Raw genomic sequence first — 125730 nt, forward strand, 5'->3', positions numbered from 1 at the left:
AACTATTTCGTACGCACAAAACGGGCCCTGGAAGAGGAGTACGACACTTCCCATGCAAATGTGATATATAAAATCAAACTCGATGGGCGACTCTGCACACCTTTACCGAAACTCTGACCGATGCCTACTAACATTTTGGAGACATGGGGAAATCGGCGACGCAGATGGTGTGTTGGTGAAATGAAGCCAGACTGTAGAAATTAATGTGAGAGGCATCAAGTACAACATGTATAGTGGTGTCTCTCATACATTTAATTTCACATCATATAACATGTTACTTTGCACTTACATATTCTCATTATCATAAACAGTCAAACCAGCAGTAATATTTGTGCTTGTACTAGTGAGCCATAACTATGAGCACATTTCAATTGTAAAATATATAAAACAACTCAAACTCAATGTTTTATCAGCACTGTGCTCTCCTCAGAGCAGAGAAGAGGGCCGTACTACCTACCGACCCTCGTGGTCAGCTGCATAACAGTGTAACAGCATAAGTGTCAGTAGTTTTCAATAATATTCTAATACTGTACGTATATAACCAAGTACGATTTTAGTTTTCATAAAGTGTTTACAAGTAAAATCGCTGTTGAGACAAAGCGGTGGAACTCCCCAATTTTGCCATTTTTCCCTACAAAGCTTTATAGTGTTATTTTTACTGTTATTAGTTGCCATTTTTAACAAAGCAGGTCGTCCTGTGTCATATGACAATATATGCATAGATTAGATAGATACTGTATGGATGTTGGCATTCATCTGCATGTGTTATTTCTGCTATTTTGCATATTTAGGAGTAGAATTGCAGAAAAATACCAGAAGGCAATTAATGTGTATATGCATTGACTTCCTCAAGAATGTGTTTAATGTTATAATTTCTCATACACTTTTTACTTTAACCACCAGGTGTCCCTGTTGTTCCTCTTGTATATTGTTTTTCATGGTTTTGTTCAAATGTGTTGTTGTGATTTAGGTTAGATGTTTTACTTGGTTATTTCTGTAGCCCTTAACTAGTAATGTGCATCCTGAACCAAGTACATACTGTGATGTGAAATTATTGTATCTTTGTGTATTTGAAGAAAAGGAATGAAATCACACAGTTCAGTTTTACATTGCTGAGGGAGCAGAGGTGCAGAAAATGATCAGAAGGAAATAATTGGTGATATTTTGTCTTCTACAGAAACAAATAAATGTTAGAAAACAATCACTTGAGTCGTCTCTTTCCATAACCTACACACAACTGTTACATATGGAAAATATGGAAGGTAACTGAAGATTGGAATAACAATTTACTATTTCTTACTGTAGTATTCTAGTGTTTTTATTTTGAAGGTACCATATCACGCATCAGCGGAACCGGATGTTCCTCCATTAGCAACATGGCGCCTAACGTTATTAGCAACAGCAGCGTCTCTTTGTTGCGTTGATAAAGTATCAGTTATCTCCATCAGTACTGATCCATCAGAGTCTCTGTATGTCTGGATCAACATGTCTGAATGGACTTTTAGCTGTTCACCTTTTTTTCTGGATGTTTTTCCTCTGACTCATCTCCCGGTAGCCTACAAAGCTATTGAAGTTAGCTTAGCATGCTAGCTGGAAACGGACCAGTGTCACATGTGAAAATGTCTAAAGTCCAAATGCTGAGATGTTTAGTCAACCAGCGACTAACTGCGGCTGCTGAAGAGATATTTGGTGTGTTTGAAAGAACGATAGCAGAGTACGAGGAGGAACTTTGTCGTTCAAAAGAGGAGAACGAGCGACAACGGAAACTACTGGACGCTGTTTTCAACCCTCAGCTTCGGTTACACAGAGCAGGTTGGTTCATTAAACGTATTAACTTGTCTCAGAATCGCCAAAATGACCATCAATGCTGTCAACACATCTGGGACCGTAGTTCTGTCCTTCACAATAAGATATCACGCTTCAACAACTCCAAGTTATGCAATAAAAGCTCCTTAATTTCCATTTGAGTGTATACCACCACCTGCTGGATGTTTTGTTAAACTTTTCTCACATCAATCACCAGCTGATGCATGAAATTAACAATTATGTACACATTTATTGTTTATAACAATTACTATCATAACACACAGTGCAGAGTAAGAGTTCTATTACAACTAAAATCATGGTGTTCATGTGTTTCTTTTAATGACAGCAGTCAATATAACAACTAAACAATAATTTGAACTGTATATTGAACTAAACATCAGAACATTTCTTTTTATGACAGTTATTCACAATTTTGTCACTGCAGTGTATCTTTCTGCACTTCTGGAAGAACATTTCCAGAGCCTCTTGATATTTATTTATTTATGCATGTGTGTTATGTATGTATTTACTTACTTATTTACCAAGATCAGTCTTGTCCAGTGTGTGTGTGTGTGTGTGTGTGTGTGTGTGTGTGTGTGTGTGTGTGTGCGTGTGTGTGTGTGTGTGCGTGTGTGTGTGTGTGTGCGTGTGCGTGTGTGTGTGTGTGCGTGTGAGTCTGCGAGTCCGCATCGGGGCAGAACTCCGTTGTTCTGCCCCGATGCGGACTCGCAGACACGCGCGCACACACATACAGAGAACAGAGGAGTCTTGTAAAGTAAAGTAGAGACAGAAATGACATGCCGTCTGTAAATACGATAAGTAACATACGACTATTTAGTTTGTTTGATAAAAGAACAAGGTGTAGACCTGTTCTATAGGAAAGGGAACCTTAAATGACTTCTGTTGTGATCTGGAGCTGCATAGAAAATAAAATGTTAAAAAATTAACTCAACCTTCAAGGGGGGACGGAGGGTGTCGTTGGGGGGTCGGGATGTCCCCATAATATAATTGTGGATGAAACACTGGTCTCTCTCACTCTCAAACACACACACCAACATTATTTGCATCATTTACTAGATCCTTGTATATGAATATACTTTATGTAGCCTGGCTTATAAAAAACACATTTTATTTTCTTATGTCTGCTGTTATGTTTCAGAGCTACAAACAAACAGCTGCCTACCTTTTAACTAGCGCTACGATTATTTGTTCGTTTTTACCGCTGCTTTGAAATGGGTAGGTTGGGCTGGATTCAACTGCCCTGACAGGAGGAGGTGAACCTCACCCATCAGGTGTTCCACCTCTGCCAGCCTAGCAGACCTTACCACGGGAGGCGTGATGCTGCAGTTAGTGCACAGGTTCTCCAAGAGGCCCTCCCTCAGATGCTTGAGGCCAAGACAAGAGGGCCAAAGGTCATAGCCGTCTTCAGGCTGAAGAGGAGTCATACAGGTCTTACAGCCGGGAGAATCAAAACCGTTCAAAATCCGTTCTCATTGGTGTACAAAGGGAATCAACAGTGTCAAACAATGATAAGTGATAATAGCGATATTAGCGGTCAGCGAAAAAGAAGACTCCATCTCTCACCCCCTCTCCTTCCATTTATCAAACTAAACTACAGAACAGCATATATCCCCATTGCTATCCCCAACACCATGTGACTCAATTACCGTAAGTGACACAATAGGGTGTACAAAATGGCACAGGCTATACCTGACTCCTACTCTAATGTTATAGAAACAGGAACAACTCCCCCAAAGAGAAACTTTGTCTCACAGCCAGGTAAAACACATGTCAGCTTTTAGTTTCCTTTAGTTTGAATGAGGTCTGAATATGTACTACAAAATGTGCAACATGTCTCCCCACATTATAGGAAAGTAGTGATATCAGTGGATTAGTTGTTAACATGAAATGACAGTTTTCTAAGGTGCGTATGTATTTAATTATTTTCCAGATGTCCAGCAGCTGTTGGTGGTTAAAGAAGAGCAGCAGGAGTGGAGCTCCAGTCTGGACCAGGAGGACCCAGAGCCCCCACACATTAAAGAGGAACAGGAGGACCCAGAGCCCCCACACATTAAAGAGGAACAGGAGGAACTCTGGACCAGTCAGGAGGGAGAGCAGCTTCAAGGTCTGGAGGAGGCTGATATCAAGTTCTCATTCTCTCCTGTGAAGAGTGAAGATGATGAAGAGGAAGCTCAGTCCTCACAGCTTCATCAAAGACAAACTGAACAGATGGAAACAGAAGCTGATGGGGAGGACTGTGGAGGACCAGAACCAGACAGGAACTACGATCCAGATAGACATCCAGAACTAGATACTGATGAGAAGACTAGAGACTCTTCTGACACTGATGATTGGAAGGAGACCAGAGAACCTCAGTCAGGTTTAAACTCACTGAATAATGATGAAGTTCCTGTCAGTGATTCAAGATGTAGTGCTGGTGAGAAACCATTTAGCTTCTCTGAATGTGAGAAAAGATTTCACCTCGAGGGAAATTTGAAGAGACGCACGAGACTCCACACAGGAGAGAAACCTTTCAGCTGCTCAGTCTGTCATAAATTGTTTTCACGGAGGGGAGATTTACAGAGACACATGAGAATCCACACAGGAGAGAAACCTTTCAGCTGCTCAGTCTGTAAGAAATCTTTTAACCAGTGTTCAAATTTACAGAGACACATGATACTCCACTGTGGAGTATTCAATAGTACCGAGTGAGTCCTATAATACTGAAACAAGAAACATTGAGGAAAGAAATGTGTCCTTAAAGTATTTATTCTCTGCACAGAGAAGACTCAATCATCACACAGAGAGTCTGTGGGATGGAGAGAGTGACCTGTGTGCCTTTTGAGCACATCTTTTAAAAGGTCAGAGCATCAAGAGAGAAGGGGGGATGGTGTGTTTCTCACCAAGACATCCGTTTTGTTTCTATTCTACACATTTTACAATGTTTTTTGCAGTACCTGCAATAAAACATTTATGACAGATCCTAATCTGTACCTCCTGTGGTTTACTACCTCTAAGGCCATGTCCACACTACTCCGTTTCCATTTGAAAACCATCTCCGTCCACACGGATTTCAGCATTGTCACGTGACTCTTCACGTACACTGGGCATGCGCCGATGTTAACAGGAAGTAGATTGGTTGCTTAGTTAAAAATAATATGACAGAGTAATAAAGTAGTCTTTAAGAATGAAAGGTTGTGTTTGATACTTAAGATCTTCTCTAAAATCTTCCTCTATAAACTCAAACAGTTTGTGGAACGTTTTAGAAGTTTAATTTTTCAGACTTAACGTGAGTTACAGCACTGCGGGTCTTGCTCTAACTCTCTCACACATCAAATTTACTTTAAAATCAACACTTGCATATAAAGGTTTACTCGATTGTGGTCCATAAATGTGGTCAATACTCTCTTGTTCACTCGGTGTCGTTGTTGTCTGTTCTCACTCATAGCTCTGCTGGTGGCTGAAGTCTCTGTCCTACTGGACAGCATGCTTTTGTTCCTTTACATTTTATCTGCGGACTTCACAATAGTTGTGCAGAACGTAATAAGCATTAATAAGGACAGGAAAGTCCTCCGTTTTCTGTCCATCACCCTCCTTAAAGCCGCTAACCGTGACTTCAGTGGAACTTTTGGGGCTGGAGGAGGAAGAATGAAGCATACGCTGAGAAGAACACCCTGTCTACAGTGAAGCATGGCGGTGGCTCGGTGATGCTCGGGGGCTGCTTTGCTTCTTCTGGCACTGGAAACCTGCAGCGTTGTGAGGGCAAGATGGATTCAATCAAGTATCAGGAAATCCTAAGAGAAAACTTCATGCCGCCTGTGAGGAAGCTGAAGCTTGGGCGTCATTGGACCTTCCAACAAGAGAATGATCCTAAGCATACCGGTTGCAGCATGCAAACCCAAGAATATTAGAGAGCTGGAGGCCATTGCCCATGAGGAATGGGCTAAGATTCCTCAAGAACGCTGTCAGAACCTGGTGTTTGGCTATGCATCACGTTTGCATCAGGTCGTAACACCAAATGGGTGCTCTACTAAGTACTAAAGATGCTTGCCATGAAGGGGTTGAATAATTTTGAGACTGCACTAGTCATTAAAAGTGGCATTTTGTGTTAAATTAGGAGAAACCACTTGTAGTGTTAGTTGTGTTGAGCTATTTAAATTGTCCTTTTGAGTTGTTCATTGAAAACAGCTGAAAGTTTGTAAATGTTGCCAATAAGCTTATGATGGAGATGAGAGCTTATTTATTGTACCATTATTTTCTTTCTAAATGTGCATATGCAGTTTAGTTGTGCCCATGGTGCTTGGAAGATTTCTTTCTGAATAAAAAGAAAGATCAAATTTTGTTTCAATAATTATTTTTTTTATAGTTCACTGTTGCGTCTTGTGGGTGAACTCATTTAAACTTATGTGAACACAGATACACAATTCAGTGTTAAAAATACACTTCCATGTCTCATAAAACAACACTGTGAGTGTCAGAGAACCCGTGAGGATTATATAGATACTGGTATAGTGTTCATTTAAACACTATCCGAAATGATTTCACACTTCCAATTTTGCTGTTTGGTTATTGGTCCCTGATCCACATGGACTTCCTCAAGAATGTGTTTAATGTTATGATTTCTCACACACTTTTTACTTTAACCACCAGGTGTCCCTGTTGTTCCTCTTGTATATTGTTTTTCATGGTTTTGTTAAAATGTGTTGTTATGATTTAGGTTAGATGTTTTACTTGGGTTTTTTTGTAGCCCTTGACTAGTAATGTACATCTTGAACCAAGTACATACTGTGATGTCAAGTTGTTGTTTCTGTGTATTTCAATAAAAGGAATTAAATCACACAGTTCAGTTTTACATTGCTGAGGAACAGAGGTGCAGAAAATTATCAGAAGGAAATAATTGGTGATATCTGGTATTGTTTTCTAAAGGAGCAAATAATAATGTTAGAAAACAACCCACGTCTGTTACATGTGGAAAAGATGGCAGGTAACTCAACCCTCTATGGCATTCTGTTGCCCTCAGTTAAAACACTTTTTTTTAATAAAAATAATGTATATGAAATCACCAGATATGTCTGTGTCCAATGAAATGAGGTCCTGAGGTGGGCGTGACCTTTTCTCATTGGGTGAAAGTCTTTTCAGGAAGCAAAGCTGCACGGGACAAAATAAGATAAATATCACTTTTTAACCTGTTTAAATTGAAATAACTTTGTAAAAAATAAAGTTTCCATGAGTATGTAAAGAATTATGTTTGATGGTTTAAATACTTACAGTATGTAGTGACCCCGTTGCTTATCAAAAAAGTCACCACGGTTGCTGATTGTTTGTTTTGACGCGTGCCATAAACAACGAAGTCCAGTTTCCAATACAGACATTTTGTTTCTCACTTAAACAGAGACCAACCACTTTCTCTGTCATAATCTATTTCCTCTACATAGCCCAAAGGAATCATAACTTTTACATTGATTAAATGTCATACGGTCTGCTATGCTCCTGCTTACTCAGCAACACCTGTATCAAGTGACCCCCCCTGAATACCTGTGGCCTAACTGACAGCGGCACTACGCCCCCAAGTGGTGGGAGGTTGTACAAAACAATAACAAAATGGCTCTTACAACTTATTTTGTTTTTATTCATACATTCATTTTTGTTCTTTTTTTGTTTGTTGCCTCGGGGCAACATTTTGCCACTTTTGTTCAGGCAATATACTGTAATGTGGAGATGTGCTCGGATGCATCATTTTGACCATAGTCAATGTTTTTGACTTTACTAACTGATATTTACAGGAAAATGGACACAGGAACATTTTATGGGCGAAAGGAAAAGAATCGAGCAGTTAGGGATAGGAAAATGATGATCTTGTCCACAAGATCCAACCACTGGTCACTCATCTAACCTCCAAGCTAACGTCAATCTCAACGGGCGAGAATCTGGCTGTTGATGAGCAGATGGTTCCATTCAAGAGAAGAAATAGACTGAAGCAATACTGCTATCAAAACCAAGGAAAGGACTACCAGGCGTCAGCTTGATGAGCGATGCTGAGCTGAAGAGAGCAGGACGTGGAGTCTTTCAGCAGAAGATGGCTGTGGTTGGAGAAACCACCATGCATGCTGTCAAGTGGTATGATAAGAGTGACTACACTGATAATAATCAATCTAAGAGCCCAATATGATCAGAATCCTAACACATGAATTCACTGTCCAACAATGATGTTAACAGAGAGGAATAGAGCTGAAACAGGTGGTTTAATAACCACAGATAAAGTCCATGCACACAAATGTATCTTATTAGAAGATAAAATATAATATAATCATAGTCATATCATGCTTTCTGCAATGTAATTTAATCTTAAATGCATCCCTTATTTTACTTGAAACGAGGGAAGAACGTTGATTTATTATTAGAGTATGTATTATTTATTATTCATCTAGTTCAATTTGAAAACTGACAATAACTATTGTTGAGATATTATTCAACTTTCCTTATTTGAATTGACAGTCAGTCTTTGACTACATACAGATATTGATACAACTGGTAGACTACTTCAACACATATATATATATATATATATATATATATATATATATATATATATATATATATATATATATATATATATATACATATATATATATATATATATATATATATATATATATATGAGACTAAATCATAGCACAAGTTATACATTACTGTGATGTTCCGGACCTTTGACTGAGGACATTCTCTCTAAATGGTTGAATCTGAATTGAATACCCCAGGCATAGAGGATTAAGATGGAAATAACGACTTCTATACGTTTAAGGGCTTTTATTTTGAAGGTTACCAACTAACCCGGATGTTCTTCTGAAAACAACATGGCGCCGAACGTTGTTAGAAACAGCAGCGTCTCTTTGTTGCGTTGATAAAGTATCAGTTAGCTCCATCAGTACTGATCCATCAGAGTCTCTGTATGTCTGGATCAACATGTCTGAATGGACTTTTAGCTGTTCACCTTTTTTTCTGGATGTTTTTCCTCTGACTCATCTCCCGGTAGCCTACAAAGCTATTGAAGTTAGCTTAGCATGCTAGCTGGAAACGGACCAGTGTCACATGTGAAAATGTCTAAAGTCCAAATGCTGAGATGTTTAGTCAACCAGCGACTAACTGCGGCTGCTGAAGAGATATTTGGTGTGTTTGAAAGAACGATAGCAGAGTACGAGGAGGAACTTTGTCGTTCAAAAGAGGAGAACGAGCGACAACGGAAACTACTGGACGCTGATTTCAACCCTCAGCCTCGGTCACAGAAAGCAGGTTTGTCCTTTAAACACTCAGTGAACCGTTTTCTTCTTCTTGCGTTCTCTCAGTATCTCTGAGACCGGAAGCGTTTCAACGTAAACACGTCTGTTCTCTGGTTTGCGGCTCAGATGTTTGCTGGTTCTTGACCAACACGATGAGAGGCTGTAGCTTGTTGAAGCCTACAATCTGTGTGAATTACATCTGAATGTTGCACAAAATAATTACAGCAGTAGAATACAACTGTAGTCTTTCCTTTAATGAGCAAAATAGATAGAAAATATATTGTCACACGGTATTATTTTATTTTATTGCATGCACAATGTGAATAAACATTTCATAGCATCAGAAAAACGCATCAACGCTGGTGTTAATATTTACATTTCTGAGCTTCACATATTTACGGCTGCTTGCTGTGTGAGATTAGTGTAACGTACAAAAGCACCAAACGAACCCGCTCCAAACCCAAAACTAAAAGTCACATAAGTTTATTCAAAGCTGAGTACCTGATGAGTGGCACTTTGATTTAATGTATATTTTAAAAATAACATGTTCAAAAGTGCATGTTAACACATAATTTGGTGATTTATGGCCAAATTGTATGCTAGGTGATAACCTAATAAATATATATATATATATATATATATATATATATATATATATATATATATATATAAAATCAGCTAAAATAGAACATTTTTAAAGTAGTACAAGAGTAAAAATTAGTGGTGCATCGGATCATAAAACTTGGATCGGATCACGGATCAGAGTCACGGATCGGATCAGCACAAATGAAAAAAGGGAGCAAAGATAACTTTTGATCATTCATTTTTGCCGCAGATACCAATTACTAATCATTGATGATCCATATTCACAGATACAGATCCCTTTGTTGTTTGATTATAGCAGCTGGTCTACAAGAATCCAGACTTTCTTTCTTTTTTTCCACCGAATATTTTTAAATATTACATTTAAAAATGTACAATATACAATAAGATAGAATATTAAATGAACTAACTAAACAATAGTGCAAATATTTACCCAAACCAAACAAACAGTGTAACAGTGTTATAGTCGTGTGATTGACCAGAGGTGATTTATTATACAGTCTTATAGCAGAGGGCAGGAATGTTCTCCTGTACCTGTCCTTATGACAGAGGAGCTGGATCAGTCTGTTGGAGAAAGTGCTCCTCTGTCCCTGCAGTAGGTGGTGGAGAGGGTGGTCCTGGTAATCCAATATTGATAATAGTTTCTTCAGTGTCCTCCTCTCCACCACCTGTTCCAGAGTTTCCATGTCCACGTCCTCTCCCAGAACTCTCAGTGGCTGTGGAGCCGTCGTCTTCCTCCTGAAGTCGACCACCATCTCTCTGGTCTTGGCCACGTTCAGAAGCAGGTAATTTCTACCGGCCCACTCCAAAAAGTCCTCCACTACGCCCCTCCCGTCCGTCCCTTATACACCCGACCACTGCAGAGTCATCAGAGAACTTCTGCAGATGGCATGACCCCGTGTTGTACTGGAAGTCAGTGGTGTACGAGGTGAACAGGAAGGGAGACAGAACAGTTCCCTGTGGGGCTCCAGTATCACTGACCACCGTATCAGACAGCACACGGCCCAGTCGGACAAACTGTGGTCTGCCTGTGAGGTAGTCAGTGATCCAGGAGACGGTGGACTTGTTAACCCCCACCTCCCGCAGCTTCTCACTCAGTAGCAGTGGTTGGATGGTGTTAAATGCACTGGAGAAATCAAAGAAAGTGATTCTCACAGAGCCACCGGTTCCATCCAGGTGTGACTGAGCTCGTTGCAGCAGGTAGATGATGGCGTCGTCCACTCCCACGTGAGGCTGGTATGCAAAATGCAGAGGGTCCAGTGATGACTTCACCTGCGGTCGGAGGTGGGCCAAGACCAGCCTCTCTAGCACCTTCATCACATGAGATGTGGGGGCAACCGGTTGGTAGTTGTTGAGGCCAGATGTTGTCGTCTTCTTTGGTACAGGAACCAGGCACGACGTCTTCCACAGCACCGGGACTTCCTCCTGCTTCAGGCTCAGGTTGTAGAGGTGTTGCAGGTCATCAGACAACTGGATGGTGCAGGTTTTCAGGACCCTGGGGCTGATGCCATCAGTTGTTCTGTTTGGCCTCCAGTTTCCTCCTGTAGGAGTCCTTGCACTCCCTGAGCTTCACCTTAAGGTCGCGCTGAACTCTCCTGATCTCGTCCCTGTTCCCAGACCTGAAGGTTGCTTTCTTCTTATTAAGAATAACTTTCAGATCACTGGTGATGCAATGTACAGTCCATGATGGTATGGTGGTTTGTTCACAGAATTTAATGTAGTCAGTGGTGCAGTCCGTCATGCTGTTGATGTCCTCCCCATTTGGTCCATGCAGCATATCCCAGTCCGTTGACTCAAAGCAGTTCTGCAGGGCGTCATTGGCCTCCTGAGACCACCTCCTCACAGTCCTGGTGGTCACAGGCTGCCTCTGCACCAGAGGAACATACTTTGGTGTTAACGGGACCAAGTTGTGGTCAGACCTACCAAGAGAGGGAAGGGCAGTGGCACTGTATGCATCCTTTGCATTAGAATACAGTAGGTCCAGAGTTCTATTGTTCCGTGTGGGGCAGTCAACATATTGGTGAAAAGTTGGCAGTGCTTTATCCAGTGTGCTGTGGTTAAAGTCTCCAGTAATTGACAAAAATGCACCAGGATGTTGACTCTGCAGTCTAGACACAGTGGAGTGGATGGTGTCCACTGAACAGTCCTGAAGCCGGGTACGGGTTTCTCTGTGGTCCGAGAAATCTGAGTGCACCCATGTCTCCGTGAAACGCATGATGCTACACTCTCGGTACTCCCTCTGATTCTTTACCAGCGTGCCGAGCACGTCCGTTTTATTGGCAAAGGATCTCACGTTCCCCATTAAAATTGCCCGTACCGATGGTTTATATTTCCTCCTCTTTGCCTTCAACTTAGCACCAGCTCTGCAACCCCGCCGTCTTCTCCGCAGTTCCTCTGGGAGTTCAGGCCTTGTGCCGAGCAGCAGCAGCGGTCCACTCCAGCGTTATCAGCTGTTCGCAAGAGTAAACAATGCCTCCAGTCCATTGTGCGTGGCTCTCCGTTACAAGGAGGTAAAAAAGTAAAAGAAAAGCCACTAGAAAGGTTGAAAAAAAAGTTATGGTCCATTGCCTGACTGTCACTTAAACAAAACGTTAAAGAAAAAACAGAGGAAAAAAGACTAAAAATTAAAACACACACAGGGAGCTGCTGCAACAGGCAGCCACTGGCACGACGCCGTCTTGCCTTGAATTGTTCGATCAATAAATATTTCTATTATAAAGAACTTGATCAGGTAACTTGTGTGTTATGAAGTAATTAGTCACTGTACATGTAACTGACTTGGAAAGGGCATTGAAGGAGACGACTCAGAGGGTAGCCTTCCAGCATTTATTTGCCGCTGCACAAGACAACATAACACACAGTTGCTTTCTGGTCTCACACGTTTTCTGTACAGCCGCTCCTAAACATGTAAAACAACAGAATTCACACAAAAGGAACGCCGAAATCTCTGCGTCGCTACGTTATGACAGGGCAGCCTGAGGTAAAAGTAAAAAACAACAAAATAGTGCAGCAACATTGTTCCACACAACTTACCGTCAACAACACAAAACACCGTTGTGAGGGGAAGACGGGACTACGGGAGCTTAGGTGGTACAGAAAAGGTGCGACGCGCTTCCGCAGGAAGCGTTAACAAAATAAAACAACGCTAAATAAAAATTGCTCATTAAGATAAAATTCAACAGAATCGTTAGATGATAAATTAAAATATTACAAATCAAAAATAAGAAATAAAGTACATTTTTAACTGATACATACACATGCCAAGAAGTTTTTCCTAAATTGTGTTTTCTCTTAAATTTGATCTAATATTAATTTATGTTATTTATACTGATTGTGTCTGATAGCTGAAGCTGAGTGCTATCAATGTCATTCACCTTTTCACCAATTCATGGGTTTATGATTCACAATTTTGATTTATTAACCATCATTCCATATTTTGATATTCATTATTAAGTCTTCTACACGCTACAATGCAGAACGACTGCATTGTGATATTGCAGTTACTTACAGCTATTGCACAGAGACCTGATCAGGGATCTTGAGAAGTTCATTAACAGTTTTTGAGCTGTGATGTTAATGAACAACAACAATTCCCTGTAACGTCTGTATGTTTATGTTTTCCTGCAGACGTCCAGCAGCTGTTGGTGGTTAAAGAAGAGCAGCAGGAGTGGAGCTCCAGTCTGGACCAGGAGGACCCAGAGCCTCCACACATTAAAGAGGAACAGGAGGAACTCTGGACCAGTCAGGAGGGAGAGCAGCTTCAAGGTCTGGAGGAGGCTGATATCAAGTTCCCATTCACTTCATTCATTGTGAAGAGTGAAGATGATGACGAAGAGGAAGCTCATTCCTCAAGGTTTTATCAAAGACATATTGAACAGATGGAAACAGAAGCTGATGGAGAGGACTGTGAAGGACCGGATTCAGCCAGGAACTCAGATCCAGATAGACATCAAGGACCAGATACTGTTGACAAGTCTGGAGACTCTTCTGAACCTGAGACTGAACACAGTGGTGATTGGAAGGAGACCAGAGAACCTCAGTCAGGTTTAAACTCTCTGAATAATGATGAAGTCCCTGTCAGTGAATTTACATGTAGTACTGGTGAGAAACTATTTAGATGCTCTGAGTGTGGGAAATTATTTGGCTTCAGGGGAAATCTGAAGATACACATGAGAAGTCATACAGGAGAAAAACCTTTCAGCTGCTCAGTTTGCAAGAAATCTTTTACACATAGTAGAAGTGTACAGAAACACATGAGAATCCACACAGGAGAGAGACCTTTCAGCTGCCCAGTGTGTGAGAAAGGTTTCATTGAAAGTGGAGATCTGAAGAGACACATGAGAATCCACACAGGAGAAAAACCTTTCAGTTGCTCAGTTTGTAAGAAATCTTTTACTCAGAATGGAAGTTTACAGAAACACATGACAACTCACACAGGAGAGAAACCTTTCAGCTGCTTAGTGTGCGGTAAAGATTTCACTGAAAGTGGACATCTGAAAAGACACATGATAACGCATGGAGGAGAAAAACCATACAGCTGCTCCGTCTGTAAGAAATCTTTTACACATAGTAGAAGTGTACAGAAACACATGAGAATCCACACGGGAGAAAAACCTTTCAGCTGCTCGGTGTGTAGCAAAGGTTTCATTGAAAGTGGTGACCTGAAGAGACACATGAGAATCCATACAGGTGAAAAACCTTTCAGTTGCTCAGTCTGTAACAATGCTTTTGCACAGAAAGGGTGTTTACAGGCACACATGAGAATCCACACAGGAGAAAAACCTTTCAAATGCTCGGTTTGTGATAAAAGATTTGTGCGCAAATCAAGTCTGAAGGCACACATGATAACTCACATGGGCGGGAACTCCCTTTAGTTCTGTTTGTTATGAAGGTTCTCTACTAAAGGTCAATCTGACGCATCACATGACAATCCACACGGGAGAAACAATCTAATGTAATAACTAGAAAGTTGCATTGTGCAGATTCTGTGAATAATGATCCGTCACTAATCAATTTTCTTGACGTTCAGATTATTAAAGAACAAGATAAATTGGCAACAGATCTGTGTAAGAAACCAACAGACTGCTCTAAAAAAAAAGTCTTCCATTCAGTCAATTTAATAGAGATTCTAGAATGTCCCATAAGAGAAGGAATTTTTTTTGGGATGAATTCCAAGATATTGTCATACAAAACTGGTGTATTTTGAAAGATGATGCTGATCTTAAATCAGGTTTGAAATATTCTCATTTACAAACCAGCTCCAAACATTTGTGATCTCATAGCCGAGCTTCCATCAGAAGCTTATCGGCCATTCAAGTTGGTAGTTACAAGTGTGCGCCCAATGTAATTCAACTTTAAAATGTCACTTATCCCCTCATCCACATTCTGATAAAAAAAACAAAAACTGCTAGGTTGGTGGATCGAACTTGACCGAGACGCTGAACCCCAGGTTGCTTCCTGGGCGCTTCTCAGTTTCCCACTGCACCTAAAAAAATGCTCAGGATGGGTAAAAAAACACAAGACAAAAATCATGTATATGCTTGTATGTAGAAAATGACCTTTGTAATTGAAAAACATTTCCTGTGTCTCTGTTTAGTCGCCCATCCCCACGCACCTTTTTGTTTTGCCCACCAGGTGTCCCTGTCTCTCCTCCTGTATATTGTTTTTCATGGTTTTGAGATTTGTTATTATGATTTAGGTTAGATGTTTTGCTGTCACTTTTAATAGCTCTTGACTACTAATAGGCATCTCCAGCTGAGTACATACTGTCATGTCAAATTAATGTATCTGTATGTATTTTAAGAGAAATAATTAAAGCACATTGTGTGGTTTTGCATTGTTTAGGGAGCAAAGAAGTGCAGGAAGGGTGCAGGAAAAAAAAATTAAAATATATATATATTTTAATTTTTTTAATATATATATACGTATATGTATATATTTGTATATGTGTATATATATATATATATATGTATATATATATATATACGTATATATATATATATATATATATACGTATATATATATATATATATATGTATGTATGTATGTGTATATATATATATATATATATATATATATATATTGTGTGTGTGTGTGTGTGTGTATAAATAGTCTTCTGCAAGAGCAAATAAAATCTAGAAAACAATCCCTTGAGTCGTCTCTTTCCATGCCCTACCCACATCTGTTACATATGGAAAAGATGGACAGTAAGTTATGATGCGACTGCGTAGGTCTGCCGTGGAGAAACTACCATAAAGGACTACAAAAAGGACAACTAAAACATGACCAAAATAGATACATTCTACTGATGCATGCAGGCTTTATAAAAAGCTCATGTTTGAAACAGTTGTGGTTATATATTATATGTTATATTTACTCATATTTTGTTTTTAGCTGTTTTATAATCTATCTTTCCCTTCTTTCATCACATTTTCTTCCCTCTGCATCAATCTTTCCCTTCGTGGACATTTTGGGATTATTTGTCAATCATTTTCAATTCAATCACTTGTTGGAAACCCGCTTTACAGGCTGTTGCCTCTCCTGTCCACCTGTTGAGATATGTCAGCACACAGACAACATGCTATCTCCTAATTTCGACTTTCTATCTCATAATTTCGACCATGGGGATATTTTTATTTTCAAGTCTAACTTTTAATTTATTTATTTAAAAAAAAAAAAAATCCTGCCGGATCCGGCCTGCGGGCCTTGAGTTTGACATGTCTGCTTTAAATGTTGCCGCTGCAAGGAATTGTGGGGCGGCATTATCTCCTTTCCTTTCGAAAAGGAAGGTCCAGTGTTTCCCATGCTAAAGGAGCTAAGAAAGGAAGCATTGAAGCACCTTTCTTTAGCATTTAGAGAATTCGTACAGCTCTTATTGTGGAGGACACTTAGATACTTCCTGGTCATTTCACTCAGAAACTCATGAGGAAAAAAGACTTTAGACCGCAGCCCAGCGTCTCTTTGTTGCGTTGATAAAGTATCAGTTATCTCCATCAGTACTGATCCATCAGAGTCTCTGTATGTCTGGATCAACATGTCTGAATGGACTTTTAGCTGTTCACCTTTTTTTCTGGATGTTTTTCCTCTGACTCATCTCCCGGTAGCCTACAAAGCTATTGAAGTTAGCTTAGCATGCTAGCTGGAAACGGACCAGTGTCACATGTGAAAATGTCTAAAGTCCAAATGCTGAGATGTTTAGTCAACCAGCGACTAACTGCGGCTGCTGAAGAGATATTTGGTGTGTTTGAAAGAACGATAGCAGAGTACGAGGAGGAACTTTGTCGTTCAAAAGAGGAGAACGAGCGACAACGGAAACTACTGGACGCTGTTTTCAACCCTCAGCTTCGGTTACACAGAGCAGGTTGGTTCTCTTCACTCTTCCATCACTGTTTACTCTGACATCAGTCCAATGTGGGTCAACTTTGAGGACCCCTGTCTCCTCCTGCGGTCAACGCAGCAGACACTTAAACGTTAGTGCACCTACAGTATATACTGAAATTCACAGTAAACTCATTCAAACGGCACAGGTCGGGAGCGAGCGAAGGACTTTGCAAAGTTAGCGGAAATATTAACGTGATACAACATTCGGTTTTCAAAATAAGATGTCAACTAAGCGTATATACATTATGTGTAAATTTGATTAAATTAATAATATTCACATTAAGTATGAAACATGTTACCTGCATCTCGTGAGTTAAAGGGGAAATACAACTAAATTGTGTGTTAAGTGTTTTTATTCTTTGATTTGATGGTTGCTGGAAAGATAATTAAATTAATAATATCTGACTGACTAATGTGTTCAGGACATTTCTGACCACATCCAAACAAAAATCAAACATCTTAACTGTACCAATTAAGATATTTTATGAAGTTAAAAACTGTAAACTGAACTGTACCTTTTTAAATATCCAATTTCTGAAATTTTTAAGGTGCTCTAAAAATAATTTTCTCAATATTTCCATAACAATCACTGATGCATATGTGTTCAGGTCATCTTTGACTCCACCAATACTAAAAAAACTTTTTCACTGTACAAATGAAGATATATTTCTAAGTAAAGCTCATACATTTGTACCAAGAAAATATCTAATAACTGAATATTTGAGGTGCTAGAAACAAGTCTTCTCTCAATAATTCCAGACAATGACTGATGCATATGACTTCAGGACATCTCTGACTCATCCCAGAGAGAAAATCAAACAATTTTACTGTACCAATTGAGAGATTTTTCCAAATTAAAAGTCCCACTTTTGAACGTTCAAAAAGCTAATTTCTGAATATTTTAGCTACTATAATAGGTATTTTCTCAATAATTCCACACAATGACTGATGGATATGTGTTCAAGATAAATCTGACTACAACCCTACAAAACATTCAATTATTAAATGAACAGGACTCCAGTGGAAATTTTAGCTAACCAATGAAGGAAATTTTTGCAGATCAAAATTATTATTTGATAATATTGTAATTTTCGAACCTCCCTTTTCAATGAAAAACAGTACAGCAGTGTAACTTCAGATTTTATTATAATTGTATTTCATATAATGTACAAAATGACGTTGTTTTTGACTTGTTATATAAAATTGGACATTTATTGCCTAAATATAGGTCCATCTCTGGGCTTTTTGGGCTATCTAAGCACCCGTACCGTAGCACCACGAATAGAGGAGCATTACATTTCAAGCGCCGGCTGGCTTGACCGAGGTTCAGAGGATGACGTCTCATTTGACTGCAGTCTACAGTGGCCCAGAACGGACAAACCAAACACTGGCTCTACAGAGAGCCTTTCACAGTTTTACTTTACCTGAAGGCCACCATAGTTCTCCGACATGCCTTGAAAGTTAATCAGTTGGTTGCAATCTTCAACCTCACCACAAAAAGCCAATAAATCCTACCCAGACACGATTAGGGCTGTACAATAATATCAATGTAGCTTACTATTGCAATATTTTTGCAATCAATATTTCTGCAACTACAATCGATTATTTTTTTTAAATCCTGTTTTAAACGGATTTAATCGAATTCCTTATTGTCAAGCAACCTCCTCCTCCGCTCCTGTAACGCTAGATGTCGCTGACTTTTGCCTTCCAAGCTCAGGCCAGTGACCTCCGGGCCTGTCACATGATCCGTCCAAAATCACAACATGGCATCTCACAATCAAGTGGCCATATACTGTAGAGCGGCGCTATGGTATTTGTATTTTCAACAATATTTTTTTTAAATGTAGTCAAATTGGACTACAGTCTGCATTGTTTGGTGAAACCCTGTTGTACAATGACAACAAAAATAACCTTGTAACTTGTAACCTTGTATCACAAAACAACAATAACGATCAGTTTTGTCCGATACGGCTAATCGGCTATCGGTATCCATGACAATAAAACGTGATCGGGGCATCTCTAAAAGTTATATTTGTTGTCCTATTTTTTCTGCTGATCCGATCGCTAAATCAAAATCATGACACAAATGGAACCAAGTCATGTGATCCGTTGCACCCATAGCAACGGGGTACAAGTGTTCAAATATGCTCCAACATCTTTGAGATGTTGCTCGCTATATTAGAAAAATAATCTCTGTAACATTTCAATGTGTATTTTCTGTTTTCCTGCAGACGTCCAGCAGCTGTTGGTGGTTAAAGAAGAGGTTCCCCCTGAGCAACAGGAGTGGAGCTCCAGTCTGGACCAGGAGGACCCAGAGCCCCCACACATTAAAGAGGAACTCTGGACCAGTCAGGAGGGAGAGCAGCTTCAAGGTCTGGAGGAGGCTGATATTAAGTTCTCATTCACTCCTGTGAAGAGTGAAGATGATGAAGAGAAAGTTCAGTCCTCACAGCTTCATCAAAGACAAACTGAACAGATGGAAACAGAAGCTGGTGGAGAGGACTGTGGAGGACCAGAACCAGACAAGAACTATGATCCAGACAGACATCAAGAACCAGATACTGATGAGAAGATTGGAGACTCTTCCGACACTGATGACAGCGGTGATTGGAAGGAGACCAGAGAACCTCAGTCAGGTTTAAACTCTGTGAATAATGATGAAGTTCCTGTCAGTGATTTGACATGTAGTGCTGGTGAGAAACTATTTAGCTGCTCTGAATGTGAAAAAACATTTAGCAAGAGTCGAAATCTGAAGATACACATGATGATTCACACAGGGGAGAAACCTTTCAGCTGCTCAGTTTGTAAGAAATCTTTTAGAAATGGTTCAAAATTACAGGCACACATGAGAATTCACACAGGAGAAAAACCTTACAGCTGCTCAGTTTGTAAGAAATCTTTCAGCCAGCGTTCAAATTTACATAAACACATGAGAATGCACACAGGAGAAAAACCTTTCAGCTGCTCAGTTTGCAAGAAATCTTTTGCAGAGAAACAAACTTTACAGAAACACATGAGAATTCACACAGGAGAAAAACCTTACAGCTGCTCAGTTTGCAAGAAATCTTTTGGACAGAGTTATGCTTTTCAGAAACACATGAAAATCCACACAGGAGAAAAACCTTACAGTTGCTCAGTTTGCAAGAAATCTTTTGCAGAGAAACAAACTTTACAGAAACACATGAGAACCCACACAGGAGAAAAACCTTACAGCTGCTCAGTTTGCAAGAAATCTTTTGGACTTAAACAAACTTTACAGAAACACATGAGTATCCACACAGGAAATTATCCCCTTTAGCTGTTCTGGTTGCAGTAAAGTTTACGTTTGTGATCAAAGGTTTTAGCACACATCACTTCTGAAGTTATCCAAGTTCTTTCAATCTGAGAGCATCGCTTATTGAGTCCTTGTTCAGATTTGGTACTGTCTTTAGTTTCATCCAGTAGACTAATTTAGTTTTTATTTTGTAGTTAGTGTTGGTTTTCTAGAGGGGTCCGGGGAACGCTCACTTGGAAGAAAATGTTGTACATTTTAAAGTTAAATGCATCAGTCTGGTGCGTTTTGAGACCAAAATCAAGAGGCTTTTTCAATGAAGAACTTTGTGCTCTTTTAAACAATTGTGTGATCTTCTTTTAGTGGTGGTGGAATGTAACTAAGTACATTAACTTCAAGTACTTGTACCATACTTGAGTACCTGCAGCATTAACGGGATGAACACATTAATGTGTCAATTATTAGTATCCAATGATACAGGCCTACCATAAATATGTATTTAAAATGGGCCATTCAGTATAATCACTTTTTTGTCATGCCAATACTTTTGTACTTTTACTTATTATGGGTCAGGTGGGTTTGTGCTCTCTCGGGTTTGGAGACCTTGACACCTTTATTTGCTTTCATCTCTGCAATATTTGCGTTTTTCTGTAAATCATTTTCTTATAAATAAATAAATGTCTTTCATTTTTACACTCAAAGTATATTTTGGGTGTTACACTAAAACTGATATTGATTCTTTTAGGTGTCTAAAATACATCCACAGCAGTACATTGCTTTGCTCCCAATTCTGGTACTCCTGTCTGTTTCTTCAAACTCCATCCACTGGAGTAATTCACTGTGGAGACGTACCTCATACAACCACCCTTCTAAACTTCTGAACTGTCCCGTTACATGTTTCTGCTGTTTTTTGGTCCGTTTTAACAAAGGTTGGGTAATATTGTTAAGATACTTTTTGTAATCTCCCGGACGAAGTTGACGTCATTACAGTTTGTGACTAAAGATTTGTCTGGCTTCATCAGGTCAAAAGACATGCATGTGTTGCAAAAGTCATATGAGTGTTTTTGACAACAGCGACAGTAAAACTTCTAGTTGAGAAGAAATATTCAGCGAGGATGAAACTGAGTTAACGGGCTGAATCTGCTCCGGACAGATTTGAAAGTAGGGAATTTCAATGAATGTCGTTCTTTTTCTGAGCAAAAAGTTTAGTTTGCTTTAAATAAATGTATTATTGTTCTTATTGATGTCTCGTAATGATTCTTCTGATTAACATTATTGCCAAGTGTATTACACATACATGGAATTTGGTTTGGTGATTGGTGCCTGACAATAAACAATAGTAAAAGACATTTAAAAATATGAAAATTTACAATAAAATATGATAAACAACGAAACAAATATAGAGTATGTTAAAACAAGTATGTTATTAATGGGCCATGTGTGTATTTAAAGAGTAGAGTTGTACAAGGATGTGTAACAGTAAGTAATTGCCACGAGGATGTAAGTGTCCGAGTCATTGGGGGTCCTGGGTTTTGTTAATGAGCCCATCTGCAGACGGGAAGAAACTGTTTTTGTGGCGTGAGGTTTTGGCCCTGATGGACCGCAGCCTCCTGCCAGAGGGAAGGGACTCAAAAAGTTTGTGTCCAGGGTGAGAGGGGTCAGCTACAACCTTTCTTGCTCGTCTCAGAGACCTGGAGGTAAACAAGTCGTGGTGGAATGGCAGACTGCAGCCAATCACTCTCAGCAGAGCGAATGATACGCTGCAGTCTGAAGTTGTCCTTGGCAGTGGCTGCAGCGTACCAGGCGGTGATGGAGGAGGTGAGGATGGACTCAATGATGGCTGTGTAGAAGTGCACCATCATTGTCCATCAGGAAGTACATCCTCTCCTCAGCCTTCTAGGTGATGGAGCTGATGTTCAGCTCTCACTTGAGGTCCTGGGTTCTGGTGGAGTCCAGGAAGCTGAAGGATTCCACCGTGGTGACCAGGGAGTCACACAGGGTGATAGGCGGTTTTGACTTTTAAACAGCTTGTTGACGTCTCCGGGGGGGATACTTGGATGGGTGGTTGAGAGGCATGGGCCCCTGCTGAGCTGGGGGAGGGGGACCTGGTGGTCTAGAGCTAGTGGATGGGGTCAGGACTGTCCCTTTGTTTTTCAAAGCTCCAGTAAAACTCGTTCAGCTCGTTTGCCAGGTGCAAGCCATTTATGGAGTGGGGCACTTTAGGCTTGTAGTTTATGATCTGTCTGAGACCTCTCCTGACAGAAGTAGAGTAATTTGCTGAGAGCTGGTGTTGCAGTTTCTTAGAGTACTGTTGCTTAGCGTCTCTCACCCCCTTGCTAAACCTGTATTTTGACTCCTTGAACCCCCACTCCTAAATGCTTGTTCCTTTTGCAACCGTAGCTATCTGAGTTAAGCTGTGAACCAGGGTTTATGGTTGTTTTACCTCACCCTGGTGCATGATGGTACACAGCTGTCTTCACAGAGGCTGATGTATTACATTACATTACAGTCATTTAGCAGACGCTTTTATCCAAAGCGACTTACAATTCAATATCTATCTACACACCGTAGACGCAGCTACGGGAGACATTTTGGGGTTAAGTGTCTTGCTCAAGGACACATTGACATGAGACTAGCAGAGCAGGAGCCGGGGATCGAACCGCCAACCCTTTGAAAGGTGGCACTGCTCTCCACTTAGCCACGGTCACCCACTGGAAGTATGACATCACAGCCTCTGTGTACTCATCCAGACTGTTAGTAGCAGTCCTGAAAACATCCCAGTCTGTACAGCCCGAAGATCCTCCATAGCTTCACTGGTCCACTTTGCCATCCTGACAACAGGCTTACAGAGCTTTAATTTCTGCCTGTATGAAGGAATCGGATGGACTAAGATGTGGTCAGGGTGTCCCAGTGCAGCACAAGGGACGGCGTGATAGGCCTCGCTTATTGTGGTGTAACAGTGATCTAAAATGTTCTCCTCTCTGGTTGAGCTTTCAGTAAACTGTCTGTATTTAGGGAGTTCATGGCTGAGGTTACCTTTGTTGAAGTCACCAAGGACAATAACTAAAGGGTCCGGGTTGGTCCGTTCCACACAGTATCTGTATACAGTATCTGTACACACAGTATATGTATGTATTAAACATATGAAAATGTCCTGTGTGATTTTTTAATATCATTAAATTAATATTGCTATCATATATTAATGTAAAAGCAGGATTTTACTGTTGTAGTTTGCTGTGAGAAATAGTGTCACAATTATCCAGAGCCCAAAGTGACACCATCACTATATTCCATTATTACTGATACATTCATGTTATTAAAAACAAAAAGCAGCATCTTCACATTGCTGAAGCTGGAACTATGAAATATTTTTACATATAAAATGACTGACCATCAAAATAGTTTCCAATTAATGTTTTGTCAGTCGGCAAATTGATTAATCATCCAATAGGTCCAGCTGTACTTGTATAAACTGTTGGTGGTTTTAATTTGTAACAAAACATATCTCATAAACTCCTCATATTTGGGACAAGAAGTGAATGTGATAAAGCTACAGTGTTAAATGTTGCTTCAGTGAAGTCTGTATATCAAATCTGTAATGTGAACTCTTTTATTGTAGCTCAGCAGCATGACAGTTGGATATTGGTTAAATGTATTTAGTTTGATGTTATTCATTTTAAAAAGTCATGAATATAGTGTGATCGATATCGAAAGACGTGTCAGTAAAAACCTGGATGTTTTATTTTGACGGGGAAGAGAACCCGGAAGTGTGGCTGACTGATAATAAAATGGCGTCTAGCTCGTGAAGGAGTTGTTGCGTTGATAAAGTATCAGTTAGCTCCATCAGTACTGATCCATCAGAGTCTCTGTATGTCTGGATCAACATGTCTGAATAGACTTTTAGCTGTTCACCTTTTTTCCTGGATGTTTTTCCTCTGACTCATCTCCCGGTAGCCTACAAAGCTATTGAAGTTAGCTTAGCATGCTAGCTGGAAACGGACCGACGGGGACGGAAGTTATCGACACAGCGCTAGTCAGAGTTTAATGGAGGGTTAACGGTGTTTCTGACGGAGTTCGTGTCGTTGTGTGAAAATGTCTAAAGTCCAAATGCTGAGATGTTTAGTCAACCAGCGACTAACTGCGGCTGCTGAAGAGATATTTGGTGTGTTTGAAAGAACGATAGCAGAGTACGAGGAGGAACTTTGTCGTTCAAAAGAGGAGAACGAGCGACAACGGAAACTACTGGACGCTGTTTTCAACCCTCAGCTTCGGTTACACAGAGCAGGTTGGTTCATTAAACGTATTAACTTGTCTCAAAGAGTCGCCAAAATTACAATCAATGCTGTCAACACATCCGGGACCGTAGTTCTGTCCTTCACAATAAGATATCACGCTTCAACAACTCAAAATTATGCAATAAAAGCTCCTTAATTTCCATTTGAGTGTATACCACCACCTGCTGGATGTTTTGTTAAACTTTTCTCATGTCAATCACTTGCAAAACATCAGCTGATGCATAAAATTAACAATTATGTACACATATATTGTTTATAACAATTACTATCATAACACAGTGCAGAGTAAGAGTTCTATTACAACGAAAAACACAAGTAGTCATGATTGAAAAACTACATTGTTAAAGCAAAAGAAAAATGACTTATGATTGAAAAGATGATGCAAACATTTATTTAAATATAAACAGGACAAAAAGAAAATTTTAATTAAAAATAAACTATCAGACTTTCATGGGTTGGCATACAAAGAAAGTTAACATTAAGTCCACTACCGGTGGATGTCGTGGGTCCAGCAGACAAGGAGCTGGATGATGAAGGTCTGGTCTCTGCAGGTTGGGAGGCTGTATGAATATCAGATAAAGCATAAACATGTTTTGATTACTCTCCATCATGACTAATGTTATAATATTGCTTGTTTTTTTCAGAATATATAGTATAATAATATTAATAATAATAACGTTTTTACAGTGGGAGGGAGGAGTTTGAGACACATGGAGGTCACATCCCACTGCTGATGTTGAAAGCTCTAAAATAATAATCATATGTTATTATATTATATTTCTAATCATAATGTCACAGACAGTCTCTCTCACTCTCAAACACACACACACACACACACACACACACACACACACACACACACACACACACACACACACACACACTAACATTATTTGCATCATTTATTAGATCATTGTATATGAAAATACTTTATGTATCCTGGCTTATAAAAAACACATTTTATTTACTTATGTCTGCTGTTATGTTTCAGAGCTACAAACAGCTGCCTACCTTTTAACTAGCGCTACGATTATTTGTTCGTTTTTACCGCTGCTTTGAAATGGGTAGGTTGGGCTGGATTCAACTGCCCTGACAGGAGGAGGTGAACCTCACCCATCAGGTGTTCCACCTCTGCCAGCCTAGCAGACCTTACCACGGGAGGCGTGATGCTGCAGTTAGTGCACAGGTTCTCCAAGAGGCCCTCCCTCAGATGCTTGAGGCCAAGACAAGAGGGCCAAAGGTCATAGCCGTCTTCAGGCTGAAGAGGAGTCATACAGGTCTTACAGCCGGGAGAATCAAAACCGTTCAAAATCCGTTCTCATTGGTGTACAAAGGGAATCAACAGTGTCAAACAATGATAAGTGATAATAGCGATATTAGCGGTCAGCGAAAAAGAAGACTCCATCTCTCACCCCCTCTCCTTCCATTTATCAAACTAAACTACAGAACAGCATATATCCCCATTGCTATCCCCAACACCATGTGACTCAATTACCGTAAGTGACACAATAGGGTGTACAAAATGGCACAGGCTATACCTGACTCCTACTCTAATGTTATAGAAACAGGAACAACTCCCCCAAAGAGAAACTTTGTCTCACAGCCAGGTAAAACACATGTCAGCTTTTAGTTTCCTTTTAGTTTGAATGAGGTCTGAATATGTTCTACAAAATGTGCAACATGTCTCCTCACATTATAGGAAAGGAGTGATATCAGTGGATTAGTTGTTAACATGAAATGACAGTTTTCTAAGGTGTGTATGTATTTCATTATTTTCCTCAGACGTCCAGCAGCTGTTGGTGGTTAAAGAAGAGCAGCAGGAGTGGAGGTCCAGTCTGGACCAGGAGGACCCAGAGCCCACACACATTAAAGAGGAACAGGAAGAACTCCAGAGTCAGGAGAGAGAGCAGCTTCAAGGTCTGGAGGAGGCTGATATCAAGTTCTCATTCATACAAGTTCTCATAGAAAAATGTTCTTTTAAGTCTGTAGAATATGATGAGTCGGCCAGGACATCTCTGCAGAACCACAGTCATTTAAAACGCTATTTTGACGCACTTTAATAAATCATTACTTTTTCTTGATTTAATCAAATGTTTGATGAATTGTGCAGCCCAGTCTTCATTTGGCGACAGTTGATATGCAAACTAGATATTTTTACACAACGTCTAACTCTCACAGACACACAGAGAGAAGCAGGCTTTTATCTTTACATGATCATCATTATTTTCAGTCAACAGTCACCTTTAGGTTATGCTTCATTATGTTTTAGCAGCAACAAGCACATGAGCATTTTAACAAGAACAACTCTCCCAAAGAGAAACTTTGTCTCACAGCCAATTAAAACACATATCAGTTTTTAGTTTGTATGAGTTTGAATGAGGTCCAAATTTGACCTACACAATGTGCAACATGTCTCCCCACATTACAGGAAAGGAGTGATATCAGTGGATTAGTTGTTAACATGAAATGACAGTTTTCTAAGGTGTGTATGTATTTCATTATTTTCCAGACGTCCAGCAGCTGTTGGTGGTTAAAGAAGAGCAGCAGGAGTGGAACTCCAGTCTGGACCAGGAGGACCCAGAGCTCCCACACATTAAAGAGGAACAGGAGGAACTCTGCACCAGTCAGAAGGGAGAGCAGCTTCAAGGTCTGGAGGAGGCTGACATCAAGTTCTCATTCTCTCCTGTGAAGAGTGAAGATGATGAAGAGGAAGCTCAGTCCTCACAGCTTCATCAAAGACAAACTGAACAGATGGAAACAGAAGCTGGTGGAGAGGACTGTGGAGGACCAGAACCCGGCAGGAACTCAGATCCAGATAGATATCCAGAACCAGATACTGATGAGAAGACTGGAGACTCTTCTGACACTGATGACAGTGGTGATTGGAAGGAGACCAGAGAACCTCAGTCAGGTTTAAACTCTGTGAATAATGATGAAGTTCCTGTCAGTGATTCAAGATGTAGTGCTGGTGAGAAACTATTTAGCTGCTCTGAGTGTGAGAAAACATTTGGCCAGAGTCGATATCTGAAGCAACACATGATGATTCACACAGGAGAGAAACCTTTCAGCTGCTCAGAATGTAGTAAATGTTTCACTGAAAATGGAAGTCTGAAGAAACACATGAGATTCCACACAGGAGAGAAACTTTTCAGCTGCTCGGTCTGTAATAAATCTTTTTCGGTGAGTGGACATTTAGAGAGACACATGGTAACTCACACAGGAGAGAAACCTTTCAGCTGCTCTGAATGTGGTAAAAGTTTCACTCAAAATGGAAACCTGAAGAGACACATGATCGATCACACGGGAGAGAAACGTTTCAGCTGCTCAGAATGTGGTAAACGTTTCACTGAAAGTGGAAGTTTGAAGAAACACATGAGATTCCACACAGGAGAGAAACCTTTCAGCTGCTCAGTCTGTCATAAATCTTTTTCAGTGAGTGGACATTTACAGAGACACATGATGATTCACACAGGAGAGAAACCTTTCAGCTGCTCTGAATGTGGTAAATGTTTCACTGAAAGTGGAAGTTTGAAGAAACACATGAGATGTCACACAGGAGAGAAACCTTTCAGCTGCTCAGTCTGTAATAAATCTTTTACACAGAGTGGACATTTACAGAAACACATGGTAACGCACATAGAAGAGAACCCCCTTTAGTTGTTCTGGTTTTGATGAATCTGACATTAATTTCACTCCCTCATCTGTCAACAAGACTCTGAGATACTTGAACTCCCTCTCTTGGGGCAGTGACTCATTTCCAACTTGGAGGGCGGTATCCACCAATTCCCTGCAGAGAAACATGGCCTCAGACCCGGAGGTACTGACTCATCCTGACGGCTTCCCACTTGGCTGCAAACCACCTCAGTGTGATCTGAAGATCACAATCTTTAATGGAGCCAACAGAGCTACATCATCTTTAAAGAGTCGGAACGTGATTTTAAAGTCCTGTTACGTGTTGTGTTTTCGGCCCTTCTTTCTTTCTCTCTCCCTCATTTTCCTACTAGGTAGGGTCAGAGGGTCGGCGGTTCGAACCCCGGCTCCTGCTCCGCTAGTCTCACGTCAATGTGTCCTTGAGCAAGACACTTAACCCCAAAATTGCTCCCGTAGCTGCGTCTACGGTGTGTAGATATATACTGAATTGTAAGTCGCTTTGGATAAAAGCGTCTGCTAAATGACTGTAATGTAATGTAATGTAATGTGATGTAGGTGTCAATCAGGTGATTGGGTTCCACCTGTGGGGGCCGGTCGTGCTGCTCCGTGGGTTGCACCAACTTCAGGCTGGCCAATCAGCAGAGTGAGAGCCAAGAATAAAGGCAGTAAACCTCAGGAGTCAACAGGGCTTCATTTTGTTGTGTTCTGTCGATGCTGAGACTGAGACTACATGTTAATGTTTGTGGTGAGAGGTTGCGTACAGTAGGTGAGTCTGGGGTACCCTTTACATTAGTACAGCACACGTAGTTGTTTTCTGTGTCTAGATACACTAGGTGTATTGGTCGGTGCCCCCTCTGTATTTGGTTTTGATCGAGTAACATTTAGAGAAGCTAGAAAAGCCATTTTGTTTGTTTTGTTTCAGACGTAGTTTGTCAGGCTTAGTTTTGTTATATTGATTTTGATTGTTTGGTACGACCACACGTGTGACAGGTTAAGAATACTTCACCACATAAAGGTGGCGATTCCTTGAAGATGTGTAACATGTGAAGCATGTTGCTTACTGTTACTATCTTGTTACCCGGCTTCATATGGTTGTTTTTGCTGTTAAAATGAAAGTTTTCCTGATTTTGTGTAATTATTAGGTACCATTTGTATCACTGCAGGCCATCCTGTGTCATATGACTATAGATGCATAGATTAGGTAGATACTGCATAGATGGTGGCATTCATCTTCTGTCAATTCTGCTATTTTGCATGTTTAGAGGCAGAATTGCATAAAATACCAGAAGGCAATTAATGTGTTTATGCATTGACTTCCTCAAGAATGTGTTTTCATTTGTTAAATATTATGTCTGTTGTCTCTGTTCTGTCATTCAGTCCCACACACTTTTTACTTTAACCACCAGGTGTCCCTGTTCCTCTTGTATATTGTTTTTCATGGTTTTGAGAAAATGTGTTGTTGTGATTTAGGTTAGATGTTTTACTTGGTTATTTTGTAGCTCTTGACTAGTAATGTGCATCCTGAACCAAGTACATACTGTAATGTGAAATTATTGTATCTTTGTGTATTTGAAGAAAAGGAATGAAATCACACAGTTCAGTTTTACATTGCTGAGGGAGCAGAGATGTAGAAAATCATCAGAAGGAAATAATTGGTGATATTTTGTCTTCTACAGAAACAAATAAATGTTAGAAAACAATCACTTGAGTCGTCTCTTTCCATGACCTACACACAACTGTTACATATGGAAAAGATGGAAGGTAATTTAAGATTGCAATAATGATATACTAATTTATTTAGCTTCAGGGCTTTTATTTTGTAGGTTACCCACCAATCGGTGAGTTTTAGATAAAAATTTCCCCATGGTCGAAATTATATGATAGAAAGTCGAAATTATAAGATGCTTAAAGACAACAGTCATAGAAGCAGCTCTTAGCGGCTTAGGTTTCCCTACATTTGACATAGAAATGCATTGTGAGTACACTGAAGACTACTTTAAATGTGACTTTACAACAGATGAAATACTTCACGTGGGATTGTACTCAGCAAACGCACCCTTGAGAGGATTTTAAGCAAGAAGCAGTTCTGGTGTAGAAAGAATAAAACCATGATGCCGATGTGGCCCGGGGTGAAAATGAGTTTGACACCCCTGCTCTATGGCATTCTGTTGCCCTCAAGCAACAAACTACCTTTTTGGACCTCACACTGCCTTTTTTAATTTTTCTTTTAGATAAAATAAATGTATATAAAATCACCAGATATGTCTGTGTCCAATGAAATGAGGGCCTGAGGTGGGTGTGACCTTTTCTCTTCTGCTGCACGGGACACGATAAGATAAATATCACTTTTTAACCTGTTTAAATTAAAATAACTTCGTAAAAAATAACGTTTGCATGAATATGTAAAGAATTATGTTTGATAGTTTAAATACTTATTTTGTTTTTATTCATACACTAAGTTTTTGTTCTTTTTTTGTTCGTTGCCTCGGGGCAACATTTTGCCACTTTTGTTCAGGCAATATACTGTAATGTGGAGATGTGCTCGGATGCATCATTTTGACCATAGTCAATGTTTTTGACTTTACTAACTGATATTTACAGGAAAATGGACACAGGAACATTTTATGAGCGAAAGGAAAAGAATCGAGCAGTTAGGGTCGTTTGCTGAGTGTCCCAAGTAGCTGATGTCATGACGTTGGATGGATGGGAGGCCATCAAAAAAAATCCCTGCACTTCAGTTACAATGAAGAGAGGCATGAAGAATGCATGTTGTCAAGTGGTATGATAAGAGTGACTACACAGATAATAATCAATCTAAGAGCCCAATATGATCAGAATCCCAACACATGAATTCACTGTCCAACAATGATGTTAACAGAGAGGAATAGAGCTGAAACAGGTGGTTTAATAACCACAGATAAAGTCCATGCACACAAATGTATCTTATTAGAAGATAAAATATAATATAATCATAATCATATCATGCTTTCTGCAATGTAATTTAATCTTAAATGCATCCCTTATTTTACTTGAAACGAGGGAAGAACGTTGATTTATTATTAGAGTATGTATTATTTATTATTCATCTAGTTCAATTTGAAAACTGACAATAACTATTGTTGAGATATTATTCAACTTTCCTTATTTGAATTGACAGTCAGTCTTTGACTACATACAGACGTTGATACAACTGGTAGACTACTTCAATATATATATATATATATATATATATATATATATATATATATATATATATATATATATATATATATATATATGAGACTAAATCATAGCACAAGTTATACATTACTGTGATGTTCCGGACCTTTGACTGAGGACATTCATTCAAAACATGATTTTTTTTAATTTTTTTTTTCAAACATTCTAAATGGTTGAATCTGAATTGAATACCCCAGGCATAGAGGATTAAGATGGAAATAACGACTTCTATACGTTTAAGGGCTTTTATTTTGAAAGTTACCAACTAACCCGGATGTTCTTCTGAAAACAACATGGTGCCGAACGTTTTTAGAAACAGCAGCGTGTCTTTGTTGTGTTGATAAAGTATCCTGTCGCTGAGTCTGTCTGTATATTTAGCCGTCTCTTTATACATAATTCTTGTTGAGCGCAACATTTGGTATGTATATGCTGAAAATAAAATGGCTGAAAGGAAAGATGGAACGATTGACATACTAATTTGTATAAGCTTAGGGGCTTTTATTTTGAAGGTTACCCACTCCATTGCAGCGGAACCGGATGTTCCTCCATTAGCAACATGGCGCCGAACGTTGTTAGCAACAGCAGCGTCTCTTTGTTGCGTTGATAAAGTATCAGTTAGCTCCATCAGTACTGATCCATCAGAGTCTCTGTATGTCTGGATCAACATGTCTGAATGGACTTTTAGCTGTTCACCTTTTTTTCTGGATGTTTTTCCTCTGACTCATCTCCCGGTAGCCTACAAAGCTATTGAAGTTAGCTTAGCATGCTAGCTGGAAACGGACCAGTGTCACATGTGAAAATGTCTAAAGTCCAAATGCTGAGATGTTTAGTCAACCAGCGACTAACTGCGGCTGCTGAAGAGATATTTGGTGTGTTTGAAAGAACGATAGCAGAGTACGAGGAGGAACTTTGTCGTTCAAAAGAGGAGAACGAGCGACAACGGAAACTACTGGACGCTGATTTCAACCCTCCGCTTCGGTTACACAGAGCAGGTTGGTTCATTAAACACTCAGCATCTTTAAGACTCAAAGTATTTCAACTTAAAGTTTCTTCTCTTTGATAACACCAGCTCAGATGTTTGCTGACTCATGAAAAGGTTTATCTCTGAATCTTAGATATGTTCATGTCACATTTAATTTAGTAAATGTTTAAATATCAACAAAATAATCCCATGAGTGAATTCTAAATGTAGTTTTGTCTTTGATGAACAAACATTCTGCTAAATGTTTATTGTCTGATGATTCATGGTTCCCAGTCTTTATGCTAAGCTAGGTGGATACACTAATGCTTCGTCTATACTCGCACGTGGCGCCGAGCTACAGAAGCTAGAAGAAGTAGCAGAGTCATGTTTGTTTGGTTTTTGCATCCGATTAACGGATTAAGTTACCATATTTGGACAGTGGAGGAGTGACGTAGAGACGCCGTTTTCGACTCTGGGAGGTAGTGACCTGTCAATCACTGTGTAGCCCCGCCCCTAAATCATCCCCTGCTTCATGGTGTGTTTGACTCTAAATGTTCCATAATGTACTAAATGAACATCATGCTGTATTGAAGAAGACTGTAAACTAGAGATTGAGACCATAAACTCATGTTTACAATGTTTACTGAGGGAATAAATCAAGAGAGAAGTAGAGTCATTTTAGACTAGACTTCTATACAACCAGAGGAGTCGCCCCCTGGTGGACACTAGAGAGAATGCAGCTTTAAGACTGTTTCTCATAACACTCAGTACTTCTCCCCGCCTTAATCAGAATCAGAAATACTTTATTGGTGAGGGTTATATTTTACATTTGCTCTTTTATGTAAGCATAAAGAAATATAAGAAAAATAGAAACAAAGCACGACGTAAGATAAAACTTAAGTAATGTACATACAGCTACGATATGTAACACAATATATGCAGAGAGTCAATAACTAAAACAAGAGAGAAGGAACGACAAATACTAGGATTATGTGCAACAAACACACAACATACAATGTAAATAAGTGAATGAAAATGCTGAGAAATGGGATCTTTTAAGTGTTATCAGAATCAGCTTTATTGGCCATGTATGCCTGTCTATAAATGGAATTTGACTCCGGTTACACATTGCTTCCCATCGTACATGCATACATACATAGAATATACAATAAACGAGAGAAGTATACAAACAAGGACATTAAAGACAACTAAATAGAACAGAGAAACTAAGCATAAACGTTTAACATTTACTACTATGTACAATATAAATATATATCGAGAATATATATGAGCATAAAGAACAATGACAGTGGATTCGGGAAAGTAGTGCAGAAAGGTGATAATAGTGCAACAGTGCAAATGAAGGTGCAATATGTCTGATTAATTGTTAGTTGTTCATCAGAGTGACGGCCAGTGGAAAGAAGCTGTTCCTGTGTCTGGTGGTTTTGGCGTACAGTGCTCTGTAGCGCCTACCAGAGGGGAGGAGTTGGAACCGCTTTTGTCCAGGGTGTGATGGTCTGCAGTGATCTTTCCAGCCCGTTTCCTGACTCTGGAGGTGTACAAGTCCAGGATGGGGGGCAGGCTGGAACCAATGATTCTCTCTACAGACCTGACAATCCGTTGTTTAAAGAATAGTATAAATAAGTACACAGAAATATTTCTTGAATAACACGCTCACACTCTTCACTCGGTTTGAACAATGTTGAAAAAAACGTCTTAATGCGATATTTTGACGGATTGCAATAATGATATTAGAGAAGATTCTAATTTTGATATACATATTTGATGATGAACATATTTGATTATGGTGTGATTCAATTTCTGGGATCTGCACTAAACAAAAATGTTTTTTTAAGTCTGTAGAATATACGGTGTGTATGCATTTCATTATTTTCCACAGACGTCCAGCAGCTGTTGGTGGTTAAAGAAGAGCAGCAGGAGTGGAGCTCCAGTCTGGACCAGGAGGACCCAGAGCCCCCACACATTAAAGAGGAACAGGAGGAACTCTGGACCAGTCAGGAGGGAGAGCAGCTTCAAGGTCTGGATGAGGCTGATATCAAGTTCTCATTCACTCCTGTGAAGATGATGAAGAGGAAGCTCAGTCCTCACAGCTTCATCAAAGACAAACTGAACAGATGGAAACAGAAGCTGGTGGAGAGGACTGTGGAGGACCAGAACCCGGCAGGAACTCAGATCCAGATAGATATCCAGAACCAGATACTGATGAGAAGACTGGAGACTCTTCTGACACTGATGACAGTGGTGATTGGAAGGAGACCAGAGAACCTCAGTCAGGTTTAAACTCTGTGAATAATGATGAAGTTCCTGTCAGTGATTCAAGATGTAGTGCTGGTGAGAAACTATTTAGCTGCTCTGAGTGTGAGAAAACATTTGGCAAGAGTCTATATCTGAAGCAACACATGATGATTCACACAGGAGAGAAACCTTTCAGCTGCTCAGAATGTAGTAAATGTTTCACTGAAAATGGAAGTCTGAAGAAACACATGAGATTCCACACAGGAGAGAAACTTTTCAGCTGCTCGGTCTGTAATAAATCTTTTTCGGTGAGTGGACATTTAGAGAGACACATGGTAACTCACACAGGAGAGAAACCTTTCAGCTGCTCTGAATGCGGTAAAAGTTTCACTCAAAATGGAACTCTGAAGAGACACATGATCGATCACATGGGAGAGAAACGTTTCAGCTGCTCAGAATGTGAGAAAACATTTGGCAAGAGTCAATATCTGAAGCAACACATGATGATTCACACAGGAGAGAAACCTTACGGCTGCTCAGTTTGCAAGAAATCTTTTGCACTGAAAGACGTTTTACAGAGACACATGGTAATCCACACAGGAGATAAACCTTACAGCTGCTCAGTTTGTAGGAAATCTTTCAGTCAGCGTTCAGATTTACATAAACATATGAGAAGCCACACAGGAGAGAAACCTTACAGCTGCTCAGTTTGTAAGAAATCTTTCAGCCAGTCTTCAATTGTACATATACACATGAGAATCCACACAGGAGAGAAACCTTTCAGCTGCTCAGTTTGCAAGAAATCTTTTGCACGGAAATATAATTTACAGCAACACATGAAAATCCACACAGAAAAACCGTACAGCTGCTCAGTTTGCAAGAAATCTTTTGCACGGAAATATAATTTACAGCAACACATGAGAATCCACACAGGAGAGAAACCTTTCAGCTGCTCAGTCTGTAATAAATCTTTTACACAAAGTGGACATTTACAGAAACACATGGTAACTCACATAGAAGAGAACCCCCTTTAGTTGTTCTGATTTTGATGAATCTGATTTTTTGAGTTTGCAAAAAATCTTTTGCATGTAAACAAAATGTACAGAGACACATGAGACTCCGCACAGGAGATGTGACAATAGATTTCGGCACAAGTCAGCTCTGATGTTACACATGAAAGCTCATACAAGAGACAACCGGCTGTAGTGGTTCTGTTTGTAAACAAAAGGTAAATCTGACACACCTCATGACACATAACGCAGGGGAAGAACTATGGTGCTTTTTCCTATCTTTATTCAAAAGCATGTTTTAATTTGAGTGTTGCTTATTGATTCCATGTTCAGATTTTGAATTGTTTCCCTCAAAACTTTGTGCTCACACACAATCAGCCCCCGCTTGCAATTAGTGACACAATAAACCTTGATGGTTCTGAGAGATCCATGCTTTGTTTAAGGTGACGCCTACTCACGTTGGCAGGGAGCTTGGTACTGTCTTTAGTTTGATCCAGTAGACTAATTTAGGTTTTATTTTCTAGTAAATGTTGGTTTTCTCGAAGGGTCCGGGGAACGCTCACCTGGAAGAAAATGTACGTTTTAAAGTTAAATGCATCAATCTGGTGTGTTTTGAGACCAAAGTCCAGAGGCTAGTTCTATGAAGAACTTTGTACTCTTGTAAACAATTGTGTGATCTTCTTTTAGCGGTTGTGGAATGTAACTAAGTACATTAACTTAAGTGTTGTACTTGACATTTTTGTGGTACTTGTACTTTACTTGAGTACCTGCAGCATTAAAGTGACGAACACATTATTGCACAGTGTTCATTTAATGATCATTTTTAAATGATTTTTCATTAACTGAATAATGTATAATGTCATATACTTTTGAGATCAGAATTGTTTAAGATAAGTAAATGAAGCAACCTTGGATTGATGCAAACATTTTTCAACATTTAAAGAAATATCTGGACTGATGTTTCACTCAGGTGGCTGGACAGGAAGAACAAGAAACAAGTGTTAACTGAAAGAAACATTTAAATATTTTAAGAGTGCGTTGATCTTGAGGTAGAATTAGCCTTTGACATTTTTGTCTTTTCTTTTGACTTTTTGAGTAATCCATTTTTGTAACCTTTAATCTACTTTTCATTGTAAGAAACCAATTAAACTGGTTTGTATTTTGTACACTCCAACCAAAGTCCAGTCTTGCTCATCTCTGATGCTGCCCTCGTAGTCTCCTAAAGGTAAGAGAGCTCTCCCCCTGGAATATGCTGACAGTAGCTAATGATTAGCTACACATTTGAATAACACACCTGCTACAAGTTAAGGTTAAAATGGTGTTCAATCTCATGTGATTTACTAACTTGGTTGGCTCAGAGTGTTGATGATGATCTGCTGGTTTAACACACCTGTTGTATGTAATTACAGGACTTAGACATTAGCTGTTGTGTTTATAGTGAAGCAATAGGGGTCAGATTGGCATCTAAATTCAAGGTGATAGGGTCAGAGTCCTGAAGCTGTCCTTCATAACCGATCGAGGTTTTCAACACATGGGGTTCCTCCTCCCGTGGCTGCCCTTTAAACCCTGAGCCTATTTTTAGGCCTCCGCTCAAAAATATCATACCCATACTAGAAAGAGTGTAGTGTTGCAACTGTAAGGGCTATTTTAATACTTTTTGGATTAAAATAAGCCCAACACTTGTGAGATGTGTAAATATCAGTATATATGTTACTGGTTAAGAGCATATTAAGATGGCACACAGCACAAATTGAAAATTAAAATTTTCGCCTGAAAAAAAAATCAATTTCAGGGTATTTTCTTTTAGAAATCATGTAGGTCCAAGCCTTCAAGCTGTCCCAGATCATAGATCGATATGTTGGAGTTCTCTATACGCATTTTTACTTAGATCAAGTGAAGCATTCATAAGATATAGAGGATCCAGTACAGAGATGTCAGGCGAGGATTCCAATGTTTACACTTTTACACATGTTGCAAAATGTGTGTTATTTTAACTTTATCATGTACCAAACTATATATTTAACTTGTATACATCACTAATGATGTTCAATACATAAACAGAGCAGTTTGGGCTTCATTTGAAATCCAGGATCCTTTCTAGGCCCTTTCTAGTCTCTGTGTTCATTCCAGATCCAGCTCTGTGTCTCTGTTCAGGGCTGCAGCTCAGCCCCCCTTTCTCCGATTTGCGCCATTGAGACCTCCTTCGAACCGTAGAAGCCAATAGAATTGCAGGGAATTGAAAGTTATTTGACAGCACTATTAGCCAATGGGAATGAAAAACGTCCCATCTGATATCAGATCTGAAATCCAATTTGCTGAGACTTCCATCCCTCCCAACAAGGCGAGGAGTGTCAGAGACTTCCGTAAACAAAGGATTCTTACAGAGTGGATGCAGATGGAACACAGAGACGTGGAAGTACGGAAATATTAAATTTTTTCGCTGAGATTTGACCAAAAGTGAGTACAATATTCCATAAAGCTGTGTGACTTTTCTGTGTTTGATGCTGAACAGCTCTGCGGTGGTTTACCGGCGAGAGAAATGGAATATATCGCCGTAATCTGTGTCGAGTGGACATGCTTTTTGATGCTGCTCTTCCGGAGCTAGCACGTAGCTAACGATCAGTAGCAGCTGTTTTCTCTGGTCAGTTCTTGAGTTATGGAGTTATGATTTGTGATATTTTGTTATTTGGAAACGTACCGTATGGGAGATGTGTTTGTCTCATGTAGAAGTGACCTTGTTCATGTTGTTCCCAGGTCGCTGAGGTTTCTCTAGAACTATAACATGACTATATTCGTTCTTCGTGGGTTCTTTGGCAGTCAATTTGTACACTAAACAATGTGCACAATTTTTGTACTTCTGCGTCCAAATGGGGGACCCTCGTGCTTAAAAGGTCCATCTTGGAGTACCTCCAGTTCTCCTCCACCTAATGCGCACACACACACACACACACACACACACACACACACACACACACACACACACACACACACACACACACACACACACGCACACAAATCTGTTGATATCCGGCTGTCGAGGAGGTCTACTTCTTGGCCTTAAATAAGAACTACGACGGTGGCTAGTGTTTTAAGTTATCCTGGCTTCGCCCCCTTAAGCAGGCTAAGACGGTTCTGCTTGTAGATTTTGGGGGGTACATTCGTAGGCCAGAGGTTACAGAACAAGCCGTCTTCCAGTAACTCACCCACACTGCGAGGGGGTATAGGTTACGCAGCTATGCTGGACACCTTTTCAGCATCAATAATTAAAATCTAATGATACAGGCCTACCGTAAATATGTTATTTGAAATGGGCCTTTCAGTATACTTTTTACTGTTATTGTCTTTTTCTGTACAGGAGATGATAATTGAATGATACATTTGACTTGGATGCTTTAGTTTGTATATCTGCTGATAATGTTGATTTTATTTGATAATGTGATGTACTTTTTTAGGCTTTTATATTCTGTGTATTGATTAGTTTGGAGCCTTTTAGAATGTTGAATATCTTCCCCTATAGGTTTAATTTAACAACACCAACACTTAGTATACATATAATGTAATAACATACTGTAACAGACTGACCTGTTATGTTATCAGTGTTGTTGTGTTTGCAGGAAGAAGTTGTCAAGATAAGTGTAATGGTTGTTGAATTTACTGAGTTCAGGAGGTCAGTGAAGGTTTCATGACCCATGAAGCTGTTAAACCTGTCACTCATTCTAGCTACCTATGGGGGTGACACAAGTGAGGGTACCTGGGATTGGCAGAGAGAGTAGCCTGTGTGCTGTACACAATAAAATGAAACAAGCAAGATAACGTCTAGTAGCTTTTCTACAATAGTAATATTGTATGAATATATTATTGTAAAACACACATTTGGCTTTTGTTTATGTGCTGTTTGCGGACGCATTTCTATAATTCAAATCCAAAATAAGGCAAACTTAAACACAAAGAAGAATTAACAAAGGTGTATTCATTTTAGTCAGTGGGGGTCCTGGGCTTTGTTAATGAGCGAAACTGCAGATGGAAAGAAACGTTTTTTGTGGTGTTTTTTCCTTACAGAGAGAAAGGACTCAAAGAGTTTGTGTCCAGGGTGAGAGGTGTTGGCTACAATCTTTCTGGCTCGCCTCAGGGTCCTGGAGGCAAATAAGTCGTGGAGGAACGGCAGATTGCAGCCAATCACTCTCTCGGCAGAGCAAATGATACGCTTCAGTCTGAACTTGTCCTTGGCAGTGGCTGCAGCGTACCAGAAGGTGATGGAGGAGGTGAGGATGCACTCAATGACGGCAGTGTAGAAGTGCACCGTCATTGTCTTTGGCAAGGTGACCTTCTTCAGCTTCCTCAGGAAGTGCATCCTCTGCTCAGCCTTCTTTGTGATGTAGCTGGTGTATAGCTCTCACTTGAGGTCCAGGTCACCAGATGGTTGATCTCCCACCTGTAGGCGGCCTGAGAATTTTTTATTTTTTTATTTTATGCAGCAGAGTTATTCACACTCCTTAACAGTATTTTGGCGTTAATGCCTTGTAAGGCTAATAGACACCCGCCATTTCACAGTATAGAAGAACACCCACAAAGTGATGGTGAAGGCCTTTAATTCGGCTGGTACATGGCATGTCTCCAGGTGTTAGAAATGAGTGTGAACACTGGAGACTGCTGATCAGAACAATGCTTAAGGTTTGGGGGAGAGAGAAGAGTCTGGACTGGCTGCTTTGCAGGGATTGGTGGTCGTGAAGCATGGGCCCCTGCTGAGCTGGGCGAGGTGGACCTGGTGGTCTGGAGCTGGTGGATGGGGTCAGGACTTTCCCATTGTCTTTCAAAGCGACAGTAGAACTTGTTCAGGTAGTTTGCCAGGCAAAAGTAATTTATGGAGTGGGGTGCTTTAGTCTTGTAGTTTATGATCTGTCTGAGACCTCTCCAGACAGAAGGAGAGTCACTTGCTGAGAGTTAAGCTGTGAACCAGGGTTTGTTGATGATATAACTCACCCTGTTGCATGATGGAATTAGATGGACCAAGATGTGATCAAAGTGTCCCAGGGCAGCGCGAAGGACGGCGTGATAGGCCTTACTTATTGTGGTGTAACAGAGGTCTAAAATGTTCTCCCCTATGGTTGAGCATTTAATAAGCTGTCTGTATTTAGGGAATTCACAGCTGAGTTACCTTTGTTAACGTTCCAGTGCCAATGCTGCAAAACCTAAAAATGTATTATTATTATTATTATTATATATACATTTTTTTGCCTAACAACCAATTGAAATCCACATACATGCATATGTGAACACCCACATGTACATGCATGCATGCATACGCACATACATATACAATTATATTTTAAATATATTATTATTTATAGTAGTTCTGTTTGTTTGTTGCTATATATTATTCATCTATATCATAGACAATTATATTTAATAGTAGTTATTGTACAGGTGGAGTTATCTTCATTTTTATTCTGGTCTTTTAGTAGATCGTTTTTTTCTTAATTTGTATTTATTTTTTATTATTTTTTGTTATTATTGTTTTGTTTATCTCTGACAATGTTATATTATTGTTGTCATGTCACACACACTCCAGTCTCCTCATCAGACAAATCTTCACCACCTGCACATAACGATTGTGTAAATAAGCAAAGTCTGGAAATAATCTCTTATTTGCGCACCCTCACAGCCCCAGCTTCACATGCTACTTCCTGTCAGACAGTTCTTGTTGTAACTGTAATTACAACAGAGCATGAAACATGATATGAAGACGGAATTAAAACATTAAAATAAAAGATATCTTATAAACAAATGACCTTAATGAACCCTCAAGCTCCATTAAAACTAATTCTTGCTGAGCGTTCTGTTGTCAAACTCGATGAATCTTTAACATTCCTTAAATCTTTAGTTTAAACTCAGTTTAGTGTTAGCTGTTAATAATTCACTCATCTGGACTGAGCTCTAAACATCAGTCGAGGTGGTTTTAATTCTCATGAATTGATTTTCAAAGTGAATTAAACAAAGTGAGAAGTTTTATTAACAGACAGAAAAACTGAGGATGTAACTGCATGTAGAAATCACGGCTCTATTTGAGGCTCATTTTACATCAACTTTATTGTTCCAGAAGGAAAAAAAACTTTGAACATAAAACACATGAAGATATAAAAACCTTGATTATAAAGAACTTGATCATTTAATAGTTTGATGGCATGTTAGTGAATCATTTCTCACCCTGTTAGAACTGACATTAAAACTAAACCGAGTCTTATTAAATCAGGGTTTCATCTCTAATCCAGTTCCATCATGTGAAGTCAGAACATGAACGTTGGTGATAACGACATGAAACTGTAATAAACTAAAGAACAACAGATAGTCAGCTTTATTATTCTCCTGTTGACATGATTCATGAACATAAAGTGTAAATATTAAGCTGCTGAACACAATCTGTTTGTCAGTTGAGAAACTAAAGTGAAGCCTTGATTGAGTTCAGGTTCAGGTTTTATCTTCTCTTCCTGTTTGTTACAAGCTAATCTGTGTCTGTTATAACATGAGAAGAGGCTGGTACTGGTGGTAATAAGGTAACTTCATACATGTGAGATCAAATCCCACTGTTATTGAAAAATAGGAGTAAATGAAGTGCAGAACTCCATCATTCCACAGGGAGGAGCTGCAACAGAAAGCAAAGCAGAAACATCCATTTACATGTGTTCATCTACTGTTATGTTGTCATGAACACAACTCATCTGCAGAGAAACTTTAGGGTCACAACACATGAAGGAACCACAGGACTAAACTAAATCCAGGTCCAGGTGGAGTGAGGAGTCCAGATCCTCTGATCAGATCCAGAGGAACACAGAGATGATGGTGGACTCACTCTTAATGAGTCCACTCCCATCTGAGGAGAGAAGAAGAAGAAGAGATGAATGAGTGTTTGCAGAGACTCCCTTCATCAGCTGTCAGTCAGTGATGCAGCACATCCAGTAGAAAGAGCAGCAGGACTTCAGTCCTTCCAGCTCTCATCTTAACGGATTGGAGTGAACACACTGAGCTCCAAGCTCACACACCTGCACACACTTTGGACATCAAGTCTGTTCACTCTGCACATTTCACTCAAGTACACAGTGGAGATAAAGAGCTGAGGGTCCTGAACGCATCACGACTGCAGAAACAGAGAGGTGTTCACTGCTCACTGTAATGATGGTTCAAAGCTGATAAAAACCACAGTCTCAGTGACATTTGAACGTCTCATCTCTTTGAAATATTCCAATGAGAGAGAACAGATCAGATCAGACTGATGAATGAGGACCACTGTCTCTACACATGTTGAGATGCTGTCAGCTGATGAACAGCGTTATTTCCTGCAGACTTGAACACAACAACAACAACAGTCGACTTCATATCAACTCAAACACATGATCACAACAAGCTTGTGGCTCATCTGATTGGCTGACTTTCTGTTCAATCCTGAAGCCTGTCAGCGTTCTCCTCTCACAGCTTCACTGAGAAGGTTGGAGGTTTATAGGAAATACTGGATCTGTGTTTAGTTCAACATTGCTGGAACCAGCATAGACTGAGTCCAACCCTCTACTGACCTCAGAGTCTTCAGTCTACAGTGAGGACTCTCCACAAGATCAGACAGCAGCTTCACATCTGAATCCTCCAGGTAGTTTCCTCTCAGATCCAGTTCTCTCAGATGGTAGGGGTTGGACTTCAGAGCTGAGGCCAGAGAAGAACAGCTGAACTCTGTCAAACTGCAGTCACTCAGCCTGAATAAAGAATAAAAGATGAAGATAAGAATCCATTTATAATCCATTCAGATGTGTTGATGTTTTAAATGTGTAGCTCAACATGACTGTGTCCTCATCAATGAGCTTTTCTCTTTGTCATTGTGTTATTGTGGATCATCATCATGTCAGCCTTCTACAGACATCATCCAAATGTCACCACAACATTCATACACCTATTGATGTCACACAGTACATGTACACAGTACACACTGTAGTATGAAGTTGATAAACTGATGTATTTTGCAGTATTCTACACCAGACAGGTTCCCATGATGTAATAATGAACATGTGTGCTGTGATATTTAATCAGAGCTCCATCAACAGGGGAAAAAAAGCCTCTCGTCTCTTGAGAGACACTTTTTATTGTTGAAACTGTGGCACGAAAGAGTGAAAGAGTTTCCTTGTGGATGAATAAAGTTGTGTGTTATCAGCTTGTGATCCCTGATGGACAACATCTCCCCATACAGGACTCTCTAACAGCACAGTGCAGCTCCTTCACTGAGCGGCTGCTTCACCGCGCTGTGTGAAGGAGAGATACCGCAGGTCCTTCCTTCCTGCTGCTGTCAGACTGCACAAGCAACACTGACCCCAGTAGACCACACATACCCAAACCTGACAACTCATTCATGTATTCACTCGTGTGCAATATAGATCATCTGTGCAATCCACTGTGCAACACTAACAACCATTCAGTCTGATTATATCATATTGTAGTTTTTGTTGTTCTTAACGTTTAAAAAGAAACATATTTATTGTGTGATTACTTATTTATTAGGCATGTTTTGATCTTGTTTTTCTACTTATGTCTCTTGTTTGTTTGTTTGTACGATCCACTCTGCTGCTGGAATCCTGCTAATTTCCCCGATGTGGGATTAATAAAGGATTATCTAATCTAATATCATGAAGTCAGAACTTCACCTTTATTGATCTTTACATTCAAGTCTCTCTCTCTCTCTCTGTTTACACAGAGTTTGTATCTGCTGTCATCAGATCTTCATCCTCCTCCTTCATCTCCCTCACACACTCTACAGCCTCATCAGAACTGACATCACCTTCACTGACTGATGGACCACAATGAGAGTCTGTGCAAGATAAAAACTCTCCTGTCAATCACTTCACTTCTTTAATTTCTGTTACTCCAACAATTACTCAGCTTTTGTTTTCAGAAACCTTACAGTCGGTGAACTGACCTCAGAATCTCCAGTCGACAGTGTGGACTCTCCAGTCCAGCAGACAGCAGATATACTCCTAAATCCTCCAGGTAGTAGTTCTGACTCAGGTCCAGCTCTCTCAGATGGGAGGGGTTGGACTTCAGAGCTGAGGTCACAACTGCACAGTGAGTCGCTGTGAGATCACAGTCATAAAATCTGTCATGACACAAATATTATAAATATTATTATTAAGGAGGACACTTAACATTTACTTCCTGCTTCCTGTTTTGATGAACATTGTCTCTTCACATCAGTGGTTCAGCTGATCTTATCTCACTGTGTTTCACATGAAACAATAACTTTCATTCCTGCAGAATCTTCATCTGTTGTTGAGGGATCCACCTAAAATGTGTGAGACACACCTCATCCAAACCTTCCTCTCTATCCATTTCCTCAAAGAATGAATGAATGAATTGACTTATCAAATGAAAGATGAAACGCATACATAGAAACACAGTGAAACTGTGGTAGTGCTGTGTACTGCAGCTGAACTCTGATACTATCTCACACCTCTACCTCCAGTAGAGCGAGAGCAGGAAGTGAGGTCCTAAAGCTCAGTCATGAAGCGTTCTGTGGTTTATTGATGATAACCTTTAAGACATTTTCTTTCATTTATCAAAATGTAATCGTATGTGCTTCTGTACTCACTGAATAGTAAAGATGAGTAAATCAGATAATCTTGGTTTAATGTACTCCTGATCAGAGTCAGAATAAAAAACAGATGAAGCAACAATGGAAACTGTTAAAGAGACATCCTGACTGATGTTCCACTCAGGAAGACCAGACAGGAACCTTCAGGGGGGCCAAGAATTAAATGTTAACTTAAACAAGTCTGTCATGAATAATCAGGCTACGTAAACAGCTTCATCAATGAAGGCAATGTTTAGTTGTCTACCATATATGGACCAGGACGTAAAAGATGCTCCAAGTAAAATGTATAAATAGGAGAGACAACAAAGAATCTTTTTTTGCTCTTTGGTTCTTTTGTCTCTAGATTTAGAGACACGTGTGTAGATATATATATATATATGTATATATATATATATATATATATATATATATATATATATATATATATATATATACATATATATATAAATATATATATATAGATATATTCATACTCAGTGTGTAAGATTTAGTGACATTGAGTGGTGAAGTTCCCCCTCAGCTCAGCCCCTCCCCTTTCTAAGTGTGTAAAGAACTACGGTGGCCTACAGGTAGGGATAGGTATCTGTAGGATGGTAGTACTACTACGGGATACTCTTATCAATACTCTGCTTTTCTACATGACAAAATAATTGATTTTTAAAACATGTAAAGAATTTTCAAAACAATTATATTTAGAACAGGATTAGAATTTATCTTTAATATGTATCGAAATATTGTTTCTCTTCTGTCCTCCCGTCCTCTGTCCTCATTTCCTCTGTCGTCCTCCTCCCTCTTTCCTCCATTCCTCTGTCCTCTGCCCTCATTGTCTCAGAGAAGTTTGCTAAAAAGATCTTTTGTCTGATCGTTCATGCTGTGTTTGTGTAAACAGCGGTGATGGATGACTGAATTAGGGTTCACTTTCATTTACATGTTCACAGATGAATTGATAAAGTTTTGGCTTTTTACTCGCAAATACTTTATTGCATGAACAGTAATAAGTGTAGTTTGTTACTGTAGTCACTGTCAAGTTAAGTGTCACAGCGGCCTCTCTGCTCGCACTTCATGTGTGCGTGTGTGTATGTGTGTGTGTTTGTGTCTATGTGTGTGTGTGCTTGTGTGTCTGTGTGTGTGTGTGTGTGTGTGTCGATGTGTATGTGTATGTATGTGTGTGTATCTATGTGTGTGTATGTATGTGTCTCTGTGTGTGTGTGTGTGTGTGTGTGTGTGTGTGTGTGTGTGTGTCTATGTATGTATGTGTGTGTGTGTAGTAGGAGGAGCTCAGCTCTGCAGTGTGATAATAAATGACATCAAATAATAAAAAGCACTAATTGAAGCAGCAGTAACGTCAGGGTTTATCAACACTACAATCTTTAATAATTCAGCAGCGAGTTTCAGAACGCATCTCTACCTTCAGATAACATAGAAATGTGAACGTCTCCAGAGCCAGAGTGTGTTCTGCTGTAGAAACATTGAGGACTCTGTGGAAGAGGACCCTCTCTACAGAGATAGAGATGGACTTTTATAAGCTCAATGAAACATTAACATTCTTAGTTTCAGATCTCTATACACTGATTAAAACATAGTTTTACAGATTATATTCCATTTCTGACAATTAATCCTTCTAACTGTTACACACTGTTCCTTTAAAACAAATGAAAAGCCAATTGATAGAAATGTATTGAAACAATATAAAAGGTAGAACCCTGAATTCAACTTGGTTTGTTTGTTTTCTGGTGCTTTTTTAAGAAGGGGGTGTGGCCTGATCCAGATGCTATTTAAACTCTTGAGCATAGTGTTAAAATAATCAGGTGTTACCTGTAAGTGTGATGATGTCAGACATGTATTAATACCTAAAGTACATGAAGTGATGACTGTAAAATACTGCAACATGTTGTGATAAAACCTCAAACACAACCTCTAAAGTGCTTCATCTGTTTCAGCAGGTTTGCATGTCGCCTCCATCAATATGAAATATAACAATCATTAGAAATAAATAGAATAACTGTGTTCATTAACTTCACAGTGAAAACACAACAACTGAAACAGAAACATGATTTCACTCTGTGATGAAATATAACTGAATTATTTTTTGTATTAAACATCTGGAACACTATTTTAAGAATAATATGAATTTTATAGTTTGTATATTTGAAGAACTAAACTACTGATCTACACTGATTCATAAAGTTAATCACATCTGGACTTACCGAGCCTTTCTGCAGTTCCTCACAGCTGGAATCAGTCTCCGTCGTCCCTCCTCTGATGTGTTGTACTTCTTCAGGTCCAACTCATCCAGAACCTCCTCTGACATCTGCAGCATGTAGGCCAGAGCTGAGCAGTGGATATCTGAGAGTCTCTTCTCTGATCTGTTCTCTGGCTTCAGGAACTCTTGGATCTCCTGATGTACTGAGAGGTCGTTCATCTCCATCAGACAGTGGAAGATGTTGATGCTTCTGTCAGGAGAGATGTGATAACTGTTCGTCTCCTTCAGGTTGTTGATGACTCTCTGGATGGTTTCTGGACTGTTGTCTGTCTGACCCAGCAGGCCTCCTAAGAGTCTCTGGTTGGACTCCAGAGAGAGGCCATGAAGGAAGCGGACAAACAGGTCCAGGTGGCCATTTTTACTTTCAAGGGATTTCTCCATGGCTCTCTTCAGGAAGTACTCCAGAGATGAATACTTGCAGTCTTCTCCCATGAAGTCCAACAGTACCACTGGGTTCCTGTTTGTGAAACAGTGGAACATGTAGACTGCAGCCAGAAACTCTTGAACACTCAGATGAACAAAGCAGTAGACTGTTTTCTGGAAGATCACACTCTCTCTTTTGAAGATCTCTGTACAAACTCCTGAGAACACCGAGGCCTCCGTGACATCAAGACCACACTGCTCCAGGTCTTCTTGGTAAAACATGATGTTTCCTTTCTCCAGATGTTCAAACGCCAGCCTCCCCAGCTTCAGAAGAACTTCCCTGTCAGCCTTTGTTAGCTTCTGATGACTCGTCTCATGTCCCTCATGGTACTTCTGCTTCTTCCTCTTTGTCTGGACCAGCAGGAAGTGTGAGTACATGTCAGTCAGGGTCTTGGGCAGCTCTCCTCTCTGGTCTGTAGTCCACATGTGGTGCAGAACTGTAGCAGTGATCCAGCAGAAGACTGGGATCAGACACATGATGTCGAGGCTCCTGGATGTCTTGATGTGTGAGATGATTCTGCTGGACAGCTCTTCATCACTGAATCTCCACCTGAAGCACTCGTCCTTCTGGGGGTCGGCGAAGCCTTGTACTTCTGTTACCCTGTCAACACGTGAAGGAGGGATTTGATTGGCTGCTGCAGGTCTGGAAGTTATCCAGACGAGAGCCGAGGGAAGCAGATTCCCCTCGATGAGGTTCGTCAGCAACACGTTGACCGACGCCTTCTGTGTGACATCAGACACAACCTCATTGTTGATGAAATCCAATGAAAGTCTGGTTTCATCCAGACCATCAAAGATGAACACAACTTTACAGACAGAGAGCTTCTCTGCTGGGACCTTCTGTAATGTTGGATGGAAAACATGGATCAGCTCGAGAAGACTGTACTGCTCATCTTTGATCAAGTTCAGCTCCCTGAACGAAAGCAGAACCACCAGACTGACATCTTGGTTCTCCAAACCCTCAGCCCAGTTCAGAGTGAACTTCTGCACCGAGAAGGTTTTTCCAATGCCGGCGACGCCGTTTGTCAGAACGACTCTGATGCGTTGGTCAGCTGAGGCTTTAAAGATATCGTGGCACTTGATCAGAGTGTCATGGAAGATCATCTTCTTGTAAGCTGACTCAAGCTGCCTCACCTCATGTTGGGTATTAACCTCTTCACTCTGTCCCTCTGTGATGTAGAGCTCAGTGTAGATCCTGTTGAGGAGGGTTCCACTTCCTTCAGTCACACATTCACATCTCTTCTTCAGACTGATCTTATGTTCATCTAAAACCTCCTGCAGACCACTATCTGCTGAAACAGAGAAACCAGAGAGAACATATAAAGAAGTAAAGGTTAGAAAGTCATCATCAGTTCCTGAAGTCAGAAAGAACTTCAAAGTGATTCTTACATGTATTGTTCATCAGCAGGAAGTGAACTCAGCTTTGAAATGAATCCCCTGCTGATCTTTCCTCTTCTGTCACCTCTGCTTTCCCTGACCCTGAATCCTTCTCTCTCCTATCCCCTGATACTGCTACTGATCTTCTCCTCTCCACCCTTACTTCTTCTTTGAACAAACTCTGTCCCTTCACCTCCAGGCCTGCACGCCCAACTCCACCTGCCCCGTGGCTGTCGGACTCAGTGCGTACTGATAGACGGAGCCTAAGAGAGGCTGAGCGTAAATGGAGGAAAGGCAAACTCCCGGAGGACCTTCTTCACTTCCAAGCTCTTCTTTCCACTTTTTCCTCCTCTCTATCTACTGCTAAAGCTGCGTTCTTCCGCTCTAAAATCCTAACCTCTGCTTCCAATCCTAAAAAACTCTTTGAAACTTTCACTTCACTCCTCCAAACCCCACCCCCTCCTCCTACTTCCTCCCTTCTCCCTGATGATTTCGCCAACTTCTTTGACAAGAAGGTAAACGATATCAGATCCTCCTTCTCTCAGCCCCTCTCTCCCTGTCCAATCCTGCCCCCACAGCTCTCCCTCCCATCTCCACACCCCATCTTACCCTTTCTGGCTCCTCTCTCCCCTAATGAGGTCCTCAACCTTGTTACATCTAACCGCCCCACCACTTGCTCCCTTGACCCGATCCATTCCCCTCTTCTTCAGTCTATTGCGACTGAACTCCTTCCTTTCCTCACCCACCTCATCAACACATCTCTTGTTTCAGGATGCTTTCCCACGGCCTTCAAGACCGCCAGAGTCACCCCCCTTCTGAAGAAACCATCACTTGACCCTTCTGATGTCAAGAACTTCAGACCGGTTTCTCTTCTACCCTTTCTATCCAAAACACTTGAACGTGCTGTCTTTAACCAACTGTCTTCCTATCTCCACCAAAACAGCCCCCACCAGTCCGGGTTCAAAGTGGGTCACTCGACAGAGACGGCCCTCCTTGCGGTGACAGAGTCGCTTCACGCCGCGAGAGCTAACTCTCTCTCCTCTGTCCTGATTCTCCTGGACTTGTCTGCGGCGTTTGACACTGTGAACCATCAAATCCTCCTCTCTACCCTCGAGGGGATGGGCGTCTCAGGCTCTGCACTCTCCCTGTTTGCATCTTACCTGATGGGTCGATCCTACCAGGTGACCTGGAGGGGGGCCGTGTCGGAACCGCGCATGCTGACTACGGGGGTTCCGCAAGGTTCAGTCCTGGGCCCCTTTCTCTTCTTGCTCTACACAACATCTCTGGGTTCTGTTATTCGCTCGCATGACTTCTCCTACCATTGTTATGCCGATGACACCCAGCTGGTCTTGTCATTTCCCCCTGGTGACACCCAAGTGGAGACGCGCATCGCTGCGTGTTTGGCTGACATCTCGAAGTGGATGACGACACACCACCTCAAGCTCAACCTAGACAAAACTGAGCTACTGTTCCTCCCGGGGAAGGGTTGCCCGCACCGGGACCTGTCCATCACCATTGATGATACCGTGGTGACGCCAACTCGGACTGCGAGGAACCTGGGTGTGACCCTGGATGACCAACTGTCATTCTCGGCAAACATCTCATCCGTTACACGCTCCTGCAGATTCCTGCTCTACAACATCAGGAGGATTCGTCCCTTCCTGACTGACGAGACGGCGCAGGTTCTCATCCAGGCTCTTGTCATCTCCCGCCTGGACTACTGCAACTCTCTACTCGCTGGAGCCCCGGCGTCGGCCATCAGACCTCTGGAGCTTGTCCAGAAAGCCGCAGCTCGCCTGGTGTTCAATCGCCCCAAGTTCTCCCACACAACTTCCTTTCTCCGTTCTCTACACTGGCTACCTGTAAAAGCTTGCATCCAGTTTAAGACTCTGGTGCTAGAATACAGGGCAGTGAAAGGAACAGCTCCTTCCAATCTCCAGGCCACGGTCAAGCCTTACACCCCCGCCCGACCACTTCGCTCTGCTGCCTCGGGCCGATTGGTTGCCCCGTCGCTCAGAGGTCCTGGCGGCCGATCGACCCGGTCACGGCTGTTTTCTGTCCTGGCCCCACAGTGGTGGAATGAACTTCCCACTGACGTCAGGACAGCGGAGTTCCTGCCCATCTTTCATCAGGCTTAAGACCCACCTCTTCAGGAAGTGCTACCCTGAGCCTTCCATTCAGCACTTATTGTATTCATACTAGCTTGTTGCACTTATTGTATTCGTATTACTTATAGCACTAACTGTTTTTCTTGTTTCTGCACTGTACTTTGGCTCTGAGTTATGCTCTGCTTCATGCTCTTAGATGCTTGTTTGGAAAAGGAAATGTACTTATGACTTCTGGTGACTAGTAGTTCTTTTGATTACCAATGTTGAATACACTTATTGTAAGTCGCTTTGGATAAAAGCGTCTGCTAAATGACTGTGATGTAATGTAATGTAATGTAAAACAATCAGTAAACAATAAAATCAGGCTGATATCTGAAGGTACAAACGAGGACTCATGAGTTAAAGTAACTTTCAGTTAGATTCAGTTAGAAGCTACTAAAGTAGTGAGATGTGAACACAGAGAGCTTCCAGTCAGTGTAGCTACAGACGTGGTTCTGGTTTGAGGGAGGAGACCGTCTCTGTCATGGTTCTGGGATTTTACATGCTCGGTTTCCTGTTTTATTTTGAAAGATCCCTTTTCTCATGCATCATGTCTGGTTTTACTTCCTGTCTTTGTGATCGTCTGTCCCACCTGGATTTGTTCCACCTGTGTCAGTCTCACCTGTTTCATGAGGTAAAGGTGCTAAATAGGGAACTCAGAGGGTTTCTGTTGACTCCACACAGCTCTCAACATGGCGACGGCTGAGCCGGCGGATAGCAGCTAACGGTGCTAACAGTTCAAACAACAGCAGCAGTGCTGACAGTGTTTACCCGAGGGGTAACGCTACGCTTTGATGACACGTTATCAGCTGTGAGCTAACCCAGACTGGGCTCTAGACAACAGGGGCTCTAGAAAGACTTTCTTTGGGGGCCTCCTCACTTTGTGTTCACACACAAGAAATCATTCAAACTACTAACTATTGTTCTGTTAATCCACAAAACAGTTATGAGAACGTGGTGGGATTGAATTATCATGTTCAACTCGATGATTGAGATCAAATTAAAAGAATAAAGTTGAAGACAATATTAATTCATTTTTCCTACTGAAAAATAAAACATATGTAATTGTCATTAATTATTGGTTTCATAAACTGAACCAGAAGAGTGTTTTTAAATAAATATAGTTATAAACTATTCATATCAAACATTAACTACCACTGCCATCCATTGGCTTCATGTCTCAGAGCAACTTCTTGATGAACAGACAAAAAGGAGTTCAAGGAGCCTTTAAACAACAACGTGTGGAGAGTAAAGGACGTGAGCTAAGCAGTGGGGCACGCTCACGTGCACGCTCACGTGCACACTCACAAATGCACGCTCACATGAACTCACATTCACGCTCAGATGCACTCGCACTCACGTGCACGCTCACATGCACGCCCACATGCACGCCGTTGACATGCACCAACATGCACGCTCACGTGCACGCTCACACTCACATGGACCAACATGCACACTCACGTGCACGCTCACATGCACGTGAGCGGCCTGCTCTGTGAACAGAGAGAAGCTCTGACAACAACACACAGAGAGAGACTTCATTCTCTGCTCAGGTAGACTTTACTCCTCTATATCTTTACAGAGATGATAGTTCTTGATGAGATATTCATTCATATATAATTATTAATATATAATCTGAATGTTAAATACAGCTCCTTCAACTTGAGCTCATTATTGTTGAAGTCCCTGAGAATATAGAAACACTAAAAACTTTATTAAAATGTGTTTGTGCAGGTTCATCATGAATCAATGAGACCTTTTTCCTTGGTGTGTTTCCATCATTGCAGTGAAACAAGTGTCTCTGTATTAAAACAACACGTCTTGTTTCCAGACATGAAGACATCAGCAGAGAAATGGACAGTCTTACTTTGTACACTTTTGGTCTCACTGGCTGTCTGCAGTCCAGCTCTGGTTCTGGATCTGGTCATCAGCCTCAGAAGGAACTCAGGAACATGACTCCTCTTCTTCTTTTCTCTGTGGAGACATTTCAATATATTTAAAGTGATTTGTTGGTTGTTGATGAAACAGATCCAGATGTGGACTAAAGTGAGTAGAAGCTCAGATGTTCACAGAGAACAGTTAAAGAGTTACTGTTCTGTTTGAAAATGTTCTTTTATTTCAACTCTCCTGCTTTCATAAACTCTGATCAGCTGATGAAACATTTAGTGATCTGTCTGTAGTTTGTTTATTAATACTAACTCAACACTTCCTGCAGCTCCTTCACAGTAAAAGTCCTCCATTAAAGAGAGCTGATCTTGTCCTTCACTGTGTCACAGAGTCTCTGATCAGCTCAGCTTGAGTTGGTTCTGTTTGAACTGAGGTCAGAAGAGGTCTCCATGTTGTGGTGGACCAACAGTCTAACACACAGCATGTAACAGTGGAGTCTCAGGTTCAAGTCCACACACTTTCCTTCTTCATGTCTGTTTTCTGTCACGTTCTACTGTCAACTATCAAATGAAGGATCAATTCAAACTTGATGGAAACAGAAGAGGTCCAAATGTTCAGTCGACCATTTCCTGTCTTGTTTTAGTCATCAGAGAACTTTTCCAGCAGAACTGCTCATGGATGTTTGTTCTGGACCTTCAGGATCAATATATGGAGGAGAGAGTCTAAACTCAAAGGTCCACTTACTGAAGATTTAAAGCTTTACACTGAAAGCTCTGACTCTGCAGTAAGTGAACCTTTGAGCTTCATCTTTCTTCTCCATATTTGACACAAGTAGTTATTTAAAGAACAAAGTCAAACATCAACACACAGAATGAAGATGATGCTTTTTCACGACATGTTGCTCAGTTATGATGTTAACTGATTCAAGAAGCAGCTGGTAGGTCTGAACAGGAGTCAGACATGATTTACACGTTTGAAAAACATTCTTCACAGTCTGAACATGACTTCAGAGTTTGGTCAGAAACATGTGAGTGTGTTCATGCTCACAGTAAAAACAGAGTCTTACTTTGAGTCTGAGGGTCCAGGTTCTTTACTGAAGTCTGGAGGATCATGTCTGGACCGATCACTGTTCATAGACTGACAGCCGGGGACTAGAGACTCTGCTCTGTCCTCCTCTTCCTCCTCACAACCACTCATCTTCTGATCTGAAGTCAGTCTGAGAGTTAAACAGTAACTAACACACACACACACACACACACACACACACACACACACACACACACACACACACACAGTATCACAGTTGAATCACAGTTTCCAGCAGGTTTAAAGTGTTTTCTTCAGTCGATCCTGACTTTGTGTTCACAGAAGAATCAAAGTGTTGATTCATTCTAACATGTGTGTCCTCTACAGTCCACAGGGAGAGAAGTGACTCACACACTTTGACAGTAAAACAATCACATGTTGGATTAACACTCACCCTGCCTCAGCCTTCAGCTTCTCTGCTTCTGCTCCGGGACTCAAAATGGAGTCTGAACTTTGTGACTGAATACTTCAGGGTTCCATCCCTGTTCTCATGTACCTGTATCATATGGTCACTGTAGCTCCGCCCCTCTTCATTTACAGGAAATCAGCTGAGTTAATGTAGAAGTGTGTGGGTGTTGTGGTGGTAGGAGCCTCTCCTCGCAGGAGGCCGCGGACCTCACACTCTGTTGTTTCTTTGAGCACTAAAGCTCTAATCATTGTTAGTCGGTTTTTAAGATCTGGTTTGGGGTTTGTCGTGGAAGAAAAACTATAGTACTGAGTGAGTCCAATAAACACTGAATACTGAAACAAGAAACATTGAGGAAAGAAGTTTGTCTTTAAAGTATTCATTCTCTGGCCAGAGAAGGCTTCACCGTCATACACACTGCAGCGCAGTCTGCAGAGGATGAGCCAAAAGTTCAGTTTGTCTCCTGCTCTTAAGCATCTCAATGTATGTCAAAATCTGCATGTCCGTCCTGAAAGCTTTGCTAAACAAGATGGCCGCCGAGGACAGGTGTGGTGTGTTGGGCTCCTCACCAATCCTCTTATTTAACATTTTACTCCAGATTCTATCAGTTTTAGCCGATGCTTTTCAACGAAAATGCTTCAACTCATAGAAATACTTGAATCAAATCAGAAGAATCAGATAAAAGATACAGAGAAAATGGAGCTGTTTGGACACTGTTATTCAGCTTGTGGTTTTTGCTTGTTCCACCTGCTCAAGGCCTTTGTTTGGCTGGAAATCAATCACTTACTCCTGGACATTCTGCACTTTTGAATAACTCACCGAGATTGAATTTCTTTGGACACGGATATTTGACTGCTTATTCCATTTTCTGGCAGAAAGAACATTTCAATGGAATTGCACCACCAGGCTAGGCCCAGGCCCTAGCAGTAGCACGCCAGCTACAACTAGGCTAGGCCCAGGCCCTAGCAGTGGCATGCCAGCGGCCACCAGGCTACACCAAGGCCCCAACATCAGCATGCCAGCTACCATAGGGTCAGGCCCAGGCCCCAGCGTGCCATCTACCACAAGGCTACACCCAGGTCCCAGCAGCAGCATGCCAGCTACCACCCGGTCTGGCGTCCGGATCAACACCAACAAGTGGGTGAGTCCTGAGACCTACACCATCCACACATACTGCGACGGAAGAGACACTTTACCCATCGATAATACAAACTCAATTGTCACTCATTTCAGTCCACTGACTAACTCACACACTGATATGGATACCTGCTCACAACAAATTGAAAACTCTGAACATTACGCTGTAACAACGAAAGTGAAACAAAGCGGCCTGAATCCAGCTATCAGAAGATTACGTATAAAAACATAAACTTTTCAAAACGGTCAATCATGCCCGGGTGATCTGGGATACGCACACAAGACCTAAAGGACTGTTTGGGGGGCATTTGAATATTCAAAGTCTCGTGCCTAAAATGGATCAAATAAAACATCTTGTTGTGGATTCAAACCTGGACTTTCTATGTCTCTCAGAAACGTGGCTACATATAAACTCGCCCTCTGTTGCTTTGAATGTACGTGGATACAATATATTTAGAAGAGATAGATCTAGTGGTAAAGGAGGAGGAGTAATGTTTTACGTTAAAGAACACCTTAACTGCAGCCAGATTGAGTAGTCAAGTGATGTCAAATTGGAATGTATTGGTCTGAAAGTGTCAATATCATCTCAAATGTCTTTTACTCTTATCTGTCTCTACAGACCACCATCGTCAAAATGTGAATTTTATGATCAGCTTAATTCCATGTTAAAGGAATGTGACTTTGACAAAGAGGTTATATTAATGGGTGATTTTAATGTAAATTGGGAGGATAAGTCTGGAAGAAAATCCCTAAAACGTACAATTGATAGTTTTAATATGACCCAGTTGGTGAACGAACCCACAAGGATAACTCACTCTTCTCAGTCCCAGACTGATTTGATTTTTAGTAATAAACCAGAAAGAATTATCAAAACATACAATATGGTAACTGGTATGTCTGACCATAATTTAATACTTTTAACAAGAAAACTAACAAAGAAACGTTTTAATATCTCTTCTACCAGAAAAGCTTATCAATTAAGAATACCGAAAGGTGACCAAAATTCATTTGAGGATGCTATACAAGGAATTGATTGATTGCAACTGTTTAACAGGTACAAGTGTGGAGGATGACAGCAACATCTTCTTATCCACAATACAGACCACAATTAACAGTTTCCTTAAAAAAGCCAAAATTAAACAAAATCAAAAGAACACACTTGCATGGCTAATTAGTGACATCTGGAGTTTAATGAAAAAACAGGACTATGCGTTAAAACTGTCACTCGAGATGTACTGTCTGTCCTGCCTGCTTGTTTTACCTATATGTGCATTTGTCTTGTTCAGTGTTGCTATCTTCCATGTTTGACGTGTGTTATGTGTCTCAGTGTTATATATGTGCTTGTACTGTAGGTGGGTTTGTTCTGCTCTGCTCTAGTGTCGTACACTTTTTTTTTTGCTTATATGTGTATTAGTTTTGACTATACATTACTGTCTATCTATGAATTTGAATTCCATTTTATTTGAAATTTTGTAATTTTGAGGCAGCCTTCGAACATCTGGCCGGGGACAGCAGATGAAAACTAGCCTCTCTGGCTCACCTACAGTTTCACTGTTGATTGGTGTGCATTGTCCCTGCAAAATAAATAAATAAATAAACAAATAAATAAATAAATTGGAACAATTAGTTACGGGAGTTAAGTTTTTAGTCTTAGTCTGGTTGCATTAATTTTGTAGATCCTGATTATATTTAACTTCCCATACTAATATTGGAACTACTACTACTATTTAAATCAAGAAAAGAATAATTACTGACTTCCATAGCCCACTGAATTTAGGATGTCTGAATGGATGCAATTTTTTAGTCTGTGGGGGAGGCATCGTTTTTGGTACCGTCTAACCCCTCTTTTGGTGTATTTACAGTTTCAAGATTTGCTCGGGCGATGTTTAATCAAGTCTCTGCTCGGGTTCAGCTTGGTGCCTTAGCTTCTGCGCAGTGAGTGAGGTGGTGCCAATTAGCTCCAGGTTTACCTTTTACCTTTACCGCATGCAAGGTTGCCAATATTACCTCCCACGGACCGGTCCACTTTGGTTCACTCCACTTATGCTTATGGACTTTTATCCACACCCAGCTACCTGGTAATACAATAGGGACCAGCTTTCCCCTTTCAGCGGCTGCCTCTGCGTTCGTCACCTGTGAAAACAAAACTCGACTCATTTTAGTTAGCGCCCTAGTATATTCCTCAATTTCTAGGGTTAACAGATCTAAGCTAGGACCATGACTGCTGGACCTTGGTGGGCCAGACATTGGCCTGCCTGTGAGTATCTCATGTAGTGTCAAATGAGTGTTATTGTGTTCTGTGTTGCTCATGGACATCAGTGCTAATGGTAGGGCGTCAGGCCATTGTGCTGTGGCAGATTTTAGCAATTTTTCTTTTTAAAGTTTGATTGGCTCTCTCCGCTATTCCCTGAAATACTGGATGATAAACTGGTTCAAACCTATGTTGGATCCCTAGGCACTTTTCTATGTTTTCTCTTTCTTGAGCCAATATTTTCACGTCTTCTCACATCATTTCCAACATGAACGTGGTTAGGTCTGTGGATTGAGGCTCCGTCCTTCTCCTAGTTTCCCCTTCGTCATCTGTTTCCATGTCCAATTCTCCTCCCCTGATTTTGCTTTGTCGAGGGCTCTTTTCTTGTCGTACCTGCTCGTGAAACTGGCTCCTTCATAATCAACAGTGGCATCGTTTCTTGCCCTTGCAGCCTCTTTCCACACCTGTGATCAGCCTGTGATCAGCAGTAACCTGTGACCTCTGATCAGCAGTAGGTTCCACCACTTCTGGAAACTACCCGTTCTTTTGCCATCTTTCCAGATATTTCTTCATTTTCTCCCGTTCCTTTTTCCTTTCTTTGGGCTCCGTTTGGTCCTCCATCCTTTCTCTGGTTGTCCCCAGCATTTCCTGAGTGTTTAGTTAGACCATCATGCAGCCTGGGAGTGTTTCTAATCTGTTTTTTAAAACTTCACACTTCTCACTATCCTACGAAGCTCTTCTCTAATCGTAATTCTGACCGTGTGAAAATGTATGCAATGGAAATTTATAAAGCAATCAACTTAAATCAATCAATCGTGAATATTACAATTTTGGAACTAAAATTAAAAATCATTTTTTTCAATCAAAAATTTAAATTAAAATCAAAATCCAAGATTAAAAATCCAAAATTCCAAAAATTCCAAATACTGAATCAAAATTTCAATGATCTATGGTAATTCAAATCAAATTTAAAATGCTGTATTAAATTTAAGTTTAACAACGTAAATTAAAATGTTGGATTAAAACTAGCCTTACAATTGAAAAAGTGAAATCAAAACTATCAATGGAATTTAAAATGTTGAATTACAATTATCTTAACCGTTGGATTAAAATTTAATTAATTATCTAACAAGTACAATTAAATGTATCAGTGATAGTTAAAAACGTCTAATTAAAACTAACTATAACAACTAAATTAAAGTGTTGAATTTAAGCTTATAGAATTAAAATAATAAAGTTACAAGGTTCTCTCCAAAATTCACTCTATTGTAATTTACTGGATGACGTACTTCCATTGAACTATTTTGTGCCTACTTCTTCAGCCCACCAGATAGCAGACTTTCTGTAGTCCTAATGCAATTAGTATTCCGGGGCACTAGAGAGCAAACTATTTTGTAGTTCTATTTTTCTTAAGACCCTGTGCTCACAACACGTGTCTCGTAGCCAAAACAAAAGGCTAAGCTAACTACTAGCATGAGCCAGTAGCTAACACACAACAAAAGGCCAGGCCAACCGCTAGCATGAGCCTGCAGCTCACTCAAAACAAGCCAAGCTAGCTGCGAACATGTGCTGCAAGCTATCTCGTAGCTAACACAGAAGACTTTACTAACCACGAGCATGTGCCTGGAACTCTCATAGAACAAAAGGCTCAGTCACCTTTCTTTCAGTAGTCCACCAACTCCACACACTCTTTATTTCACTAAACCGGGACTTGGCCTTTCACCAATGTCCCGATTGTTTATTTTAGTCTTTTGTATTTAAATAGCTATGGTTACACACTGAAGCAGTGGTGTGGAAAATTTCGATAAATCGGGAGAAGAGTTTTGTTCACAAATCAAAATGATAAAGTCTTCTATAGATTCAAAGTTGTCTTTGTCTGTTTATACATTTCAATAACATCAGAAGTATTATACATAATGTTACACAAACGCCACCAGAGCGGCGGAACAGATTCCATGGTCGATTTCGTTCCATGATGAGAGAGAGTGCTAACAGCCAACCAGTTTGTATGGAATTCACCCGAGCAACTGGTTTGTGTGATCAGTTTTGTTTCTGTTGACACCCTGAAGTTTCCACAAAACTATCAGAAACACTGTCTTTTGGTTCTAAATGTGTGTATGCAACTATATGTGTATTTTTGGGTGTGGTGCCGAATGGGTAGCTCTCTCAAAGGTCACTTGCTTCACCCGCGTTGGTTACCGCACGTCACGTAGATCCCTCGATGGTGACACAGAGCAGTGTGTCACTGGTAGAGGGCTCCTATTTCCTCGCACTGGCATGGACAGGAGCAGGAGGAGTTATAGTCGTCTCAGCAGGAGGTGGAACCCTTTTGCAGTGAGTTGCGTGCACCCAAGTAGCACGTTCAGCTACCCTGACTGCTGTGTGAGTGACGAGTAGGATCTGGAACGGTCCCTGCCAGCGCTTGGCTTTCCAGCTTTTCCTCCTGAAGTCCTTGACCACCACGAAATCACCAGGCTGCAGCTTGTGTAGCGGTCCTGTTGCTGGTTGTGGAAGGGCTGCAGACTCCTGTTTTCTTATGTTAGATAAAGCAGAGGAGAGTTGTGCACAATATGTTAACGTTTCATGTTCGCATAGTGCGGTGGATGGAAGAGGAGCTCTCGGTGCCTCGGTGCCTACATGAGGTGGAGCACCAAACAAAATCTCAAAAGGACTCAGATTGCTGCGTGTTTGTTGTCTCATTCACATGTACATCAACACTAGAGGCAGGGCTTTTGTCCAAGGAAGACCTGTGTCAGCGCAACATTTCGCTAACTTGGTCTTGAGTGTTCCATTTTCTCTTTCTACAGCGCCTCCACTGGCTGGATGGTATGCACAGTGTGTTTTTAAGTCAATACCCACGTATGCACTTAATGCTGTTATGGCCTGATTTACAAAATGAGAACCATTGTCACTTGATATTTTAGTTGGAATGGTCTAACCCATGTGTTAATTTGACATAGTGAGAAAAGAAATGTTTAGGCAAACAAGGTTTGCCATCAGGTCCAGACCACAGTCCATCAGTGAACTTGCAGCCAGCTGAGGCCCAAAGGCGCCTCTCATCCGGTGTGGAGAGTGACTGCATGGCTGAAAGAGAAGAAGGGACTGTAAATAATGAGTGGGTTTTGTCATCATAAGAAATGTGAAGAGGAATCTGTGCAGCAGCTTTTGCAGCAGCATCTGCACAAGCATTTCCTTTTGAAACGTCATCAGTGTTAGATGTGTGTGCAGCACATTTACATACTGCAATCTCAGTTGGTAGCAAAATAGATTCCAACAGTTCTGCAATGAGTGTGTGATGTAGAACTGGTTTGCCATCTGATTTCAAAAATTGTCTGTGTTTCCACAGAGCACCAAAGTCATGAACTACATCGAATGCATAGCGAGAGTCAGTGTGAATGGTGACTGTTTTACCCTTAGCGAGTTTACAAGCCTCAGTGAGTGCGATGAGCTCGGCTGCCTGGGCTGAGAGGTGACATGGAAGAGGACCAGAACAGAACACAGCTGAGTCAGAAACAACAGCAAAACCAACAAGATTAGTACCAGTCTGTGGATCGCGAGAGGCAGATCCATCAACATACATTACCAGGTCACAGTTGGTCAGAGGAGTGTCCAGAAGGTCAGGTCGAGGAGTGCACTGAGCTTGGAGCATAAACAGTTATGCTCCTCACCATCACCAGGAATAGGAAGTAATGATGCCGGGTTAAGATTAGTACAGCGTTTAACAGTTACGTTTGGCATGTCCAAGAGACGTGTGTGATAACGCAAATATCGCGCTGCAGAAAGATGTGATGACTTCTGTTCGAGAAGGATCAAAGACACAGAATGAGGGACTAAATGGGTCAACGGCGCATAACCCACAATACCACAGGAAGCGGCTAGTGCTTTCTCAGCCGCAGCCACTGCACAGAGACACTGCGGTAGGCCTGCAGCGACAGGATCAAGTTTTGTGGAGAAATATGCTCTCCTCTGGGGGAAGAAGGGGGGTGAAACCATGACAGGGTTAGGCTGCGGTGTGTCAAGAGGAAGCTGAGCAGCAGCTTCTGCAGCTGTGTCTGCCCGAGCATTTCCTTTGTAAATGTGCAGCTCACACATTAAACACTGATGACATTTACAGACAGAGATTGCCCCAGGTGACAGAATTGATTCCAATAAGTCACCTATGAGTGTGTGGTGTAAGACAGGTTTACCATCTGATTTTAGAAAATGTCTGTGTTTCCATAATGCACTGAAATCGTGAACTACCCCAAAAGCATATCTGGAGTCAGTGTGAATGGTGACTGTTTTACCCTCAGCGAGTTTGCAAGCCTCGGTGAGTGCGATGAGCTCTGCTGCTTGGGCTGAGAGGTGACATGGAAGAGGTCCACAACAGAGAACAGCTGAGTCAGAAACAATAGAAAAACCAACAAGATTAGTTCCAGTTTGAGGGTCACGTGAGGCAGAACCATCAACATACAAAACAAGGTCAGCGTTAGGCAGTGGTGTGTCCAGAAGATCGGGGCGAGGAGTGCATTGAGCTTGGAGCTCAGCCAAACAGTTATGCTCCTCTCCGTCACCTGGAATAGGGAGAAGAGATGCAGGATTCAAGTTAGAGCAGCGTTTAACTGTGCATGGACCGCTGAATTTACTGCTTTAAGATCCGGTGAATGCATAACCTGAGGGTCACTTGTTGTCTGCTGTCAGTCAATGCTTCACAGGATTTAACGAAAGGGCCCAAGTCTCTCCACTGATCTGTCACAGATTTGGACAGCGAGATATGTGGGTAGGAGTGTGGCACCTGGAACAGGTGATCCTGGATTTAAGACAACAAAACAGAAATAGCGGATTTATACGAAGACCAAAAGAGTGTGGCACATACAATGTGGTCATTCAAATTGCAGCAAAAATCCTTTTCATATTCGTCATCAGGTCCTGTTGACACATGTGCTGTGCCATGCAGGTGGTCAGGGCACATGGTCAGGTGACACACGAGTGTCAGCCAAGTCTGTCATTTGTTTTGCTTGATCAAAAGGAATTTTCCATTGATACACAAACAGTGGATCAGTCATGTTGGCAGTCAGCTGAGTAATAGTTTGTTGTCTTACCACTTTAAGTCCTGTGGGAGTGGAGATCAAACAGATGCCAAAAGAGCACATGAGGTCTCTCCCCATTAGATTTATTGGACAGAAAGATGATAACAAAAATGAATGTTTCACTTTAATGTCTGGGTCAGGGTCGGTAAGGTCAGTGTGCACACTAGTCATGGGAACAGTACATTTCTCAGTTACAGTTAAACCCGATGCCCCTTGAGAATATACATATCTACCACTCATACTCCGATTTGAAAAAACTTTTGTTGAATCACAGAATGAGTAGCTCCTGAGTCTACAAGAAAAGATAGCTCTTTACCGTTTACCAATACTGTGGTTGGAGGCATTTCTTTAAATGAGTAGTCAGAGAATTTAGCATAAGTGTGTTTGTCATTCTGTTGCTGTTCTAAATGACTGATGATGTCAGTGAGTGCTGTCTGTTGCTCTTGTGTGGGTGTGTATGTTCGTGCGGTTAGTGCAGAAAGCGTTTCTTCATTGCAGGTGGCAGTGTGTGTGTGTGTTTTACTTCCCTTTTCACGAGGTTTCACAGGGCGGGTGGCTGTCTCCTCCTCACATGCACCTTCTGCATCATCCCCATCGTGTCAATAAGACTGGGTGTGGTCATCGGTCCGGTCTCTGGCTCGATCACGTCCCCAATGGCCCTCTGTGGGCCCCTTTGTGGACAGTCTCTGGACCAGTGTCCTTGTTGGCCACAGTGGAAACAAACATTGTTTCCGGTGGGTGGGTCTCTTTGTGGTCCCCCTTGGTTCCAGGAAGAGAGGGAGGGGTGGGTGGCCACCCTTCCATGGGTGAAGAGGAAGGCAGCACAGAGGCTGTGCGGTCACCACTGGTTGTTAGGTAGGTATGGTGGTGGTGGTGCGTGTGGCGGGCATGTGTTGAGGAGAGGGCCGCCAGCACCTGTTAGACTCAGATACATAGAAGAGGAAGAGAATGGTGGATCAGTTTTCTTTTAAATGTTTTGTATTTAAAGTTCAACCGTTATTTCGTAACCTCATTCCTTTTCAGGTCAAAGGCATGAAAAACACAATCTCGAAAATAAATTTGATCCGAGTACAATCGTTATACTGTATTTCTCATTCCGGTCTTCCTTTAAAAAGATTCATAATGGCGTCATAAACAGAAATATGTTCTATTAATTTGTAATAACCTTAATCAAATAAAACCCATAAAAGTATAAAAAGACAAATTATCATAGAAGAATAGTATTAAACACCAAGGTTTAAATCTCTCAGTTTGTATTATATTACGTAATTCTGGAGTTACGTTTGTTAGACGTACTCCTTCTTCTAAGAATTACATTTTTAAATTTGGAATTTCAACTTCTTACCCGATATGAAGAAATTATTTCTTTGTCTGGATTGTTGTGAAGTCAAGTCCTCTTTTGGTCGCCGGTCTCCTCTCTCTGTAATATGTCGAGGTATGGGGCAGAATCGCTTTTGGTGGATCCTGAAGTGGCCAGTTACCGGACGTCCTCAGGGTCCCGACGGAGCTTCAAACGATCCCACTTCTGACACCAAGCTGTTGAGGAAAATTTCTAATGATAAATCGGGAGAAGAGTTTTGTTCACAAATCAAAATAATAAATTGTTCTATAGATTCAAAGTTGTCTTTGTCTGTTTAATAATTTGCAAATGGGAGAATAATTCAACAGAGCACGTATCACAGCAGTCTGTTGAGAAAGCCTTCAACGAAAAACAATATTCAATACTCTTTATACAGTTATTATCTCTCAAGGGAGTCACACCCACAAGGGCTTATCTGTCGTATTTTGCTGAGTCCCCACAGTTTCAATACCTTTCAGGAAAGAGGAGGACAGGCTCCTCATTATTGCATAGTTTCAACTTTCTTGACTTCAGATAAGGTGAAATTAATAAGCTACAGTTGCTATTTCCAGTTTCGGGTTCACAGCAAGGACACATAGTTGTTTATGCATATTTTTACCATTACATTTGGAAAAATGTAATGGAAAAAGAAAAAAAAAAAGAGGTTGCCTTCCTCCAGGTAACCATTCATTCACGTCTCACCTCAATCACAGTTTAATCTACTCAATATTATCTAAGCTACACAGTAGCCTTATTTCTACCACAATACTCTCTCTTACCACGTAACGTCAACAACACAGCGACGTTAATCAGAGAATACAACACACCATTTTATCAACAACACACCATTTTATCAACAACACAGTGGCATTAATCAAAAGATACACACACTCAAAACTAAATACAACTTCCCCAGTACTTTTCCCCTTTCACCACCCTGGAATTTAGTCTCCTTAGACTCAAGTCAAAACCAGCGAACCACGCCCCGAGGATCGATTCCCTCCCCCCTTGCGGGTAGAGTTACGGCTAATTACCGTACTTAGCTTTGCTTCGCTAGCCTCGGCCAATATTCCCTCTATTACAAATTCATTCCCACCCGTAGATAAGCCACCGTATTGTTAAACACAGAACGCCAAGATGAGGCAATGAAGTAGCCGTCGCTGGCTTCACGCATCTCATTCGCAATTCACTGTAAATCGTTTAATTCAATCGGTGCTCTTAGCCCCTTATGGCTTTACTCTTGCCTCGGCGATCATTCTCTGACAGACATCCCGGTTTGTCTCTCTCGTCACAGCCCTTTGTCTAGACGGAATTCCTCGACCAGCTCTCTTAGCCTGGTTGGAATTTACATTAAAAAATCACGCTCAAATTTGTAATCAGTTTGCAAATGTGTTTCCGCATGCAATACAGTCTCTTCACTTTACATTTCAAGTTAATACACTTTACCGGCCTCCTGCAGCTTCTCCTCTTGTCCGGCCTTCAGAAGCGCCGACCTCCGATACCTTTGCTAAGTCTTTCTATCTAACTATACAGATTTTTATTAAAAAGGTTCTGCCTACCTCTTTGTCCGTGGGGCCCCGAAGGTATCGCCGGTCAACGCCTCGTCCAGTCCGTGTCCTGAGGTTCACTGAGAGACGCCCACCCAGGGACGCCAAATTTTGTGGTGGTAGGAGCTTCTCCTCGCAGGAGGCTGCGGACTTCACACTCTGTTGTTTCTTTGAGCAACGGAGTCGTGCCAAATAATCTGTTGGATCCGGTTTACAATAAAAAAGTATTTCATAATTGACAGAAGCTAAAAAACAATTACAAACTGAAATACACTATCGATAGTAAGGTTTCACAAAGCCGAGTTCAAACACGTCCTGTCCAACAGTCCGACCAAGGCCAGTTAGCTGTAAAACATGAACATCAAGAACTGAACCGCTTCTCTCCGGTACAATGTCTTTATACTTGAAAGTCATCGGTTTACTTTTAAAATCCAGCATCAGCTTCAGTGACTGGCTGAAATTCAATTGTCCCTTCCTGGCCTCGGACAATGCTCACTATTGGTCAAACTTGTTGATCTGGTCAGTCTCTCCTCCTCTGGCGATGTCCTACCCCTCGCTTGACCACGCCCTGTCTCCTCCTGGTGTTGGTTCCACTCCAACTCATCTTATCTCCATATATGGTCATGAAAGATCTGAAACCCTAGCTCTCCCTCATGGCTCTAAACATTCAGTGACTATACTTCTAATCTAATACATTCAGTGATTAAGAATATGTGGTTTAACACTTCTGTAAGTAACATATGGTACATATGTACTATCCTCTACAAGTGAATATACTGTAAAAATATAATACATTCCATAAGTGAATATTCTGTGACATTTTTATACATTGTGATATTTTATACTTTCTTCAGGTGTGCTTTTAATCATACTAATATACGTCTAAACTTAAATTCCTCACAGTGTGTTTGTGAGCTCACACAGATCCTCTTTGTATCATGATGTGTTTATGAGCGTCTCTCTCGGCTTGAACAGGTTGAATTGAAATGAGTTGTGGTCAAAATGTTGCTCCATTATCTTCATGTTTAAATGATGAACATAGATCTATAAGAGCTTTGTGTGTAAAGGGTTCTGTTCCAGACTGTGAGGGAACAGAACCACAGTTGAACATCAGCTCCTTCATGTTCCTCTGGATCTGGAGCTTTCTGTGTGACAGGACAACGTGTCTTAAGATCATTCTATCTGCTGAACTGTGGAGCAGATGTTCAAAGTGTTGTCTGCTCAGCTCAGTGACTCTAGTTTAACGGTGAGACATGAGAGGCACAAAGCTGACTCTAGAAGAGATTCAAATGTACTCCTGCACGCACTGCAACATGTGGACGTGCAGGTTCCTCTCCCTGCTGATGAATCCTGTGATTCAGTATTCATGGAGTTGTGTGTTACCCTGACGTGTGTCTGTGTGTGACGCTGCTGACACTGTGAACTGAGCCTTGTTTCCATGCTGGAACAAGAACTAATCTCTAACACTCTGCTCATGTGGTCAGTACAGGAAGGCTACACTACATCCCCTCATCCTACCCAACGTTAATGTGGAGCTTCTTCACTTCCATTAATAGTGATGGAGGAAGTATTCAGGTCATGTACTCAAGAAGTACAAGTATCAGAAATACTGCATCATACCTTAAAGTACTGCATTCAACATGTTACTTCAGATAAAGTACAGAAGGACTGAAATGATTGAAAGTAAAAGTACTCATGATGCAGAATGTTCAGTGATTATATTATTGATGGTTATTATTGGTGGTTATGATGTAGAAGGTACTTTAAGGTCGTAGCTGGTGGAGATGGAGCTCATTGTAACTCAGTTAAAAAGCATCAAGAGCACAAAGTAACACTGAAGAATGGCCTCATCTAGTGGAGGACATCTGGAAGAGAAGCTCCTCTTGAGCTATTGTTAGAAGAGGACCTGGATCTTTAAACCTTGATGTATTATGTTTAAAATGTATTCATTATATATATATATATATATATATATATATATATATATATATATATATATATATATAATTAATACACACATTAATACACACATTAATACACGCATTAGTATTCATATTCGGCAGGGGATTTAGAATAAAGGAGAATAAAATCCTCACTGGATGAAATGAATTGACCTTTGACCTCGTCGGTCCTTCTGTTTTTGACTTCCTCTCCATGGCAACCAGCAGCTGAGGCTCATGGGTACTGTAGTGTTTAGACCTGTTGAATACTTCAATAACACGTAGAGAAGGGTAGACCTGTTGAAGAACAATGTACAAATACTCTGTTACAGTTGCAGTACTCATACCTCACAGTAAAATACTCTGTTATAGTTACAGTACTCATACCTCACAGTAAAATACTCTGTTACAGTTACAGTACTCATACCTCACAGTAAAATACTCTGTTATAGTTACAGTACTCATACCTCACAGTAAAATACTCTGTTACAGTTACAGTACTCATACCTCACAGTAAAAATACTCTGTTATAGTTACAGTACTCATACCTCACAGTAAAATACTCTGTTACAGTTACAGTACTCATACCTCACAGTAAAATACTCTGTTATAGTTACAGTACTCATACCTCACAGTAAAATACTCTGTTACAGTTACAGTACTCATACCTCACAGTACAAATACTCTGTTACAGTTACAGTACTCATACCTCACAGTAAAAATACTCTGTTACAGTTACAGTACTCATACCTCACAGTACAAATACTCTGTTACAGTTACAGTACTCATACCTCAGTGAAAATACTCTGTTATAGTTACAGTACTCATACCTCACAGTACAAATACTCTGTTACAGTTACAGTACTCATACCTCACAGTACAAATACTCTGTTACAGTTACAGTACTCATACCTCACAGTAAATAAATGTGCTCCAGTCTCAGCCTTCTCCTCAGTTGTAGTCGAGAACAAAGGTTCTCAACATGCTCATGTCAGGTGAGCGAGCTGTCAACGTGGACACCAAGACATGGAGATGAAGAAACCTGATTCATGGGGACATTGTAGAAGCTGACTGGACTTTGGTCTCAGGTGACTTTGGGTGGAATCTCATCTCCTCAGTTTTGCTCACAGTCACGATGAGGTGGTGAGCGTCACAGCGGTCCACAGAGAGTTTCCTTTCAGAGTGGTGCAGAGATGTGTCCTGATGTTGGTGTGGGAAAACAAGAATGAGGATTTTACAACGTCATTGGGAGTTCTGCTCACACACCTGTTAGTATAGAATGTGAAGAGAACTGGGGAGCTAACACTTCCTTCAGGATATAGTTTGTATATAGATATGATTTAGGCTCACATATTGCTTTATTTCTCTTTACATGTTGGACTGTTAGTTAGGAAAGAAAAATAGCATTTGATACTAAAAGAATCGACATTCATCTGTTTCATTTGATCAAGTACTAAATACGGCTGAAGAGTATTGCAAGCTGAAGTGAAATCAATAAAAGGTAAAGGGTCATATGTCTTACTGTCCTCCAAGTGTCTCAGGACTCAGGGCTTCATACTAAATGCATCATCTGTGCTTCTTCGCTTTCTACAAGCAAACTGCCGAGGGTCCAGCTCGGAGTGTACCTCAGCTTCATCACCATTGAGGTCGATGCTACGGCTATAATGGTTGTTCTCAACTGGGCAGCACTTCTTTGATAACAGTTGTTCCCCACAGTGCAGGGCCGGTGAGTCCAGAGAGCGCTGAACGAGAGGACACCGAGCTGGAGTTAGCTCGTCAGCGCAGCTCTTGAAGAGGCCGGCAGGAATCCCATCAGGTCCGCTGCATTTATTAGTGCATAACTGACGGAACAGGAACCGCACCTTGTAGTTATCCACCTCAGGCCTTCTGCTCAAGTCGTCTGTGAGACAGGCTGCTGCACGGATCGGATCCATCATTTGGAACCTGAGGCAGAAGTCCTTCACTTCATCAGCTCTCTGTAAGTCATCAGCAGAAGAAATATGACTTTTGCTTGGTTCCATATTGGTAATGGCTTTCATTGAATCCCAAAGTCTTTTAGAGTTCATAGTGGTAAAATGTTCTTCAATAATGTCCTTTAGTCGTCTACAGCTGAAGGAGAAGCTTCAGATGCTCAGTCCTACTGGTCTGAATGAGACATGATGTCATGACTATAAACACATGAATGAATCACGTGATGTGGCTGAAAGTCAAGCAGGATTGTTAACTGATCAATCAGTGGAGTCTTAAATCTGTATAGTTCAGAGTGAAACCACTGGGGGGCGCTGTGGACCTCTCTGTTACTGCACACAGAGAAACTCACTGATCACATGACACTTTACAGCAACGAGGGTTTCTGCTCAGAGGCACGTCAGCAGCAGCGACTGAACCTGTAACACGTGATGTGATTATTAAATCCTCGTCTCAGCGTAACGACCGTAAAACATAAATATGACGCCGCTGCTTGATTTCAGATATCACTGTGTTAATAATTAGTAACACATTTAATAAAACGGAGTTAAATGATTATGAATTCTACAGTAAATACAGAACAAAACAAAACGAGCTGCATAATACTTCATCTGTTAGAATATATAAATATGTCATTTAATATGTATTTATATGTAACAGTAGCTTCATATAAACTACAATCACAGCGTACAATAGAATAAATATTCTATTATTAATACAAATATATTGTTATAATATAATATATAAATGTAGGCCTATAGTATCTAATGGAATAATATAGACTACAAACATAAGATATAAACATATTAATAATATTATTGATACGTGACTTTAAATGTTATAAACAGAAAAGAGCAAAAATCAAAAGAAGAAACAAAAGTTAAAATAAATGTGAAAAGAGAAGGAAAGTAAATAAATGAAATATTAAAAATAAACTAAAAACTAAATAAACAATAAAATAGGCTCATTTTACATCAACTTTATTGTTTCAGAAGGAAAAAAGCATTGAACATAAAACACATGAAGATATAAAAACCTTGATTATAAAGAACTTGATCATTTAATAGTTTGATGGCATGTTAGTGAATCATTTCTCACCCTGTTAGAACTGACATTAAAACTAAACCGAGTCTTATTAAATCAGGGTTTCATCTCTAATCCAGTTCCATCATGTGAAGTCAGAACATGAACGTTGGTGATAATGACATGAAACTGTAATAAACTAAAGAACAACAGATAGTCAGCTTTATTATTCTCCTGTTGACATGATTCATGAACATAAAGTGTAAATATTAAGCTGCTGAACACAATCTGTTTGTCAGTTGAGAAACTAAAGTGAAGCCTTGATTGAGTTCAGGTTCAGGTTTTATCTTCTCTTCCTGTTTGTTACAAGCTAATCTGTGTCTGTTATAACATGAGAAGAGGCTGGTACTGGTGGTAATAAGGTAACTTCATACATGTGAGCTCACACAGATCCTCTTTTTATCATGATGTGTTTATGAGCGTCTCTCTCGGCTTGAACAGGTTGAATTGAAATGAGTTGTGGTCAAAATGTTGCTCCATTATCTTCATGTTTAAATGATGAACATAGATCTATAAGAGCTTTGTGTGTAAAGGGTTCTGTTCCAGACTGTGAGGGAACAGAACCACAGTTGAACATCAGCTCCTTCATGTTCCTCTGGATCTGGAGCTTTCTGTGTGACAGGACAACGTGTCTTAAAACCTTTTAAAAACGAGGCCTATTTGCAGGCCTCAGCTCGAATAAAGATAAGAAATACCTAATTAATTGTATAAAAAAAAATAAAAAAATAAAAAAATAAATATTTTTTTTTATATATTTTTGAGATGAGAAAAATCATGGAACTATCAGAATACATGTTACTGGTTCACATAAGATAAGGATGGAACACAGCAGAACTTGGAAAACTCAAAAGCTCGATCTTGAAAAACAGCACTTTTAGGGTATTGTTTTTTGGAAAGTATGGGTATCCAAGACTTTTAATATGCTGGGCTCTTAGAACAACTGATATAGGCTCTATATACACAGCTATACATAGATACAGTGAAACATTTATGAAATATAGAGCATTTCAAATTAGAAAACTGATCAAATACTCCAAGATTTGAATAAAAAAGTATTTTTAAAATTCAAAAACACTCTATATCACTTCTATGTATCACTCATGATGTTCATTGAATCAATAGACCGAAGATTGGACCTTTTTTGAGTGTTTTAAGCTCTTTCTATGCCCTTTTTAGTTATTTAGTTTAAGGTCAAATCCTGCTTCAGACTCTCTGTTCAGGGCTGTATCTCAGCCCCCCCTTCTCCGATTTTCACCATTGAGACATCCTTCGAACCGTAGGAGCCAATAGAATTGCCTGGAATTGAAAGCTAGATGATTGACAGCACTATTAGCCAATAAAGCTCAAAAAGGTCCAGCTCTGAAATCTGATTTGCTGAGCTTCCAACCCTCCCAAGAATCCGAGGAGTGTCGGAGAGACACGAATCGAACGGATTCACACGGAGCACCAGCAGCTGGACAAACATGAAGTGGAAGTAGGAGATATTCCATTTTTTCGCTGAGATTCGACCAAAAGTAAGTACAATATTCGATGAAAGCTGTGTGACTTTTTGTGTTCGAAGCTGAATATCTCTGCGATGGTTTACCGGGGAGAGAAATGGAAACTATGTCCGTAATCTCCGTCAGGCGCTCGTGCTTTTTCATGCTGCATGTTCGTAGGTAGCACGTTGCTAACGGAGTGTAGCAGCCTTTTTCTCCGGTCTGTCCCAGTCATATCGAGTATGATTTATGATATTTTGTTATTTGTTTGCTTGGCTGATGGGAGATGTGTTTGTCTCATGTAGAAGTGACCTAGTTCATGTTGTTCCCAGGACGCTGAGGTTTCTGCAGAACTATAACATCACTATATTCGTTCTTCGTGGGTTCTCTGCCAGTTACTTTTAACACAAAACTCTCTAAGTTTTGATGTACTCTGCGTCCAAATGGGGGACCTACGGGTGTATCTGGTTCTGTCTGCTGAACTGTGGAGCAGATGTTCAAAGTGTTGTCTGCTCAGCTCAGTGACTCTAGTTTAACGGTGAGACATGAGAGGCACAAAGCTGACTCTAGAAGAGACTCAAATGTACTCCTGCACGCACTGCAACATGTGGACGTGCAGGTTCCTCTCCCTGCTGCTAAGAGACAAAGAACATCTATAAAGAGACACAACATGACCATAAAAAGACACAAAACAACCACAATGAGACTCAAAATGACTACAAAGATACACACAACAACTACAGAGGAGGCTTAACATCTGTACTCTGTGCGTCTTGCTGCTTTGAGGTGGTTGGCGGTCCTTTCCTGTGTCGTAATTTAACGAGATAATAAACAGTTGTGATGTTTCAGGAATAAAGTTGAGGTTTTTAACTTAAAGTTAAAACACTTAAAACACCTAAAACAAACCTTAACAACATGAGAACTTAAAAACGTAACAACCTAACTTACAAACAAATGGATTTAAAAACTGAAACTGAAAAAAAAAATAAACTTAAAAACTCCTTAAACTTAAAACAAATAAAAAAAACGTAACTTAACTTTATAAACTTCAACTTGATTACAATTGTCATTTTACATTACATACATAACATTTGACCAGTAACCAGATGTGTGTTGTAGGCAGCAGCAGCTGGAGCTGAGACCAGAGCTCAGTCATGACATCAGAAATGTAAATGAATCAACCTTTTGTTTTTAAAAAAATACAACTGTATTGTAAATAGTCATAAGTCCTTGTTAAAGCAGTACTGCACTTTCAGAATGATCCAGGAATGAGTTATATTTCATGATGTGTTATTATAACAGAGGACGTTTAGAGAACACGTCTTTAACAATAGAAACGCAATAGACTCTATGAATATATATTCATTATTTGAACAATCACCGTCGTTCTGAAAATAATCAACCTTATTTTTTCAAATCGAGCTGGTAACAAGTGACGTAAGAGCCGTCCCTGAGCTCTGATTGGTCAGACCCTGAAGCGCGTTTACGTCCCGTAGTGAGCGAGTTGGTTTCGATTCTTCTGCTTTAGGTTTTGATAACAGAACCAGACTCGGTGTTCTCCGCTGATCCGGACTTCTCTTCTCTTGTTCTTCTAGTTGTCAAAGCGAGACGATGCAGCTGATTGTGCTGCTGCTCTCGTGTCATGTTGCTTCTGCTGGTGAGTTTCTACACTTTCTCGTTAACGCGTGCGTGCGCGTGTGCGTGAGTGTGTGCGTGTGTGTGTGTGTGTGTGTGTGTGTGTGTGTGTGTGTGTGCGTGTGTGTGTGTGTGCGTGTGTGTGTGTGCGTATGTGTGTGTGCGTGTGTGCGTGTGTGTGTGTGTGCGCGCGTTATTGTAGATAAACGTTAATTGTTATAATTCCTCAGCTCAGAATAGACAGACACATGTTTGATCTAATACCTCGATATGGATATTGTGAAGATATTTTGGACTATTTGGTTCTTTTCTGAAATATTGACCCAATGAGCTCAATAATCATCATTGATGTAGAAATAATGAGGAAGAGATCAAACAGTCTGGTAGTCCAGAGAAAGTTTACACACTTTACATTAAGATGAGAACAATAGTAGAATATCTGCTGTGATGAGAATGAACAGTTTGAAGACGTCTTCTCTGCTTTTAATACCTTTTGATATTTGATACTCTGAACAAGATGATTCTGTCTCAGTCCTGATACCGACCTGTGGATCCCGAGTACATCAGATACACTGATATAATAATAATAATAAACAATAATAATACATGCATTTTACACACAGAATAATCACAGATACTCTTTCCTGAAAGATTTCTTACTTTTTTATCGCTGATGTTAAAAACACAAACTGTCACATGTAGTCATGACAGACTTGTATTTAGTTTTCATTATTATTATTATTATTATTATAAATAAAGCCAGAGGTAAATAAAATCAACCTGCTTTGGTCTAGAATGTGTTCCCCTCTCTACCTGATGTGTTTATAATAACATATCATATATCATATCATCCTATTTGAAATCATTATCAACCCAAGTGTGGCGACATTTAAACCCTAAATATTACTGCCCCCCCCCCCCAGCGCTCCACTCTCTGAAGCACGTCTACACCGCTTCCTCCGACGTCCCCAATTTCCCCGACTTCGTGGCCGTGGTGTTCGTCGACGGGTACCAGACGGACCGCTACGACAGCGTCTCCAGGACGACGGTGCCCACCCAGGCCTGGATGGGCCGGGTCACGGCCGACGACCCGGAGTACTGGAAGAGGCAGACGTCGTACTGGGAAGGTCAAGAGCAGATAGGACGGGTCAACCTCGAGATCTTAAAGGTGCGCTTCAACCACACCGACGGTGAGTTCACCTCCGACCGCGGTACGGAGGATGAATGCAGTATTAATGATGTTCCCATGAGCCTCAGCTAGAGGATCATAAACGTGTTCTGATCGGATCAGCGCTAAAGACACAAGGAGCAAATCTTCTGACACTAATTATCAATCATCAATGATCCATATGATCAGACTCAGATCCCTTTGTGTGGTTATAGCAGCTGGTCTACTTTAATCATTTCAACACTCTGAAGTCAGAAATACTAAATGTTATACTTCTACTTGGTTCTAATCATCTTTAGGTTTTATTTTACACAAAAACACACAACTCAATGATAAGGATTGATTAAAACAGATGTAGTCATGATTGTTTTACTTACACTCTGATGGTTAACGATACAACTTTATTTACACTCTGATGGTTAACGATAAAACTTTATTTACACTCTGATGGTTAACGATAGAACTTTATTTACACTCTGATGGTTAACGTTAAAACTTTATTTACACTCTGATGGTTAACGATAGAACTTTATTTACACTCTGATGGTTAACAATAAAACTTTATTTACACTCTAATGGTTAACGATAAAACTTTATTTACACTCTGATGTTAACGATAAAACTTTATTTTCACTCTGATGGTTAACGATAAAACTTTATTTACACTCTGATGGTTAACAATAAAACTTTATTTACACTCTAATGGTTAACGATAAAACTTTATTTACACTCTGATGTTAACGATAGAACTTTATTTACACTCTGATGGTTAACGTTAAAACTTTATTTACACTCTGATGGTTAACGATAGAACTTTATTTACACTCTGATGGTTAACGATAAAACTTTATTTACACTCTGATGGTTAACGTTAAAACTTTATTTACACTCTGATGGTTAACAATAAAACTTTATTTACACTCTAATGGTTAACGATAAAACTTTATTTACACTCTGATGTTAACGATAAAACTTTATTTTCACTCTGATGGTTAACGATAAAACTTTATTTACACTGATGGTTAACGTTAAAACGTTATTTACACTCTGATGTTAACGATAAAACTTTATTTACACTCTGATGGTTAATGATAAAACTTTATTTACACTATGATGGTTAACGATAAAACTTTATTTACACTCTGATGTTAACAATAAAACTTTATTTTCACTCTGATGGTTAACGATAAAACTTTATTTACACTCTGATGGTTAATGATAAAACTTTATTTACACTCTGATGGTTAACGTTAAAACTTTATTTACACTCTGATGGTTAACGATAAAACTTTATTTACACTCTGATGGTTAACGTTAAAACTTTATTTACACTCTGATGGTTAACGATAAAACTTTATTTACACTCTGATGGTTAATGTTAAAACTTTATTTGCACTCTGATGGTTAACGTTCACTTGTGTGACTCAGTTTACTGCTAACCAGCTAATGTTAGCATCGTGGTTTGCTGAAGCCTGTGCTCCCATCCATCTCTCAGGCGTCCATGTGATCCAGGTGTTGAACGGCTGCGAGTGGGACGATGAGACCGGGGACGTGAACGGTTTTGGTCTGATCAGTTATAATGGAGACGACATCTTGATATTGGACATGAAGGCGCAGAGATGGATCGCCACCAAACCACAGCTTCATAGAAGCCAACATAAGTGGAATAACGACAAGAGCTGGTTGGAATTCATGGAGCACCGTCTGACCCAGGAGTGTCCCGAGAGGCTGAAGAACAGTTTGAAGTACGGGAAGAGCACTCTGAAGAGAACCGGTAAAGAACACACAACCTACCAATGATGTCGTCGTAATACAAGGACGTGTGGATATAGAATCAAATGCACAAAGATGAGCAGCATAAGGTGTAAAATGTTGATTAAATAGGAGCCACATGGTTCACATCTATTCAGTTCTTTAGTTAAAGGTTAAATTCAGTGTTATCTCATCTTCAATCAGTGGATCAAGTTCAGCCGAGGTTAGGTTTGATGCGTGAGTAGAAGAGAGACTGGTCCATCCTCTAGTGTTCGGAGGAGATGAAGTATATTCAGGACTTTCCTCTGTGCGTCTCCAGAGCTTCCCTCTCTGTCGCTCCTCCAGAAGACCCCCTCGTCCCCGGTGAGCTGCCACGCCACAGGCTTCTACCCCGACAGGGCCGCCATGTTCTGGAGCAGAGACGGGGAGGAGCTTCACGAGCACGTGGACCACGGCGAGCTCCTCCACAACCACGACGGCACGTTCCAGATGAGCGTGGACCTGGATCTGTCGCCGGTCCGACCTGACGACTGGTGGAGGTACGTGTGTGTGTTTCAGCTCTCCGGTGTTGAGGACGACCTCTTCACCAGGCTGGACCCGGCGGTGATCAAGACTAACTGGGGTGAGTGGCAGATGTTTAATCGACGAGTCTCTTTTTTATTTTGATTGTTTTGGGTGTTATACAACAAAGGCGACAGTAGCTAGCTAGCATTGTGTGCTAAACTTACAGTAGATACATCTTCATCGTCAACATATAATGCTAACTCAAGTTCAATAGTCTCAGAGTTCAGTTGATGTTCACTCAGCTCAACTAAATACGTTCTTAAAGAAACCAAAAATTAACAAATTTAAAGGAATACGTCACCCACAAAACCACCACTTGTATGTCTCTCACACTTTTTTCAGAACAGAAAGTCCCACCCCCTTTTTCTAAAACTGAAAACTTGTCAATGTCACACTCGATCCAGCCAACTTAGTAAGAAGTGGGCTTTACTACTTTCCCTCTGACTTCCTGTTTTGATGCCGGTAGGTGAAGTGAAGTCAAAACTTCATGTGTTGAAGCTGCATTCTCTCTAGTGTCCACCAGGGGGCGACTCCTCTGGTTGTATAGAATTCTAGTCTAAAATAACTCTACTTCTCTCTTGATTTATTCCTTCAGTAAACATTGTAAACATGAGTTTATGGTCTCAATCTCTAGTTTACAGTCTTCTTCAATACAGCATGATGTTCATTTAGTACAATATGGTCCATTTAGAGTCAAACAGACCATAAAGCAGGGGATGCTTTAGGGGCGGGGCTACAAGCTGATTGACAGGTCTCTACCACGCTTGATATTTTTACGAAATGAAGGTTTCGAAACAGCAGTCCAGAAACCAACGGGGGACGTCACAGTGACTATGTTCAACGCGACTTTTTGGATTTTTCATTCAAGTTTTCTTCAAGATTTCAAAGTAGCGGGTAAATGATGCTCATTTTGGGAGTGGAGCATTGCTTTAAAACAAACTGCAGGAAACAGTCACCAGATGGATGAATGTTCTCTCTCCTTTGCTTCCTGCACACAAAATCAGACGTTTGACTTGTTTGTTCTCTGTGGTTTGGTTTCAGTTGAGAAGCCCAGCGACACAACGCTCCCCATCACGTTGTCTGCGGCGGTCGCAGCATTCATCCTCCTCACAGCCGCCATCGGACTCTTTGTGTACAAGAAGAGAAGAGGTGGGAGAACAGTTAGCTTAGCTTCACTAGTCTGTGTGACACAGATCAAGAGAGGATTGTCGTCGTCGAACACGCATCTCTCTCCACGTTGCTCTGTTTGTTGCTGCCATCCTAAATGTGTGGTTTCATACCGAACTCTCCTTTCATTGGATTCATTAACGCGCCTGTTTAGTTCACGATGAGTCGTCGAACAGTTGAAGCCTTTTCACAGAAGAGAAAAGAGATGTAAGAAGTCTGGTACTGATTTTTTGTATTTGGCATATAACAAGAGATAAACAAACAGTTTACAGCCTAAAACCACGTGTGATTGGCTGAAAAGAGGTCACATGAGCAGAGCTGAGTAACCACAGAACTGGATTAATTCATTGAATTATTCAAATGAGACAGACTAAGACCAACAACTGGATAGTGGACAGTGAGTTTAATGAGACTGAAGCAGACAGGAAACCAGGAAGAGGCTAAACAGCTGCAGAAGTAGAGACGGTTCTCTGTGCGTTTAAATATTCATATTCAGTAAAAGATCATTCAGTGTGAGACTCACAGCACTGTGATCGTTGGCTTGTGAAAGTCAAAATCTATTTTTCTTTGTATGACTTTGAGATCTGATGCTTTTTAAAGAGGATGATGTATTCTGTCTTCTACAACATGCTGAATCATTCTTTTTCATTTTCTTTTCATTTCAGCCGAGAGCATTTCAGACTGTAAGTATTTAGTTTCTCCTTAAGGTTCCTCAAACCCGTCCGTCTGAGTCCTTTGAACTGTAGCTCAACAGTGTGCTGCTGACCTTCCAGCTCCTGACAGCGTTGAGCTCTCTGAGAAACTGAAAGCAGAAACCTGATGCTGCAGACCTCGGTGCACCAGTACGTCATTTCATTTGAGCAAAAACATTTTTGTTGGTTTTGTTTTGTGCGGAAAAGAAAGGAAGAAGAAAGAACTTCCTTACCTCTATTTGTTTAAAACACATTCCTGTTGGACGAACGAGTAAGTTGAGGTTCTATTGTATGAACTGTTAACACTGGGCCTGAATCTTTAAGTGTTTTTATCTTTCTGCTCCTGTTTGTCTCCAGGTTTGTCGATGAGGTGGACTGGAGCAAGAACATCTGGAATAAAGGAGAAGGCAGGTCATAAATGTCTCCTGGCAGGAAATTAAGGATTTTTGATTGGATCCTAAAATTGAAGTCAGACTTTAATGTAACAGAAAGTTTGACAAAACCTGTACTCTGCGCAGAAGGTTTTATAGCATGTAGGGAGGCTTATATGTCACTTCATCATGTTTTCTCCACTGTAGAGGGCACTTTATTATATTTTCTGCACCGAACGTCTGTATTGCATAGGTGGAGGGTACATCAGAGTCATTTTTTAATTTATGAAGGAAAACTATGTTCTCTAAATCAGGTGGAATCATCAAAGTAGAAATGATGATGACACAAAGGAGCTTTTATGATGAAGTGAATGTTCTACGGATCGGTTGATCGCTTAAAGGGATAAATAAGATATTTGGTGCCTGACGCTCACAGAGATCCTCAATAGTTACCGTTAATTTTAGATTATGTGACGTTATGCTTATTTTCACATAAATGAACACACATTTGCAAACACACACGTTTACAGATCAGTTGGACAAATGAACACAAACTAAAAAGTGCCAACATTTGTTTTTATTTTTCAAGTTCTGTAAATATTCTCTTATAAATGTTTATTAAACAGAGTTTGGTGGAAGCTGCACTTTGTGTTGAATTACATTTGAACCAAACTTAAGCCAAGTGTCATTGTCTATTGTATCTTGTGATACTTAGAAAGTGTTGACCATATGTTGTTTAAGATTTGAATAAAAGTATATTTTTACATTCTATATTTGTATTTCACATGATCTGGGCTGTATTTATAGAAAGTCTCACTGAAAGCTAAATAAAACCAAGTGTAGCTGCTGATCTTGTGTTTACATGTACTGGTAGTGGTGGTTGTTGCATTATCACTCCTGCTGATGAACACCAGGCTGTTAGGGTTCCCGTTGAGATAAGTTTCATAATGTTTATTATATGTTATGTTGTTGTATTATATATGTTTATTGTTGAAGAGGAGAAGCTGGAAGTTTCCAGTTTAAACTTGAGTGGATGAAAGGAACATGTTTTGAACTGTATCGTCATCAGTGTTTCCATGTTGTTATCACTTGTTTTACCGTTGTTTGGGCTGAAATAACCTAGTTATGCTGTAACATGATGTTCTCCCACAAAAACATATTTTCACATACTTTGGAAATGGATCCCAGAAACTAGACCATAATCATGTTGTCATGTGAATTGTGGCATCTCGAACCTCTGGTCGCTTTAAATTCTGTAAATGAAATTTAAAAAAATAAAAATAATGTTCCATAGAGAAAAGCAGTGAGACCGTGCTGAGATATAACTGACTCTGAAAAGCAATAAAGGCAATGAAATCTTATACAAACTGTTTAAATTCATTTTTAAAAAGTGTCTCCTTTATTTTGTGTGATTTAGTTTTTGAGAACATAGAAATGTACACCGACTGAAAGATTAATGAAACTATCATTTAAAGTGCAGGGCATGAAATATGACTAAAACAACAATAATAATAATAATAATATGAATGATTATCTGAAGGTTGTAAATGTTATGAATGTTTTATAAATAACAGAATCAAAGCGTGTACGTAGACCTCCAGTCCAGCAGGTGGCAGTAAACCCACACGTCTAATCCAATGGGCACCTCTGAAAAGCTCACTGAGCATGCGCAAAGACTTTAACCTGGAAGTGCAACGAGTAAACAAGCGACCACGACGCTTCGGAGAGCGAACTTCTGTTTTTTTATCGTCAGTCCGCCGAACAAACTGCCGCTCACATGTCTAAGATCGAAATGTTGAGGCTGCTCATCAACCAGCGGCTCACCGCCGCCGCAGAGGAGATCTTCGGCGTGTTCGGGAGAACCATAGCCGAGTACGAGGAGGAGATCTCCCGCTCCAAGCTGGAGATCGACCGCCAGCGCCGGCTGCTGGACCTCTCCAGGAAGCCGCAGATATCTCTGCAGGTCAACAGCACAGGTGGGTAACGTTAACCGAGTCTCAGTCTGTTTATTAACAACAGTAACGTTAACCAAGTCTTAGTCTGTTTATTAACAACAGTAACGTTAACCGAGTCTCAGTCTGTTTATTAACAACAGTAACGTTAACAGAGTCTTAGTCGGTTTATTAACAACAGTAACGTTAACCGAGTCTCAGTCTGTTTATTAACAACAGTAACGTTAACCGAGTCTCAGTCGGTTTATTAACAACAGTAACGTTAACAGAGTCTCAGTCTGTTTATTAACAACAGTAACGTTAACCGAGTCTTAGTCGGTTTATTAACAACAGAAACGTTAACCGAGTCTCAGTCGGTTTATTAACAACAGTAACGTTAACCGAGTCTTAGTCGGTTTATTAACAACAGTAATGTTAACAGAGTCTTAGTCTGTTTATTAACAACAGTAATGTTAACAGAGTCTTAGCCGGTTTACCGACCACAGTAACGTCTCTCTGACGTTACCGGCTTATCAACATGTGACATAGAAGAGGAAACCAAATCTGATTGGCCACAAACAACTGACTGAATTGTTTTGTTTCAGTTTGTAGGTTTGTACAAATGAGATTTCATGAGATGTCCCCTTTAAATAGTGAAGATGCATATTTGGTCAAATAAATGCAATAAAAAGTAAAAGCTTCCAAAACGTAGAGGAGCAGAAGTAGAAAGAGACATGAAATACTGAAGTAACATCAAGTATGTGAAAGTTGTACTTAAGTAGAGTACTTGAGTAGTTGTTACATTCCACCACTGTAGCATACTGATGTTAGCGTTTAGCTCGACGCCCCGCTGTGTCTTTATTTCATACTTTATGGGGTAAAGTAGAAAACACTCGGATCTCCTTCATGTTTGGATCATTTGAAACAGAACCAGCTCCTAAACGTGACTCCTCTTCTTTGTTCAGCTCTCTGTGAGCAGCAGGACTGGAGCTCCGGCCTCAGCGACATCGAGGCTCCTCCCATCAAAGAGGAGGAGGAGGAGCTGTGGACGAATCAGCAGGAGGAGGCGTCTCAGGCGTCGGAGCAGAACGACGTCAAGTTTGTGTTCTTCCGGAGCGGTGGCGCGACAAGCGAGCAGGACGACGACGACGACGACGACCGCATGACCTCCTCGCTATCAAAGCTCCAGGACCCGGACGACTCGGATCCGGACCCCCAGCCGGGCACCTCGCTGCAGCAGACCGGCTCGGACCCGGACGAGGACGTCCCTGACGCTTCGGGTCTGGTTTCGGGTAACGGCCGGCTGGACTGCGCGGAGCTGGACGCGTCGCTGTCCGAGGTGGTGGACTCGTACATCTGCACCATTTGCGGCCGCGCGTTCGCCCAGCGAGGCCACTGGGCCAAACACGTGCAGGTGCACCGCAAGGTGGACACCAAAGTGGACAAGTCGTACACGTGCGACATCTGCGGGAAGAGGCTCACGCGGTTCGACGGCTATCAGAAACACTTGAGGATTCACACGGGGGAAAAGCCGTACTGCTGCGACGAGTGCGGCCGCCGGTTCAGCGACAACTCGAACTACAAGCGACACATTCGCACACATGTGGGACAGAAAACACAGCAGAGCTGAGGGACCAGTGTCCACAGCTCTGCTCTCCACTGATGCTCCTCCTCCACACCGGCTTGTTCACTTTGTTTTTTACAAGTTTCAATTAGAACTCTAAACGTGAAACCCAGGGCAAATTATTTTGACCACAGTCCGTGTTCTGGATTCAAAAGGTTTCCTGGTTTTACTTTCACTTTGCTTTGTTTTCTAACCGGCCAAACTGAAACTGGTTCATTAAGAGTCGGAGGAGGAAGAGAAGGAGCCAGTCTCCATTTTGTTCTGCTGCTATTAAACACGAGGAGGAATAAATGAACTTTTGCATTTTTCATATTTATCCACGTTGGTGTGGAAATGGACATATTTATATAAAATGTATTTTTCTATATTTTCTTAACAGACATTTATACACTGGAGGAAGCAGTGAAGCTTTACAGATGCATTAAACCTATCCGACAGTCACAAGTCTGTTTCCACTAAACATCGTTTTAGTTCATTCATCTTAAAAGGGAATTCCCCCTTCTTTTTTTCATTTTAATTTTTTAACATGTGAGAATATTCTGGCTCCACACAGACCGGTAAATTAGACAAATGCGTCAGAAGTCGTCCTGCTGGTTTATCTTCTGGATCCTGAAGGTCTCCTTTGCATTCACACTGTACCCAGACAGACGGAGATGAGGTTACAAGTCTGTGAAAGTTCTCAGTGAGGAAACCAGGACGCGGCGATATGGAGAAAATATAACATCGCTATGTTTTTGTCTTCGATAATGTTTTTTATTATTTTGACTATTGGTGCTTTTATAAAACATTTACACATTTAGTAAGTAATGGTCAGTAATGAGGATATGTCATTATATCCACATTACTGACCATCACTTATTAAATATCTAAACAGCTGGAACAGTCACACCAGGGAGAGACGACGCTCGCGTCTCATTACGATATTTAAAACTTAAGACGATGTCCAGCCTCATGTCACGATATGATATTCATAGATCGTCCGGCCTGAAGTCGATGATGCTTCAACAACACTGTACGACGTTAACTGAAGTAATAAAATCACTTGATTGGAAACTCATCTTCATGTTCTTCATTGATTCAAATGCTTTGTGTTTTCAGAATCTGACATTTTACAGCAAATATTTATGTTATCATTTCCGTTCACATGTTGTCACTTTTTCTTGACATTTGGTGACGTGTCTCTGGATGAAACACACCGTGGCTGAAATGTATTGAACTAATTGATCATCAGTTAGAAATGTTAAAACTGTTAAATATGTTTGAACTTGGTGACTTTTGCTGAGAAGTGGTTCATTTCTAGGCCATTGTACTTCATTATAATCTTACAATAACACGTGCAGCTGACACTTTAGCGTCTGTTTATCCTCAAATTCTCTTAAAATGTTTCCCTCAGGTGACTCTGTTCATCTTCACGTTTTGTTATCTATCATTAAACCTGAAATCAAATTAGACAAATACAAACAAAACATCTGCAGAATGTCACTTTCACCCTTTTGACATAAAATATAAATCGATTTGTAAGAATCTGAACACAAGGCAACATGGTTGGTCTATGAAAAGATGAAGGTCAACTAGTTGATGTTATTTTAGGCCAACAGATGGCGGCAGAGCACTTCATTTAAAAGGGCTTCTTGTGAACCAACACGGTGATAATGTTTGTTTTAGTAGCTTAATTATTCAATAAGTCAGATCTGCAGATAAAATGTCACGATTAGAGTTGATGAATTCAAACATATTTGTGTGTATGAATTTACTTTGTGAAAAATAGAATAAATTTACAATAAAACATTAGTTGAATAGATCCGACCGTTGTGTATAAAAACACAAAGCATTGTTTAAATCTCTCCACAGACTAATAACTAAATATTTATGTTGTGCAGATTTGCACTGTTCTTCTCTTCCAAGGCCCCTAATTCACAACAACTAAAAAACTTCTAGAACAACATCAACGATTCCTGGACAGCAGCCCGTAATTCCTCCAACTATTAAAGAACTTGTAAAACACAATCAGTGACTCACATAACCATTTTAAAGGTGCTAAATTCAAAATTCAGAGCGTAAATATAGCAGAAATGTTGGTTGTTCTGTTAGCACCATTAGCTGCTGGCTCAGCTGTCTCCATGTTTGTTTTTTGAGCCGTGTGGAGGTGGAATGCTCTGAATTCCGTATTGAGGACTCCTGGGCATCCTTTAGGATACCTGACGAACCTCTCAGGGATTCCTTAAATCCTCAAAAAACCTGTAAAGGATCACCAGATTTAGTAAAGAACTCCTGGGACCTCATCAAGGACCTCTGATGCTGCATCTAGTACTATTGAAACCTCTGAGGAAACGCCAGAACACCCTCAGAATTTCCAGAACTACAAAGCTGATGGTATGAAGGTCTTCATATAGTCAGCTGTATTAAGGACCGGTCTACATGTCAACTTCAGAAAACCACAGCAGTATTTCACCAGAGGAGCAATTTGGCATTAGATGCTGTTTGTGTCTGGAGAGCTGAAAAACTCATTTATATCCTTTCATTCATTTGACCAAAATTAAAATTGGAATGAGAACAAAAACCCATTAACCAGGAGGTCTTTATACTTAATCTTCTGACGATGACAGCAGAATATGAAACACGCTGTTCACTGTAACCAGCTGGTTATGGAGGAAAATATTCCCTTTGTTCAGTTTCTTTAACTTTGTGAGGGACCTCTGGATCTACTGGTGTCTTTCAAACATCGCTTTGACACCCAACCCCTCAAGAACGTCTGATTCCATTTAAGAACTTCTGTGACACCCTCAAATACTTCAAACGTACTCCTCTTACCCTGAAGGACTCCTGAAACACCTTCTGGGCACCCTGGATCTTTCTAAAGAAACCAAAAATCCCTATAAATAACTTTTAGTCTCCTGAAGCTTCTTCAGGTACCATGGGGACACTCATAAGGACCCCTCAAGAACCCACCCAGGAATTTCTGACTTTGAAAAAGACCGTTGGAACATCTTGAGGACCTCTGGAATGCCCAAAGGATATCAAAGATTCTTAGAACACTTTTAGAGTTCTGGAATGGAAACAAGTCACTCCTACAACTTCCTCAGGCATCTCTGGATCCCCATCAAGAACCACAAGGACCCCTGCAACCACTCAACCAAGGAAAACCCACAGGAGACTTTGTAACCCATTCAATAACTCATGTACCAACCTCAGAGACATTGGGGATTTCCCTTTAAAACCTTTGGGACATCCCACCGGGAACTCCTGAAATCCCCTTAGAATGTTTTTCTGGACATTTTAATGCCCATCAAGAACTACTGGTCCCCTGAAATGTCTTCAAACACCCAAAAGGCCTCCTAGAACCCTTCCAGAACCCCTGAACCCACCCACACTTTATACATTTTTTCAAGGGGTAATGGACTCTTGTAACGCAGGGACTTCAATGGTTCCTCGTAAGGACTTTTGAACCCCATTCCAGGACTCGTGCAACTTTCAGAATAATACTTACGGGAATAAAACCTCCTGGATGTGATCAAGGATCCCACATTTGTCCACCAAGGTGAGTATGACCCTGGTTGTAATGGTCTGTTGCCACAACTTCCACAGAAAACAGAAGCGCTGTACTCAGAGAACTATTCCACAGTAGCCTTTATTTACACCGTCATCCACATGGTTGATTAATAGCAGTAAGGTAAACATGATAGCTTTTGACATTATTACATTGTCGTTCTGGTGTGGCCCACCGGGTGGCGCTGTGAGTCCATCATCAGTGATGTCACAGTGTCTCCCCCCCCCCTCTCTCCGGCTGAATCAACAGATAGCACGTCTAGAGGACGGGAACGGAGAACCACCAAATGAATAAACAAATTTATTTTCAAGGTTACAAGTGCATCCTCATACAAAACCCTTTTTTTAATTATAAAACGAGCCGTAGTGTTTATTTTCTGGTGAAAACCCTCCTCAAGGACCAGCGAGTCCTTCAGACCACAAATGAACAGCAGCTGCTGCTTCCTTTTGACAGTTTTCCGTTCATAACAAGATGGAGATTCTTGTTCCTCACTTTGTCTTCATGTCTATGAACTGTTTCACCCTCTCTACACTGCAGCCTCTGGAAACAACACTCACTGCTGTGAGAGGCCTGATGGAGCGAACATGCAGGTGCTTTTCTATTTGTTAACCAGTGAACTACAAGTGGACTTTCCTTTGCGTCCACACTGAGCATTTTCTAGGGCCGGTTATCGTTTGAAGATGTTTGATATGTGAGTTCCTGTGGTGAGTTGACGTCTTACTCAACACAAAATGTAACGACTTTGTCTGAAATTGGCAAATTATGGATTCTAATCAGGAAAATTCAATGCCAGTTTTTAGTATGCAATAGTTTGAAGCAGCTAAATTCAGGCTGCAACCAATTATTGTCTTCATTTTTTTATTCATAAATCTGTTGAATATTTGTTTTAGTAGTTGGCTAAAACGTTTAGTAAATAAAATGTCAGAAAAGTGTGAACATTGTTCATAACAAAGGCGACATATTCAAATGACCAACAGTCTTGAAATATATTCAGTTTAAAGCAGCAAATCTTTACATTGATTCATTTTCATGTCGGTCCCTTAATTAACGGCAGCCAAGAGTTAAAACTTTGTTCCCTTTATGTTATTTATCAAAATGTCATTTTGTGATGCAGTTGCAAAAAAAACTCAATTCTATCCGTTTGTCAGTTCGATTTTAAATCTCCTGCAACATGTTTCACCAGCTGAATGCACCGATTAGGACAGAAATGTAAAAGACTTCATGTTAAACTATAGGGAGCAAGTTTAGAGTCTCTGCATGTTGACCTCCGTAGAAAAGAAGAGAAGGAAACCAATCTGAAGAGTTCTTAATGCTTTGAGATGTTGGTCTGCAGTGATACGTGTATTTAATGAGCTAAAAGACTCTGAACCAGCAGGACATTCCTTTAGACCTTGTCTGTGGAACAGACCCGTCTCATTACTGTCCAACCTTTTCATTTGCTCCTGTAGACGAACCTTTAAAAGAGCTCTGGTTGATTCAGACTTTGATTCAGTGACCAGAACCACGCTGAGCTCCGACAGCGATGGAACCGCTCAGTCAGACGGGAGATTCAGGTCGGAGATGAAAGCGGATGATGTAACCTCCTCAGACCCCCCCCCCCTCCCTTACATGTAGGAGAAATCAATATCCAGCCGCTGCTCTGTCCTCTCTTATTGAATCTGAACAAAACCATCACTCAGTCTGCTTTGAAAACGCCAACTCATTTGGCAACAGAATATATAAAATACTCCCCCCCCCCCCCCGTCAGTCCGTCTGGTGCTGCTGGACTCAAAGTTGCATCATTTTGGTGCAGAGATAGTTCAGTAACACTCTGCTGCAGCATCACCGCGGCTTCATTATTGCTTAATCTGTGCCGGGAGAGTGTGTGTGTGTGTGTGTGTGTGTGTGTGTGTGTGTGTGTGTGTGTGTGTCCAGCCAGCTGAGCGACTCAGATAAAACTAAAACCAGCTGCTGGATGTTTATCTGGTTCACCTGCAGCTGGGAACCAAACAGATGCTTAAAAACCAAAAAGAAAAAAAAGTTCAACTGAAATCAACTACGTTCTGCTTCGATCGTTCAGAACTCTTAACTGATTCAAAGAGGTCAGTGTGATTTCAAACAGACAGCAAGTGTTCTTCAGCGTGGACCTTCAGTCTACTGGTCCTTCAGTCTACTGGACCTTCAGTCTACTGGACCTTCAGTCTACTAGATCTTCAGTCTACTGGTCCTTCAGTCTACTGGACCTTCAGTCTACTAGACCTTCAGTCTACTGGTCCTTCAGTCTACTGGACCTCCAGTCTACTAGACCTTCAGTCTACTGGACCTTCAGTCTACTGGTCCTTCAGTCTACTGGACCTTCAGTCTACTGGACCTTCAGTCTACTAGACCTCCAGTCTACTGGAGGTCCACTTCTGAGTCTCTTCACATTACTGCAGACCATCCGTTTTTAAGATTGATTTCCTTCCCTCCAGATGTTTGCCTCTTTCGTTTTGTGTCGAGTCAGCTGAATATGAAAGCTTGAATTTTACACGATCAAATTCAAACTGTGCAGGTTTGTTGTTTGCGTTCTGGTTTTGTGTTTCTGTGGATTCATCTCATTCACTCACAGCTTCTCTGCGGCCGTGAATCCATTTCTAAGATGTCGGAGGCTCCCTGAACTCACCACCGAGAGCTCGCAGCTTCTTCACCAACATCAGAGGTGAGTGAATGTTCACCGTGTCGAGTGAGAGGCTGTACAGATGACTTCTAACACAAACTCCAATCATAGATAGCGGTCGTATGGTCGGCAGTAATATGCTGCAGCTGAGGGGTGAAGCGTGCGGAGCAGCAGCTTCTTTAGAAAAGTCTCGGAACGGTTGAGTCTAACTTCAGGCTCCAGCGTCTCTGCAGTCAAAGCTGCACAGCAGCAAGTTGAAGCAACGCGGGAGGTCAACTCTGCCAGCTTTAGGTCCATGCAGCTCATCGTTTTATTTACAGCTATTTCTATTCCCGGTTGCAGACTTGTTATTGCTGTCGCTGGCAGCGTCGCCATTTAACTTCTGACCTCTGACGCCGTTCTCAGGCCGAGCGCTCAAACACTGAGGAACAAAAAAGAGACGAACACTAGGAGGTGAAAGCACCATGGACCACCTGTGAAGAAGAAGATGGTAGACGTGGATGAATGTGGAGCAAAGAGAGCCAAACCTTCACCGCGCAGGCGGGTTGTTAGAACACGTGGTTCCCTCCTCATTGTTCCTCACATGCAACCTGCAGCCGAGACTAAACAACAGCGTGGATATCTGTTGTTACAAATGATCTGACAAATAACTGATGTGAAATAAATGAGCCTGTATCTACTGCAGGTCGTCATGCAGCCGACGGGTCGACTCTACTTTTATTGCTTATTTTTTCCTTTTTGACATGATTGAAAATATAAAACGTGTCTTGTGGTGAAAGCTCTAGTGAGAGAGAACACGGGTCTGTAATTCAGTTCTTCTGTTCTTCTTCTGCTGTAGAAAACACAGAGCTCAGGAGGTTCGTGAGAAAACATCTGATCAACAGCTCCATCTAGTTTATTAATTGATAACCAGGCATTAAAAGTGGCGCCTCATGGATTCATCCCATTGAACACGTTTTTAAAGATCCTGCCGTTCATAGAGATTCAGCGCTGAGCTTCTGGAGCTCTTCACAGATGAAGATGGATGGAGTGATGAGAGCAAATTAATATTAATTGAAGAATATCAATGAAGTCATTTGAACATACAGATTGCTAAATGAAAGGAGTACTGAGTGCATGACTTTCTACTCATTTATCCTACTGGGCTCCGTACACAACATTAATGCTTCGCTTGTGTTTCAGATACCAATATGGTACAAAAAAAGAACATTCATCAGTGATGGGTTTCTTCCTACAGCTCATGAAGCATGAAGGTCTCTTTCTTGTGATGCTGATGGGTTCATCAATCTCCACCTTTTCAACGTCGGACACGATGACTAAAACCATTTTGGAGTGTTTTTTGGAAAGAGAACCTTTTTCAATACTCAATATTTCAGAGAGACGTTTGTGACATTATATGACAAGAGACGCCACCGTTTGACTCAACATCCAACTCTGCCAGCGGTCCCAGAGTCTCTCCATGTCGAGGTTTTTGCAGCAGTCCGGTTCTCTGCTTTTCTGAATCTTTGCAAATGAAATCTCTGGCCCCGTGCCAAGGTGCAACAACCGGGGACATTAGATCAAAGCGCTCATAAGAAAACTGCATTAATCAAGGCTTTCTTTTTCCTTTTTAGGCCACCTCGAGCCTTTGGGGGACTTCTTTTGAATCATGAACACGTCTCGCCCTCCTTCTGGAATGTTTCTCAGACGCGTCTGAGCCACTTTTGATCTGCAAGTCTGTCACGACGGGAAAGTCGCCCCGCCTCCCCCAAAGAGATGAGTCAGAGATGGCGTTTAGTCCGCTGATCCTCACGAGTGTCTCTGCTCTGTGACTCAGAGAGGCGGCGTCCTCTCAGCAGGAAAAACAACCACGACTGAAGGGTGGTAATGAGGAGTGACGGGAACCAAAAAGCTCAAAGTCTCCTTTGTGTCCTTTCGTCCCATCAATGCTCTCATTTTGTCTTTTCTCACAAACTCTGCGGACGTTTGGGAGTGCACTGCTTTGTGAGGACCAGCAGCAGCAGCAGCCATGTTGGAACGGCGCCGCCTCCTCCTACAGTCTCAGTAGTTGTATTTTCCCGCCCTGGCTACCGGCGACGCCGCCGCGTTCGGAAGAAACAGCGGTTTTGGCGGGACTTGGGGTTTGAGCGACGCCGTTCTCCGGATGATCGCCGCCCGCTGCCCATGAGGCCCTTCGCTGTAGCTGTGCTGCCGCGTCAGGCAAGCGCTGCCGACCGACGGCCGCTGGCTCTCGCCGTCGCCATTCGTATTGGCGTCGGGGGGGCCATTGCTGCTGCTGTTGGTGTTCATCCTGGCGAGAAAGTGTGCGTGCTGCTGCCCCCCCCGCTGGTTGAAGCTGTGGTGGCGCGGCACGGCGCCCATCTTGATGAGCGAGTGGCGCTGCGAGAGGTGGCGGGTCACCGAGACGTCGCCCTCTCCGGGCCTCTCCGGAATCACCTGCTGCTGGAGCGGAGTGGAGGAGGAGGAGGAGGAGGAAGAAGGGATGGAGGTGGAGGAGGTGGGGTTGTTGGAGGAGGAGGAGGAAGAAGCGGAGGACGAGGTGGAGTTGTGGGCGGGAGCGTCCGGGCGTTTGGGGAGGCCGTCCCTCGGCAGCGTGGAGGTGCTGTAGTACGGAGCGGATTCCGTCTCGGGGATCTGCTGCTGGTGATGCTGACCGCTGCCGCTGTTATTGTTGTGGTGGTTGCTATGGTGCTGGCTGTGGTTGTAGTGGTGGGTGCGGGTCTGACCGTGGGGATGATGATGAGAATGAGGATGATGATTGTGATGATGTCCCCCGGAGGAGGACGAGGTGAGGACTTTGATGCCTCCGGTCCCTGACGCGCTGACCTCATGGATGTGTTTGAGCAGCTCGTCCAGCGCCGACACGTCCACCACCGTCTGGGGGAGCGACTGCTGGGAGTGGTGGTGATGGGGGACTCCTCCTCCTCCTCCTCCTGCTGCTGCTGCTGCTCGCTCCTCATTCAACGCCTTCCTCTCCTCAGGGAGGTGCAGCGAAGTGGAGGAGGCGCCCGCTCCATGGGCCGCTCCGTTGCTCAAACTGTTGCTGTGATGATGAGAGAACGGAAACACCTGCTGGCTCAGAGAGTTCCCCACAACGGCCATGAAACCCAGACTGGATCCGGAGCAGCTGGGCCCAGATTTGGGGTTGCTGTCCTTGGCGTTGTTGCAGTTCTGGTTCTTCTCGTACTGGTGGTGCCGCAGGGCCTTCATGTTCTTGATGGGAAGCTCCGGGGTGGAGTCGGGCGTGGGCAGACCGGACAGCTCTCCATCAGCCTGAGACAGAGACTGAACAGAGGCGAGACCCGTCAGGAAAACACTGCTGTCTGCTAGCTCGTTGCTAATATTAGCTGCTAAGTTGTCAATAATATGGGGCTGAAAATTCAACCGTGATGTTGTTAAGCCTGTCTGGAAATGCAGTGCATTAAAACAAACAAGAGCTATGAGTAAGGAAGAGTCTGCTAGCGGCTAAGCTACTTAATTAGGCTGTCCCCTCGCGAGGAGCCGTCCTACCTGGGAGAGGCTGAGGTCGGGGTCCCCCAGCTGCAGGCCCTGGTGTGCGGGGGTGTGGAGGTGAGGCTCCGCCCGGCCGTTGGGGATGAAGGAGCTGTACATCCTCGGGGTGGACACGTCCAGTTTGTCCTCCTGCAGGACGACGAAACACAAGAAGAAGAAGAAGAAAGAATGAGAGCAGACAGTTTGTCATCTTTTAAAACACAGTTCACACACACACACACACACACACACACACACACACACACACACACACACACTAAACTGAAGCTGACGTGATGCGTTTACATTACGTTTTTGGGAACACAAATATATTTTTAGAGCACGCTGATATCAAAGCTGCTGTTCTGATCTCAAACATTGTGCAGATCACAACAGCAGTTCTCAAGTGTCTTTCTTCTACCAATCCCACAATGCAACACTCCACATTGTACAGATGAGAAAACCACCGTCGTAAGTCAGTGACTGTACGTTTCTGTAGAGCTTCCTGTGACCTGGCTGATTTTAATGATTGGTGACGTATTTTATCATAAAAGTATTTAAAGCTTGTTTCAGAGCAAACTGAGATGACTTCATGTACTGTTTGTTTTGTAGAGTCCACCCACCTTCGGCTGTCCGTCCAGCAGCCCGTTGAGCTTGGCGAGGGATCTCAGCGACAGGGCGTGAGGCAGCGACGCCTCGGGGTCTTTGCCGAGCCTCCTCGCCCGCTGAGCGGCGCTGCGGCCGCAGTAACACGACACCAGGAAGCCCGACAAGATGGCGCCCAGGAAGAAGGCCACCAGCACGCAGGCGATCAGCAGCGTGTAGTGGACGTTAGCGGCGGAGCTCTGGTCCATCTCTGGGAGACGACGGACACCTGGAGGATAAAAAACACAAAGGGTTATTACACTCGAGAAGAAGGGAGGAAGAAAGGGAAGTAAGCGACAGAGACGAGGATTCGACTTAATGAGAAAGAGGTGATTCGCAGGTGAGAACACAAGATGATGGAGGAGGTGAAGAAGGTGACATCTGAGAAGAATGGACGGAGGAGAAGAAAGGAAGAGGGAAGTGACTGTGATTGCATTTGAGAGAGAGAGAGAGAGGATGACGAAAGGATGGAGGGAGAAGAACAGGAGGAGGAGGAGGAGAAGAAGTGATGACAGGAGAAAGGATGGAGGGATGAAGGAAAGAGAAGATGAAAGAGTTTATTGTTTGGCCGCGTTCACCTCATCAGGTCCAGAAACAACATCAAAGCCTCTCAGATACAATGAGTCATCAGTCTGTCCAACACACACACACACACACACACACACACACACACACACACACACACACACACACACACACACACACGTGCTGCTCGTGAGGCGTTCAGGTTCCAGTAAAGAATCGGTTCAAAGTGTTTGTTATGATGGATGTTGATTAAAAACTATTGACGACAAAAGTTTCTTTATTTGTGAATGTCGTGTGAAGTGAAGCAGTAACACTGATTCATGGTGTTTATTTATGTACCTTGTTTTATTTATACTTATATATTTATAATTCTGTCTGCTGATGATGTCACGTCATTTACATAAAGTAAACTATGACTTTTTTTACTTTTTTTTTACATACAACACTATGACTTTTTTTTCTTTGACATACAATACTAAGACCTTTTTTACTTTTCTTTGACATACAATACTATGACTTTTTTTTCTTTGACATACAATACTAAGACTTTTTTTTACTTTTCTTCGACATACAATACTATGACTTTTTTTTTCTTCGACATATTCTACTATGACTTTTTTTTACTTTTCTTTGACATATTATACTATGACTTTTTAAACTTTTTTTTACATACAATACTATGACATTTTTTTCTTCGACATACAATACTATGACTTTTTTTACTTTTTTCTGACATACAATACTATGACTTTTTTTTCTTCGACATACAATACTTTGACTTTTTTACTTTTTTATGACATACTATACTATGACTTTTTTTAACTTTTTCTACGACATATTATACTATGGCTTTTTTTAAAACTTTTTTTGCATACAATACTATGAATTGTTTTACTTTTCTTCGAAATACAATACTATGATTTTTTTTACTTTTTTTTTTACATACAATACTATGACTTTTTTTTCTTTGACATACAATACCATGACTTTTTTTTACTTTTTTCTGACATACAATACTATGACTTTTTTTTACTTTTCTTTGACATACAATACTATGACTTTTTTTACTTTTTTTTAACATACAATACTATGACTTTTTTAACTTTTTTTCGACATATAATACTATGAATTGTTTTACTTTTTTTTTTACATACAATACTATTACTTTTTTTTCTTCGACATACTATACTATGACTTTTTCTTTTCTTTGACATACAATACTTTGACTGTTAAAAAAAACCAAAATTCGACATACAATACTATGACCTTTTTAACTTTTTCTACGACATGTTATACTATGACTTTTTTAACTTTTTCTACGACATGTTATACTATGACTTTTTTAACTTTTTTTTACATACAATACTATTACTTTTTTTTCTTCGACATACTATACTATGACTTTTTCTTTTCTTTGACATACAATACTTTGACTGTTAAAAAAAAACAAAATTCGACATACAATACTATGACCTTTTTAACTTTTTCTACGACATGTTATACGATGACTTTTTTTTACTTTTTCTACGACATATTATACTATGGCTTTTTTTTTTTGCTTTTTTTGCATATAATACTATGAATTGTTTTACTTTTCTTCGACATACAATACTATGAATTTTTTTACTTTTCTTTTTACATACAATACTATGACTTTTTTTTCTTTGACATACAATACTATGACTTTTTTTACTTTTTTCTGACATACAATACGATGACTTTTTTTTACTTTTCTTCGACATACAATACTATGACTTTTTTTTATTTTTTTTTAACATACAATACTATGACTTTTTTTTCTTCAGCATATAATATTATGACTTTTTTTAACTTTTTTTTAACATACAATACTATGACTTTTCTTTTCTTCGACATACTATACTATGACTTTTTAAACTTTTTTTTAACATACAATACTATGACTTTTTTTTACTTTTTTTCGAGATATAATACTATGAATTGTTTTATTTTTTTTACATATAATACTATGACGTTAAAAAAAAAAAAAAAATTCGACATACAATACTATGACTTTTTTAACTTTTTCTACGACATGTTATACTATGACTTTTTTAACTTTTTCTACGACATGTTATACTCTGACTTTTTTAACTTTTTCTTCGACATACAATACTATGACTTTTTGTACTTTTTTTTTTACATACAATACTATGACTTTTTTTTCTTTGACATACAATACTATGACTTATTTTACTTTTCTTTGACATACAATACTATAACTTTTTAAACTTTTTTTAATATACAATAATATGAATCTTTTTACTTTTTTTCGACATACAATACTATGACTTTTTTTTCTTCGACATATTATACTATGACTTTTTTATTTTTTCAACGAATTATTATATTATGACTTTTTTTAAACTTTTTTTAACATACAATACTATGACTTTTTTTTCTTCGACATACAATACTATGACTTTTTTTTACTTTTTTTAACATACAATACTATGACTTTTTTTTTCTTCGACATACAATACCATGACTTTTTTACTTTTTTTTTTACTGACAATATTCTGACTTTTTTTTCTTTGATATACTTCACTATTATTTTGTTTAACTTTTTTTTTACATACAATACTATGACTTTTTTTTCTTCGACATACAATACTATGACTTTTTTAACTTTTTTTTACATACAATACTATGACTTTTTTTTCTTCGACATAGAATACTATGATTTTTTTCACTTTTTTCTGACATACAATACTATGACTTTTTTCTTCGACATACAATATTATGACTTTTTTTACTTTTTTTTTTACATAAAATAATATGACTTTTTTTTACTTCTTTGACATACAATACTATGACTTTTTTTTACTTTTTTGACATACAATCCTATGACTTTTTTAAACTTTTTTTAACAAACAATATTATGACTTTTTTTTCTTCAACATACAATACTATGACTTTTTTTACTTTTTCTGACATACAATACTATGACTTTTTTTTCTTCAACATACAATACTATGACTTTTTTTTACTTTTTTATGACATACTATACTATGACTTTTTTTACTTTTTCTACGACATATTATACTATAGCTTTTTTTAACTTTTTTTTGCATACAATTTTATGAATTGTTTTACTTGTCTTCGACATACAATACTATGAATTTTTTTACCTTTTTTTTACATACAATACTATGACTTTTTTTTCTTTGACATACAATATTATGACTTATTTTACTTTTCTTTGACATACAATACTATAACTTTTTAAACTTTTTTTTAATATACAATAATACGAATCTTTTTACTTTTTTTCGACATACAATACTATGACTTTTTTTTCTTCGACACTTTATACTATGACTTTTTTATTTTTTCAACGAATTATTATATTATGACTTTTTTTTTACTTTTTTTAACATACAATACTATGAATTTTTTTTCTTCGACATACAATACTATGACTTTTTTTTTACTTTTTTTTAACATACAATATTATGACTTTTTTTTCTTCGACATACAATACTATGACTTTTTTTTACTTTTTTATGACATACTATACTATGACTTTTTTTTACTTTTTCTACGACATATTATACTATGGCTTTTTTTTACTTCTTTTTGGATACAATACTATGAATTGTTTTACTTTTCTTCGACATATTATACTATGACTTTTTCTTTTCTTTGACATACAATACTATGACTTTTTTTTACTTTTTTTGACATACAATACTATGACCTTTAAAAACTTTTTTAACATACAATACTATCACTTTTTTTTTCTTCAACATACAATACTATGACTTTTTTACTTTTTTTTTTACATACAATACTATCACTTTTTTTTCTTCGATATACTATACTATGACTTTTTCTTTTCTTTGACATACAATACTTTGACTGTTAAAAAAAAACAAAATTCGACATACAATACTATGACTTTTTTAACTTTTTCTACGACATGTTATACTATGACTTTTTAAACTTTTTTTTACATACAATACTATGACTTTTTTTTCTGCGACATACAATACTATGACATTTTTTTACTTTTTCTTTAACATACAAAACTATGAATTTTTTTTCTTCAAAATACAATACTATGACTTTTTTTCTTTGACATACTATACTATGACTTTCTTTTCTTTGACATACAATACTATGACTTTTTTTTAACTTTTTTAACATACAATACTATGAATCTTTTTACTTTTTTTCGACATACAATACTATGACTTTTTTTTACTTTTCTTCGACATACAATACTATGACTTATTTTTCTTTGACATATTATACTATCACTTTTTTAACTTTTTTTTACATATAATACTATGACTTTTTTTCTTCAACATACAATACTATGACTTTTTCTACTTTTTTCTGACATACAATACTATGACTTTTTTTTCTTCGACACACAATACTATGACTTTTTTTTTACTTTTTTATGACATACTATACTATGACTTTTTTTACTTTTTCTACGACATATTATACTATAGCTTTTTTTACTTTTTTTTGCATACAATACTATGAATTGTTTTACTTTTCTTCGACATACAATACTATGAATTTTTTTACCTTTTTCTTCGACATACAATACTATGACTTTTTAAAACTTTTTTTTTTACTGACAATATTATGACTTTTTTTCTTCGACATACTTTACTATTATTTTTTTTAACTTTTTTTTTACATACATTACTATGACTTTTTTTTCTTCGACATACAATACCATGACTTTTTCTTTTCTTTGACATACAATACTATGACTTTTGTAACTTTTTCTACGACATGTTATACTATGACTTTTAAATTTTTTTTTACATACAATACTATGACTTTTTTTTCTGCGATATACAATACTATGACTTTTTTTACTTTTTCTTTTACATACAAAACTATGAATTTTTTTTCTTCAAAATACAATACTATGACTTTTTTTCTTTGACATACTATACTATGACTTTTTTTTCTTTGACATACAATACTATGATTTTTTTTAAACTTTTTTTCGACATACAACACTATGAATTTTTTTTCTTCGAAATTTTATACTATGACTTTTTATTTTTTCAACGAATTATTATATTATGACTTTTTTTTTACTTTTTTTAACATACAATACTATGACTTTTCTTTCTTCGACATACAATACTATGACTTTTTTTTACTTTTTTTGACATACGATACCATGACTTTTTTACTTTTTTTTTTACTGACAATATTATGACTTTTTTTCTTCGACATACTTTACTATGATTTTTTTTAACTTTTTTTTTACATACAATATTATGACTTTTTTTTCTTCGACATACAATAATACGACTTTTTTTAATTTTTTTTTACATACAATACTATGACTTTTTTTTCTTCGACATAGAATACTTTGACTTTTTCACTTTTTTCTGACATACAATACTATGACTTTTTTCTTCGACATACAAAATTATGACTTTTTTTAATTTTTTTTTTACATAAAATAATTTGACTTTTTTTTCTTCGACATACAATACTATGACTTTTTCTTTTCTTTGACATACAATACTTTGACTGTTAAAAAAAAACAAAATTCGACATACAATACTATGACTTTTTTAACTTTTTGTACGACATGTTATACTATGACTTTTTAAACTTTTTTTTACATACATTACTATGACTTTTTTTCTTCGACATACAATACTATGACTTTTTGTACTTTTTTTTTTACATACAATACTATGACTTTTTTTTCTTTGACATACAATACTATGGCTTTTTTCACTTTTTTCTGACATACAATACTATGACTTTTTTCTTCGACATACAATACTATGACTTTTTTTTACTTTTTTGACATACAATACTATGACTTTTTTTACTTTTTTGACATACAATCCTATGACTTTTTTAAACTTTTTTTAACAAACAATACTATGACTTTTTTTTTCTTCGACATACAATACCATGACTTTTTAACATTTTTTTTTTACTGGCAATATTAAAACTTTTTTTCTTCGACATACTTTACTATGACTTTTTTTTTACTTTTTTCTTACATACAATACTCTGACTTTTTTTTCTTTAACATACAATACTATGACTTATTTTACTTTTCTTTGACATACAATACTATAACTTTTTAAACTTTTTTTTAATATACAATAATATGAATCTTTTTACTTTTTTTCGACATACAATACTATGACTTTTTTTTCTTCGACATATTATACTATGACTTTTTTATTTTTTCAACAAATTATTATATTATGACTTTTTTTTACTTTTTTTTAACATACAATATTATGACTTTTTTTCTTCGACATACTTTACTATGATTTTTTTTACTTTTTCTTACATACAATACTATGACTTTTTTTTCTTCGACATACAATACTATGACTTTTTTTAACTTTTTGACATACAATACTATGACTTTTTTAAACTTTTTTTAACATACAATACTATGACTTTTTTTTTCTTCGACATACAATACCATGACTTTTTTACATTTTTTTTTACTGAAAATATTATGACTTTTTTTCTTCGACATACTTTACTATGACTTTTTTTTTACTTTTTTCTGACATACAATACTATGACTTTTTTAAACTTTTTTTAACATACAATACTATGACTTTTTTTTTCTTTGACATACTATATTATGACTTTTTACTTTTTTTTTTTACATACAATACTATGACTTTTTTCTTCGACATACAATATTATGACTTTTTTTACATACAATACTATGACTTTTTTCTTCGACATACAATACTATGACTTTTTTAACTTTTTTCTGACACAATACTATGACTTATTTTTTTTCGACATACAATACTATGAATTTTTTTACTTTTTTTCGACATACATTACTATGAATTGTTTTACTTTTCTTCAACATACAATACTATGACTTTTTTTACTTCTTTTTTTTACATACAATACTATGACTTTTTTTTCTTCGACATACAATACTATGACTTTTTAAAACTTTTTTTGACATACAATACTATGACTTTTTAAAACTTTTTTTAACATACAATACTATGACTTTTTTTTTCTTCGACATGCAATACCATGACTTTTTTACTTTTTTTTTTACTGACAATATTATGACTTTTTTTCTTCGACATACTTTACTATGATTTTTTTTTCATTTTTTTTTACATACAATACTATGACTTTTTTTTCTTTGACATACAATTCTATGACTTTTTTTACTTTTTTCTGACATACAATACTATGACTTTTTTTTTCTTCGATATACTATACTATGACTTTTTGTACTTTTTTCTGACATACAATGCTATGACTTATTTTTCTTTGACATACTATACTATGACTTTTTTTACTTTTTCTACGACATATTATACTATGACTTTTTTAACTTCTTTTTACATACAATACTATGACTTTTTTTTCTTCGACATACAATACTATGACTTTTTTTTCTTCGACATACAATACTATGACTTTTTTTTTTCGACATACTATTCTCAGACTTTTTCTTTTCTTTGACATACAATACTTTGACTGTTAAAAAAAACAAAATTCGACATACAATACTATGACTTTTTTTTCTTCGACATACAATACTATGACTTTTTTTTATTGTTTTTTACATACAATACTATGACTTTTTTTTCTTCGACATACAATACTATGACTTTTTTACGACATACAATACTATGATTTTTTTTACTTTTTTCTGACATCCAATACTATGACTTATTTTTCTTCGACATACAATACTATGACTTTTTTATTTTTTCTTCGAATTATTATACTATGACTTTTTTTTACTTTTTTAACATACAATATTATGACTTTTTTTTACTATTTTTAACATACAATACTATGAGTTTTTTTTTCTTCGACATATTCTACTATGACTTTTTTTACTTTTCTTCGATATATTATACTATGACTTTTTTAACTTTTTTTTACATACATTACTATGACTTTTTTTTATTCGACATACTATACTATAACTTTTTTTACTTTTTTTTTACATACAATACTATGACTTTTCTTCGACATACAATACTATGACTATAAAAAAAAAATTCAACATACAAAACTATGACTTTTTTTTCTTCGACATACTATACTATGACTTTTTAAAACTTTTTTTTGACATACTATACTATGACTTTTTTCAAAATACTATGCTTTGACTTCATGACTTTTCAAAATACAATATTATGACTTTTTTCGACATGATTTTTTTTACACATTATGCTTCTACGACTTCATGTCACAATGACCGAAAGAGTTAGATCGCGGGTACAAGCGGCCGAAATGGGTTTCCTCAGGAGGGTGGCTGGCATCTCCCTTAGAGATAGGGTGAGAAGTTCGGTCATCCGTGAGGGACTCGGAGTAGAGACGCTGCTCCTTTGCGTGGAAAGGAGCCAGTCGAGGTGGTTCAGCATCTGGTAAGGATGCCACCTGGGCGCCTCCCTAGGGAGGTGTTCCAGGCATGACCGGCTGGGAGGAGACCCCGAGGGAGGCCCAGGACCAGGTGGAGGGACTATATCTCCAAACTGGTCCTGGGAGCGCCTCGGGATCCCCCAGTCAGAGCTGGATGATGTGGCACCGGGAAAGGGAAGTTTGGGGTCCACCTGCTGGAGCTGTAGCCCCCGAGACCCGATCCCGTATAAGCGGTTGAAGATGAGATGAGATAAGAACATAAGCTGTGAATCAATTGGTCGTGTGTATGTAGTTTGTATAGTTTACAGGCGGTTAGAGAAACTGCAGCTGGACACAGCGACAGGCTGCTCCTGCTGCGTTTGCTGAAGTCACAGTTTGTTCCTCAGAGCACTTGAAGGCAGCAGTTAGCCACTTAAGCAGATGAGCGCGCTGACTTTCAGGTAGCTTTTGTTTGCTTTAACCTCTGTTTCATCCTGAAGGATTGATTTCGAGCATCGCAGGAGCCTTTCTTCATTACCGCCGCCCTGCTTCACATTCACAGCCTCACACCCGGCAGCCTCCCAGACCTGAGCGACAGCTTGATTTACCCGCCGACACTCGCAGGGCATTTTACACCTTTTACAACCCAGCTTGAACGGTCTCAGGTGGAGGAGGGAAGCGTTTCCTGAGAAGCACTTCAAGCTTCATTTCTTCAGGTGAAGCTAGAGATACCGTCTGTGTTGATGGATTATTTATTAAAAAAACGAATGTTTTCTCAGATTAACTTTTCACAGAAGGAGAGAAAAAGAAGAGGACTGAGACACCGAGGGGACAAATGATTGGTATGGAATTAGTATTACTGGCACCGATGTTTGGACATACCCTTCAGTCACTGATGTGTCTTTAATCACTTTAGGGGGCTGAAGAAACCACACTGTCCCAGCTACACGTCGAAGAGGACTGCTTGTAACGGTCTACTTAATGGTGGTTTTACATGTGAGCATGAGCAGGATGAGGACTTCAGACAGGGACAGCATCACAGAGACAGAAGAGCGATGACATGAGAGGTCTTTGTATTTGAAATAATGTTATCTATGACTTTCACTAAGTAGCCTCTAAAAGTCAGAAGTTGGTTTATGCAAATGAGTGTTTTTTCTAATTCAGAAACAACATGCTTGTACACATAATTGATAAGTTGCTTTGTTGGGTGCATATTGTATATATATATATATTTGATCACACAGATTGTAGAAGAGGCTTTTCTCTTGCTCTGTGTTTGAATCTGAACTACGTCTGCTGCCACCGTTCAGGCGTTCAGGAGTTCTTGCTCTTGTGTACTTGTTACACCACTTTAAGACCCGGCACACTCCATCTTATTATTTCATAGCTTGGTCAGATGGAGCAGCATGTCCCCGAAAAAAAAGAAAGAAAACCCTGATCAAAGGGCCCCAAAATACCCCGAGAAACAAAAAGCTAATTTCATGCCCTGCACTGTTGGCCGTCCGGGGGTTTTATTCCCAGCTACCCGCCCGCTCCAGGACTCGAACTGGCAACCGCCTCCAACCTCAAAGCCAGCGCTGCCTCGAGGCCTCTGAGGCTTCGCTTTGATACGAGACACCATGGAACAAATTCCTCTTTTATGCAAAAATACTGTTGAAATAGAGCAAGTAGTCATTACACGTCCAGTCAGGATTAACACACACACACACACACACACACACACACACACACACACACACACACACACACACACACACACACACACACACATCCCCCTGTGTTTAACAGAGACGATTTCATGTTCGTTATTTCCTCTCTTTCATCTCCGTCCTTCACTCTGACAGTTATAAATAGGATGATGGAGACACACAGAGAAAAATATTATGCTAATTACAGCCCGACGTGGAAATGTTTCATTCTCTCTCTCTTTGTTTGTTTCTCTCTCTCTCTCTCCTGTCAGTGTGAACGTCTCTCTTTCTCTCTGCTGTCACTCTCAATTGTAAAAGTTTCTGAAATGGAGGCGAGATCTTCTGGGTGAAGTCATGTCTCACTTTTCTGTCAGTTGAAAACTTACAGTATTCTTAAACACTGCTTTCCTTCAACTCTTCATCTTCCTCCTCTCTTATCTGTGTTTCCCTCCTCTCTCCTCTCTGTTCTTCATTTACTCAAATCAATACATAAGTACTTCCTGTCTTCGAAAAATCAGCGAACAAACCATTAAAACCAGATTGGGTCAAATGACGCCTTGGTGACATTATCGATTTCCAAATTCTTGGGCTGTTTGTGATGTGTGCGGCCAAAGAAAAGACAATCTGAAGGTCAGATGATCCCGTACAATGGCAGTGATTGGGGACAAAGAAATCACCAGCCCTTGTTAGAGCTGGGTACTGTTCAAACAATGACGATGCCAGTACCAACAGCAGTATCCTTATACCGATACCAAGAGAGTACTTCATTCAATACCCATCATGTGAATGGAAGCTGTGCTAGCAGATCGCTGCTAGCTAACCACTCATACAGCGGTGTCAGCGCAATTCCCTCCGAGATAAAACTTTGTTAGCTCTGTTAGAGCTGTTAGCGCTGTTAGCGCTATTAGCGCTGTTAGAGACACTTGTGTGTGTTTAAAGCCTCTTGTTGGGCCAACTAGCCCAGATGTATGGGTTGTAGCTGCTGCGGCAGTTGCTCAATCACACGTTGCATTAAATAGATTGCCGTGATTGGCTGCCGGCAAAACCATACTAGATCTGGGCACAAAAAGGATCGATTGCGGGTAACATTTGATTGAAGAAGTTTCAATACTACTTGGTACTGTGTTATTTTGGACAATACCTAAAAGGTATTATGCACCAATAGCCAGCTCTAGTCCTTGTTTTCTGCAAAGTCACTGGCTTCAATGATCCAACCATCCATCCTGACCTCTTCCACCCATCTATCCTGACTCCTTCCACCCATCCATCCTGACCTCTTCCACCCATCCATCCTGACTCCTTCCACCCAACCATCCTGACCTCTTCCACCCATCCAACCTGACCTCTTCCACCCATCCATCCTGACCTCTTCCACCCATCTATCCTGACTCCTTCCACCCATCCATCCTGACCTCTTCCACCCATCCATCCTGACCTCTTCCACCCATCCATCCTGACCTCTTCCACCCATCTATCCTGACTCCTTCCACCCATCCATCCTGACCTCTTCCACCCATCCATCCTGACTCCTTCCACCCAACCATCCTGACCTCTTCCACCCATCCAACCTGACCTCTTCCACCCATCCATCCTGACCTCTTCCACCCATCTATCCTGACTCCTTCCACCCATCCATCCTGACCTCTTCCACCCATCCATCCTGACCTCTTCCACCCATCCATCCTGACTCCTTCCACCCATCCATCCTGACCTCTTCCACCCATCCATCCTGACCTCTTCCACCCATCCATCCTGACCTCTTCCACCCATCCATCCTGACCTCTTCCACCCATCCATCCTGACCTCTGTCTTGTGCTGTAATAACGTCACATTACTTCCTCAGTTGCTCCTGACAGTTTTCATTTATCCTTTTGATTAATTGCTGAATGTCAAAATGGCTGTTTTTATCTAATGTCGGCCTGTCAAAGAGAGGAAAGAGAGAGAGAGAGAGAGAGAGAGAGAGAGAGAGAGAGAGAGAAGAAAACAAAGAAAAGTCAAGGTGCAGGACTGATAGCGAGGATATAACTCTTGCTGAGACCGTGACAATAACGAATATTAACCCTCGTCCCTGGAGTATTTAGGTCGACATAAACCAACGGAGGACAAGAGGCTGGACTCTGACCACCGAGCTCTAGCGAAGCGACACCGCGGATGACGAGTTCAGGTGTCCTTTCTCAGACATCGACAAAGACTGGTGCTCAGACTTGAAGTGTTATATAATTACAATAGATGGAACGACAAGTTTCAGAACGGGTCGTCTCCTCCGACTGACACGGTTGTCCCTGACACATCTTTCTGCTCTACTACACGGCTATCAAATGAAAGCTGAATTGAAGGTCGGACAGCGTCACACCTCGACATTCTGCTCAAAGGGAACTGTGGCTTTAAGGCCGAGGCAGACGCTCCACGCGCTGAAGTCAAGCTCCAGAAACTTCTACCCTATTAGCATGCTCTCTCTCTCTCTCTCTCTGTCTCTCTCTGTCTCTCTGCTGCTCTCTCGCCCACTCGTTCTCTACCAGATCCATTGGTATTCACATGAAGGCAGACAGCAGTGACAGAGAGAGAAAGAGCAACGAGGGCACGAGAGAAAAGCAATGACAACGAGATGAAGGAGAGAGAGAGAGAGAGAGAGAGAGAGAGAGAGAGAGAGAGACAGACATGGATTAAGGGAGAGAGAGAGAGAGAAATGTTAGAAATGAAAGAGAGAGAGAGAGTGTGTGTGTGTGTGTGTGTGGACAGAGCGAGTGAGGAAAGGAGAGAGACCTTGTCAAGTTTAACTTTTTCGCTTCGCCACTGAAAATGCTGGTAACACACACTTTCCCCTCACTTTAAAGGTTAGACAACTCACACCTGACACACGCGCACACACACACACACACACACCTGACACACATTGTGTGTGTGTGTGTTGAATAAGAATGAAGCTGTTTCTTTGCAGCAGGTGAACCAGCTGCAAAGAAACAGAATATAATAACTTATATCTTGTGCTCTACTAGAACACACAGCAGGACGCACATCTACACACATTCATGTTTTTACACTATTAAGTCCTTTACTGTGAATTGGAGTTCCCTCTGGTGAACACTTACAGTGTTTATGTCCAGGGCTCTTATTGTGAAAGGTTAGAACAGAAGGAGTGGACCTGGTCTGCCTTTGTCAACGTTGAAAAGAGAAATAAGGTCTGGGTTCAGACCATGAAGCCTCCGTGTTGTTCCACACTGAAGTTTGACACGTGATCTTGTTGTTTAATAAAGCGGAGGGTCGGATCCTTCACCGATGTTCTGGAGGAGGACTTCCTCCTGGTGAAATAAGTGAACTGAGGTGAGGGGCTGGTCGGTTCCTCTAGAAGGACCCAGAAACCCTGAATCTAACAACAGAACAGGTCGTCCTGCCCTCTGGAGACACTGTGAGCTGAGGACAGATTCACGCCACAGGTGCAGTAGTAAACAGATTCACTTCACTTCTCACAACACAAACAAACAAAACTCCTTCAAGAGGGATTCAGTGTCCTGCCCAAGGGCACTTCAGCAGATGCTCGCTGCCGGTGCGGTTTATTGAAGTCAAAGGTCTCCACAGCTCTCACGCTCTCAACCAGCCAGTGAAAAGAGTCGGCAGATCAAGGCAGCGTCTCCTCAAACCCTCATTAAGAGAAGAAGAAGAAGAGGAGGAGGAGGAAGAGGCCGTCCTGCAGGTGATGGTCAGGTGTGTAATTACTGCTGAACAGATGCTGAGTCTGAAGGACAAAAGGAGGCATTCAGGAACCCTCAGAAATACCAGTTTTACTGCATCTAAGGCCGTCCAGTTAGCCGTACTGGGAACCCGTCATGCTCCACTGAGGGGAGGTTGGTGTGCCGCTCCGGTTGCATTAAAGCCGTGATGGGGTGATAATGATGATGGTGATGGTGATGGGAAGGGAAGCGCCCACTAAATGCTCCCTCAGCGGTGTTAATGGACTGTTCACTCCACCTCTTAATGGCGGTATGCCCGGTGTTGTTATCACTGTGTTTTGAGTGTTTAATTCTGTGAGAGAACAGTGAACTGCCCTCAGAGCCAGACGGGTCCAGCAGCAGAAGGTCTGTGGAGCACAAGAAAGCTAAAGTGTCTTTGTTGTCTCTACCGACGCTCTGAAACCTGACGTTTGTGCTCGCCACCGATTTTTGCCATTTATGAAAGTACTTAAAGCTAGTAGAACGAACTCTCAAGTTGTGTTGGTTCTGTTGGTCCCTGTGGACTAAAGCTGTAGTGTCTCTGAGCACCAGAGTCCCTTCAGGAAACCTCTCATTCTACTGCAGCAGGGTCTGACAGTCTGACCCTCTCAGTCCTGGTTCTGGTTCTCCCGTTGCCTCCCTTCCCTCCAGCGGGTCCAGCAATACATCCTGGGTCTCCAGCAGAGAGGAGAAGCTCTGCTCCTGGAGGAGGAGGAGGAGGAGGAGGAGGAGGAGACGCTGCTGCCGGGAGCTGAGCTCTCCTCCTCCCTCCGGAGCTCCAACGTTAGTGTCTATTAATATCTTGAAGTTCATTTTCTTAAAAAACAAATGTTGGATGCAAAGTAGATTCTTAATGTTTTACCTTTGTTCAAGTAATTCATGCCGAATGTATTTTCTTATATTCTAGATTCATTTATGTTTCAATTTCACCCAAAACTAGAAACTCACTCAATATGTGTCAAACGATGACATCATAATGAAACCATTTCACACTAATTTATCATCTGATATTAAATGTGTCAGATATTATATTATGATATTATATAGCATTCATGTTATTGAACATGAACACAACTACAACACACACTTCTCTGCACATGTGTGTGTGTGTGTGTGTGTGTGTGTGTGTGTGTGTGTGTGTGTGTGTGTGTGTGTGTGTGTGTGCACTAAACTCCCCCAGAGGAGGAACTAAACTTCATCACGGTTTTGTTCTGGTCGTTCAGGAGAACCAGCGGTTAAGTGAGTGTGAAATGGTCTTTTTCTGGAGTTCACATCAAAGAGATGCAGCGGTTGCTCTGGGAAACGGGACGAGAGGTTTCATCTTCTTAATCTAACGATGTGAACGTCTTAAACGACGACATCGTCTTCACGTTCATCATGGAACCACATTAGATGTAAAACATCAGAACTTACATTAAAAAGCTCTTTGTTATCAATGAAGAGCAGCACCGTCTGGAGTCAGCATGTGGTTAGCATTAGCTTAGCATAAAGACTGGCAGCTCAGACATACAACTCTAAAGATTCAACGTGTTACGTCTCATTTTGTTTCATGCGCACACAAACAGAGACACACACACACACACACACACACAAACAGACACACACACACGCACAGACACACACACACACACACACACACACACACACACACACACACACACCTGATAGGGTGAAACACCTCTGACTGTGTCCTTCCTTGTTGTTGATTGATTCCCACTGAGCTACATATTGTGTTTTTATCGACCGGGTCAATCAATGTGGATATCTCGCTACGTGTGTGTGTGTGTTTGTGTGTTTGTGTGTGTGTGTGTGTGTGTGTGTGTGTGTGTGTGAGCCACAGGTAACACACTCTCTTGATTGACTGAGTAAATCAAGACTGATGAGAGAAGGTCAGCAAAGAAAATGTTCTCTCACACTCTCTCACACACACACACACACACACACACACACACAAAGCAATCAGGCAGGTCTCATGAAATCAGCTGGAGGTGTGTGTGTGTGTGTGTGTGTGTGTGTGTGTGTGTGTGTGTGTGTGTGTGTCCGTTAGTAGCAGTTACCAGGAAACTCAGTAATCATGCAGTAACCTTTAATCTGACCAACATGAAGTGACCTGCTGATTGAATCTCCACTACAACACACGTAATCTCAAGTACTACACTGATGTACAACGGGCTGAGGTACTACTAGAGACATCACACCAGTATCTGTAGAAGATCCTGTTCTAATGCGGAGAACTTACAGCATGTGTTGTGTTTTAAACTACACAGACTTACTGGTTATTCACTACGGTGGAACTTGTGAAACGGTGGAACATGTAACCTACAGGTACAAAATATGAAGTATTAATAGAAGTTATAAACCACTGGTACATTACTAGTAACATGTTTACAAGTTCTCATGGTAGAACTTCTAAGCTACTGGTAGAACTTGTAAATTACTGCTAAAAGTTCTAAGCTACTGGTAGAACGTATAAACTACTGGTAGAACTTCTAAACTACTGGTAGAACGTATAAATTACCGGTAGAACTTGTAACTTGTAAACTGTGAGTCTGAGTCACATCCTACTGATAGAACTTGTATTCTACTGGTATAACTTCTAACTTACTGGTAAAACTTGTAAACTACTGCTAAAAGTTCTAAGCTACTGGTAGAACTTGTATTCTACCGGTACAGTGTAACACCAGTGGTAGAACTCATAAACTACTGGTATCATGAATGACTTGCGGGTAGAACCCACTAGTACAACACACAAACAGCTGGTACAACCTGTAAACTATGAGTAGAACTAGAACACCTGTAAACTATGAGTAGAACTAGAACACCAGTAAACTATGAGTAGAACTAGAACACCTGTACACTATGAGTAGAACTAGAACACCAGTAAACTATGAGTAGAACTAGAACACCTGTAAACTATGAGTAGAACTAGAACACCTGTACACTATGAGTAGAACTAGAACACCTGTACACTATGAGTAGAACTAGAACACCAGTAAACTATGAGTAGAACTAGAACACCAGTAAACTATGAGTAGAACTAGAACACCAGTAAACTATGAGTAAAACTAGAACACCTGTACACTATGAGTAGAACTAGAACACCAGTAAACTATGAGTAGAACTAGAACACCAGTAAACTATGAGTAGAACTAGAACACCTGTAAACTATGAGTAGAACTAGAACACCTGTACACTATGAGTAGAACTAGAACACCTGTACACTATGAGTAGAACTAGAACACCAGTAAACTATGAGTAGAACTAGAACACCAGTAAACTATGAGTAAAACTAGAACACCTGTACACTATGAGTAGAACTAGAACACCTGTACACTATGAGTAGAACTAGAACACCTGTAAACTATGAGTAGAACTAGAACACCTGTACACTATGAGTAGAACTAGAACACCAGTAAACTATGAGTAGAACTAGAACACCTGTAAACTATGAGTAGAACTAGAACACCTGTACACTATGAGTAGAACTAGAACACCAGTAAACTATGAGTAGAACTAGAACACCTGTAAACTATGAGTAGAACTAGAACACCAGTAAACTATGAGTAAAACTAGAACACCTGTACACTATGAGTAGAACTAGAACACCTGTACACTATGAGTAAAACTAGAACACCTGTACACTATGAGTAGAACTAGAACACCTGTACACTATGAGTAGAACAAGAACACCTGTACACTATGAGTAGAACAAGAACACCTGTACACTATGAGTAGAACTAGAACACCTGTACACTATGAGTAGAACAAGAACACCAGTAAACTATGAGTAGAACTAGAACACCAGTAAACTATGAGTAGAACAAGAACACCAGTAAACTATGAGTAGAACTAGAACACCTGTACACTATGAGTAGAACTAGAACACCTGTAAACTATGAGTAGAACTAGAACACCTGTACACTATGAGTAGAACTAGAACACCTGTAAACTATGAGTAGAACTAGAACACCTGTACACTATGAGTAGAACTAGAACACCTGTAAACTATGAGTAGAACTAGAACACCTGTACACTATGAGTAGAACTAGAACACCTGTGAACTATTGGCATGAGAACCTAATAAAGTGTTCACGCTCCGCTCTTCTATTCAGAGCGTCACCAAGAACAATAAGTGAGAACTTATGAATCACAGAATCATCTCCGCTGGACTGAAGTTCATGCAGAGAAGCTGCTCTTATTTCTGCGCCTCATTTTTGCTCGACGCCGGGAGGAGAAGATAATTAGTGTGTGTGTGTGTGTGTCCGCCTGTTCAGCATGAGCCACAACACACTCAGTCCACTTGTAAGAGCTCCAGCTCATTAAAAAACACTTAAACACACCATGATGTCTCTTTTGCCCTCTCACTGATGAACACACACACACACACACACACACACACACACACACACACACACACAATAACACAAAAACACACACTCATGTACGACTCGTAAAATCTCCCGCCAAGCACTTGATCACACACACTTTTACTGGATGCACACACACACACACACACACACACACACACACACACACACACACACACACACTTTTTGTTTTTGCTCTTGTGTGCGTCACAAACACTCGACCAGTGTAATCTCACTCTTTGTCTCTCTGTTACACACACTATTTGTCTCTGTTACACACACTCTTTGTCTCTCTGTTACACACACTCTTTGTCTCTGTTACACACACTCTTTGTCTCTCTGTTACACACACTCTTTGTCTCTCTGTTACACACACTCTTTGTCTCTCTGTTACACACACTCTTTGTCTCTCTGTTACACACACTCTTTGTCTCTCTGTTCTACACACTCTTTGTACGGTTTGTTTTTATCCTCGTACTTCTGAAGACATCGTAGACTACTGTTTATTTAGTTGATTTAATATTATTCTGTTATTCTATTCACTGTGTATATAGTGTGCATTTTTTATATAACATCTTTACTCTATTATAATTGTATATATTGTGTATTGTGACGTGTATTTTTCTTGTATTTTTCTTTTTCTTTTTTCTTTATATATAATATTAAGATTTTTATACCTGTAACCTATTGCTGCTCTGGAACCTATTGCTGCTTGTAACAAAATAATTTCCCCTCACGGGATCAATAAAGTTAGTATCTATCTATCTATCTATCTATCTATCTATCTATCTATCTATCTATCTATCTATCTAGCTATCTATCTATCTATCTATCTTTCTAAATAAGGTCCGATGTCAGTTGGATCGTGATGTTTGTATTTATCACTTCTCTTTTAAATAAATGAAGCCTCATTCCTCAGAGGATTTTCTGATATATCAAAAATATATTTGAAGTATTCAATGATATATTCTTCTCCGGAGGTGGTGGAGACCAAAACCAGAGCCAAACGAGAGAGAAGATCGGATGTCTAGCTTGTGTCGCTGCTTCAAAGAGGTAAAGACGCTTTAAGAGAAACAGCTGCACAAGCCTCTGTCTATACATCGAGTATAAAATATTAACAAAATGAGTTTACAACAATAAAAAATCAGACCGACTATCATTTATCAGTGGTTTTAGAAACTAAAAGACCTTCAGTCACAAGCCAGAAGGTGTCGAGGTTTGATATTCAGCTGCTCAACAAGCAGAGCCTGTTATTAAACAGATATGTGGCATTTTAGAAAGCGTCTCTTCAGGACCGACTGCTATACAGTTGTGGTCAAAAGTTTACATACACTTGTAAAGAACATAATGTCATGGCTCTCTTGAGTTTCCAGTTATTTCTACAACTCTGATTTTTCTCTGATAGAGTGATTGGAACAGATACTTCTTTGTCACAAAAAACATTCATGAAGTTTGGTTCTTTCATGACTTTATTATGGGTTAACAGAAAAAGTGATCAAATCTGCTGGGTCAAAAATATACATACAGCAGTGCTAATATTTGGTTACATGTCCCTTGGCCATTTTCACTTCAATTAGGCGCTTTTGGTAGCCATCCACAAGCTTCTGGCAAGCTTCTCGTTGAATCTTTGACCACTCCTCTTGCCAGAATTGGTGCAGTTCAGTTAAATTTGATGGCTTTCTGACATGGACTTGTTTCTTCAGCATTGTCCACATGTTCTCAATGGGATTTAAGTCAGGACTTTGGGAAGGCCATTCTAAAACCCTAATTGTAGCCTGATTTAGCCATTCCATTACCACTTTTGATGTGTGTTTGGGGTCATTGTCCTGTTGGAACACCCAACTGCGCCCAAGACCCAACCTTCGGGCTGATGATTTTAGGTTATCTTGAAGAATTTGAAGGTAATCCTCCTTCTTCATTATCCCATTTACTCTCTGTAAAGCACCAGTTCCATTGGCAGCAAAACAGCCCCACAGCATAATACTACCACCACCGTGCTTGACGGTAGGCATGGTGTTCTTGGGGTTAAAGGCCTCACCTTTTCTCCTCCAAACATATTGCTGGGCATTGTGGCCAAACAGCTCGATTTTTGTTTCGTCTGACCACAGAACTTTCCTCCAGAAGGTCTTATCTTTGTCCATGTGATCAGCAGCAAACTTCAGTCGAGCCTTAAGGTGCCGCTTTTGGAGCAAGGGCTTCCTTCTTGCACGGCAGCCTCTCAGTCCATGGAGATGCAAAACACGCTTGACTGTGGACACTGACACCTGTGTTCCAGCAGCTTCTAATTCTTGGCAGATCTGCTTTTTGGTGGTTCTCGGTTGACTCTTCACCCTCCTGACCAATTTTCTCTCAGCAGCAGGTGATAGCTTGCGTTTTCTTCCTGATCGTGGCAGTGACAAAACAGTGCCATGCACTTTATACTTACAAACAATTGTTTGCACTGTTGCTCTTGGGACCTGCAGCTGCTTTGAAATGGCTCCAAGTGACTTTCCTGACTTGTTCAAGTCAATGATTCGCTTTTTCAGATCCATGCTGAGCTCCTTTGACTTTCCCATTGTAGCGTTTGTGGGCGTTTGTATCCAATGAGCCCTATTTAAATGGCCTCAGAGAAGTCACCAGCTGTAGTCACTCATAATCACTCACAAGAAGTTAAGAGGCCATGCTATGAAGCTCATTTCATTGACACAACTTTCTAAGTCACCAAAATTGCTAATTCATGTTGCTGTATGTATATTTTTGACCCAGCAGATTTTGTCACTTTTTCTGTTAACCCATAATAAAGTCATGAAAGAACCAAACTTCATGAATGTTTTTTGTGACAAAGAAGTATCTGTTCCAATCACTCTATCAGAGAAAAATCAGAGTTGTAGAAATAACTGGAAACTCAAGAGAGCCATGACATTATGTTCTTTACAAGTGTATGTAAACTTTTGACCACAACTGTATATATGAATATAATATATACATATATATATATATATGTATATATATATACATATATATATATATCTCCAGCAGAGTAGAGGATCTAATGGAGACATCCTCACCTCCTCCTCTTTTCCCTCAGAAACACACACACACACACACCTTGAGATCCAGTATAGATGACGGAGCAGAAATGTCAGCTCTGAGGCAGTATGTGTGTGTGTGTGTGTGTGTGTGTGTGTGTGTGTGTGTGTGTGTGTGTGTGTGTGTGTGTAAGACAACTTCCCACGCTACTTTGAGCTACAGGAAAGATGGAAGGTGTAGAATCCGATAATAATTCAGCACAATGAATCTCAATCAAACTTTTCAATCGTCTGAAACAAAACTAAACTAAATATATTGTTTTACACAATATAAACTACAACATATCACAATGAAACTTCCCCAGTTGATTACTGACATTAAGACAACATCTTGTTGTATTAGAAGTTTTCTGAAATGCTACTTTAAAAACGAGGCATTATTATATTAAATATGTGTTAATTTGAATACATTTCCTGATAAAACCAGGTTCAAAAGTCTTGTTTCATGTTGTTGACATATTAGAGTGAAATGTAGAGGGATTCATGATATCTCGTTGTTTCACTCCATACATCATAAATTACCGCCAGCAAACCAGAGTTAATAAACCAAAATCTAAAAGTTCCTCCTTTAAACGTTATTGAATGATTAAATGTATATGTTGTATGTTTCTCTAAACTGAACCTCGTGCTGCCATCAATACGACTAAGATCAGATATTTTGCAGTGAAACTAATTAAACACGATGTCAGCGAACAATTCAAGTTCTTGCGCCTCGTCATCAATAACAATGAACATTTCCTCATTATGTCCGTAGTACAGCGTTACATTAACCTTCCAGGGCTTCTAATTCTGCTTGTTTTCACTTCCAGCTGCCTTGAAATCCACAAAACAAAAGTCTGAGCCGAGTCTCTGAGGGAAGTCCGTCGCGTTTGAAACGGTGAACATTTGAATGTCACGCTGTCGTGTTGCTGCGGAGCGATAAGACGCTCAACGCTTCAATTAAAAGAGCTTTTGAGCCGTTAAGTATCCTGTAAATGTCTCAGTCGCACTTTCATGTGGTTAAAAACAGACGGAGGTGGAAACTTACAGCTTCATCTTCTTCATCTGCTGATATTCAAGCTTTACATTGTTCTCTCATGACCCTTTATACAGAACAAGACTGTTTTTCTTTATAAAACACAGCAAATTAATTGTGTTGTTTAGGTTTTTACAATCATTATGTGACAGAAAAAAAGGCACAAAATCCCCAAACTTCTGTGGCTTAAACGTCCGCAGCTGTCTGTTCATTTGTACATGAAGCTCCACGTCTGCTTCTGGTCTCACTTCATAACTGTCTAGTTCTAATTCCTCTGGATGAACATGTGGCGCGGTTTAATCTCTTCCACTAGAAGGACACACGACGACCATTTTACAGATCATGTCCTTCATGTCCTGCATCACCAACACTGCAGTAACTCGTGTAAAGGTCGCAGACAGACGGCGTTCACGTCATCCAGGAAACCATCATCATTCGCATTCTGCACAACGTCAACTGTGGTCTGATATGAAACCATAAAACGACCCTGTAACGACACGCAGGCGGCATAACGGCCAATTTATGTCCATTCAGAGCCGGGGTGGGGGGGGCACTAAATAACCAATTTGCAGAGAAAACGTCGTTACGGGAACAGTTCCCCGCCAAATGATGTCATTACAGTGACGGCGGCCACTCTGGCGGAACGCGGCGGACTGATACGACCGTGCTTCGTCGTGTTCGGAGTCCTTCACGCCCGGCTGCCTGACACCGCCGGTTAACGGCTGTATGGAGGTGGTGTCTGCTGTTGAACAGCTACGCCATTCACTCCTCGCCACGTGCTCACCGCGGAGTTTCACCGCGAAGGCGTCGCCGAGTGTGTGCCGAGGCTGCCGGTGGCTCTCGTCGCGTCGCCGTGGTGCTATTAACTGTGATCCCCGCAGGCGTCAATAACGTCAGAAAAGTTAATCACCACGGTTAAGAGATGAAAGCATGTTAATGGTTGTTGGCCGCTGTGCCGGTAATCACGTCAGTCAGGCGGTGGCTAATCGCCGCACAGCGAGGTGTGTTTCCACTGTTCAACTCGTCGTTTTATAACCTTTCATGAGTGACGGCTTCTTCTCTCTGCAGTGAAGAGGTGAAGCTGCAGCAGATTAATACAAACACACCTGAGCTCCAGTTGGTCCTCTAGCTGCACCGTGAGTCTGTGAATTCTGACAAACACATCGTGAACACTAGAGGAGCATCAGTGACGGTTCACTGCACATCAGTGTTTCCTCAGAGACGCCTCAGATTTCAAGTTAATGGCATGAATGTAAGCATGCTAACGTTAGACCTGACAGTGAGGAACCAGTCTAGTCCTGATCCTCTGTATGAAACAGTCTCAGTGTAGTCCTGGTCCTCTATCAGACCTCCATCAGTAAAGAGACCATCAGAGAGAAGATGGTCTGTTTCTACAGAGTTATTCTTGATGCTCGTCATCGGAGCCACCGGGTCGGATTCTGGTGAAACCAGATGAAATCATGCAGGTTCACCAGAACCTCCTTCAGCTCAGACTCCAGCAGAGACCGGTCCACCGTGGACAGACCCAGATCCTCCAGCAGAGACCGGTCTGGGAGCCAACACCGACTCCACACCGCTGGAGACCCAGGACGTATTGCTGGACCCGTTGGAGGGAAGGGAGGCACGGGAGAACCAGAACCAGGACTGAGAGGGGCAGACTAAAGGGACTCTGGTGCTCAGAGACACTACAGCTTTAGTCCACAGGGACCAACAGAACCAACACAGAATGAAGGTTCCTCGTAGTGACTTTAACTTGAAATCTAGTTATTGATTTACTATCATGCTGTATGAATGCTTTTGCTTTATCATTTATCATGGTTGGTTTTCCTTGATTTGTGCAGCAGATAGAACGATGTGAACTACGTTTGAGCTCTCAGAGCTCCTCTCTCCTGTTGTACTTTTCATTCCAGTCGTCTAACGAGAGCTCATTTAGACTCCAGGTGAATGCAACTAACTTAGGTGGCAGAATACAAAGCGAGCCGAGCTCCGAGCTCCGAGGACTCGGCTGCTCTTTACAACTAAATGAATGAATGAATGATCCCCGTGGTATTCAGTTTAGAAGCTGCAGCTCTCTGATAGGATCTGAGCTGCTCGCCTGCAGGAATGACGCAAAACAATCCAACCATGACGACGCACAAAACTGATCGAAGAGGTTCAGATAAAAAGAGGTCATTGACAGCCGGACCAGTGTCTGTGGTGGAAAAGAACGAGTCGTTTATCTCATTCAGTTCTCTTAATCCTCTTAAGTTCTTCTGTGCATATTCCTCCTCTTCATCACTGCCGACGTGTTGCAGCCACTCGAGTTCACTTCAAGAGTTCCCCTCAAGTAGACCTCGTATCAGAGATCTGTGTTTGTGCCCCCCCCCCCCCTCATCTCCGGCTTTAATCACAGTAATGCAGCTTAAAGAGCCGTAATGAGATTCACCGCATGGGTCTGCCGTCCCGCCGTGAATGACAATCCCTCGGCCGGTTTACGAGCAGGACTTCCTGACAGTCGGGTGGAAGCAGCCATGAATATAGAGCGAGGCCGCTCGGCGCTTTCATCTGCTGGATTGTGATCTGACCAGCTACTGTACCGAACTGAGCATGTTCTCCTGAAACCCTCCAGTTCTTCTCCTCACTTTCATTTTATTTGTGTCTTCTGGGACTTATTCTCTTTTAATAAACCTGCTGCTCTCCCATCTGTCACTGATTAGAGTTCAAAGTCTTTACTTAAAGCTACGGTTGGTAATCTTTCATCGTGTTGGTTGATATTTCCCTCAGGAGGTGGAGGAGACCAAAAACAGAGCTAAGAGAGAGAGAACACTGGACCTACGTTGATCAGGTGACTCAAACACAAAGACTGCTGATGATTCATTGAGTTGCTGTAACCGCTGGATGTGGAAATCCACCAGAGAGACTTCATGAAGAAGTGGAGTACCACAGCAGTCCGGTCACCTCCACCATGGCCTATCTGTCGGCCTCTGAAACAAAGACTACATAAGAAGTGGACGTAGTCACCATGACGTCACCACTGGTTTGTGGACTGCGGTTTTGAAGCCTTTAAATTAGCATTTTTGGATGTCGCCATATTGTTTTTTTGCAACTAGAAGCTACACGAGAGGGTGGAGCCAAGTACAACTGAAAGCTGAATCAGACATTTTTAGTGACCAAAAACTGTTACAGTGAAGTGAAGACACGAGTCATTTTCTCATAGACTTCTATACAACCAGAGGAGTCGCCCCCTGATGGACACTAGAGAGAATGCAGCTTTAACACGTGAAGCTTTGACTTCACTCTTCAGAACCGGAGGTTCGATGCCTGAATGAAAGCAGTGATAATTAGAGTTTCTTACCGTAGGCGGAGTCGGATGCAGACTCCTGGTTCCGTGTCGTCGCCAACACATCGGCTGCAAACAACAAAAACAACAACACAACCACGGTCACGTTCTGCAGCACAGAAACCCATTCATCTCTCATCATCATTTGTTGTTCCTGTATCGTCGCTGCTGGTGCTCAATCCACCACCTCTGACACCGTCTCCGCCTCGCGTCATGTTGTTGTGGTGAGCAGTGTGGCCGTGTGTCTCACCGTGGCAGCTGTCCGGGTGAGCCGAGTGGTCGCCCTCGATATCCTGTTCAAACCCGGCCCTGCAGAGACACAGAGGAGGAGTTTAGAGAAACACAGAGACTCGGAGAACAGAAGCAAGCACATTCGCCTCGCGGCGTGTCGGTTGCCGTGGGTTACCGTTGCCCGGGCAATTAATCGACGATGTGCAGCCAGATAAGGAGTCAAAGACGACGTTAATTAGATTACGTCACGTAGTTCATCCTTTACTTCTGAAGGCTGGAGACTTTCAGGAGGTCGACTGAGGAGACAAAACACGACAAATGAAACTTTTTTTTTTATCGTCCAATTAGGGATAAAAGAAGGAGACACTTGTCCAATCAGAGGACAGACGGTGACAAAGGGTCGACCGTGAAACCCTCACTGAGTTTGAGCAGCAGGAGAGTGAAGCGGTGCGGCTGCAGTAAATGAATCCATTTACTTTCCTCACAGAGTCTCTGGTTTGTGTTTACCGTCACCAGCTGACCTTCAAATCAATTTTAAACAGTGAAACTAATCAGGTTTTACTGCCGCACGGCACAGAACACGGCACAGAACACGGCACAGAACCACTGCACAGAACACGGCACAGAACCACGGCACAGAACCAAGGCACAAAACCATGGCACAGAGCCACTGCACAGAACCACTGCACAGAACCACGGCACAGAACCACTGCGCAAAACTGCGGCGCAGAAGCACTGCACAGAGCCACGGCACAGAACCACTGCACAGAACCACTGCACAGAACCACGGCACAGAGCCACGGCACAGAACCACTTCATAGAACCACGGCACAGAACCACTGCACAGAGCCACTGCACAGAACCACTGCACAGAACCACGGCACAGAGCCACGGCACAGAACCACGGCACAGAACCACTGCACAGAACCACTGCACAGAACCACGGCACAGAGCCACGGCACAGAACCACGGCACAGAACCACTGCACAGAACCACTGCACAGAACCACGGCACAGAACCACTGCACAGAACCACGGCACAGAGCCACGGCACAGAACCACGGCACAGAACCAAGGCACAGAACCACTGCAGTGTGGCGGCAGAGCGGGACACACACATATATATATATACATATATATATATATATATATATATATATATATATATATATATATATATATATCTCTATACTGCTAGACTTTGGAAAAAATCCCCCTACATTTAGAAAAAAATATATTATTTTTTTAATTTTAATGAATACTTTTAATACAATTTTTTATTGCAGTTTTTGGACATTTCTAACGTTTTTAAATCTGCACAAAAACAAAATGCATCAAAAATAAATTTAGCTAATCATTGAAATTTACCAACATTGAAAAATGTTTATTAAAACAAAGAGCTGGCCAAATGGTTGCTAAATGTGGGCGAGCTACAGAACAATGTAATGAGTCACTGGTCAAACAATAGTGAATGTTTAGTTTTCAAACATCTGTTTCTAGACCACAACACAAAATAGAAAAATAATCAAAATAACTGTGCATCAACACTTATTTCTGCTGCTCTTAAATCTAGTTAAGATTAATTCAATAATTTAAAATTTGTATACAGCGCATGGCTCATTTGAAATATTATGATGTTCTGTGTAAATCTGTAAATAAGTTAAAAAAGGCAGAAATATTGTTTTCTGTTCATTAACTTATGACGCAAACGTGAATAAGATTGAACTCTGTACATATGTCTATTATAAAGATGTAGAATGGTAAAATATTGATTTCTACACCAAGAGGTTAAAGATTTCACTAAATGAAGTCGACATGTTCAATGTACATAAGAGTGCAATGTATTAGAAATATGCTCGGCTCATATTATACATAATTAAAAATTATTCTTTCCATTTAAAAACGGGCAGCGGGCCGAAGTCGGCCACCACAGCTCCGACATTCATATCCAGAAAATAATTCAATTTGTGTTATTGACTTTCAGAACATTGTCATTCTGTAGAAGCCATAAGCGTTTGGCGGCGCTCCAGTGAACCAACTTAAAGTCACAAACCATCGACAGGCAGCCGGAGTTAACGTGATGTTTCTGGAGGCGGACGGATATCTTCCCCACAAAAAAACACTGGAGAGACTTTAGAGGTACTTTGTTGTTCAAAGTGCTGCGCTGGCAGACGGAAGCATTCATCAGTCTGATCACGCTCAGCCCACGTCTCCGGTTATTTGGCTCAACGTGTCTCCAGCTCTGTTTATCACCTTCCGTATGTATCGGCAAAAACATTTACCACCTGAGTGATGGAGAGAGCGAAGGAACCTTTATTCAAACGTCTTGCTCTGGGTTCTAGAAGTGACTAAATGACTTTGTGAGTCTTCACATCACTTTCATACGTTATTGACCCGTTCTTCTTTTCTGTTCCGTCTGTTTTACGACATCTGTCTTCTAGCTCTTAGATGTGGACTCTGTTGCACTTTGTCCATCTCTATTCATCACATTCTCTGTTATATTACTATCTTTGTACATTCTTCTATCTTCATCCCTTCTTCATAACTCCCTTCTGTCACATGAGCAGATCCAGTGGTGAGACGCTGTGGCTCTACACGAACATGACTTTCTAACTTCCTGGGTCAGATTAGGTTTGAACAGAACTGGTCCGGACCATGTTCCCAGACGGAGCCCAATGGATTCCCCTGAAAGTTGCATCCTGGGTGCACTGACCCGGGAGCTGAGCTGAACACTTGTGGTCAACCAGCTGACTTTATGTTGTCTAAACATAACCAAGTATTTATGTTGTCAAAATATAAACAAGTATTTATGTTGTCTAAACATAAACAAGTATTTATGTTGTCTAAACATAACCAAGTATTTATGTTTCTTAAACATAAGTATTTATGTTGTCTAAACATAAACAAGTATTTATGTTTCTTAAACATAAGTATTTATGTTGTCTAAACATAAACAAGTATTTATGTTTCTTAAACATAACCTAAACAAGCAGCAGATTTCCGTCATACTCTGCATCATAATTCTACGTTCACACATCTTTCCTTTCTCCACTTTCTGTCTCCATAAACCGTCATGAACACAGATCACATAATCTGATAAAAGATCAACAGAACATTTCCCTCATTCTTAATGAACTCCACACATTCATATGAAATCATTATGCTTTCCTCTCCTCACTCGCTCTATATTTACTTCCCTCCACCTCACTTATTTGCTAACTCCTCCGCCCCCTCGCTCAATATTTATCTCCCTTATCACTCGTCCTCCCTCTCCATCACCGTCTCTGGAGCTACATTTCCACCAGCGTGGGCCGAGCTGTGAGTGAGGAGAGAGGAAGAGAACCGGGAGGAGGTCGTTGCTACCGGCGAGCCGCCATAAATCCCGAAACCTCTCGGGCACCTAAACGCCTCGTTCATCTCGCGGCGGAGCGAATCAGAAGAGGGGATGGAAATAGACTCCGGCGGCTATAAAATACAGCCAAGTTATGAGGCGCCGCTGCTGCTGAATTGTATTTTCAATGTTCTCAACGTTGGGAGCTCCACAGTGAGAAGTGTTAGCAGCTCTCAGAGGCTGTGAAATGTAATTAGGATGTATAAATGGCCGCAGAAACCTTCAGTCAAAAGGGGGAACATTTACAGGTTCTGTGCGCTCCCATGATGCAACACTTCATTTGGTGTGATCTCAGCTCTCTGGTTAATGGAGACCACAAAGAGTCCTTGAATCTTCCTCTGAAAGACTTGAGACTTTTGTTTTTTTATTGCCCTAAAAGTTTGAAAACTTGAATTTTCGAAAAGACTTGAAACTGGATTTGGATTCTTCTCAAAAGACCTGAGACTTGACTCAGACTCGGAGTGAGGAGGAGTGACATATAGACACCGTATACGTCTCTGGTAGAGACCTGTCAATCACAGTAAGCCCCGCCCCTAAATCATCCCCTGCTTTATGGTCTGTTTGACTCTAGATGGAGCATAATGTACTAAATGAACATAATGCTGTGTTGAAGAAGACTGTAAACTAGAGATTGAGACCATAAACTCATGTTTACAATGTTTACTGAGGGAATAAATCAAGAGAGAAGTAGAGTCATTTTAGACTAGACTTCTATACAACCAGAGGAGTCGCCCCCTGCTGGACACTAGAGAGAATGAAGGTTTTAACACGTGAAGCTTTGACTTCACTGACCCCCCCCGTTCACAGTACATGTGTTGGTGTTGAATGTTATTTGTATAGAACAGGAAATCATCACACTGACTTTAAACATGGAATAAGAGGGTTCAGTGTTCAGATAATTTCCTCTTTCTCATCAAATAATGAGCAGGCCTGTATTTAATAGCGAGCTGCGGAGGAGTGAAGAGCCTCATTTCCTGTCGTTCTGCACGACCTCGGCGGCCGTTACCAGAGTCTAAACCTGACAGCAGCGATGTACTCCTGCACCGTCAACAGTCATAAAGTCTACCCACCGAGGACCAATGAGACGGCAGCAGCTTAACACCCCACAGCTGAGACGTGGTGAAGTTATTAAAGTGTTTGGGTCGAGGGAAGATGATGGAGGAATAAAAGCTGTTATAATGAGCCGGAGAGATAAATAGCTCACACTAAAGGTGTGCTGGTGTGTGAAAGTGTTGAATGAACAAATAATCACTCAGGAGACAAAATAGAAAGCATCAGTCATCTGTTATCTTCATCTGCTCTGGTCTGTATTCACACTGACGTGTTTTCTAGAGACCGGAGACCTTCTGGTTCTGGTCTGTATTCACACTGACGTGTTTTCTAGAGACCGGAGACCTTCTGGTTCTGGTCTGGTTTGAAACGTGTTAAATAATCTGCTGAGTAAGAGTCATGCGGTCTGTATTTAAAATCCTAATCTAGATCACAAAGCCTGTGTTGTGTCTGAGGGCTTGATGCTAACAGAGGCAGATAATCAGATCCAGGACCAGGGACTGCTCAGACTTCACTGACGCTAATAGAGCATAATCACCAAACTTTGGTCCAACTTTCCTCCTCTTCACTGCAGAGCTACGACTGCTCTCCCGTCAGCCTCCAAGATCATAACCATTATAATGATGTTCATTAAAGCCAATGATGTAACCCGGAGACGGTTAGTGGCTCAGTGTGGTGGAGTCATGGACTAGAAACAGATCCAGATCCAGAGATGTTGATCCAGAATCCTCTTCATCTGTGTGCTGATGCTCTCAGATATACATCTTTGTTTTTTCTGTTCCCTTCTCTCACTTCTACGTTAGATGTGTCGCCACTTTCAATCATTTCAACGTGATGATTCAGTGTTTTCTAGTTCATTAATTTGCTGTTTTTTGCTGAGTCATGATGGAGAATATATATATAGTGCAACTGGAGTTTGCGGTAAATCTTGCGGTGAAATGCGGGGCATAACTTTTCGGCGTCTTTTGCTGAACCAGCAGCTTCTCAACGTCTTCCCTCTAAAAGTTATTGGTGAAGGCAGA

General features: G+C 40.5%; 6 protein-coding genes across 11 annotated transcripts in view; 4 read left to right on the forward strand and 2 right to left on the reverse strand.

Moving 5' to 3' along the window:
• The first annotated feature begins 8668 nt into the window (after window positions 1-8668).
• On the forward strand, window positions 8669-14648 carry LOC137868461 (gastrula zinc finger protein XlCGF57.1-like). Its single transcript, XM_068705250.1, has 2 exons — window positions 8669-9096; window positions 13314-14648. The coding sequence occupies exons 1-2, from the start codon at window positions 8868-8870 to the stop codon at window positions 14558-14560; spliced, it is 1476 nt and encodes a 491-aa protein (XP_068561351.1). The 5' UTR covers window positions 8669-8867; the 3' UTR covers window positions 14561-14648.
• Window positions 14649-16622: 1974 nt separating this feature from the next.
• LOC137868452 (zinc finger protein 721-like) lies at window positions 16623-37048 on the forward strand. The gene is given in 10 exon segments (XM_068705238.1): window positions 16623-17046; window positions 19298-20355; window positions 20357-20403; window positions 24411-24622; window positions 26415-26549; window positions 27142-28288; window positions 28380-28449; window positions 32260-32494; window positions 34364-34537; window positions 34540-37048. Coding segments are annotated over 10 exon segments (4521 nt in total). The 5' UTR covers window positions 16623-16817; the 3' UTR covers window positions 35754-37048.
• Window positions 37049-41797: 4749 nt separating this feature from the next.
• LOC137868459 (NLR family CARD domain-containing protein 3-like) lies at window positions 41798-59160 on the reverse strand. The gene is made up of 6 exons (XM_068705248.1): window positions 54515-59160; window positions 53429-53535; window positions 47559-49329; window positions 44680-44856; window positions 43295-43468; window positions 41798-42597 (listed from the first exon to the last, which is right to left on the reverse strand). Exons 1-6 carry the CDS (start codon window positions 54643-54645, stop codon window positions 42579-42581), a joined length of 2379 nt encoding a protein of 792 aa, XP_068561349.1. The 5' UTR covers window positions 54646-59160; the 3' UTR covers window positions 41798-42578.
• Window positions 59161-74252: 15092 nt separating this feature from the next.
• LOC137868463 (major histocompatibility complex class I-related gene protein-like) lies at window positions 74253-80870 on the forward strand. Its single transcript, XM_068705252.1, has 8 exons — window positions 74253-74409; window positions 75311-75577; window positions 77051-77329; window positions 77627-77929; window positions 78913-79020; window positions 79704-79721; window positions 79812-79880; window positions 80088-80870. Exons 1-7 carry the CDS (start codon window positions 74364-74366, stop codon window positions 79856-79858), a joined length of 1068 nt encoding a protein of 355 aa, XP_068561353.1. The 5' UTR covers window positions 74253-74363; the 3' UTR covers window positions 79859-79880; window positions 80088-80870.
• Window positions 80871-81810: 940 nt separating this feature from the next.
• LOC137868465 (uncharacterized) lies at window positions 81811-84680 on the forward strand. Its single transcript, XM_068705254.1, has 2 exons — window positions 81811-82077; window positions 82998-84680. The coding sequence occupies exons 1-2, from the start codon at window positions 81879-81881 to the stop codon at window positions 83660-83662; spliced, it is 864 nt and encodes a 287-aa protein (XP_068561355.1). The 5' UTR covers window positions 81811-81878; the 3' UTR covers window positions 83663-84680.
• Window positions 84681-87265: 2585 nt separating this feature from the next.
• The window catches only part of LOC137868467 (semaphorin-6D-like), a 97300-nt gene continuing 58835 nt past the window's right edge, over window positions 87266-125730 (reverse strand). For all 6 annotated transcript variants that reach the window (XM_068705256.1, XM_068705255.1, XM_068705258.1 and 3 more), the window contains 5 exons: window positions 120288-120346; window positions 120053-120106; window positions 93954-94204; window positions 93349-93480; window positions 87266-93123 (listed from right to left, as the gene is read on the reverse strand). In XM_068705256.1, the coding sequence (XP_068561357.1) occupies window positions 91879-93123; window positions 93349-93480; window positions 93954-94204; window positions 120053-120106; window positions 120288-120346 (1741 nt within the window). In that variant the 3' untranslated portion in view covers window positions 87266-91878. The remainder of the gene's footprint in view (window positions 93124-93348; window positions 93481-93953; window positions 94205-120052; window positions 120107-120287; window positions 120347-125730) is intronic.

This window comes from Cebidichthys violaceus, unplaced genomic scaffold (genome assembly GCF_023349555.1).
Source record: "Cebidichthys violaceus isolate CVI_PGR_0920_01 unplaced genomic scaffold, fCebVio1.0.p SCAF_111, whole genome shotgun sequence".
NCBI lineage: Eukaryota > Metazoa > Chordata > Actinopteri > Perciformes > Stichaeidae > Cebidichthys > Cebidichthys violaceus.

Coding starts and splice junctions, on each gene's coding strand:
- LOC137868461 (XM_068705250.1), top strand. CDS start 8,868: ATGCTAGCTGGAAACGGACCAGTGTCACATGTGAAAATGTCTAAAGTC. Junction 9,097..13,313: donor GCCTCGGTCACAGAAAGCAG/GTTTGTCCTTTA, acceptor GTTTTCCTGCAG/ACGTCCAGCAGCTGTTGGTG.
- LOC137868459 (XM_068705248.1), bottom strand. CDS start 54,645: ATGAGTGGTTGTGAGGAGGAAGAGGAGGACAGAGCAGAGTCTCTAGTC. Junction 49,330..53,428: donor TGAGACCAAAAGTGTACAAA/GTAAGACTGTCC, acceptor TCTCTGTTTCAG/CAGATAGTGGTCTGCAGGAG. Junction 43,469..44,679: donor TGTCGACTGGAGATTCTGAG/GTCAGTTCACCG, acceptor TTCTTTATTCAG/GCTGAGTGACTGCAGTTTGA.
- LOC137868463 (XM_068705252.1), top strand. CDS start 74,364: ATGCAGCTGATTGTGCTGCTGCTCTCGTGTCATGTTGCTTCTGCTG. Junction 75,578..77,050: donor GCGCTTCAACCACACCGACG/GTGAGTTCACCT, acceptor TCCATCTCTCAG/GCGTCCATGTGATCCAGGTG. Junction 77,930..78,912: donor GGTGATCAAGACTAACTGGG/GTGAGTGGCAGA, acceptor GTTTGGTTTCAG/TTGAGAAGCCCAGCGACACA.
- LOC137868465 (XM_068705254.1), top strand. CDS start 81,879: ATGTCTAAGATCGAAATGTTGAGGCTGCTCATCAACCAGCGGCTCACC. Junction 82,078..82,997: donor TCTGCAGGTCAACAGCACAG/GTGGGTAACGTT, acceptor TTCTTTGTTCAG/CTCTCTGTGAGCAGCAGGAC.